The sequence below is a fragment of the Aulonocara sp. 'chitande type north' Nkhata Bay genome, linkage group LG8 (genome assembly GCF_057382095.1).
Source record: "Aulonocara sp. 'chitande type north' Nkhata Bay isolate Kocher_YH1m ecotype deep benthic linkage group LG8, A_spYH_male_GT1.1, whole genome shotgun sequence".
NCBI lineage: Eukaryota > Metazoa > Chordata > Actinopteri > Cichliformes > Cichlidae > Aulonocara > Aulonocara sp. 'chitande type north' Nkhata Bay.
In genome coordinates this window covers 11,908,958-12,053,136 of record NC_141351.1, presented here as the reverse complement: position 1 = coordinate 12,053,136, position 144,179 = coordinate 11,908,958, and the positions used below count along the sequence as shown (strand labels likewise).

At 40.7% G+C, this 144,179-nt stretch overlaps 4 protein-coding genes and 4 pseudogenes across 4 annotated transcripts; all 8 read right to left on the bottom strand.

Annotated features, from left to right (window-relative positions):
• Positions 1 to 1,963: 1,963 nt before the first annotated feature.
• On the bottom strand, positions 1,964 to 22,967 carry LOC147323321 (IgGFc-binding protein-like; annotated as a pseudogene).
• A 2,063-nt stretch (positions 22,968 to 25,030) lies between these two features.
• LOC147323320 (alpha-tectorin-like) lies at positions 25,031 to 31,480 on the bottom strand. The gene is made up of 9 exons (XM_086304890.1): positions 31,456 to 31,480; positions 30,592 to 30,992; positions 29,929 to 30,505; positions 29,246 to 29,829; positions 28,576 to 29,128; positions 27,885 to 28,483; positions 27,004 to 27,241; positions 26,635 to 26,831; positions 25,031 to 25,288 (listed from the first exon to the last, which is right to left on the bottom strand). The coding sequence occupies exons 1-9, from the start codon at positions 31,478 to 31,480 to the stop codon at positions 25,031 to 25,033; spliced, it is 3,432 nt and encodes a 1,143-aa protein (XP_086161016.1).
• Positions 31,481 to 32,975: 1,495 nt separating this feature from the next.
• On the bottom strand, positions 32,976 to 47,232 carry LOC147323319 (IgGFc-binding protein-like; annotated as a pseudogene).
• A 1,928-nt stretch (positions 47,233 to 49,160) lies between these two features.
• On the bottom strand, positions 49,161 to 55,755 carry LOC147323318 (alpha-tectorin-like). Its single transcript, XM_086304889.1, has 10 exons — positions 55,731 to 55,755; positions 54,867 to 55,267; positions 54,204 to 54,780; positions 53,521 to 54,104; positions 52,851 to 53,403; positions 52,160 to 52,758; positions 51,279 to 51,516; positions 50,910 to 51,106; positions 49,319 to 49,553; positions 49,161 to 49,198 (listed from the first exon to the last, which is right to left on the bottom strand). The coding sequence occupies exons 1-10, from the start codon at positions 55,753 to 55,755 to the stop codon at positions 49,161 to 49,163; spliced, it is 3,447 nt and encodes a 1,148-aa protein (XP_086161015.1).
• Positions 55,756 to 57,385: 1,630 nt separating this feature from the next.
• LOC147323317 (IgGFc-binding protein-like) lies at positions 57,386 to 71,512 on the bottom strand (annotated as a pseudogene).
• A 1,928-nt stretch (positions 71,513 to 73,440) lies between these two features.
• On the bottom strand, positions 73,441 to 80,035 carry LOC147323316 (alpha-tectorin-like). The gene is made up of 10 exons (XM_086304888.1): positions 80,011 to 80,035; positions 79,147 to 79,547; positions 78,484 to 79,060; positions 77,801 to 78,384; positions 77,131 to 77,683; positions 76,440 to 77,038; positions 75,559 to 75,796; positions 75,190 to 75,386; positions 73,599 to 73,833; positions 73,441 to 73,478 (listed from the first exon to the last, which is right to left on the bottom strand). The coding sequence occupies exons 1-10, from the start codon at positions 80,033 to 80,035 to the stop codon at positions 73,441 to 73,443; spliced, it is 3,447 nt and encodes a 1,148-aa protein (XP_086161014.1).
• Positions 80,036 to 81,665: 1,630 nt separating this feature from the next.
• LOC147323315 (alpha-tectorin-like) lies at positions 81,666 to 87,719 on the bottom strand. The gene is made up of 7 exons (XM_086304887.1): positions 86,579 to 87,719; positions 85,896 to 86,479; positions 85,226 to 85,778; positions 84,535 to 85,133; positions 83,654 to 83,891; positions 83,285 to 83,481; positions 81,666 to 81,923 (listed from the first exon to the last, which is right to left on the bottom strand). Exons 2-7 carry the CDS (start codon positions 86,214 to 86,216, stop codon positions 81,666 to 81,668), a joined length of 2,166 nt encoding a protein of 721 aa, XP_086161013.1. The 5' UTR covers positions 86,217 to 86,479; positions 86,579 to 87,719.
• Positions 86,264 to 122,113, bottom strand: LOC147323314 (IgGFc-binding protein-like; annotated as a pseudogene).
• Between the last annotated feature and the right edge of the window lie 22,066 nt (positions 122,114 to 144,179).

Here is a 144,179-nt window from a genome sequence, read left to right as displayed (position 1 = left end):
CCTTTTATTGTTGTATAATTAGTGCCCTTAACCTGATGACATATGTGGTACTTTGTTAATAGTCTTTTATTTATTGTCTTAATTTTCCTGTTTTTATTGTAAAGCACTTTGGTGTACCACTGGTCTTTTAAATGTGCTATACAAATAAAGTTGTATTGTATTGTATTGTATTTAACATGCATGAACATCATAATATGTAGCACTGATGTCTGACAACCCCCACCCCTCTCAGAAAACTGCAGCTTTTTTAACAAATAGTAAATGGACCGGTAGTTGCATCTTTTACTCAGTTAGGCACTCAAATCTGTTTCTGTTTCATTCACCCAATCACCCACACATTAATTCATTCATACAGCACATTTTATCGATGCCTATGTGCTTTCAAACATTCACAGGCTCAGACAACAGTGGATGCATGAGGAGTAACTTGGGATTTAGTATCTTGCCCAAGGATACTTTGGGATGTGGAGTGGAGGAATCTGGGATTCAATAGCCTTCCAACTGTTGGAAAACCCATGCAACCACTTGAGCCACACCCTCCCTAAAAACTCCTTGCTGGTGGTCTCTCCCCTTCTGCTATGTAGTCTAGCAACCATACAGTGTTCCACACATTTTACCCACTTTGAGTTACTCGTATAGTACTCCATGAGACATTGACATTGTAAACAAAAATATGCATTCAAACTAGAAAGAGCTAAAATAATGTATGTTTGAAGTAGTGTATGTGTAAGTGTAAAGAGCTTCAAAGTGACGTGTCACTGTAATAATAATTGCAATTTTTAGTAATGCCCTAATGTAAAGTGTTACTGTACAGTTACAATTATGCCACTGCTTGTGTTGCAGAGGTTTTGCAATTACAGTTCAACCAAAAGCTGAAGACCACTTGAAAATGGCAAAAAAAAAAAATCATATTTGGCATGTTTGGATTTTAACAAGTCTTAACAAATGTGTTGTCTCATTCCCATTTCTTCTTGTTGCATGTTGAAGCTCAACTTGGAACCTTGTTAAGATCCAACCATGCAAAGTATGATTTTTTTTGTGCCATTTTTCAAGTAGTCTTAAGCTTTTGATTGTGGCTGTATCTTCGAGACAGACGGATAGAAACAAACAATTAAAACAATGTTTTGTTTCTTTGTTTCTTTGCTCCAGTTTGAGGATTTGTGTTTGTGTAGCAGAGGAGGAAAATGCTGAAGTTATTTATGAAATTTCAAAAGATAATTACTTTTATTTTTACTTTGTTTTTTAGTTTTTTTGTAACAACCCCAACACTGGTACTAAAAAAGCCAACTTGACAAAATATTGTATATAATACACAAGAGATGTTTTGTTACCTTTCTATGGGGTTGATGCCCACAGCCATAGACAGGGCCAGATTCAGGGGGTATTCACAGCTGAAACGCAAAATAGTACAAGTTGAATATGTTCAATAAGAGTGAATATCCATAATATTTTTGTCTGAGTGCTGTCCCACAAAGATGGTTGTCATTTTCAAAGTGGAAAACCAGTCGTCCATCCTCAGGAGTACTACGCCGATCATACTCTGTACTGTCCAGCTGTTAACAGGGGTTGGACTCCTCTGCAGAAGGACTCCTCTACTCCCGTTGCCTCCAGGAGGGGAAACGATGAAAAGAGAGTCCATTTTCCAGCTTCTTGCCTTCCCTGTCGTGTGATCTACTGTTGCAACCGACAACACAGCACGTACAAAGCATAGCTGACGCTTCCGTGTGCTTTGCTTGGCCTACTGTCATGGCGGGAGGGGGCGTGGAATCAAATCTGTTATAGAAATGATTCAGTTCATTTATGTATTGTGATTCTAAAATGGAGTTTTCCTCCTTTGTTACAGTTACATGAAGAGCCCTCTTTGTAAATTGAAAAAGTGACTGTCACGGATTCAAATATTGGAAAACCAAAATAACAACACTGGTCTGGCTGGGTTGAGTCAAACGATGATTTTAATGTACACGCGTGGGAGATGGACACCGTACGCAGACAGCATCAGATCTCAAAATGGTGGAGCATTGATCAAACTCTTATAGCCTCTAGTGGCCCCCACCTAATCATAAAAGCCTAAACATTCACATGCTTTCTCTCACACGGCGCCTAAGCTACGACCTTGGCTCCCTGTTTATCTGCTCCTGCTGAGATGGGGCAGAAAACCTCTCCGGTATGCTCTGTTCTCTTCTAAGCAGACAAATAAGGCGATGACTTTCTGCGAACAGTATTTCTTATAACTCAGCAGTATAATGCATCATAAAACAATATGATTCATTCACAATAAATCAGCAGTCTAATGTAATGCAAATCAGTTTAACAAATGTAATAGTTATCACCTTCTTCTAATTCAGGAGAATAATGCAAACTAAAACTACGTAATAATTCACAATCTTTAATTAGGGGTCTAACATGGCATAGGTAATATTATAATCCCACATGACTCAAAAGCAATGTAGTAACATTTTTATTTTTAAAAAAAAAGAAACAGAAAAAGAAAGCAAGACCATCAATCAACTCAGACTGTATTTTGACACAGTTTACAAGGCATTAATATTTCAAACATACATTTATTTTTCATTATTTTTATATTTGCTAATGAATGGATGAATACCACAAAATAAATCATGATGTAACGATGTTAAAACAATCCTGAATGACCTGAAGGTAAAACTCATGAACTGGAAACAGAAGCATACAAATATGTTTTTGATCAGATGCTGCCCTCCAGTGTTGCAAAGAAAAACTGCAGAAATTACAAATAGGAGTGCTCAGAGCAAATAAGAAGTATTTTAATAGATGTCAAATATTCAGTAACATCCACTTTTCAAACCATCACTATTCCTCTGTGCATATAAAAAAGTCTTCTGATTCTATTTTCTGTGCTTTTATTAATCAAATCTATACTAAGTTATTATATGATTGCTGAGTTTGCTGTAATTTGTGCATCAACTTGATTTCTCTAGATCAGAATATTTGCAGTCAGCAAACAGATTATCAGGGTCACCAGAGATGTCAAGAGGCCTGGAGAGCTGCTTGCTTTCATTCTTCTTTCTGTTAGAAAACAACCAAAATCTACAGTGAATTCAAACTTGGCTCATGAATCCAATTATCACAATCCACTGATTATGCAGCTGTATCATCTACAAGACTGCCAATGTTGTACAAATGTTACCTGTGTTCAATACTAGCGGTCCCAATGAGATGCCTTCACTGTCATGGTAGGAAATAGCCCTCACCACTCTTGCATGGTGACCTGGGTAGCAGTGCTGTGGAAAGCAGAGTGATTTCAGCAGATGAAGGAATCCAATAAGTGGTATGAAAGATTTTTTCCCAGTGTTAATACAAATCGTTATAAATAGTACGTACAGCTGTGCAGTAATTGTGTCTCAAAAGACACAGATGGACCTGGCAGTGCAGGTAGATAGATGAAAAGTTGGTAAAGGTGAACATCCTGAATGAGAAACGGGCTACGGTGGAGATGCCGTTCTGAAGCAGCTCTACTGTGCCATCTGCTGGATTAGGACACCTAGGTAACAGCATAATGTGAAAGTTGCAGTGTTAATGTGCAAACAACTTAGTTATGATAAGAAGATAATTAAAGTTCACCCATCACAAAAGACAAAAAAAGAAAAGAAAAGTTAAGGCAATGTCTTTACTGTGTGGTGATCAGATCCCAGCGCACAGGGTAGCTGGGATCATTAACAGGCGTTGCCCAGCAAGAGTCCAGGATAGTGGAGATCTGCCGCTCATCGATTCCCTGCGTCTGAACCTCAATGTATAACCTCTCATCTATTTCCATTTCTAAATTTCTGTTTCTGGTCAAAGGGAAGTGGAAGCCAGGGTCCCGGTAGGGTATCATCCTCAAATGATAATGGCCCAGACCAGATGGAAGTCTCTTGTTCACAATGCTACAGGAAAACATGATAAAACAAGATGTTTTCAGGATTTGGAATTCATAAAGTGGTCAGGTGTGTGTGCATTTTGTAGCAAAATATATACAATTAATAATTAATAATAATTAAATGTGGCAACAATTAATTACAATTGGAAATAATTAATTTATTAAATATTCACAACACATTTAATTAATTAATTGAATTCATTATTTAATGATGTATATATTTAATTCACTTTGGCACTATTGTCCCCATGTCTCACCTTGAAATCACCCATCAAACTAAGGGGGCGGGGTTAACGCTGCCACTGCAGCTTCGCTAACATTTGATTGGTTGCGGTGCAAAGTAAGTCAAGACAGGTCGATCCTAGATAATCGATTGCTTGTGTGGACTTGGGGCAGCCAGGTATCCCAGAATGCATTTCAAATCACAGGCAGCAATGGTAGTGGTGTAAAGCTTTAAAATACCCCGTTTTTCTGTCACCAACTACACTTTTAATAGTGTTTTAGCTGCGAATGTTGTGGCGTAATCTTCACATGTCTGGTCAGGATGTCAACATAGAACATGTTTTCAGAGATGTCACTAGCTCTACTAACAGTCAGCTGAAAGAGTGCAGCGAGCTCCATCTTAACTGTTTTTTATGTTTGTTTGTTTGTTTTTTGGGGGCAAGGGGGGTTAACTGGTTTGTTTACATATTCCACTCTCCGTGTTCCACATGTTGCATTTGCAGATTCTCTCTTCTATCTCTTTGCTTCTGTAACATGAAGAACGAGCTGACATTTTTCTCATGACACCAGCGATCAACAGGCCTTCAGTTTACCTGCATGCATCCTCCTCCTCACCTGTCAGATGTTTAACACCTGCTGCTAATTTAAGAAACACGCCCACGTTACCTGGTGATAGTTACAGTTTAACTGGGCAGTTGGTGCTCTATATAATGCAATGTCAGCGCATTTTTCTGCACAAAATAAGTAAATCTAGTATTTTTTTTCTGAGCGCACAGCTGCTGGAGCTTGTTTCACTACAGAGCACTTTATAGGCGAACCCACTTTATCAGCAGCTGATGTCCAATCATTGGCACACAGCTTTGAAACCTCACCTGAGTTTTGGCTCTCAGTGGTTAAACACTGGACTTGATTCACTCAGGTTCTGTCTGTCGGTCATGTTTATTTCGCTGTTTTATTTACAACTGAGCAAATCGGTTTGGCTGACTTTAAAGTTACGTTTCATAACTGCATAGTTTTACTGAAGTTTAATGGTTCACTGGCACATGTGTTAGACCGAACCATTTGCTTTTCTTTATCTGGTGTGTTTGGGATTTTTAACAGTGAATTGTCGAAACAGGTTTGATCGTTTCCTGCGTGTATTAATTTGGTGATTTATTAAATGTATTCATGTTATTCTAATCTGCTGCTGAGTCTCTTACGCTGATGAAAATGCAGATAACACAGAGACAAACTGACGGTTCATCTCTATTACAACAGTGTTGCGTTAGACTGCTATATTTTTGTGTTCTTTATGCTGTAGATTTTTCACGTCTCTGGAATTGGCAGTAATAAGGAAGATTTTCTGTTAAATCATATTGATATGACCTGTGAATTATTCATAGATGACCGTTAGATTAGTCAGCTGGGAAACTCTGGGTTAACTCAGAGAGCTGAAGATATCGTGGATATGCTGACCTCGCTCCGTGGAGTACAGGGCCGTTTACCCTCATCATTAATATTCACAATAAAAATATTAGCCAAACATCATGAAGTCTGTATGTGTTTCATAGTGTCGAACAACCTTTGTACAGTATAGCAGTTACTACATGACGGAAACACCAACATTATTTCTTTTAATAAAGTTTATGTGTTTTACACAGGTGACGCTGATTATTGCACAAAAAGCACAAAGATCAGATGTTAATCGGATTTATTTGTTCTCTCTCCTCCTCAAACATGATTTTTAATGTTAGTTATAATTCAGAATTGGCAACTGAAACAAGTAAGACACATAAGAACATCAGGAAGTAAAAAACCCGAAGTCAGTGTAGTGCGGGGGTTTATGGCAGCTGTGTACCGAGACCTGCGCTTTTTCGGCGGTAATAACAGCTCGATTGCTTGCGAGGCGAGTGGGTCTAGCCCACGCTTTGCCGTGAGACTGGGCTGGGCAGACATCTCAGAAATCAACAAAAGACTTTTGTAAAGAGGCTATATCTTGACAAACCGACCAGATATTGAAGATTAAACCAATACATTCTCGGCTAAAAAATATTAAAACGGTATTTGGTGACACACAAACAGGATTTTTCAAAGTTCAGTTCTGTTAGTTTCCACATGCCGGTTGTTGGTGTGCTAAAAATAATGGCCACCAGGCCGAAGCAATGATTTGGACTCTATCAGCATTAACCCCGCCCCTTGAGATTGGTGGATGCGGTTGACAGATAAAATAAATTCATTGTGAGACCTAAAGGAGTCAACTGTGCCAAAATGAATGAATTAAATACATCATTAAATAATTATTTAAATGTGGCAATAATTAATTGATTGAATGTGTCAAAAATATTTATTTAATTAAATAATATCAATTCCAATTAATTATTGCCACATTAATAAATTATTTAATAGTGTATTTAATTAATTCATTATGGCAGACCTGGCGTTCCATACATTAGAACAATGTTTGTATTAAACAAAAACAGGGTAAAATGATGGTGATTCACATGGTCATATAGTCATGAAGACAATCAAAAACTGAAATTTCTATAAAGCTCAGCGAGCTATGTACCTTTAGAAGAGCAGCAACCACAATGTCATATAACCAAAAAGTAAAAAACAAAAAATGTAAGCCAGATGGTGTTGTGGTTATCACCTTGCTACAGGTTTGATGCCAACATCCATAGACAGTGCCTGGGTCAGAGCATAGTCACAGGAGAAGTGCAGGTGGATGCTCTTCTCATGACTTTTGAGGCCATCATGAGGGTCCACATCCCCGCTGATGGTGTTCTCATAACTGAAGTGGGTCCCGTTGCTCTTAAGAGTAAGAAGACAAAAGAGTTTAAGCATATTTTCAAAAATTAAAAATGCTGCCCAGAAGATTCATTCAATGTACTAATTGTACCCTCAGCATTGTCCCACAAAGCTGGTCATCATTGTTGAAGTGGAAAACCAGTCGACCATCCTCAAGAGTCCCGTTGCAGGATTCATCTCGAAGATGGAGGGCATCAGAGTGGAAGCCGGCCTCAAACAGCTGACAGCGGGACAGAGATATGGTGCCAGAACTACTGACACAAGTGATGGACGAGTCTAAGAAGGAGAGAGAAACACAATCTGACTCGTTAGAGCATGATATTTTTTAAAGCTGAGTCATCAATACTGATTTGAAAGACATTTGTTGACTTGACTGCTTAATATAAAGGCTGACTAATGCAATAAATACACTACAGATACTGCTGAAGGTTTTAGTTAGCCCGCACCGTAGCTCTCATTGTTTGGCCGATGGTGGTGCTCATTACAGAAGCAGCCATAGACACCGTCCTTCTCACCACACCACTCGTGCTCTGTGCAGTCCAGCTTTTCACAGGGGTCTGACTCCTCTGCAGACACAGAGAAAGGATCATCAGTGATGAATGGCAATGATTTAAATTTTTATTAAATGTCTAATTTGAGCAGTGCAAACATACCACAATGCAAAGCAGAGCGCCAGTCAGGGATGTCTAGCCCTAGAACAGAGCAGGTTTTCTCATAGGCGGAGACAGCGGAACACAGCATGCCATTGGCTGGAGTGTAGAGGCAGAGGTCGTAGACACAGGAAGAGAAAAATGGCTGGGGGTCAGAGTGCAGGTGGCAGGTGCTGAATGGGCCGGTGGTGTTGGTGATGACACTGCAGAGTTGGGAATATTCTTCTCTAAAGGTACAGTCATTCAGTCCATCATCATCTTCATCAGTGGAGCCACATCTGGAAAAGACAAATCATACTGCCATCAGCTACTGCCTTGTTGAAGCATCAATAGTGATTTCCATTGCAACTCACCCTGGTTGGCTGGTGGGTGACTTCCAGCTGTGCCCAAAATAATTATCATTTTGTGCCAGTGTGCCATTGGGTAAGACTTTGTCATCTGAAGGATTATTGTTAGAGTTTCCACACATCCCTGTGACTCTGTCATGACGGTTTTGGCCCAGTCTGACCAGCAAAGTGCTCTGACCATCAAACTGGACTAGCAAGTCAGAGGCATCAACCACTATGTAGCTTCCCTGCCTTACCACCTGAGCTAAGATTCCCACTGTGGTGGGAAGAGAAGCATCATTTCCATTTACCTGAGAGGACAAGAGATGCAATAAGTGTGTGTTGTTACTTTTGTGCAGATTAGACAAAGTAGAATGCTGTTCATCTTAAAAGTGATAGATAGTTTACCGTTACTCTTTTATTGGGTCCGATCCTGATGTACACACTTTCTGGATGATTTGAGAGATATATGTCCACTGCAGACACAAATGACACACGGTTGTTTCCACGGTGATTGTTGGTGGCTATCACCTGAAACTGTGTTTCGTTAGTGCCGTGGTTTGTGCTCTCAGTGATGATGTAGGAGCAAGTTCCCTGGAAATGAGCCAAAGCTCCATCAAAGGTGATGTAGTGTGGATCCCCCCACACAGTGCAGGTGGACATGGCATCATAACAGCCCAGCTGGCCGTCTCTGATGGAGCACTGCTGTTCAGGAGTGCACGACGAGGCAGAACATCGTAGGTCATTTGGAGCGTGACATTCACATCTCTGGGAGCAACCGTCTGTCCAGAAGGACTCGCCAGCCTGTGAACCACACCACACCAAATCTTAGCCAAATTGATACAAAAAATATAGTTCTTAAAATACCATTTTGAAGGGTTTTGTTTTCATTAATTGTAGGTGATTTAGTGCAATAATTGCTAGATTACTGCAAACTGCAACTAATAATATAATAAATATTTTGACAACTAGTTTGACAACTTTTGATCTTTCTCCCACAGAGAGGACAGATGCTAAATGCCACAATTTCAAGAAATATGTGGAACAGAGCTGCATGAAAAAAAGTATTTAATTGTTCTGATGTAGCTGTATAAACTTCAACTGATTGTTTAATGCATTCATTTATTTAGGGACAGATTTTTATTTATTTATTTAAAATGCAGTTTAAAGAGTTAGAGCATCATTCTGCTTGTATAGCTACATATTAATTATTTTCTTTTTAGTGGTGTAATATAAAACAGTCATAATAGCTATGCTGAATATATGATAGCAAATTAATTAATTGTAGGTGATTTAGTGCAGTAATTGCTAGATCACTGCAAACTGCAACTATTAATGTACTAAATATTGTGACAGAGCAACTAGTCATATCTGTTGATCTTTCTCCCACAGAAAGGACAGATGCTAAATGCCACAATTTCAAGAAATATGTGGAACAGAGCTGCATGAAAAAAAGTATTTAATTGTTCTGATGTAGCTGTATAATCTTCAACTGATTGTTTAATGCATTCATTTATTTAGCGACAGATTTTTTCCCCCCAAATTCTGCAGTTTAAAGAGTTAGAGCATCATTCTGCCTGTATAGCTACATATTAATTATTTTCTTTTTAGTGGTGTAATATAAAACAGTCATAATAGCTATGCTGAATATATGATAGCAAATGAAGACCTTTTTTGTGATCCTAAGATTTCAGTTATATGAAACTATAAACTGTAGTTTTACATTTTGCAACCCCTATTATTTGCTATTTCATAGAAACTACGACGTTTCCAGGTATTCATCATGCTTCCTGAAATTTTTCATTTGGTTTGGATTTTATTTGGTTATTAACATGGAACTAACATTTTTTCCATGTTGCAGCCCTGATTCCTGGTTATTAGACCTAAACTACCACATGTTTCCAGGTAACGTCAATTTGCATTTTGTAGCCTTGTTTCTTGGTTATTGAACAGAAACCAACATTGATTCCAGGTAAGATATCAGATTTAAACATAATATTTACGGTGATACTGTTGTCAAACAAAAAAGAATGTTGGTGAATGAGGCAGGATTCATTCCAGCATTATGGCAATATGGTAATGGTATCCCAAAACATTAAAACTTAAAATCATATTAGTATCTTGTTACCCTATTATTATGAGGTTAGTATATATAAAAATGTGTTTTATTGCTAGTGATTGTGACTATACTATTACTAATTGTTTTTTTAAGCTCATGTACATACATTTGTATCCATATTATCACTTATAATTTATGGTCTGTTATTACATAGATTTAAATGTAATAGTACTCACTAGATCACTTGGTTATTACTCTGGAAATGAAGTGGCAATTATTTGCTATATATCTAGTTTTTATCTTCCTGTTTCCACCTTGTTACCTCAATATTACCACATTATTACTGAGCTATAATAGACTCTGTTGTTTCTTTAATATATATTTCTGAATTTTAAGCTTTGTCACAGTCCAAAACACTTCACGAAGCTTTCTAAATGTAAGAAGGGCAAGTCTGCTGATTCTGCTGATTTGAAGGGAATTACTTCAAAGAATATTTACTATTGACTTTAATATGTCTTACATCATAGTAGAATCCATCATACTGGCAGCCACAGCTTTCCACTGGGACACACCTGGTCCCACTCTTGATGAAGCCTTCATCACAGAAACATCCCTCAGAGCAGAACTGCTCACAGGTTTCATCAATGCTACTGGCACAGGTGTGGCCACAGTCAGTACCGCACAGCTCATAATGGCTGTTGGCTGGACAGTCCAGTGCTTAATAAGTGAGAAACGTGACAAATGGCACTAGTCAGACATACCACTTTTAATGTAATACAGTGTGGATACAGTGAGTATTGTAAAATTGTTGGACTTTTTATTTCTGAAGTGGTTAGCAAATTTCTTGTACATTTAGATATAAATAAAATATAATGACATGTTGACTCACTGCAGGTGGTGTTCTCTCTCCAAGGATAGATTCGAACATTAGCAGACTGACAGGCACTGACATATGATTCAATGGCACTGCACAAGAGATCGTGGCCTTGATTTCCTGACAAACATACATCAAACACGCAGTCGTTGAAATATGGCGCCGGGTCCACCTCCTCGTGGCAGAAACTGAAGGGCCCATCAGCTGCCTGTATCACCTCACACTGATCTCTAGCAGGCTGTTCATTGGCACACTGTGGACAGGAGGAGCCACAGCCATCATTGCACGTGTAGTTGCCTGGCACCTTCCAGGCTCTCCCAAACTCATCTGGAGATGTGACTATCGTTCCAGATGGTGTGTGAAAGTCATCATTTGGATTTCCATTGAAATTTCCACAAAGTCCACATATTTTTTCTCTGTTGATGACAACAGTTAGCAATAGTCCTTGTGTTAGTTTCATAAGGATAAATTATTAGTAAATAAATTATTTATATAGCTGGGATTATCCTGTTTTTTAAAGCATGTCAAACAAAAATTACTTCAGCTTTGATGGGTGGGAATTGTACCTGTAATTTGGTGGTACGGAGATAAACACTGCACTATATCCATTATAGGTAACACTCAAGCCAAAATTAGTGCTGACAAGTATACGAGATCCTGTTGCATAGATAGACACATTACCTTCATTCAAGACAATAGGTAAATTTCTAGTTACTCCATTCACCTAGAAGAGATATGCAAAGAAAATCAGTGGGTAGTTTTTCTACTTTTTAATTGTTATTTTTTTCATTCACAGCAGTAAAAATATCCCTAAAATATATGTAGCTGCCATTTACTTCATACACCTGAAATTGTTCATAACAATCATCGAATGAGAACTATCACTAACTACTTACTTGTACCAAACCTCTTCTGTCCCTTGACATATGCACGTCGTAGCCCCAGACATTCACAAAAACTTCAGCTACTATTGAAAGTGGAAGCCCATTCAATGCCTCATTCTTAGCTTCCACGGAAAACTGATTGAGCTCATCAGTGGCATTACAGAGGGTCACCAGAACATAGCGGCAGGTTCCTTGGAAGTCATAGGCCTTACGATCAAAGGTGATGTAGTGAGGGTCTCCAGAGGCAGAGCAGGTGCCATGAAGGTTGGGATGGCAGCCAAACTCGCCCTCCACCACACGGCAGGACTCCTGGGGCCCACAGGAGTTGGGAGTACAGTGGACGTTCCCTGTAGTGCCGTTACAGGTACACAAGCTCTGACATTCTTCACCATCCCAGAACTGCTCACCACCTTGGTGATAGCGTCCTTGATGATAGCATCCACAAGATGTTGGTGGAACGCACTGGTCACCATTGAGGATAAAACCACTGTTACACTGACAGCCCTCCTGGCACACAGTATCACAGGTGAAGGGGAAAGAAAGGCTGGGGCAAGCAGAAGGACAAGAGGTTCCACAGAGTTCATAATGGCTGTTTGATGGGCAGGTTAGTGCTGGAGAAAAACAAACAGGTTAACATAAAAAAGCATTTTTAAACATTTGGAGATCATGGCTAGAATTAATTCAAAAACAGTTGAATGCTTACCACAGCCAGTTGCATTTCTCCATTGTCCTAAGGCAACACCCTTCTGTTGACACATTAGTGCATAATCTCGTAGGACACCACACAGAGTTGATGCTGGATTGTTAGAGCCCCCCATGATCTCCACACATACATCCACCTGCTGGCTCGGGTCAACCACAGACCAACAGGGTACAAATGGCCCATCTGGTGAGCTGAGAATGCCACAGTACTCAGTAGAATTGTAATTAGTTGTAGAATTTTGGTTCATGCTTTCCACGCAGTGAGCAGCCAGAGAGCCATCTCGCCAACTGTCTCCAAAGTCCTGAGAACTGTTGATCAGGACACCGTTGGGTGTATTGAAGTCATCATGTGGATGACCATTGTAATTACCACAGAGTCCACCCAGTGAACCATTGTAGACACCAGGAGCAGTGACACGGACAAAGTGAGGCCAGACTGTCTGCACAGTTACACCAAAGGAGGTGCGAATGATGACACTGTAAATGCTGCTGTGGAAGATCTGGATTCGGTTGGATGTAGTGCTGAAAGGTAGCCTGATCAGCTGACCGTTAACCTGCAGGATCATCCAGTTTTTTGCAGTTAACAAGACTTAAACAGTATTGTGTCCGTGTACACATAAATAAATATTAAAGGAAGAACATAATTTTAAGTAAGTGTTCCATTCACTTACCTTCACTTTACTGTTCCTTGCCATCTCAATAGATACGTGTATCCCCTCTGCTTCAAAATGCAGAATTCGTGCAAAACCATGCTGGCCTCTTGGCACTTTTTCTGCTGTCACCATGAAGTGTGGGTGACTGGACAGTCCCATAACTTTGGCAAGTGTCAATCGACACGCCCCAGGATATTGGTATGTCAGTCCATCAAATGTCTGATATGACCCTGGGCCTCTGATCCAGCATGTTTCATAGCTATTTGGTCTGCATCCTCTTTCTCCATCCTCCACCCTGCATGATTCAAGTGGGCCACAACCATGAGAGTGGCAAGTCATGGAGCCATAACTGCAGCTACAACGTCTCCCACAGTCTCCGTCTAGTATTACAGTTTGTCCAGAGCGGTAGTAACGGCCCTCAAAGCTGCAGCCACACTCAGCATGAGGGACGCAGACCCCACCACTGAGGATGTAGCCTGAATCACAGATGCAGCTTTCCTGGGGAGGTAGAGGGCAGTTATGGGTAGAGTTGGGATTAACACAGGTAGGTGGACATCCTGTGCCTTCAGACTCAAAGTGGCTGTTGGCTGGACATGGGATTTCTAGGCATAAGAGAACAACATCGATATTTACATCGGTGGAATTTTAATACAATAATATTTTGAAATAATGCAAAAAAAAAAAAAAAGTGATTAACATACCACAAAAGCCAGGTGTCCTCCAACTTGGTAGCCGAATACCACTTTGTTGACACTGACTTGCATACACACTTAGGGCTTGACAGAGAATAGGTCGGTACCCTCCTCCTACACACAGATCATACACACAACTGTCCACAAAGGACTGTGGAGGAAGTTGCTGATGGCAAGCCGTGAAAGGTCCAGAACTACTGCTGAGGATACCACAGTGGTCAGTGTTGCTGTACAATGCTGTCTCTTCTACAGTGCAAACAGCACAGTCCAGACCTCCGCACTGTGGCCCACAGCCAGGCTCATCATCCCCAGATGCTTGCCAGCTGTTAGCAAAAACCACATCAGAGCTCACAACCTCACCGTCACGAGTTTGAAAGTCATCTCTACGAATGCCATTGAAGTTTCCACAAAGACCGCATGTACCATTCTGGTAAGTGTAGGGCAAGCTGATCTGAACATGATGAATTGTGTCATAAGACACCACTAAACCAAAGTCAGTGCTGACAAACACAGAAAAACCTGACTCATAAACCTGCACGGTGCCATTGCTAAGGGAGAATGGAGTGAATGCAAAGTTCCCGTTAACCTGTAAAAAAACCAGCAAATATATCAAGTGAGAAAAGTATATCTGGTCATAAAGTGTAGAATTTATCCAGAATCAAAATGACCAACCTTAGCCTGACCATGGCGTCCTTTGACAAGCTCAATTGTGTCATTGTAGACATGCACTTTCACCAGTCGTGTCCAAGAGACTTGAGTACTGTCTCTGTGCTCATTTTTGCCTTCTACTCTGTAGTAGGGCCGTCCACTATTACATTGCTCAGAGAGAACATACGTGCAAGTGCCTTGAAAGTGAAACACTGTGTCATCAAAGGTGTAGTAATGGGGATCACCGCTTATGGTGCAGGTTCCTCTTGGCACTGTCTGACAGGAGAACTGGAAGGAAGCTGGCTTGCAGATCTGTGAAAAGGAGCACGGCTCATTGCGGCACTGCAAGCCTGTTGAGGTACATGTGCACTTCTGTGCACAGGTCCTGTCACTCCAGAATGAAGCACCCAGCTGCACTAATTCACCTTAAAAAGAATAAAAGGAAATGTCCCTTATGCCTTGTGTTAAATGTCCAGACATTTACATTCATAAAGCTTTAGGAAAAAACTTTCAAACCTTACATTTTTTTCATGTACTGTCAAATAACAGCAGGAATTGCCTCAAGGCACTTTATATTGTAAACTAAAGACCCTCAAATAACAGAGAGACCACTGCAACAATCCAACAATGCCTAACAGCAGTCTGAGATGTGCTCTGTTGGGAGGATACGGCACTATGATTTCATTAAGATAAGATGAGGCCTGATTGTTCAAGACCTATATGAGGAAAATAATTTTACATTTGAATCTGGCTTTAACAGGGAGCAAAAGAAGGGAAGCTAGGATAGGAGAAATATGTTCTTTCTTTTTAGTCCCTGTCCGTACTGCAGCATTTTGGATCAACTCAATGCTTTTCAGTGAGTTTTTGGGAAAATCTGATAATACAGACCGTTCTCACTCCCGAGGCGTAACATCCCGACGTTTTGTCACGTCCCATGGCGTTCCTGAGGAACGCGAAAGGTGACCTTCCGCGTTCTTATGGTACGCGCCGGGTTATGGATGAAATCAAGTGGAATGACGGTCCTGCGGTAATAGAGGTTCCAGCCCTGTATTCCAGCCCTAAACCTAACCTTATTCCTAACCCTAACCATAACGTTATTCCTAATCTTAACCAGTACTTTAATGGCATGAAATAGTGTTTTCCCAAGCGATGTTGAGAAAAAGAGCAAACATTTGTAGATTGAGACCAAACGGTTCTCATATTCCCTCATTTTTCCGATCTCGTCATTTAGGAACGTGTTGGGTGTCCAAAAACATAATATGTTGACAATTTGTCACCTAGCATAAAATGTTACACTTTGAGAGTGAGAACGTGTTGGATAATAACGAATCACAGTAGGCCAGACTTTAACCCTTTAAGACCTACCATAGAACCAAGTCTGCCAGAGCTTACTTTATATTTTTACATGCTGTAGTGCCATTTTTGGGAGCATTTCAATTTGATATACATCAATACAACCATTATAGCCCAAATTTTAATAATATGTCTGCATTAAGTGCATAGTAATTACATAAATTGCAAAAAAGTGCAATAAACTACAAAAAATAAATCGTTTTTGTTTTTTTAACATATATTTCTAGTTAGAGAAATTTAAGAGGCTTATCCCTCAAAACTTTAAATACAAAAAAGTTGCACAAAATAGTTTCCCACCACAGGAAATTTATTTTGAGTGTCTTTATAGTTTTATTTTTGAAATACACCAATTTTTATATACTGCAGGAAAAACGAAAATAAATATTATAGTGCAAATTTGCAAAAAAAACAGCATATGCATCAAAATAAACTATTTCCAGCAGTGCAATATGAGTCCTAAGCATCCCAGAAACGACACAGAAAGTCATAGAGTCAAACATAACTTTTAAAAACACCAGTATAGGCTCATAAGGCCCTGATGGTAAAAAACTACATTTCCGGAAAATGACATCACTTCCGGTTTTGGGCAGGACATGGCGGACATGCGATAGTTCACGCTGATGGATGTAGGAAGTGTTACAAACAGCTGATCGAATCAGCAAAGCGTGTTTCTGGAATATTATGTTTTTGTTGCTGCAAGTGCTTTTTATGCAGTTTTTGCAAAGCTATATGTGGAAGGAAACTGTGACTTAGGACAAGCTGGTGGCATAAGATGTAAGTACAACTCCTCCGGTTTCATATGCAAAAAAAATTATTGTGCTAGCTTATGTGGTTGCAATGCTACCAGGATTTAAAGATAGTTATGCAACACAGAGCGTGCCCGCTCCGACCGGCTTTAAAGGGTTAAGTAATGAATGCATGAACTAATTTTTTGGCGTCACTCTCAAATAGGATTTTTCTAATTAAAATGCAAGAAAGCCATTCTAATTATTTGTTTAATATGAGCACTGAAGGACACAACCTGGTCAAAAACAATGCAAACATTTCTCTTAGTGTTACTGGAGGCCACGGTAATCCCAGTCCGAGTGTGCATCTGGTTAGACATCATGTTTGTAAGAGTTTTATAGCTGAGTACAATAATCTTATCTTTATCTGAATTTGAAGCAGAAAATTAAAGATCATCCATGTCTTTATGTCTTTAAGACATTCCTACAGTTTAGTCTCATGGTTTCATTGACAGAGCTGGAGATCATCTGCATAGCAGGGAAAATGTACACGATACCTTTGAAAGATACTGTGCAGGTGGTAGCATTGTAACAGCCCAGCTGGCCGTCTCTGATGGAGCACTGCTGTTCAGGAGTGCACGACGAGGCAGAACATCGCAGGTCATTTGGAGCGTGACATTCACATCTCTGGGAGCAACCATCTGTCCAGAAGGACTCGCCAGCCTGTGAACCACACCACACCAAATCATAGCCAAATTGATACAACAAATACAGTTCTTAAAATACCATTTTGAAGGATTTTGTTTTCATTAATTGTAGGTGATTTAGTGCAGTAATTGCTAGATCACTGCAAACTGCAACTATTAATGTACTAAATATTGTGACAGAGCAACTACTCATATCTGTTGATCTTTCTCCCACAGAAAGGACAGATGCTAAATGCCACAATTTCAAGAAATTGTTCTGTTCTGATGTAGCTGTATAATCTTCAACTGATTGTTTTAATGCATTCATTTATTTAGGGACAGATTTTTTCCCCCCCAAAATTCTGCAGTTTAAAGAGTTAGAGCATCATTCTGCTTGTATAGCTACATATTAATTATTTTCTTTTTAGTGGTGTAATATAAAACAGTCATAATAGCTATGCTGAATATATGATAGCAAATGAAGACCTTTTTTTGTGATCCTAAGATTTCAGTTATATGAAACTATAAACTGTAGTTTTGCATTTTGCAACCCCTATTATTTGCTATTTCATAGAAACTACCACATTTCCAGGTATTCATCATGCTTCCTGAAATTTTTCATTTGGTTTGGATTTTATTCGGTTATTAACATGGAACTAACATTTTTTCCATGTTGCAGCCCTGATTCCTGGTTATTAGACCTAAACTACCACATGTTTCCAGGTAATGTCAGTTTGCATTTTGTAGCCTTGTTTCTTGGTTATTGAACAGAAACCAACATTGATTCCAGGTAAGATATCAGATTTAAACATAATATTTACGGTGATACTGTTGTCAAACAAAAAAGAATGTTGGTGAATGAGGCAGGATTCATTCCAGCATTATGGCAATATGGTAATGGTATCCCAAAACATTAAAACTTAAAATCATATTAGTATCTTGTTACCCTATTATTATGAGGTTAGTATATATAAAAATGTGTTTAATTGTTAGTAAATGTGACTATACTATTACTAATTGGGTTTTTTAAGCTCATGTACATACATTTGTATCCATATTATCACTTATAATTTATGGTCTGTTATTACATAGATTTAAATGTAATAGTACTCACTAGATCACTTGGTTATTACTCTGGAAATGAAGTGGCAATTATTTGCTATATATCTTGTTTTTATCTTCCTGTTTCTACCTTGTTACCTCAATATTACCACATTATTACTGAGCTATAATAGACTCTGTTGTTTCTTTAATATATATTTCTGAATTTTAAGCTTTGTCACAGTCCAAAACACTTCACGAAGCTTTCTAAATGTAAGAAGGGCAAGTCTGCTGATTCTGCTGATTTGAAGGGAATTACTTCAAAGAGTATTTACTATTGACTTTAATATGTCTTACATCATAGTAGAATCCATCATACTGGCAGCCACAGCTTTCCACTGGGACACACCTGGTCCCACTCTTGATGAAGCCTTCATCACAGAAACATCCCTCAGAGCAGAACTGCTCACAGGTTTCATCAATGCTACTGGCACAGGTGTGGCCACAGTCAGTACCGCACAGCTCATAATGGCTGTTGGCTGGACAGTCCAGTGCTTAATAAGTGAGAAACGTGACAAATGGCACTAGTCAGACATACCACTTTTAATGTAATACAGTGTGGATACAGTGAGTATTGTAAAATTGTTGGACTTTTTATTTCTGAAGTGGTTAGCAAATTTCTTGTACATTTAGATATAAATAAAATATAATGACATGTTGACTCACTGCAGGTGGTGTTCTCTCTCCAAGGATAGATTCGAACATTAGCAGACTGACAGGCACTGACATATGATTCAATGGCACTGCACAAGAGATCGTGGCCTTGATTTCCTGACAAACATACATCAAACACGCAGTCGTTGAAATATGGCGCCGGGTCCACCTCCTCGTGGCAGAAACTGAAGGGCCCATCAGCTGCCTGTATCACCTCACACTGATCTCTAGCAGGCTGTTCATTGGCACACTGTGGACAGGAGGAGCCACAGCCATCATTGCACGTGTAGTTGCCTGGCACCTTCCAGGCTCTCCCAAACTCATCTGGAGATGTGACTATCGTTCCAGATGGTGTGTGAAAGTCATCATTTGGATTTCCATTGAAATTTCCACAAAGTCCACATATTTTTTCTCTGTTGATGACAACAGTTAGCAATAGTCCTTGTGTTAGTTTCATAAGGATAAATTATTAGTAAATAAATTATTTATATAGCTGGGATTATCCTGTTTTTTAAAGCATGTCAAACAAAAATTACTTCAGCTTTGATGGGTGGGAATTGTACCTGTAATTTGGTGGTACGGAGATAAACACTGCACTATATCCATTATAGGTAACACTCAAGCCAAAATTAGTGCTGACAAGTATACGAGATCCTGTTGCATAGATAGACACATTACCTTCATTCAAGATAATAGGTAAATTTCTAGTTACTCCATTCACCTAGAAGAGATATGCAAAGAAAATCAGTGGGTAGTTTTTCTACTTTTTAATTGTTATTTTTTTCATTCACAGCAGTAAAAATATCCCTAAAATATATGTAGCTGCCATTTACTTCATACACCTGAAATTGTTCATAACAATCATCGAATGAGAACTATCACTAACTACTTACTTGTACCAAACCTCTTCTGTCCCTTGACATATGCACGTTGTAGCCCCAGACATTCACAAAAACTTCAGCTACTATTGAAAGTGGAAGCCCATTCAATGCCTCATTCTTAGCTTCCACGGAAAACTGATTGAGCTCATCAGTGGCATTACAGAGGGTCACCAGAACATAGCGGCAGGTTCCTTGGAAGTCATAGGCCTTACGATCAAAGGTGATGTAGTGAGGGTCTCCAGAGGCAGAGCAGGTGCCATGAAGGTTGGGATGGCAGCCAAACTCGCCCTCCACCACACGGCAGGACTCCTGGGGCCCACAGGAGTTGGGAGTACAGTGGACGTTCCCTGTAGTGCCGTTACAGGTACACAAGCTCTGACATTCTTCACCATCCCAGAACTGCTCACCACCTTGGTGATAGCGTCCTTGATGATAGCATCCACAAGATGTTGGTGGAACGCACTGGTCACCATTGAGGATAAAACCACTGTTACACTGACAGCCCTCCTGGCACACAGTATCACAGGTGAAGGGGAAAGAAAGGCTGGGGCAAGCAGAAGGACAAGAGGTTCCACAGAGTTCATAATGGCTGTTTGATGGGCAGGTTAGTGCTGGAGAAAAACAAACAGGTTAACATAAAAAAGCATTTTTAAACATTTGGAGATCATGGCTAGAATTAATTCAAAAACAGTTGAATGCTTACCACAGCCAGTTGCATTTCTCCATTGTCCTAAGGCAACACCCTTCTGTTGACACATTAGTGCATAATCTCGTAGGACACCACACAGAGTTGATGCTGGATTGTTAGAGCCCCCCATGATCTCCACACATACATCCACCTGCTGGCTCGGGTCAACCACAGACCAACAGGGTACAAATGGCCCATCTGGTGAGCTGAGAATGCCACAGTACTCAGTAGAATTGTAATTAGTTGTAGAATTTTGGTTCATGCTTTCCACGCAGTGAGCAGCCAGAGAGCCATCTCGCCAACTGTCTCCAAAGTCCTGAGAACTGTTGATCAGGACACCGTTGGGTGTATTGAAGTCATCATGTGGATGACCATTGTAATTACCACAGAGTCCACCCAGTGAACCATTGTAGACACCAGGAGCAGTGACACGGACAAAGTGAGGCCAGACTGTCTGCACAGTTACACCAAAGGAGGTGCGAATGATGACACTGTAAATGCTGCTGTGGAAGATCTGGATTCGGTTGGATGTAGTGCTGAAAGGTAGCCTGATCAGCTGACCGTTAACCTGCAGGATCATCCAGTTTTTTGCAGTTAACAAGACTTAAACAGTATTGTGTCCGTGTACACATAAATAAATATTAAAGGAAGAACATAATTTTAAGTAAGTGTTCCATTCACTTACCTTCACTTTACTGTTCCTTGCCATCTCAATAGATACGTGTATCCCCTCTGCTTCAAAATGCAGAATTCGTGCAAAACCATGCTGGCCTCTTGGCACTTTTTCTGCTGTCACCATGAAGTGTGGGTGACTGGACAGTCCCATAACTTTGGCAAGTGTCAATCGACACGCCCCAGGATATTGGTATGTCAGTCCATCAAATGTCTGATATGACCCTGGGCCTCTGATCCAGCATGTTTCATAGCTATTTGGTCTGCATCCTCTTTCTCCATCCTCCACCCTGCATGATTCAAGTGGGCCACAACCATGAGAGTGGCAAGTCATGGAGCCATAACTGCAGCTACAACGTCTCCCACAGTCTCCGTCTAGTATTACAGTTTGTCCAGAGCGGTAGTAACGGCCCTCAAAGCTGCAGCCACACTCAGCATGAGGGACGCAGACCCCACCACTGAGGATGTAGCCTGAATCACAGATGCAGCTTTCCTGGGGAGGTAGAGGGCAGTTATGGGTAGAGTTGGGATTAACACAGGTAGGTGGACATCCTGTGCCTTCAGACTCAAAGTGGCTGTTGGCTGGACATGGGATTTCTAGGCATAAGAGAACAACATCGATATTTACATCGGTGGAATTTTAATACAATAATATTTTGAAATAATGCAAAAAAAAAAAAAAAGTGATTAACATACCACAAAAGCCAGGTGTCCTCCAACTTGGTAGCCGAATACCACTTTGTTGACACTGACTTGCATACACACTTAGGGCTTGACAGAGAATAGGTCGGTACCCTCCTCCTACACACAGATCATACACACAACTGTCCACAAAGGACTGTGGAGGAAGTTGCTGATGGCAAGCCGTGAAAGGTCCAGAACTACTGCTGAGGATACCACAGTGGTCAGTGTTGCTGTACAATGCTGTCTCTTCTACAGTGCAAACAGCACAGTCCAGACCTCCGCACTGTGGCCCACAGCCAGGCTCATCATCCCCAGATGCTTGCCAGCTGTTAGCAAAAACCACATCAGAGCTCACAACCTCACCGTCACGAGTTTGAAAGTCATCTCTACGAATGCCATTGAAGTTTCCACAAAGACCGCATGTACCATTCTGGTAAGTGTAGGGCAAGCTGATCTGAACATGATGAATTGTGTCATAAGACACCACTAAACCAAAGTCAGTGCTGACAAACACAGAAAAACCTGACTCATAAACCTGCACGGTGCCATTGCTAAGGGAGAATGGAGTGAATGCAAAGTTCCCGTTAACCTGTAAAAAAACCAGCAAATATATCAAGTGAGAAAAGTATATCTGGTCATAAAGTGTAGAATTTATCCAGAATCAAAATGACCAACCTTAGCCTGACCATGGCGTCCTTTGACAAGCTCAATTGTGTCATTGTAGACATGCACTTTCACCAGTCGTGTCCAAGAGACTTGAGTACTGTCTCTGTGCTCATTTTTGCCTTCTACTCTGTAGTAGGGCCGTCCACTATTACATTGCTCAGAGAGAACATACGTGCAAGTGCCTTGAAAGTGAAACACTGTGTCATCAAAGGTGTAGTAATGGGGATCACCGCTTATGGTGCAGGTTCCTCTTGGCACTGTCTGACAGGAGAACTGGAAGGAAGCTGGCTTGCAGATCTGTGAAAAGGAGCACGGCTCATTGCGGCACTGCAAGCCTGTTGAGGTACATGTGCACTTCTGTGCACAGGTCCTGTCACTCCAGAATGAAGCACCCAGCTGCACTAATTCACCTTAAAAAGAATAAAAGGAAATGTCCCTTATGCCTTGTGTTAAATGTCCAGACATTTACATTCATAAAGCTTTAGGAAAAAACTTTCAAACCTTACATTTTTTTCATGTACTGTCAAATAACAGCAGGAATTGCCTCAAGGCACTTTATATTGTAAACTAAAGACCCTCAAATAACAGAGAGACCACTGCAACAATCCAACAATGCCTAACAGCAGTCTGAGATGTGCTCTGTTGGGAGGATACGGCACTATGATTTCATTAAGATAAGATGAGGCCTGATTGTTCAAGACCTATATGAGGAAAATAATTTTACATTTGAATCTGGCTTTAACAGGGAGCAAAAGAAGGGAAGCTAGGATAGGAGAAATATGTTCTTTCTTTTTAGTCCCTGTCCGTACTGCAGCATTTTGGATCAACTCAATGCTTTTCAGTGAGTTTTTGGGAAAATCTGATAATACAGACCGTTCTCACTCCCGAGGCGTAACATCCCGACGTTTTGTCACGTCCCATGGCGTTCCTGAGGAACGCGAAAGGTGACCTTCCGCGTTCTTATGGTACGCGCCGGGTTATGGATGAAATCAAGTGGAATGACGGTCCTGCGGTAATAGAGGTTCCAGCCCTGTATTCCAGCCCTAAACCTAACCTTATTCCTAACCCTAACCATAACGTTATTCCTAATCTTAACCAGTACTTTAATGGCATGAAATAGTGTTTTCCCAAGCGATGTTGAGAAAAAGAGCAAACATTTGTAGATTGAGACCAAACGGTTCTCATATTCCCTCATTTTTCCGATCTCGTCATTTAGGAACGTGTTGGGTGTCCAAAAACATAATATGTTGACAATTTGTCACCTAGCATAAAATGTTACACTTTGAGAGTGAGAACGTGTTGGATAATAACGAATCACAGTAGGCCAGACTTTAACCCTTTAAGACCTACCATAGAACCAAGTCTGCCAGAGCTTACTTTATATTTTTACATGCTGTAGTGCCATTTTTGGGAGCATTTCAATTTGATATACATCAATACAACCATTATAGCCCAAATTTTAATAATATGTCTGCATTAAGTGCATAGTAATTACATAAATTGCAAAAAAGTGCAATAAACTACAAAAAATAAATCGTTTTTGTTTTTTTAACATATATTTCTAGTTAGAGAAATTTAAGAGGCTTATCCCTCAAAACTTTAAATACAAAAAAGTTGCACAAAATAGTTTCCCACCACAGGAAATTTATTTTGAGTGTCTTTATAGTTTTATTTTTGAAATACACCAATTTTTATATACTGCAGGAAAAACGAAAATAAATATTATAGTGCAAATTTGCAAAAAAAACAGCATATGCATCAAAATAAACTATTTCCAGCAGTGCAATATGAGTCCTAAGCATCCCAGAAACGACACAGAAAGTCATAGAGTCAAACATAACTTTTAAAAACACCAGTATAGGCTCATAAGGCCCTGATGGTAAAAAACTACATTTCCGGAAAATGACATCACTTCCGGTTTTGGGCAGGACATGGCGGACATGCGATAGTTCACGCTGATGGATGTAGGAAGTGTTACAAACAGCTGATCGAATCAGCAAAGCGTGTTTCTGGAATATTATGTTTTTGTTGCTGCAAGTGCTTTTTATGCAGTTTTTGCAAAGCTATATGTGGAAGGAAACTGTGACTTAGGACAAGCTGGTGGCATAAGATGTAAGTACAACTCCTCCGGTTTCATATGCAAAAAAAATTATTGTGCTAGCTTATGTGGTTGCAATGCTACCAGGATTTAAAGATAGTTATGCAACACAGAGCGTGCCCGCTCCGACCGGCTTTAAAGGGTTAAGTAATGAATGCATGAACTAATTTTTTGGCGTCACTCTCAAATAGGATTTTTCTAATTAAAATGCAAGAAAGCCATTCTAATTATTTGTTTAATATGAGCACTGAAGGACACAACCTGGTCAAAAACAATGCAAACATTTCTCTTAGTGTTACTGGAGGCCACGGTAATCCCAGTCCGAGTGTGCATCTGGTTAGACATCATGTTTGTAAGAGTTTTATAGCTGAGTACAATAATCTTATCTTTATCTGAATTTGAAGCAGAAAATTAAAGATCATCCATGTCTTTATGTCTTTAAGACATTCCTACAGTTTAGTCTCATGGTTTCATTGACAGAGCTGGAGATCATCTGCATAGCAGGGAAAATGTACACGATACCTTTGAAAGATACTGTGCAGGTGGTAGCATTGTAACAGCCCAGCTGGCCGTCTCTGATGGAGCACTGCTGTTCAGGAGTGCACGACGAGGCAGAACATCGCAGGTCATTTGGAGCGTGACATTCACATCTCTGGGAGCAACCATCTGTCCAGAAGGACTCGCCAGCCTGTGAACCACACCACACCAAATCATAGCCAAATTGATACAACAAATACAGTTCTTAAAATACCATTTTGAAGGATTTTGTTTTCATTAATTGTAGGTGATTTAGTGCAGTAATTGCTAGATCACTGCAAACTGCAACTATTAATGTACTAAATATTGTGACAGAGCAACTACTCATATCTGTTGATCTTTCTCCCACAGAAAGGACAGATGCTAAATGCCACAATTTCAAGAAATTGTTCTGTTCTGATGTAGCTGTATAATCTTCAACTGATTGTTTTAATGCATTCATTTATTTAGGGACAGATTTTTTCCCCCCCAAAATTCTGCAGTTTAAAGAGTTAGAGCATCATTCTGCTTGTATAGCTACATATTAATTATTTTCTTTTTAGTGGTGTAATATAAAACAGTCATAATAGCTATGCTGAATATATGATAGCAAATGAAGACCTTTTTTTGTGATCCTAAGATTTCAGTTATATGAAACTATAAACTGTAGTTTTGCATTTTGCAACCCCTATTATTTGCTATTTCATAGAAACTACCACATTTCCAGGTATTCATCATGCTTCCTGAAATTTTTCATTTGGTTTGGATTTTATTCGGTTATTAACATGGAACTAACATTTTTTCCATGTTGCAGCCCTGATTCCTGGTTATTAGACCTAAACTACCACATGTTTCCAGGTAATGTCAGTTTGCATTTTGTAGCCTTGTTTCTTGGTTATTGAACAGAAACCAACATTGATTCCAGGTAAGATATCAGATTTAAACATAATATTTACGGTGATACTGTTGTCAAACAAAAAAGAATGTTGGTGAATGAGGCAGGATTCATTCCAGCATTATGGCAATATGGTAATGGTATCCCAAAACATTAAAACTTAAAATCATATTAGTATCTTGTTACCCTATTATTATGAGGTTAGTATATATAAAAATGTGTTTAATTGTTAGTAAATGTGACTATACTATTACTAATTGGGTTTTTTAAGCTCATGTACATACATTTGTATCCATATTATCACTTATAATTTATGGTCTGTTATTACATAGATTTAAATGTAATAGTACTCACTAGATCACTTGGTTATTACTCTGGAAATGAAGTGGCAATTATTTGCTATATATCTTGTTTTTATCTTCCTGTTTCTACCTTGTTACCTCAATATTACCACATTATTACTGAGCTATAATAGACTCTGTTGTTTCTGAATTTTAAGCTTTGTCACAGTCCAAAACACTTCACGAAGCTTTCTAAATGTAAGAAGGGCAAGTCTGCTGATTCTGCTGATTTGAAGGGAATTACTTCAAAGAGTATTTACTATTGACTTTAATATGTCTTACATCATAGTAGAATCCATCATACTGGCAGCCACAGCTTTCCACTGGGACACACCTGGTCCCACTCTTGATGAAGCCTTCATCACAGAAACATCCCTCAGAGCAGAACTGCTCACAGGTTTCATCAATGTGACTGGAACAGGTGTGGCCACAGTCAGTACCGCACAGCTCATAATGGCTGTTGGCTGGACAGTCCAGTGCTTAATAAGTGAGAAACGTGACAAATGGCACTAGTCAGACATACCACTTTTAATGTAATACAGTGTGGATACAGTGAGTATTGTAAAATTGTTGGACTTTTTATTTCTGAAGTGGTTAGCAAATTTCTTGTACATTTAGATATAAATAAAATATAATGACATGTTGACTCACTGCAGGTGGTGTTCTCTCTCCAAGGATAGATTCGAACATTAGCAGACTGACAGGCACTGACATATGATTCAATGGCACTGCACAAGAGATCGTGGCCTTGATTTCCTGACAAACATACATCAAACACGCAGTCGTTGAAATATGGCGCCGGGTCCACCTCCTCGTGGCAGAAACTGAAGGGCCCATCAGCTGCCTGTATCACCTCACACTGATCTCTAGCAGGCTGTTCATTGGCACACTGTGGACAGGAGGAGCCACAGCCATCATTGCACGTGTAGTTGCCTGGCACCTTCCAGGCTCTCCCAAACTCATCTGGAGATGTGACTATCGTTCCAGATGGTGTGTGAAAGTCATCATTTGGATTTCCATTGAAATTTCCACAAAGTCCACATATTTTTTCTCTGTTGATGACAACAGTTAGCAATAGTCCTTGTGTTAGTTTCATAAGGATAAATTATTAGTAAATAAATTATTTATATAGCTGGGATTATCCTGTTTTTTAAAGCATGTCAAACAAAAATTACTTCAGCTTTGATGGGTGGGAATTGTACCTGTAATTTGGTGGTACAGAGATAAACACTGCACTATATCCATTATAGGTAACACTCAAGCCAAAATTAGTGCTGACAAGTATACGAGATCCTGTTGCATAGATAGACACATTACCTTCATTCAAGACAATAGGTAAATTTCTAGTTACTCCATTCACCTAGAAGAGATATGCAAAGAAAATCAGTGGGTAGTTTTTCTACTTTTTAATTGTTATTTTTTTCATTCACAGCAGTAAAAATATCCCTAAAATATATGTAGCTGCCATTTACTTCATACACCTGAAATTGTTCATAACAATCATCGAATGAGAACTATCACTAACTACTTACTTGTACCAAACCTCTTCTGTCCCTTGACATATGCACGTCGTAGCCCCAGACATTCACAAAAACTTCAGCTACTATTGAAAGTGGAAGCCCATTCAATGCCTCATTCTTAGCTTCCACGGAAAACTGATTGAGCTCATCAGTGGCATTACAGAGGGTCACCAGAACATAGCGGCAGGTTCCTTGGAAGTCATAGGCCTTACGATCAAAGGTGATGTAGTGAGGGTCTCCAGAGGCAGAGCAGGTGCCATGAAGGTTGGGATGGCAGCCAAACTCGCCCTCCACCACACGGCAGGACTCCTGGGGCCCACAGGAGTTGGGAGTACAGTGGACGTTCCCTGTAGTGCCGTTACAGGTACACAAGCTCTGACATTCTTCACCATCCCAGAACTGCTCACCACCTTGGTGATAGCGTCCTTGATGATAGCATCCACAAGATGTTGGTGGAACGCACTGGTCACCATTGAGGATAAAACCACTGTTACACTGACAGCCCTCCTGGCACACAGTATCACAGGTGAAGGGGAAAGAAAGGCTGGGGCAAGCAGAAGGACAAGAGGTTCCACAGAGTTCATAATGGCTGTTTGATGGGCAGGTTAGTGCTGGAGAAAAACAAACAGGTTAACATAAAAAAGCATTTTTAAACATTTGGAGATCATGGCTAGAATTAATTCAAAAACAGTTGAATGCTTACCACAGCCAGTTGCATTTCTCCATTGTCCTAAGGCAACACCCTTCTGTTGACACATTAGTGCATAATCTCGTAGGACACCACACAGAGTTGATGCTGGATTGTTAGAGCCCCCCATGATCTCCACACATACATCCACCTGCTGGCTCGGGTCAACCACAGACCAACAGGGTACAAATGGCCCATCTGGTGAGCTGAGAATGCCACAGTACTCAGTAGAATTGTAATTAGTTGTAGAATTTTGGTTCATGCTTTCCACGCAGTGAGCAGCCAGAGAGCCATCTCGCCAACTGTCTCCAAAGTCCTGAGAACTGTTGATCAGGACACCGTTGGGTGTATTGAAGTCATCATGTGGATGACCATTGTAATTACCACAGAGTCCACCCAGTGAACCATTGTAGACACCAGGAGCAGTGACACGGACAAAGTGAGGCCAGACTGTCTGCACAGTTACACCAAAGGAGGTGCGAATGATGACACTGTAAATGCTGCTGTGGAAGATCTGGATTCGGTTGGATGTAGTGCTGAAAGGTAGCCTGATCAGCTGACCGTTAACCTGCAGGATCATCCAGTTTTTTGCAGTTAACAAGACTTAAACAGTATTGTGTCCGTGTACACATAAATAAATATTAAAGGAAGAACATAATTTTAAGTAAGTGTTCCATTCACTTACCTTCACTTTACTGTTCCTTGCCATCTCAATAGATACGTGTATCCCCTCTGCTTCAAAATGCAGAATTCGTGCAAAACCATGCTGGCCTCTTGGCACTTTTTCTGCTGTCACCATGAAGTGTGGGTGACTGGACAGTCCCATAACTTTGGCAAGTGTCAATCGACACGCCCCAGGATATTGGTATGTCAGTCCATCAAATGTCTGATATGACCCTGGGCCTCTGATCCAGCATGTTTCATAGCTATTTGGTCTGCATCCTCTTTCTCCATCCTCCACCCTGCATGATTCAAGTGGGCCACAACCATGAGAGTGGCAAGTCATGGAGCCATAACTGCAGCTACAACGTCTCCCACAGTCTCCGTCTAGTATTACAGTTTGTCCAGAGCGGTAGTAACGGCCCTCAAAGCTGCAGCCACACTCAGCATGAGGGACGCAGACCCCACCACTGAGGATGTAGCCTGAATCACAGATGCAGCTTTCCTGGGGAGGTAGAGGGCAGTTATGGGTAGAGTTGGGATTAACACAGGTAGGTGGACATCCTGTGCCTTCAGACTCAAAGTGGCTGTTGGCTGGACATGGGATTTCTAGGCATAAGAGAACAACATCGATATTTACATCGGTGGAATTTTAATACAATAATATTTTGAAATAATGCAAAAAAAAAAAAAAAGTGATTAACATACCACAAAAGCCAGGTGTCCTCCAACTTGGTAGCCGAATACCACTTTGTTGACACTGACTTGCATACACACTTAGGGCTTGACAGAGAATAGGTCGGTACCCTCCTCCTACACACAGATCATACACACAACTGTCCACAAAGGACTGTGGAGGAAGTTGCTGATGGCAAGCCGTGAAAGGTCCAGAACTACTGCTGAGGATACCACAGTGGTCAGTGTTGCTGTACAATGCTGTCTCTTCTACAGTGCAAACAGCACAGTCCAGACCTCCGCACTGTGGCCCACAGCCAGGCTCATCATCCCCAGATGCTTGCCAGCTGTTAGCAAAAACCACATCAGAGCTCACAACCTCACCGTCACGAGTTTGAAAGTCATCTCTACGAATGCCATTGAAGTTTCCACAAAGACCGCATGTACCATTCTGGTAAGTGTAGGGCAAGCTGATCTGAACATGATGAATTGTGTCATAAGACACCACTAAACCAAAGTCAGTGCTGACAAACACAGAAAAACCTGACTCATAAACCTGCACGGTGCCATTGCTAAGGGAGAATGGAGTGAATGCAAAGTTCCCGTTAACCTGTAAAAAAACCAGCAAATATATCAAGTGAGAAAAGTATATCTGGTCATAAAGTGTAGAATTTATCCAGAATCAAAATGACCAACCTTAGCCTGACCATGGCGTCCTTTGACAAGCTCAATTGTGTCATTGTAGACATGCACTTTCACCAGTCGTGTCCAAGAGACTTGAGTACTGTCTCTGTGCTCATTTTTGCCTTCTACTCTGTAGTAGGGCCGTCCACTATTACATTGCTCAGAGAGAACATACGTGCAAGTGCCTTGAAAGTGAAACACTGTGTCATCAAAGGTGTAGTAATGGGGATCACCGCTTATGGTGCAGGTTCCTCTTGGCACTGTCTGACAGGAGAACTGGAAGGAAGCTGGCTTGCAGATCTGTGAAAAGGAGCACGGCTCATTGCGGCACTGCAAGCCTGTTGAGGTACATGTGCACTTCTGTGCACAGGTCCTGTCACTCCAGAATGAAGCACCCAGCTGCACTAATTCACCTTAAAAAGAATAAAAGGAAATGTCCCTTATGCCTTGTGTTAAATGTCCAGACATTTACATTCATAAAGCTTTAGGAAAAAACTTTCAAACCTTACATTTTTTTCATGTACTGTCAAATAACAGCAGGAATTGCCTCAAGGCACTTTATATTGTAAACTAAAGACCCTCAAATAACAGAGAGACCACTGCAACAATCCAACAATGCCTAACAGCAGTCTGAGATGTGCTCTGTTGGGAGGATACGGCACTATGATTTCATTAAGATAAGATGAGGCCTGATTGTTCAAGACCTATATGAGGAAAATAATTTTACATTTGAATCTGGCTTTAACAGGGAGCAAAAGAAGGGAAGCTAGGATAGGAGAAATATGTTCTTTCTTTTTAGTCCCTGTCCGTACTGCAGCATTTTGGATCAACTCAATGCTTTTCAGTGAGTTTTTGGGAAAATCTGATAATACAGACCGTTCTCACTCCCGAGGCGTAACATCCCGACGTTTTGTCACGTCCCATGGCGTTCCTGAGGAACGCGAAAGGTGACCTTCCGCGTTCTTATGGTACGCGCCGGGTTATGGATGAAATCAAGTGGAATGACGGTCCTGCGGTAATAGAGGTTCCAGCCCTGTATTCCAGCCCTAAACCTAACCTTATTCCTAACCCTAACCATAACGTTATTCCTAATCTTAACCAGTACTTTAATGGCATGAAATAGTGTTTTCCCAAGCGATGTTGAGAAAAAGAGCAAACATTTGTAGATTGAGACCAAACGGTTCTCATATTCCCTCATTTTTCCGATCTCGTCATTTAGGAACGTGTTGGGTGTCCAAAAACATAATATGTTGACAATTTGTCACCTAGCATAAAATGTTACACTTTGAGAGTGAGAACGTGTTGGATAATAACGAATCACAGTAGGCCAGACTTTAACCCTTTAAGACCTACCATAGAACCAAGTCTGCCAGAGCTTACTTTATATTTTTACATGCTGTAGTGCCATTTTTGGGAGCATTTCAATTTGATATACATCAATACAACCATTATAGCCCAAATTTTAATAATATGTCTGCATTAAGTGCATAGTAATTACATAAATTGCAAAAAAGTGCAATAAACTACAAAAAATAAATCGTTTTTGTTTTTTTAACATATATTTCTAGTTAGAGAAATTTAAGAGGCTTATCCCTCAAAACTTTAAATACAAAAAAGTTGCACAAAATAGTTTCCCACCACAGGAAATTTATTTTGAGTGTCTTTATAGTTTTATTTTTGAAATACACCAATTTTTATATACTGCAGGAAAAACGAAAATAAATATTATAGTGCAAATTTGCAAAAAAAACAGCATATGCATCAAAATAAACTATTTCCAGCAGTGCAATATGAGTCCTAAGCATCCCAGAAACGACACAGAAAGTCATAGAGTCAAACATAACTTTTAAAAACACCAGTGTAGGCTCATGAGGCCCTGATGGTAAAAAACTACATTTCCGGAAAATGACATCACTTCCGGTTTTGGGCAGGACATGGCGGACATGCGATAGTTCACGCTGATGGATGTAGGAAGTGTTACAAACAGCTGATCGAATCAGCAAAGCGTGTTTCTGGAATATTATGTTTTTGTTGCTGCAAGTGCTTTTTATGCAGTTTTTGCAAAGCTATATGTGGAAGGAAACTGTGACTTAGGACAAGCTGGTGGCATAAGATGTAAGTACAACTCCTCCGGTTTCATATGCAAAAAAAATTATTGTGCTAGCTTATGTGGTTGCAATGCTACCAGGATTTAAAGATAGTTATGCAACACAGAGCGTGCCCGCTCCGACCGGCTTTAAAGGGTTAAGTAATGAATGCATGAACTAATTTTTTGGCGTCACTCTCAAATAGGATTTTTCTAATTAAAATGCAAGAAAGCCATTCTAATTATTTGTTTAATATTAGCACTGAAGGACACAACCTGGTCAAAAACAATGCAAACATTTCTCTTAGTGTTACTGGAGGCCACGGTAATCCCAGTCCGAGTGTGCATCTGGTTAGACATCATGTTTATAAGAGTTTTATAGCTGAGTACAATAATCGTATCTTTATCTGAATTTGAAGCAGAAAATTAAAGATCATCCATGTCTTTATGTCTTTAAGACATTCCTACAGTTTAGTCTCATGGTTTCATTGACAGAGCTGGAGATCATCTGCATAGCAGGGAAAATGTACACGATACCTTTGAAAGATACTGTGCAGGTGGTAGCATTGTAACAGCCCAGCTGGCCGTCTCTGATGGAGCACTGCTGTTCAGGAGTGCACGACGAGGCAGAACATCGCAGGTCATTTGGAGCGTGACATTCACATCTCTGGGAGCAACCATCTGTCCAGAAGGACTCGCCAGCCTGTGAACCACACCAAATCATAGCCAAATTGATACAACAAATACAGTTCTTAAAATACCATTTTGAAGGATTTTGTTTTCATTAATTGTAGGTGATTTAGTGCAGTAATTGCTAGATCACTGAAAACTGCAACTATTAATGTACTAAATATTGTGACAGAGCAACTACTCATATCTGTTGATCTTTCTCCCACAGAAAGGACAGATGCTAAATGCCACAATTTCAAGAAATTGTTCTGTTCTGATGTAGCTGTATAATCTTCAACTGATTGTTTTAATGCATTCATTTATTTAGGGACAGATTTTTTCCCACCCAAAATTCTGCAGTTTAAAGAGTTAGAGCATCATTCTGCTTGTATAGCTACATATTAATTATTTTCTTTTTAGTGGTGTAATATAAAACAGTCATAATAGCTATGCTGAATATATGATAGCAAATGAAGACCTTTTTTTGTGATCCTAAGATTTCAGTTATATGAAACTATAAACTGTAGTTTTGCATTTTGCAACCCCTATTATTTGCTATTTCATAGAAACTACCACATTTCCAGGTATTCATCATGCTTCCTGAAATTTTTCATTTGGTTTGGATTTTATTCGGTTATTAACATGGAACTAACATTTTTTCCATGTTGCAGCCCTGATTCCTGGTTATTAGACCTAAACTACCACATGTTTCCAGGTAACGTCAATTTGCATTTTGTAGCCTTGTTTCTTGGTTATTGAACAGAAACCAACATTGATTCCAGGTAAGATATCAGATTTAAACATAATATTTACGGTGATACTGTTGTCAAACAAAAAAGAATGTTGGTGAATGAGGCAGGATTCATTCCAGCATTATGGCAATATGGTAATGGTATCCCAAAACATTAAAACTTAAAATCATATTAGTATCTTGTTACCCTATTATTATGAGGTTAGTATATATAAAAATGTGTTTAATTGTTAGTAAATGTGACTATACTATTACTAATTGGGTTTTTTAAGCTCATGTACATACATTTGTATCCATATTATCACTTATAATTTATGGTCTGTTATTACATAGATTTAAATGTAATAGTACTCACTAGATCACTTGGTTATTACTCTGGAAATGAAGTGGCAATTATTTGCTATATATCTTGTTTTTATCTTCCTGTTTCTACCTTGTTACCTCAATATTACCACATTATTACTGAGCTATAATAGACTCTGTTGTTTCTTTAATATATATTTCTGAATTTTAAGCTTTGTCACAGTCCAAAACACTTCACGAAGCTTTCTAAATGTAAGAAGGGCAAGTCTGCTGATTCTGCTGATTTGAAGGGAATTACTTCAAAGAGTATTTACTATTGACTTTAATATGTCTTACATCATAGTAGAATCCATCATACTGGCAGCCACAGCTTTCCACTGGGACACACCTGGTCCCACTCTTGATGAAGCCTTCATCACAGAAACATCCCTCAGAGCAGAACTGCTCACAGGTTTCATCAATGTGACTGGAACAGGTGTGGCCACAGTCAGTACCGCACAGCTCATAATGGCTGTTGGCTGGACAGTCCAGTGCTTAATAAGTGAGAAACGTGACAAATGGCACTAGTCAGACATACCACTTTTAATGTAATACAGTGTGGATACAGTGAGTATTGTAAAATTGTTGGACTTTTTATTTCTGAAGTGGTTAGCAAATTTCTTGTACATTTAGATATAAATAAAATATAATGACATGTTGACTCACTGCAGGTGGTGTTCTCTCTCCAAGGATAGATTCGAACATTAGCAGACTGACAGGCACTGACATATGATTCAATGGCACTGCACAAGAGATCGTGGCCTTGATTTCCTGACAAACATACATCAAACACGCAGTCGTTGAAATATGGCGCCGGGTCCACCTCCTCGTGGCAGAAACTGAAGGGCCCATCAGCTGCCTGTATCACCTCACACTGATCTCTAGCAGGCTGTTCATTGGCACACTGTGGACAGGAGGAGCCACAGCCATCATTGCACGTGTAGTTGCCTGGCACCTTCCAGGCTCTCCCAAACTCATCTGGAGATGTGACTATCGTTCCAGATGGTGTGTGAAAGTCATCATTTGGATTTCCATTGAAATTTCCACAAAGTCCACATATTTTTTCTCTGTTGATGACAACAGTTAGCAATAGTCCTTGTGTTAGTTTCATAAGGATAAATTATTAGTAAATAAATTATTTATATAGCTGGGATTATCCTGTTTTTTAAAGCATGTCAAACAAAAATTACTTCAGCTTTGATGGGTGGGAATTGTACCTGTAATTTGGTGGTACGGAGATAAACACTGCACTATATCCATTATAGGTAACACTCAAGCCAAAATTAGTGCTGACAAGTATACGAGATCCTGTTGCATAGATAGACACATTACCTTCATTCAAGACAATAGGTAAATTTCTAGTTACTCCATTCACCTAGAAGAGATATGCAAAGAAAATCAGTGGGTAGTTTTTCTACTTTTTAATTGTTATTTTTTTCATTCACAGCAGTAAAAATATCCCTAAAATATATGTAGCTGCCATTTACTTCATACACCTGAAATTGTTCATAACAATCATCGAATGAGAACTATCACTAACTACTTACTTGTACCAAACCTCTTCTGTCCCTTGACATATGCACGTCGTAGCCCCAGACATTCACAAAAACTTCAGCTACTATTGAAAGTGGAAGCCCATTCAATGCCTCATTCTTAGCTTCCACGGAAAACTGATTGAGCTCATCAGTGGCATTACAGAGGGTCACCAGAACATAGCGGCAGGTTCCTTGGAAGTCATAGGCCTTACGATCAAAGGTGATGTAGTGAGGGTCTCCAGAGGCAGAGCAGGTGCCATGAAGGTTGGGATGGCAGCCAAACTCGCCCTCCACCACACGGCAGGACTCCTGGGGCCCACAGGAGTTGGGAGTACAGTGGACGTTCCCTGTAGTGCCGTTACAGGTACACAAGCTCTGACATTCTTCACCATCCCAGAACTGCTCACCACCTTGGTGATAGCGTCCTTGATGATAGCATCCACAAGATGTTGGTGGAACGCACTGGTCACCATTGAGGATAAAACCACTGTTACACTGACAGCCCTCCTGGCACACAGTATCACAGGTGAAGGGGAAAGAAAGGCTGGGGCAAGCAGAAGGACAAGAGGTTCCACAGAGTTCATAATGGCTGTTTGATGGGCAGGTTAGTGCTGGAGAAAAACAAACAGGTTAACATAAAAAAGCATTTTTAAACATTTGGAGATCATGGCTAGAATTAATTCAAAAACAGTTGAATGCTTACCACAGCCAGTTGCATTTCTCCATTGTCCTAAGGCAACACCCTTCTGTTGACACATTAGTGCATAATCTCGTAGGACACCACACAGAGTTGATGCTGGATTGTTAGAGCCCCCCATGATCTCCACACATACATCCACCTGCTGGCTCGGGTCAACCACAGACCAACAGGGTACAAATGGCCCATCTGGTGAGCTGAGAATGCCACAGTACTCAGTAGAATTGTAATTAGTTGTAGAATTTTGGTTCATGCTTTCCACGCAGTGAGCAGCCAGAGAGCCATCTCGCCAACTGTCTCCAAAGTCCTGAGAACTGTTGATCAGGACACCGTTGGGTGTATTGAAGTCATCATGTGGATGACCATTGTAATTACCACAGAGTCCACCCAGTGAACCATTGTAGACACCAGGAGCAGTGACACGGACAAAGTGAGGCCAGACTGTCTGCACAGTTACACCAAAGGAGGTGCGAATGATGACACTGTAAATGCTGCTGTGGAAGATCTGGATTCGGTTGGATGTAGTGCTGAAAGGTAGCCTGATCAGCTGACCGTTAACCTGCAGGATCATCCAGTTTTTTGCAGTTAACAAGACTTAAACAGTATTGTGTCCGTGTACACATAAATAAATATTAAAGGAAGAACATAATTTTAAGTAAGTGTTCCATTCACTTACCTTCACTTTACTGTTCCTTGCCATCTCAATAGATACGTGTATCCCCTCTGCTTCAAAATGCAGAATTCGTGCAAAACCATGCTGGCCTCTTGGCACTTTTTCTGCTGTCACCATGAAGTGTGGGTGACTGGACAGTCCCATAACTTTGGCAAGTGTCAATCGACACGCCCCAGGATATTGGTATGTCAGTCCATCAAATGTCTGATATGACCCTGGGCCTCTGATCCAGCATGTTTCATAGCTATTTGGTCTGCATCCTCTTTCTCCATCCTCCACCCTGCATGATTCAAGTGGGCCACAACCATGAGAGTGGCAAGTCATGGAGCCATAACTGCAGCTACAACGTCTCCCACAGTCTCCGTCTAGTATTACAGTTTGTCCAGAGCGGTAGTAACGGCCCTCAAAGCTGCAGCCACACTCAGCATGAGGGACGCAGACCCCACCACTGAGGATGTAGCCTGAATCACAGATGCAGCTTTCCTGGGGAGGTAGAGGGCAGTTATGGGTAGAGTTGGGATTAACACAGGTAGGTGGACATCCTGTGCCTTCAGACTCAAAGTGGCTGTTGGCTGGACATGGGATTTCTAGGCATAAGAGAACAACATCGATATTTACATCGGTGGAATTTTAATACAATAATATTTTGAAATAATGCAAAAAAAAAAAAAAAGTGATTAACATACCACAAAAGCCAGGTGTCCTCCAACTTGGTAGCCGAATACCACTTTGTTGACACTGACTTGCATACACACTTAGGGCTTGACAGAGAATAGGTCGGTACCCTCCTCCTACACACAGATCATACACACAACTGTCCACAAAGGACTGTGGAGGAAGTTGCTGATGGCAAGCCGTGAAAGGTCCAGAACTACTGCTGAGGATACCACAGTGGTCAGTGTTGCTGTACAATGCTGTCTCTTCTACAGTGCAAACAGCACAGTCCAGACCTCCGCACTGTGGCCCACAGCCAGGCTCATCATCCCCAGATGCTTGCCAGCTGTTAGCAAAAACCACATCAGAGCTCACAACCTCACCGTCACGAGTTTGAAAGTCATCTCTACGAATGCCATTGAAGTTTCCACAAAGACCGCATGTACCATTCTGGTAAGTGTAGGGCAAGCTGATCTGAACATGATGAATTGTGTCATAAGACACCACTAAACCAAAGTCAGTGCTGACAAACACAGAAAAACCTGACTCATAAACCTGCACGGTGCCATTGCTAAGGGAGAATGGAGTGAATGCAAAGTTCCCGTTAACCTGTAAAAAAACCAGCAAATATATCAAGTGAGAAAAGTATATCTGGTCATAAAGTGTAGAATTTATCCAGAATCAAAATGACCAACCTTAGCCTGACCATGGCGTCCTTTGACAAGCTCAATTGTGTCATTGTAGACATGCACTTTCACCAGTCGTGTCCAAGAGACTTGAGTACTGTCTCTGTGCTCATTTTTGCCTTCTACTCTGTAGTAGGGCCGTCCACTATTACATTGCTCAGAGAGAACATACGTGCAAGTGCCTTGAAAGTGAAACACTGTGTCATCAAAGGTGTAGTAATGGGGATCACCGCTTATGGTGCAGGTTCCTCTTGGCACTGTCTGACAGGAGAACTGGAAGGAAGCTGGCTTGCAGATCTGTGAAAAGGAGCACGGCTCATTGCGGCACTGCAAGCCTGTTGAGGTACATGTGCACTTCTGTGCACAGGTCCTGTCACTCCAGAATGAAGCACCCAGCTGCACTAATTCACCTTAAAAAGAATAAAAGGAAATGTCCCTTATGCCTTGTGTTAAATGTCCAGACATTTACATTCATAAAGCTTTAGGAAAAAACTTTCAAACCTTACATTTTTTTCATGTACTGTCAAATAACAGCAGGAATTGCCTCAAGGCACTTTATATTGTAAACTAAAGACCCTCAAATAACAGAGAGACCACTGCAACAATCCAACAATGCCTAACAGCAGTCTGAGATGTGCTCTGTTGGGAGGATACGGCACTATGATTTCATTAAGATAAGATGAGGCCTGATTGTTCAAGACCTATATGAGGAAAATAATTTTACATTTGAATCTGGCTTTAACAGGGAGCAAAAGAAGGGAAGCTAGGATAGGAGAAATATGTTCTTTCTTTTTAGTCCCTGTCCGTACTGCAGCATTTTGGATCAACTCAATGCTTTTCAGTGAGTTTTTGGGAAAATCTGATAATACAGACCGTTCTCACTCCCGAGGCGTAACATCCCGACGTTTTGTCACGTCCCATGGCGTTCCTGAGGAACGCGAAAGGTGACCTTCCGCGTTCTTATGGTACGCGCCGGGTTATGGATGAAATCAAGTGGAATGACGGTCCTGCGGTAATAGAGGTTCCAGCCCTGTATTCCAGCCCTAAACCTAACCTTATTCCTAACCCTAACCATAACGTTATTCCTAATCTTAACCAGTACTTTAATGGCATGAAATAGTGTTTTCCCAAGCGATGTTGAGAAAAAGAGCAAACATTTGTAGATTGAGACCAAACGGTTCTCATATTCCCTCATTTTTCCGATCTCGTCATTTAGGAACGTGTTGGGTGTCCAAAAACATAATATGTTGACAATTTGTCACCTAGCATAAAATGTTACACTTTGAGAGTGAGAACGTGTTGGATAATAACGAATCACAGTAGGCCAGACTTTAACCCTTTAAGACCTACCATAGAACCAAGTCTGCCAGAGCTTACTTTATATTTTTACATGCTGTAGTGCCATTTTTGGGAGCATTTCAATTTGATATACATCAATACAACCATTATAGCCCAAATTTTAATAATATGTCTGCATTAAGTGCATAGTAATTACATAAATTGCAAAAAAGTGCAATAAACTACAAAAAATAAATCGTTTTTGTTTTTTTAACATATATTTCTAGTTAGAGAAATTTAAGAGGCTTATCCCTCAAAACTTTAAATACAAAAAAGTTGCACAAAATAGTTTCCCACCACAGGAAATTTATTTTGAGTGTCTTTATAGTTTTATTTTTGAAATACACCAATTTTTATATACTGCAGGAAAAACGAAAATAAATATTATAGTGCAAATTTGCAAAAAAAACAGCATATGCATCAAAATAAACTATTTCCAGCAGTGCAATATGAGTCCTAAGCATCCCAGAAACGACACAGAAAGTCATAGAGTCAAACATAACTTTTAAAAACACCAGTATAGGCTCATAAGGCCCTGATGGTAAAAAACTACATTTCCGGAAAATGACATCACTTCCGGTTTTGGGCAGGACATGGCGGACATGCGATAGTTCACGCTGATGGATGTAGGAAGTGTTACAAACAGCTGATCGAATCAGCAAAGCGTGTTTCTGGAATATTATGTTTTTGTTGCTGCAAGTGCTTTTTATGCAGTTTTTGCAAAGCTATATGTGGAAGGAAACTGTGACTTAGGACAAGCTGGTGGCATAAGATGTAAGTACAACTCCTCCGGTTTCATATGCAAAAAAAATTATTGTGCTAGCTTATGTGGTTGCAATGCTACCAGGATTTAAAGATAGTTATGCAACACAGAGCGTGCCCGCTCCGACCGGCTTTAAAGGGTTAAGTAATGAATGCATGAACTAATTTTTTGGCGTCACTCTCAAATAGGATTTTTCTAATTAAAATGCAAGAAAGCCATTCTAATTATTTGTTTAATATGAGCACTGAAGGACACAACCTGGTCAAAAACAATGCAAACATTTCTCTTAGTGTTACTGGAGGCCACGGTAATCCCAGTCCGAGTGTGCATCTGGTTAGACATCATGTTTGTAAGAGTTTTATAGCTGAGTACAATAATCTTATCTTTATCTGAATTTGAAGCAGAAAATTAAAGATCATCCATGTCTTTATGTCTTTAAGACATTCCTACAGTTTAGTCTCATGGTTTCATTGACAGAGCTGGAGATCATCTGCATAGCAGGGAAAATGTACACGATACCTTTGAAAGATACTGTGCAGGTGGTAGCATTGTAACAGCCCAGCTGGCCGTCTCTGATGGAGCACTGCTGTTCAGGAGTGCACGACGAGGCAGAACATCGCAGGTCATTTGGAGCGTGACATTCACATCTCTGGGAGCAACCATCTGTCCAGAAGGACTCGCCAGCCTGTGAACCACACCACACCAAATCATAGCCAAATTGATACAACAAATACAGTTCTTAAAATACCATTTTGAAGGATTTTGTTTTCATTAATTGTAGGTGATTTAGTGCAGTAATTGCTAGATCACTGCAAACTGCAACTATTAATGTACTAAATATTGTGACAGAGCAACTACTCATATCTGTTGATCTTTCTCCCACAGAAAGGACAGATGCTAAATGCCACAATTTCAAGAAATTGTTCTGTTCTGATGTAGCTGTATAATCTTCAACTGATTGTTTTAATGCATTCATTTATTTAGGGACAGATTTTTTCCCCCCCAAAATTCTGCAGTTTAAAGAGTTAGAGCATCATTCTGCTTGTATAGCTACATATTAATTATTTTCTTTTTAGTGGTGTAATATAAAACAGTCATAATAGCTATGCTGAATATATGATAGCAAATGAAGACCTTTTTTTGTGATCCTAAGATTTCAGTTATATGAAACTATAAACTGTAGTTTTGCATTTTGCAACCCCTATTATTTGCTATTTCATAGAAACTACCACATTTCCAGGTATTCATCATGCTTCCTGAAATTTTTCATTTGGTTTGGATTTTATTCGGTTATTAACATGGAACTAACATTTTTTCCATGTTGCAGCCCTGATTCCTGGTTATTAGACCTAAACTACCACATGTTTCCAGGTAATGTCAGTTTGCATTTTGTAGCCTTGTTTCTTGGTTATTGAACAGAAACCAACATTGATTCCAGGTAAGATATCAGATTTAAACATAATATTTACGGTGATACTGTTGTCAAACAAAAAAGAATGTTGGTGAATGAGGCAGGATTCATTCCAGCATTATGGCAATATGGTAATGGTATCCCAAAACATTAAAACTTAAAATCATATTAGTATCTTGTTACCCTATTATTATGAGGTTAGTATATATAAAAATGTGTTTAATTGTTAGTAAATGTGACTATACTATTACTAATTGGGTTTTTTAAGCTCATGTACATACATTTGTATCCATATTATCACTTATAATTTATGGTCTGTTATTACATAGATTTAAATGTAATAGTACTCACTAGATCACTTGGTTATTACTCTGGAAATGAAGTGGCAATTATTTGCTATATATCTTGTTTTTATCTTCCTGTTTCTACCTTGTTACCTCAATATTACCACATTATTACTGAGCTATAATAGACTCTGTTGTTTCTTTAATATATATTTCTGAATTTTAAGCTTTGTCACAGTCCAAAACACTTCACGAAGCTTTCTAAATGTAAGAAGGGCAAGTCTGCTGATTCTGCTGATTTGAAGGGAATTACTTCAAAGAGTATTTACTATTGACTTTAATATGTCTTACATCATAGTAGAATCCATCATACTGGCAGCCACAGCTTTCCACTGGGACACACCTGGTCCCACTCTTGATGAAGCCTTCATCACAGAAACATCCCTCAGAGCAGAACTGCTCACAGGTTTCATCAATGTGACTGGAACAGGTGTGGCCACAGTCAGTACCGCACAGCTCATAATGGCTGTTGGCTGGACAGTCCAGTGCTTAATAAGTGAGAAACGTGACAAATGGCACTAGTCAGACATACCACTTTTAATGTAATACAGTGTGGATACAGTGAGTATTGTAAAATTGTTGGACTTTTTATTTCTGAAGTGGTTAGCAAATTTCTTGTACATTTAGATATAAATAAAATATAATGACATGTTGACTCACTGCAGGTGGTGTTCTCTCTCCAAGGATAGATTCGAACATTAGCAGACTGACAGGCACTGACATATGATTCAATGGCACTGCACAAGAGATCGTGGCCTTGATTTCCTGACAAACATACATCAAACACGCAGTCGTTGAAATATGGCGCCGGGTCCACCTCTTCGTGGCAGAAACTGAAGGGCCCATCAGCTGCCTGTATCACCTCACACTGATCTCTAGCAGGCTGTTCATTGGCACACTGTGGACAGGAGGAGCCACAGCCATCATTGCACGTGTAGTTGCCTGGCACCTTCCAGGCTCTCCCAAACTCATCTGGAGATGTGACTATCGTTCCAGATGGTGTGTGAAAGTCATCATTTGGATTTCCATTGAAATTTCCACAAAGTCCACATATTTTTTCTCTGTTGATGACAACAGTTAGCAATAGTCCTTGTGTTAGTTTCATAAGGATAAATTATTAGTAAATAAATTATTTATATAGCTGGGATTATCCTGTTTTTTAAAGCATGTCAAACAAAAATTACTTCAGCTTTGATGGGTGGGAATTGTACCTGTAATTTGGTGGTACAGAGATAAACACTGCACTATATCCATTATAGGTAACACTCAAGCCAAAATTAGTGCTGACAAGTATACGAGATCCTGTTGCATAGATAGACACATTACCTTCATTCAAGACAATAGGTAAATTTCTAGTTACTCCATTCACCTAGAAGAGATATGCAAAGAAAATCAGTGGGTAGTTTTTCTACTTTTTAATTGTTATTTTTTTCATTCACAGCAGTAAAAATATCCCTAAAATATATGTAGCTGCCATTTACTTCATACACCTGAAATTGTTCATAACAATCATCGAATGAGAACTATCACTAACTACTTACTTGTACCAAACCTCTTCTGTCCCTTGACATATGCACGTCGTAGCCCCAGACATTCACAAAAACTTCAGCTACTATTGAAAGTGGAAGCCCATTCAATGCCTCATTCTTAGCTTCCACGGAAAACTGATTGAGCTCATCAGTGGCATTACAGAGGGTCACCAGAACATAGCGGCAGGTTCCTTGGAAGTCATAGGCCTTACGATCAAAGGTGATGTAGTGAGGGTCTCCAGAGGCAGAGCAGGTGCCATGAAGGTTGGGATGGCAGCCAAACTCGCCCTCCACCACACGGCAGGACTCCTGGGGCCCACAGGAGTTGGGAGTACAGTGGACGTTCCCTGTAGTGCCGTTACAGGTACACAAGCTCTGACATTCTTCACCATCCCAGAACTGCTCACCACCTTGGTGATAGCGTCCTTGATGATAGCATCCACAAGATGTTGGTGGAACGCACTGGTCACCATTGAGGATAAAACCACTGTTACACTGACAGCCCTCCTGGCACACAGTATCACAGGTGAAGGGGAAAGAAAGGCTGGGGCAAGCAGAAGGACAAGAGGTTCCACAGAGTTCATAATGGCTGTTTGATGGGCAGGTTAGTGCTGGAGAAAAACAAACAGGTTAACATAAAAAAGCATTTTTAAACATTTGGAGATCATGGCTAGAATTAATTCAAAAACAGTTGAATGCTTACCACAGCCAGTTGCATTTCTCCATTGTCCTAAGGCAACACCCTTCTGTTGACACATTAGTGCATAATCTCGTAGGACACCACACAGAGTTGATGCTGGATTGTTAGAGCCCCCCATGATCTCCACACATACATCCACCTGCTGGCTCGGGTCAACCACAGACCAACAGGGTACAAATGGCCCATCTGGTGAGCTGAGAATGCCACAGTACTCAGTAGAATTGTAATTAGTTGTAGAATTTTGGTTCATGCTTTCCACGCAGTGAGCAGCCAGAGAGCCATCTCGCCAACTGTCTCCAAAGTCCTGAGAACTGTTGATCAGGACACCGTTGGGTGTATTGAAGTCATCATGTGGATGACCATTGTAATTACCACAGAGTCCACCCAGTGAACCATTGTAGACACCAGGAGCAGTGACACGGACAAAGTGAGGCCAGACTGTCTGCACAGTTACACCAAAGGAGGTGCGAATGATGACACTGTAAATGCTGCTGTGGAAGATCTGGATTCGGTTGGATGTAGTGCTGAAAGGTAGCCTGATCAGCTGACCGTTAACCTGCAGGATCATCCAGTTTTTTGCAGTTAACAAGACTTAAACAGTATTGTGTCCGTGTACACATAAATAAATATTAAAGGAAGAACATAATTTTAAGTAAGTGTTCCATTCACTTACCTTCACTTTACTGTTCCTTGCCATCTCAATAGATACGTGTATCCCCTCTGCTTCAAAATGCAGAATTCGTGCAAAACCATGCTGGCCTCTTGGCACTTTTTCTGCTGTCACCATGAAGTGTGGGTGACTGGACAGTCCCATAACTTTGGCAAGTGTCAATCGACACGCCCCAGGATATTGGTATGTCAGTCCATCAAATGTCTGATATGACCCTGGGCCTCTGATCCAGCATGTTTCATAGCTATTTGGTCTGCATCCTCTTTCTCCATCCTCCACCCTGCATGATTCAAGTGGGCCACAACCATGAGAGTGGCAAGTCATGGAGCCATAACTGCAGCTACAACGTCTCCCACAGTCTCCGTCTAGTATTACAGTTTGTCCAGAGCGGTAGTAACGGCCCTCAAAGCTGCAGCCACACTCAGCATGAGGGACGCAGACCCCACCACTGAGGATGTAGCCTGAATCACAGATGCAGCTTTCCTGGGGAGGTAGAGGGCAGTTATGGGTAGAGTTGGGATTAACACAGGTAGGTGGACATCCTGTGCCTTCAGACTCAAAGTGGCTGTTGGCTGGACATGGGATTTCTAGGCATAAGAGAACAACATCGATATTTACATCGGTGGAATTTTAATACAATAATATTTTGAAATAATGCAAAAAAAAAAAAAAAGTGATTAACATACCACAAAAGCCAGGTGTCCTCCAACTTGGTAGCCGAATACCACTTTGTTGACACTGACTTGCATACACACTTAGGGCTTGACAGAGAATAGGTCGGTACCCTCCTCCTACACACAGATCATACACACAACTGTCCACAAAGGACTGTGGAGGAAGTTGCTGATGGCAAGCCGTGAAAGGTCCAGAACTACTGCTGAGGATACCACAGTGGTCAGTGTTGCTGTACAATGCTGTCTCTTCTACAGTGCAAACAGCACAGTCCAGACCTCCGCACTGTGGCCCACAGCCAGGCTCATCATCCCCAGATGCTTGCCAGCTGTTAGCAAAAACCACATCAGAGCTCACAACCTCACCGTCACGAGTTTGAAAGTCATCTCTACGAATGCCATTGAAGTTTCCACAAAGACCGCATGTACCATTCTGGTAAGTGTAGGGCAAGCTGATCTGAACATGATGAATTGTGTCATAAGACACCACTAAACCAAAGTCAGTGCTGACAAACACAGAAAAACCTGACTCATAAACCTGCACGGTGCCATTGCTAAGGGAGAATGGAGTGAATGCAAAGTTCCCGTTAACCTGTAAAAAAACCAGCAAATATATCAAGTGAGAAAAGTATATCTGGTCATAAAGTGTAGAATTTATCCAGAATCAAAATGACCAACCTTAGCCTGACCATGGCGTCCTTTGACAAGCTCAATTGTGTCATTGTAGACATGCACTTTCACCAGTCGTGTCCAAGAGACTTGAGTACTGTCTCTGTGCTCATTTTTGCCTTCTACTCTGTAGTAGGGCCGTCCACTATTACATTGCTCAGAGAGAACATACGTGCAAGTGCCTTGAAAGTGAAACACTGTGTCATCAAAGGTGTAGTAATGGGGATCACCGCTTATGGTGCAGGTTCCTCTTGGCACTGTCTGACAGGAGAACTGGAAGGAAGCTGGCTTGCAGATCTGTGAAAAGGAGCACGGCTCATTGCGGCACTGCAAGCCTGTTGAGGTACATGTGCACTTCTGTGCACAGGTCCTGTCACTCCAGAATGAAGCACCCAGCTGCACTAATTCACCTTAAAAAGAATAAAAGGAAATGTCCCTTATGCCTTGTGTTAAATGTCCAGACATTTACATTCATAAAGCTTTAGGAAAAAACTTTCAAACCTTACATTTTTTTCATGTACTGTCAAATAACAGCAGGAATTGCCTCAAGGCACTTTATATTGTAAACTAAAGACCCTCAAATAACAGAGAGACCACTGCAACAATCCAACAATGCCTAACAGCAGTCTGAGATGTGCTCTGTTGGGAGGATACGGCACTATGATTTCATTAAGATAAGATGAGGCCTGATTGTTCAAGACCTATATGAGGAAAATAATTTTACATTTGAATCTGGCTTTAACAGGGAGCAAAAGAAGGGAAGCTAGGATAGGAGAAATATGTTCTTTCTTTTTAGTCCCTGTCCGTACTGCAGCATTTTGGATCAACTCAATGCTTTTCAGTGAGTTTTTGGGAAAATCTGATAATACAGACCGTTCTCACTCCCGAGGCGTAACATCCCGACGTTTTGTCACGTCCCATGGCGTTCCTGAGGAACGCGAAAGGTGACCTTCCGCGTTCTTATGGTACGCGCCGGGTTATGGATGAAATCAAGTGGAATGACGGTCCTGCGGTAATAGAGGTTCCAGCCCTGTATTCCAGCCCTAAACCTAACCTTATTCCTAACCCTAACCATAACGTTATTCCTAATCTTAACCAGTACTTTAATGGCATGAAATAGTGTTTTCCCAAGCGATGTTGAGAAAAAGAGCAAACATTTGTAGATTGAGACCAAACGGTTCTCATATTCCCTCATTTTTCCGATCTCGTCATTTAGGAACGTGTTGGGTGTCCAAAAACATAATATGTTGACAATTTGTCACCTAGCATAAAATGTTACACTTTGAGAGTGAGAACGTGTTGGATAATAACGAATCACAGTAGGCCAGACTTTAACCCTTTAAGACCTACCATAGAACCAAGTCTGCCAGAGCTTACTTTATATTTTTACATGCTGTAGTGCCATTTTTGGGAGCATTTCAATTTGATATACATCAATACAACCATTATAGCCCAAATTTTAATAATATGTCTGCATTAAGTGCATAGTAATTACATAAATTGCAAAAAAGTGCAATAAACTACAAAAAATAAATCGTTTTTGTTTTTTTAACATATATTTCTAGTTAGAGAAATTTAAGAGGCTTATCCCTCAAAACTTTAAATACAAAAAAGTTGCACAAAATAGTTTCCCACCACAGGAAATTTATTTTGAGTGTCTTTATAGTTTTATTTTTGAAATACACCAATTTTTATATACTGCAGGAAAAACGAAAATAAATATTATAGTGCAAATTTGCAAAAAAAACAGCATATGCATCAAAATAAACTATTTCCAGCAGTGCAATATGAGTCCTAAGCATCCCAGAAACGACACAGAAAGTCATAGAGTCAAACATAACTTTTAAAAACACCAGTGTAGGCTCATGAGGCCCTGATGGTAAAAAACTACATTTCCGGAAAATGACATCACTTCCGGTTTTGGGCAGGACATGGCGGACATGCGATAGTTCACGCTGATGGATGTAGGAAGTGTTACAAACAGCTGATCGAATCAGCAAAGCGTGTTTCTGGAATATTATGTTTTTGTTGCTGCAAGTGCTTTTTATGCAGTTTTTGCAAAGCTATATGTGGAAGGAAACTGTGACTTAGGACAAGCTGGTGGCATAAGATGTAAGTACAACTCCTCCGGTTTCATATGCAAAAAAAATTATTGTGCTAGCTTATGTGGTTGCAATGCTACCAGGATTTAAAGATAGTTATGCAACACAGAGCGTGCCCGCTCCGACCGGCTTTAAAGGGTTAAGTAATGAATGCATGAACTAATTTTTTGGCGTCACTCTCAAATAGGATTTTTCTAATTAAAATGCAAGAAAGCCATTCTAATTATTTGTTTAATATTAGCACTGAAGGACACAACCTGGTCAAAAACAATGCAAACATTTCTCTTAGTGTTACTGGAGGCCACGGTAATCCCAGTCCGAGTGTGCATCTGGTTAGACATCATGTTTATAAGAGTTTTATAGCTGAGTACAATAATCGTATCTTTATCTGAATTTGAAGCAGAAAATTAAAGATCATCCATGTCTTTATGTCTTTAAGACATTCCTACAGTTTAGTCTCATGGTTTCATTGACAGAGCTGGAGATCATCTGCATAGCAGGGAAAATGTACACGATACCTTTGAAAGATACTGTGCAGGTGGTAGCATTGTAACAGCCCAGCTGGCCGTCTCTGATGGAGCACTGCTGTTCAGGAGTGCACGACGAGGCAGAACATCGCAGGTCATTTGGAGCGTGACATTCACATCTCTGGGAGCAACCATCTGTCCAGAAGGACTCGCCAGCCTGTGAACCACACCAAATCATAGCCAAATTGATACAACAAATACAGTTCTTAAAATACCATTTTGAAGGATTTTGTTTTCATTAATTGTAGGTGATTTAGTGCAGTAATTGCTAGATCACTGAAAACTGCAACTATTAATGTACTAAATATTGTGACAGAGCAACTACTCATATCTGTTGATCTTTCTCCCACAGAAAGGACAGATGCTAAATGCCACAATTTCAAGAAATTGTTCTGTTCTGATGTAGCTGTATAATCTTCAACTGATTGTTTTAATGCATTCATTTATTTAGGGACAGATTTTTTCCCACCCAAAATTCTGCAGTTTAAAGAGTTAGAGCATCATTCTGCTTGTATAGCTACATATTAATTATTTTCTTTTTAGTGGTGTAATATAAAACAGTCATAATAGCTATGCTGAATATATGATAGCAAATGAAGACCTTTTTTTGTGATCCTAAGATTTCAGTTATATGAAACTATAAACTGTAGTTTTGCATTTTGCAACCCCTATTATTTGCTATTTCATAGAAACTACCACATTTCCAGGTATTCATCATGCTTCCTGAAATTTTTCATTTGGTTTGGATTTTATTCGGTTATTAACATGGAACTAACATTTTTTCCATGTTGCAGCCCTGATTCCTGGTTATTAGACCTAAACTACCACATGTTTCCAGGTAACGTCAATTTGCATTTTGTAGCCTTGTTTCTTGGTTATTGAACAGAAACCAACATTGATTCCAGGTAAGATATCAGATTTAAACATAATATTTACGGTGATACTGTTGTCAAACAAAAAAGAATGTTGGTGAATGAGGCAGGATTCATTCCAGCATTATGGCAATATGGTAATGGTATCCCAAAACATTAAAACTTAAAATCATATTAGTATCTTGTTACCCTATTATTATGAGGTTAGTATATATAAAAATGTGTTTAATTGTTAGTAAATGTGACTATACTATTACTAATTGGGTTTTTTAAGCTCATGTACATACATTTGTATCCATATTATCACTTATAATTTATGGTCTGTTATTACATAGATTTAAATGTAATAGTACTCACTAGATCACTTGGTTATTCCTCTGGAAATGAAGTGGCAATTATTTGCTATATATCTTGTTTTTATCTTCCTGTTTCTACCTTGTTACCTCAATATTACCACATTATTACTGAGCTATAATAGACTCTGTTGTTTCTTTAATATATATTTCTGAATTTTAAGCTTTGTCACAGTCCAAAACACTTCACGAAGCTTTCTAAATGTAAGAAGGGCAAGTCTGCTGATTCTGCTGATTTGAAGGGAATTACTTCAAAGAGTATTTACTATTGACTTTAATATGTCTTACATCATAGTAGAATCCGTCATACTGGCAGCCACAGCTTTCCACTGGGACACACCTGGTCCCACTCTTGATGAAGCCTTCATCACAGAAACATCCCTCAGAGCAGAACTGCTCACAGGTTTCATCAATGTGACTGGAACAGGTGTGGCCACAGTCAGTACCGCACAGCTCATAATGGCTGTTGGCTGGACAGTCCAGTGCTTAATAAGTGAGAAACGTGACAAATGGCACTAGTCAGACATACCACTTTTAATGTAATACAGTGTGGATACAGTGAGTATTGTAAAATTGTTGGACTTTTTATTTCTGAAGTGGTTAGCAAATTTCTTGTACATTTAGATATAAATAAAATATAATGACATGTTGACTCACTGCAGGTGGTGTTCTCTCTCCAAGGATAGATTCGAACATTAGCAGACTGACAGGCACTGACATATGATTCAATGGCACTGCACAAGAGATCGTGGCCTTGATTTCCTGACAAACATACATCAAACACGCAGTCGTTGAAATATGGCGCCGGGTCCACCTCCTCGTGGCAGAAACTGAAGGGCCCATCAGCTGCCTGTATCACCTCACACTGATCTCTAGCAGGCTGTTCATTGGCACACTGTGGACAGGAGGAGCCACAGCCATCATTGCACGTGTAGTTGCCTGGCACCTTCCAGGCTCTCCCAAACTCATCTGGAGATGTGACTATCGTTCCAGATGGTGTGTGAAAGTCATCATTTGGATTTCCATTGAAATTTCCACAAAGTCCACATATTTTTTCTCTGTTGATGACAACAGTTAGCAATAGTCCTTGTGTTAGTTTCATAAGGATAAATTATTAGTAAATAAATTATTTATATAGCTGGGATTATCCTGTTTTTTAAAGCATGTCAAACAAAAATTACTTCAGCTTTGATGGGTGGGAATTGTACCTGTAATTTGGTGGTACGGAGATAAACACTGCACTATATCCATTATAGGTAACACTCAAGCCAAAATTAGTGCTGACAAGTATACGAGATCCTGTTGCATAGATAGACACATTACCTTCATTCAAGACAATAGGTAAATTTCTAGTTACTCCATTCACCTAGAAGAGATATGCAAAGAAAATCAGTGGGTAGTTTTTCTACTTTTTAATTGTTATTTTTTTCATTCACAGCAGTAAAAATATCCCTAAAATATATGTAGCTGCCATTTACTTCATACACCTGAAATTGTTCATAACAATCATCGAATGAGAACTATCACTAACTACTTACTTGTACCAAACCTCTTCTGTCCCTTGACATATGCACGTTGTAGCCCCAGACATTCACAAAAACTTCAGCTACTATTGAAAGTGGAAGCCCATTCAATGCCTCATTCTTAGCTTCCACGGAAAACTGATTGAGCTCATCAGTGGCATTACAGAGGGTCACCAGAACATAGCGGCAGGTTCCTTGGAAGTCATAGGCCTTACGATCAAAGGTGATGTAGTGAGGGTCTCCAGAGGCAGAGCAGGTGCCATGAAGGTTGGGATGGCAGCCAAACTCGCCCTCCACCACACGGCAGGACTCCTGGGGCCCACAGGAGTTGGGAGTACAGTGGACGTTCCCTGTAGTGCCGTTACAGGTACACAAGCTCTGACATTCTTCACCATCCCAGAACTGCTCACCACCTTGGTGATAGCGTCCTTGATGATAGCATCCACAAGATGTTGGTGGAACGCACTGGTCACCATTGAGGATAAAACCACTGTTACACTGACAGCCCTCCTGGCACACAGTATCACAGGTGAAGGGGAAAGAAAGGCTGGGGCAAGCAGAAGGACAAGAGGTTCCACAGAGTTCATAATGGCTGTTTGATGGGCAGGTTAGTGCTGGAGAAAAACAAACAGGTTAACATAAAAAAGCATTTTTAAACATTTGGAGATCATGGCTAGAATTAATTCAAAAACAGTTGAATGCTTACCACAGCCAGTTGCATTTCTCCATTGTCCTAAGGCAACACCCTTCTGTTGACACATTAGTGCATAATCTCGTAGGACACCACACAGAGTTGATGCTGGATTGTTAGAGCCCCCCATGATCTCCACACATACATCCACCTGCTGGCTCGGGTCAACCACAGACCAACAGGGTACAAATGGCCCATCTGGTGAGCTGAGAATGCCACAGTACTCAGTAGAATTGTAATTAGTTGTAGAATTTTGGTTCATGCTTTCCACGCAGTGAGCAGCCAGAGAGCCATCTCGCCAACTGTCTCCAAAGTCCTGAGAACTGTTGATCAGGACACCGTTGGGTGTATTGAAGTCATCATGTGGATGACCATTGTAATTACCACAGAGTCCACCCAGTGAACCATTGTAGACACCAGGAGCAGTGACACGGACAAAGTGAGGCCAGACTGTCTGCACAGTTACACCAAAGGAGGTGCGAATGATGACACTGTAAATGCTGCTGTGGAAGATCTGGATTCGGTTGGATGTAGTGCTGAAAGGTAGCCTGATCAGCTGACCGTTAACCTGCAGGATCATCCAGTTTTTTGCAGTTAACAAGACTTAAACAGTATTGTGTCCGTGTACACATAAATAAATATTAAAGGAAGAACATAATTTTAAGTAAGTGTTCCATTCACTTACCTTCACTTTACTGTTCCTTGCCATCTCAATAGATACGTGTATCCCCTCTGCTTCAAAATGCAGAATTCGTGCAAAACCATGCTGGCCTCTTGGCACTTTTTCTGCTGTCACCATGAAGTGTGGGTGACTGGACAGTCCCATAACTTTGGCAAGTGTCAATCGACACGCCCCAGGATATTGGTATGTCAGTCCATCAAATGTCTGATATGACCCTGGGCCTCTGATCCAGCATGTTTCATAGCTATTTGGTCTGCATCCTCTTTCTCCATCCTCCACCCTGCATGATTCAAGTGGGCCACAACCATGAGAGTGGCAAGTCATGGAGCCATAACTGCAGCTACAACGTCTCCCACAGTCTCCGTCTAGTATTACAGTTTGTCCAGAGCGGTAGTAACGGCCCTCAAAGCTGCAGCCACACTCAGCATGAGGGACGCAGACCCCACCACTGAGGATGTAGCCTGAATCACAGATGCAGCTTTCCTGGGGAGGTAGAGGGCAGTTATGGGTAGAGTTGGGATTAACACAGGTAGGTGGACATCCTGTGCCTTCAGACTCAAAGTGGCTGTTGGCTGGACATGGGATTTCTAGGCATAAGAGAACAACATCGATATTTACATCGGTGGAATTTTAATACAATAATATTTTGAAATAATGCAAAAAAAAAAAAAAAGTGATTAACATACCACAAAAGCCAGGTGTCCTCCAACTTGGTAGCCGAATACCACTTTGTTGACACTGACTTGCATACACACTTAGGGCTTGACAGAGAATAGGTCGGTACCCTCCTCCTACACACAGATCATACACACAACTGTCCACAAAGGACTGTGGAGGAAGTTGCTGATGGCAAGCCGTGAAAGGTCCAGAACTACTGCTGAGGATACCACAGTGGTCAGTGTTGCTGTACAATGCTGTCTCTTCTACAGTGCAAACAGCACAGTCCAGACCTCCGCACTGTGGCCCACAGCCAGGCTCATCATCCCCAGATGCTTGCCAGCTGTTAGCAAAAACCACATCAGAGCTCACAACCTCACCGTCACGAGTTTGAAAGTCATCTCTACGAATGCCATTGAAGTTTCCACAAAGACCGCATGTACCATTCTGGTAAGTGTAGGGCAAGCTGATCTGAACATGATGAATTGTGTCATAAGACACCACTAAACCAAAGTCAGTGCTGACAAACACAGAAAAACCTGACTCATAAACCTGCACGGTGCCATTGCTAAGGGAGAATGGAGTGAATGCAAAGTTCCCGTTAACCTGTAAAAAAACCAGCAAATATATCAAGTGAGAAAAGTATATCTGGTCATAAAGTGTAGAATTTATCCAGAATCAAAATGACCAACCTTAGCCTGACCATGGCGTCCTTTGACAAGCTCAATTGTGTCATTGTAGACATGCACTTTCACCAGTCGTGTCCAAGAGACTTGAGTACTGTCTCTGTGCTCATTTTTGCCTTCTACTCTGTAGTAGGGCCGTCCACTATTACATTGCTCAGAGAGAACATACGTGCAAGTGCCTTGAAAGTGAAACACTGTGTCATCAAAGGTGTAGTAATGGGGATCACCGCTTATGGTGCAGGTTCCTCTTGGCACTGTCTGACAGGAGAACTGGAAGGAAGCTGGCTTGCAGATCTGTGAAAAGGAGCACGGCTCATTGCGGCACTGCAAGCCTGTTGAGGTACATGTGCACTTCTGTGCACAGGTCCTGTCACTCCAGAATGAAGCACCCAGCTGCACTAATTCACCTTAAAAAGAATAAAAGGAAATGTCCCTTATGCCTTGTGTTAAATGTCCAGACATTTACATTCATAAAGCTTTAGGAAAAAACTTTCAAACCTTACATTTTTTTCATGTACTGTCAAATAACAGCAGGAATTGCCTCAAGGCACTTTATATTGTAAACTAAAGACCCTCAAATAACAGAGAGACCACTGCAACAATCCAACAATGCCTAACAGCAGTCTGAGATGTGCTCTGTTGGGAGGATACGGCACTATGATTTCATTAAGATAAGATGAGGCCTGATTGTTCAAGACCTATATGAGGAAAATAATTTTACATTTGAATCTGGCTTTAACAGGGAGCAAAAGAAGGGAAGCTAGGATAGGAGAAATATGTTCTTTCTTTTTAGTCCCTGTCCGTACTGCAGCATTTTGGATCAACTCAATGCTTTTCAGTGAGTTTTTGGGAAAATCTGATAATACAGACCGTTCTCACTCCCGAGGCGTAACATCCCGACGTTTTGTCACGTCCCATGGCGTTCCTGAGGAACGCGAAAGGTGACCTTCCGCGTTCTTATGGTACGCGCCGGGTTATGGATGAAATCAAGTGGAATGACGGTCCTGCGGTAATAGAGGTTCCAGCCCTGTATTCCAGCCCTAAACCTAACCTTATTCCTAACCCTAACCATAACGTTATTCCTAATCTTAACCAGTACTTTAATGGCATGAAATAGTGTTTTCCCAAGCGATGTTGAGAAAAAGAGCAAACATTTGTAGATTGAGACCAAACGGTTCTCATATTCCCTCATTTTTCCGATCTCGTCATTTAGGAACGTGTTGGGTGTCCAAAAACATAATATGTTGACAATTTGTCACCTAGCATAAAATGTTACACTTTGAGAGTGAGAACGTGTTGGATAATAACGAATCACAGTAGGCCAGACTTTAACCCTTTAAGACCTACCATAGAACCAAGTCTGCCAGAGCTTACTTTATATTTTTACATGCTGTAGTGCCATTTTTGGGAGCATTTCAATTTGATATACATCAATACAACCATTATAGCCCAAATTTTAATAATATGTCTGCATTAAGTGCATAGTAATTACATAAATTGCAAAAAAGTGCAATAAACTACAAAAAATAAATCGTTTTTGTTTTTTTAACATATATTTCTAGTTAGAGAAATTTAAGAGGCTTATCCCTCAAAACTTTAAATACAAAAAAGTTGCACAAAATAGTTTCCCACCACAGGAAATTTATTTTGAGTGTCTTTATAGTTTTATTTTTGAAATACACCAATTTTTATATACTGCAGGAAAAACGAAAATAAATATTATAGTGCAAATTTGCAAAAAAAACAGCATATGCATCAAAATAAACTATTTCCAGCAGTGCAATATGAGTCCTAAGCATCCCAGAAACGACACAGAAAGTCATAGAGTCAAACATAACTTTTAAAAACACCAGTATAGGCTCATAAGGCCCTGATGGTAAAAAACTACATTTCCGGAAAATGACATCACTTCCGGTTTTGGGCAGGACATGGCGGACATGCGATAGTTCACGCTGATGGATGTAGGAAGTGTTACAAACAGCTGATCGAATCAGCAAAGCGTGTTTCTGGAATATTATGTTTTTGTTGCTGCAAGTGCTTTTTATGCAGTTTTTGCAAAGCTATATGTGGAAGGAAACTGTGACTTAGGACAAGCTGGTGGCATAAGATGTAAGTACAACTCCTCCGGTTTCATATGCAAAAAAAATTATTGTGCTAGCTTATGTGGTTGCAATGCTACCAGGATTTAAAGATAGTTATGCAACACAGAGCGTGCCCGCTCCGACCGGCTTTAAAGGGTTAAGTAATGAATGCATGAACTAATTTTTTGGCGTCACTCTCAAATAGGATTTTTCTAATTAAAATGCAAGAAAGCCATTCTAATTATTTGTTTAATATGAGCACTGAAGGACACAACCTGGTCAAAAACAATGCAAACATTTCTCTTAGTGTTACTGGAGGCCACGGTAATCCCAGTCCGAGTGTGCATCTGGTTAGACATCATGTTTGTAAGAGTTTTATAGCTGAGTACAATAATCTTATCTTTATCTGAATTTGAAGCAGAAAATTAAAGATCATCCATGTCTTTATGTCTTTAAGACATTCCTACAGTTTAGTCTCATGGTTTCATTGACAGAGCTGGAGATCATCTGCATAGCAGGGAAAATGTACACGATACCTTTGAAAGATACTGTGCAGGTGGTAGCATTGTAACAGCCCAGCTGGCCGTCTCTGATGGAGCACTGCTGTTCAGGAGTGCACGACGAGGCAGAACATCGCAGGTCATTTGGAGCGTGACATTCACATCTCTGGGAGCAACCATCTGTCCAGAAGGACTCGCCAGCCTGTGAACCACACCACACCAAATCATAGCCAAATTGATACAACAAATACAGTTCTTAAAATACCATTTTGAAGGATTTTGTTTTCATTAATTGTAGGTGATTTAGTGCAGTAATTGCTAGATCACTGCAAACTGCAACTATTAATGTACTAAATATTGTGACAGAGCAACTACTCATATCTGTTGATCTTTCTCCCACAGAAAGGACAGATGCTAAATGCCACAATTTCAAGAAATTGTTCTGTTCTGATGTAGCTGTATAATCTTCAACTGATTGTTTTAATGCATTCATTTATTTAGGGACAGATTTTTTCCCCCCCAAAATTCTGCAGTTTAAAGAGTTAGAGCATCATTCTGCTTGTATAGCTACATATTAATTATTTTCTTTTTAGTGGTGTAATATAAAACAGTCATAATAGCTATGCTGAATATATGATAGCAAATGAAGACCTTTTTTTGTGATCCTAAGATTTCAGTTATATGAAACTATAAACTGTAGTTTTGCATTTTGCAACCCCTATTATTTGCTATTTCATAGAAACTACCACATTTCCAGGTATTCATCATGCTTCCTGAAATTTTTCATTTGGTTTGGATTTTATTCGGTTATTAACATGGAACTAACATTTTTTCCATGTTGCAGCCCTGATTCCTGGTTATTAGACCTAAACTACCACATGTTTCCAGGTAATGTCAGTTTGCATTTTGTAGCCTTGTTTCTTGGTTATTGAACAGAAACCAACATTGATTCCAGGTAAGATATCAGATTTAAACATAATATTTACGGTGATACTGTTGTCAAACAAAAAAGAATGTTGGTGAATGAGGCAGGATTCATTCCAGCATTATGGCAATATGGTAATGGTATCCCAAAACATTAAAACTTAAAATCATATTAGTATCTTGTTACCCTATTATTATGAGGTTAGTATATATAAAAATGTGTTTAATTGTTAGTAAATGTGACTATACTATTACTAATTGGGTTTTTTAAGCTCATGTACATACATTTGTATCCATATTATCACTTATAATTTATGGTCTGTTATTACATAGATTTAAATGTAATAGTACTCACTAGATCACTTGGTTATTACTCTGGAAATGAAGTGGCAATTATTTGCTATATATCTTGTTTTTATCTTCCTGTTTCTACCTTGTTACCTCAATATTACCACATTATTACTGAGCTATAATAGACTCTGTTGTTTCTTTAATATATATTTCTGAATTTTAAGCTTTGTCACAGTCCAAAACACTTCACGAAGCTTTCTAAATGTAAGAAGGGCAAGTCTGCTGATTCTGCTGATTTGAAGGGAATTACTTCAAAGAGTATTTACTATTGACTTTAATATGTCTTACATCATAGTAGAATCCATCATACTGGCAGCCACAGCTTTCCACTGGGACACACCTGGTCCCACTCTTGATGAAGCCTTCATCACAGAAACATCCCTCAGAGCAGAACTGCTCACAGGTTTCATCAATGTGACTGGAACAGGTGTGGCCACAGTCAGTACCGCACAGCTCATAATGGCTGTTGGCTGGACAGTCCAGTGCTTAATAAGTGAGAAACGTGACAAATGGCACTAGTCAGACATACCACTTTTAATGTAATACAGTGTGGATACAGTGAGTATTGTAAAATTGTTGGACTTTTTATTTCTGAAGTGGTTAGCAAATTTCTTGTACATTTAGATATAAATAAAATATAATGACATGTTGACTCACTGCAGGTGGTGTTCTCTCTCCAAGGATAGATTCGAACATTAGCAGACTGACAGGCACTGACATATGATTCAATGGCACTGCACAAGAGATCGTGGCCTTGATTTCCTGACAAACATACATCAAACACGCAGTCGTTGAAATATGGCGCCGGGTCCACCTCCTCGTGGCAGAAACTGAAGGGCCCATCAGCTGCCTGTATCACCTCACACTGATCTCTAGCAGGCTGTTCATTGGCACACTGTGGACAGGAGGAGCCACAGCCATCATTGCACGTGTAGTTGCCTGGCACCTTCCAGGCTCTCCCAAACTCATCTGGAGATGTGACTATCGTTCCAGATGGTGTGTGAAAGTCATCATTTGGATTTCCATTGAAATTTCCACAAAGTCCACATATTTTTTCTCTGTTGATGACAACAGTTAGCAATAGTCCTTGTGTTAGTTTCATAAGGATAAATTATTAGTAAATAAATTATTTATATAGCTGGGATTATCCTGTTTTTTAAAGCATGTCAAACAAAAATTACTTCAGCTTTGATGGGTGGGAATTGTACCTGTAATTTGGTGGTACGGAGATAAACACTGCACTATATCCATTATAGGTAACACTCAAGCCAAAATTAGTGCTGACAAGTATACGAGATCCTGTTGCATAGATAGACACATTACCTTCATTCAAGACAATAGGTAAATTTCTAGTTACTCCATTCACCTAGAAGAGATATGCAAAGAAAATCAGTGGGTAGTTTTTCTACTTTTTAATTGTTATTTTTTTCATTCACAGCAGTAAAAATATCCCTAAAATATATGTAGCTGCCATTTACTTCATACACCTGAAATTGTTCATAACAATCATCGAATGAGAACTATCACTAACTACTTACTTGTACCAAACCTCTTCTGTCCCTTGACATATGCACGTTGTAGCCCCAGACATTCACAAAAACTTCAGCTACTATTGAAAGTGGAAGCCCATTCAATGCCTCATTCTTAGCTTCCACGGAAAACTGATTGAGCTCATCAGTGGCATTACAGAGGGTCACCAGAACATAGCGGCAGGTTCCTTGGAAGTCATAGGCCTTACGATCAAAGGTGATGTAGTGAGGGTCTCCAGAGGCAGAGCAGGTGCCATGAAGGTTGGGATGGCAGCCAAACTCGCCCTCCACCACACGGCAGGACTCCTGGGGCCCACAGGAGTTGGGAGTACAGTGGACGTTCCCTGTAGTGCCGTTACAGGTACACAAGCTCTGACATTCTTCACCATCCCAGAACTGCTCACCACCTTGGTGATAGCGTCCTTGATGATAGCATCCACAAGATGTTGGTGGAACGCACTGGTCACCATTGAGGATAAAACCACTGTTACACTGACAGCCCTCCTGGCACACAGTATCACAGGTGAAGGGGAAAGAAAGGCTGGGGCAAGCAGAAGGACAAGAGGTTCCACAGAGTTCATAATGGCTGTTTGATGGGCAGGTTAGTGCTGGAGAAAAACAAACAGGTTAACATAAAAAAGCATTTTTAAACATTTGGAGATCATGGCTAGAATTAATTCAAAAACAGTTGAATGCTTACCACAGCCAGTTGCATTTCTCCATTGTCCTAAGGCAACACCCTTCTGTTGACACATTAGTGCATAATCTCGTAGGACACCACACAGAGTTGATGCTGGATTGTTAGAGCCCCCCATGATCTCCACACATACATCCACCTGCTGGCTCGGGTCAACCACAGACCAACAGGGTACAAATGGCCCATCTGGTGAGCTGAGAATGCCACAGTACTCAGTAGAATTGTAATTAGTTGTAGAATTTTGGTTCATGCTTTCCACGCAGTGAGCAGCCAGAGAGCCATCTCGCCAACTGTCTCCAAAGTCCTGAGAACTGTTGATCAGGACACCGTTGGGTGTATTGAAGTCATCATGTGGATGACCATTGTAATTACCACAGAGTCCACCCAGTGAACCATTGTAGACACCAGGAGCAGTGACACGGACAAAGTGAGGCCAGACTGTCTGCACAGTTACACCAAAGGAGGTGCGAATGATGACACTGTAAATGCTGCTGTGGAAGATCTGGATTCGGTTGGATGTAGTGCTGAAAGGTAGCCTGATCAGCTGACCGTTAACCTGCAGGATCATCCAGTTTTTTGCAGTTAACAAGACTTAAACAGTATTGTGTCCGTGTACACATAAATAAATATTAAAGGAAGAACATAATTTTAAGTAAGTGTTCCATTCACTTACCTTCACTTTACTGTTCCTTGCCATCTCAATAGATACGTGTATCCCCTCTGCTTCAAAATGCAGAATTCGTGCAAAACCATGCTGGCCTCTTGGCACTTTTTCTGCTGTCACCATGAAGTGTGGGTGACTGGACAGTCCCATAACTTTGGCAAGTGTCAATCGACACGCCCCAGGATATTGGTATGTCAGTCCATCAAATGTCTGATATGACCCTGGGCCTCTGATCCAGCATGTTTCATAGCTATTTGGTCTGCATCCTCTTTCTCCATCCTCCACCCTGCATGATTCAAGTGGGCCACAACCATGAGAGTGGCAAGTCATGGAGCCATAACTGCAGCTACAACGTCTCCCACAGTCTCCGTCTAGTATTACAGTTTGTCCAGAGCGGTAGTAACGGCCCTCAAAGCTGCAGCCACACTCAGCATGAGGGACGCAGACCCCACCACTGAGGATGTAGCCTGAATCACAGATGCAGCTTTCCTGGGGAGGTAGAGGGCAGTTATGGGTAGAGTTGGGATTAACACAGGTAGGTGGACATCCTGTGCCTTCAGACTCAAAGTGGCTGTTGGCTGGACATGGGATTTCTAGGCATAAGAGAACAACATCGATATTTACATCGGTGGAATTTTAATACAATAATATTTTGAAATAATGCAAAAAAAAAAAAAAAGTGATTAACATACCACAAAAGCCAGGTGTCCTCCAACTTGGTAGCCGAATACCACTTTGTTGACACTGACTTGCATACACACTTAGGGCTTGACAGAGAATAGGTCGGTACCCTCCTCCTACACACAGATCATACACACAACTGTCCACAAAGGACTGTGGAGGAAGTTGCTGATGGCAAGCCGTGAAAGGTCCAGAACTACTGCTGAGGATACCACAGTGGTCAGTGTTGCTGTACAATGCTGTCTCTTCTACAGTGCAAACAGCACAGTCCAGACCTCCGCACTGTGGCCCACAGCCAGGCTCATCATCCCCAGATGCTTGCCAGCTGTTAGCAAAAACCACATCAGAGCTCACAACCTCACCGTCACGAGTTTGAAAGTCATCTCTACGAATGCCATTGAAGTTTCCACAAAGACCGCATGTACCATTCTGGTAAGTGTAGGGCAAGCTGATCTGAACATGATGAATTGTGTCATAAGACACCACTAAACCAAAGTCAGTGCTGACAAACACAGAAAAACCTGACTCATAAACCTGCACGGTGCCATTGCTAAGGGAGAATGGAGTGAATGCAAAGTTCCCGTTAACCTGTAAAAAAACCAGCAAATATATCAAGTGAGAAAAGTATATCTGGTCATAAAGTGTAGAATTTATCCAGAATCAAAATGACCAACCTTAGCCTGACCATGGCGTCCTTTGACAAGCTCAATTGTGTCATTGTAGACATGCACTTTCACCAGTCGTGTCCAAGAGACTTGAGTACTGTCTCTGTGCTCATTTTTGCCTTCTACTCTGTAGTAGGGCCGTCCACTATTACATTGCTCAGAGAGAACATACGTGCAAGTGCCTTGAAAGTGAAACACTGTGTCATCAAAGGTGTAGTAATGGGGATCACCGCTTATGGTGCAGGTTCCTCTTGGCACTGTCTGACAGGAGAACTGGAAGGAAGCTGGCTTGCAGATCTGTGAAAAGGAGCACGGCTCATTGCGGCACTGCAAGCCTGTTGAGGTACATGTGCACTTCTGTGCACAGGTCCTGTCACTCCAGAATGAAGCACCCAGCTGCACTAATTCACCTTAAAAAGAATAAAAGGAAATGTCCCTTATGCCTTGTGTTAAATGTCCAGACATTTACATTCATAAAGCTTTAGGAAAAAACTTTCAAACCTTACATTTTTTTCATGTACTGTCAAATAACAGCAGGAATTGCCTCAAGGCACTTTATATTGTAAACTAAAGACCCTCAAATAACAGAGAGACCACTGCAACAATCCAACAATGCCTAACAGCAGTCTGAGATGTGCTCTGTTGGGAGGATACGGCACTATGATTTCATTAAGATAAGATGAGGCCTGATTGTTCAAGACCTATATGAGGAAAATAATTTTACATTTGAATCTGGCTTTAACAGGGAGCAAAAGAAGGGAAGCTAGGATAGGAGAAATATGTTCTTTCTTTTTAGTCCCTGTCCGTACTGCAGCATTTTGGATCAACTCAATGCTTTTCAGTGAGTTTTTGGGAAAATCTGATAATACAGACCGTTCTCACTCCCGAGGCGTAACATCCCGACGTTTTGTCACGTCCCATGGCGTTCCTGAGGAACGCGAAAGGTGACCTTCCGCGTTCTTATGGTACGCGCCGGGTTATGGATGAAATCAAGTGGAATGACGGTCCTGCGGTAATAGAGGTTCCAGCCCTGTATTCCAGCCCTAAACCTAACCTTATTCCTAACCCTAACCATAACGTTATTCCTAATCTTAACCAGTACTTTAATGGCATGAAATAGTGTTTTCCCAAGCGATGTTGAGAAAAAGAGCAAACATTTGTAGATTGAGACCAAACGGTTCTCATATTCCCTCATTTTTCCGATCTCGTCATTTAGGAACGTGTTGGGTGTCCAAAAACATAATATGTTGACAATTTGTCACCTAGCATAAAATGTTACACTTTGAGAGTGAGAACGTGTTGGATAATAACGAATCACAGTAGGCCAGACTTTAACCCTTTAAGACCTACCATAGAACCAAGTCTGCCAGAGCTTACTTTATATTTTTACATGCTGTAGTGCCATTTTTGGGAGCATTTCAATTTGATATACATCAATACAACCATTATAGCCCAAATTTTAATAATATGTCTGCATTAAGTGCATAGTAATTACATAAATTGCAAAAAAGTGCAATAAACTACAAAAAATAAATCGTTTTTGTTTTTTTAACATATATTTCTAGTTAGAGAAATTTAAGAGGCTTATCCCTCAAAACTTTAAATACAAAAAAGTTGCACAAAATAGTTTCCCACCACAGGAAATTTATTTTGAGTGTCTTTATAGTTTTATTTTTGAAATACACCAATTTTTATATACTGCAGGAAAAACGAAAATAAATATTATAGTGCAAATTTGCAAAAAAAACAGCATATGCATCAAAATAAACTATTTCCAGCAGTGCAATATGAGTCCTAAGCATCCCAGAAACGACACAGAAAGTCATAGAGTCAAACATAACTTTTAAAAACACCAGTATAGGCTCATAAGGCCCTGATGGTAAAAAACTACATTTCCGGAAAATGACATCACTTCCGGTTTTGGGCAGGACATGGCGGACATGCGATAGTTCACGCTGATGGATGTAGGAAGTGTTACAAACAGCTGATCGAATCAGCAAAGCGTGTTTCTGGAATATTATGTTTTTGTTGCTGCAAGTGCTTTTTATGCAGTTTTTGCAAAGCTATATGTGGAAGGAAACTGTGACTTAGGACAAGCTGGTGGCATAAGATGTAAGTACAACTCCTCCGGTTTCATATGCAAAAAAAATTATTGTGCTAGCTTATGTGGTTGCAATGCTACCAGGATTTAAAGATAGTTATGCAACACAGAGCGTGCCCGCTCCGACCGGCTTTAAAGGGTTAAGTAATGAATGCATGAACTAATTTTTTGGCGTCACTCTCAAATAGGATTTTTCTAATTAAAATGCAAGAAAGCCATTCTAATTATTTGTTTAATATGAGCACTGAAGGACACAACCTGGTCAAAAACAATGCAAACATTTCTCTTAGTGTTACTGGAGGCCACGGTAATCCCAGTCCGAGTGTGCATCTGGTTAGACATCATGTTTGTAAGAGTTTTATAGCTGAGTACAATAATCTTATCTTTATCTGAATTTGAAGCAGAAAATTAAAGATCATCCATGTCTTTATGTCTTTAAGACATTCCTACAGTTTAGTCTCATGGTTTCATTGACAGAGCTGGAGATCATCTGCATAGCAGGGAAAATGTACACGATACCTTTGAAAGATACTGTGCAGGTGGTAGCATTGTAACAGCCCAGCTGGCCGTCTCTGATGGAGCACTGCTGTTCAGGAGTGCACGACGAGGCAGAACATCGCAGGTCATTTGGAGCGTGACATTCACATCTCTGGGAGCAACCATCTGTCCAGAAGGACTCGCCAGCCTGTGAACCACACCACACCAAATCATAGCCAAATTGATACAACAAATACAGTTCTTAAAATACCATTTTGAAGGATTTTGTTTTCATTAATTGTAGGTGATTTAGTGCAGTAATTGCTAGATCACTGCAAACTGCAACTATTAATGTACTAAATATTGTGACAGAGCAACTACTCATATCTGTTGATCTTTCTCCCACAGAAAGGACAGATGCTAAATGCCACAATTTCAAGAAATTGTTCTGTTCTGATGTAGCTGTATAATCTTCAACTGATTGTTTTAATGCATTCATTTATTTAGGGACAGATTTTTTCCCCCCCAAAATTCTGCAGTTTAAAGAGTTAGAGCATCATTCTGCTTGTATAGCTACATATTAATTATTTTCTTTTTAGTGGTGTAATATAAAACAGTCATAATAGCTATGCTGAATATATGATAGCAAATGAAGACCTTTTTTTGTGATCCTAAGATTTCAGTTATATGAAACTATAAACTGTAGTTTTGCATTTTGCAACCCCTATTATTTGCTATTTCATAGAAACTACCACATTTCCAGGTATTCATCATGCTTCCTGAAATTTTTCATTTGGTTTGGATTTTATTCGGTTATTAACATGGAACTAACATTTTTTCCATGTTGCAGCCCTGATTCCTGGTTATTAGACCTAAACTACCACATGTTTCCAGGTAATGTCAGTTTGCATTTTGTAGCCTTGTTTCTTGGTTATTGAACAGAAACCAACATTGATTCCAGGTAAGATATCAGATTTAAACATAATATTTACGGTGATACTGTTGTCAAACAAAAAAGAATGTTGGTGAATGAGGCAGGATTCATTCCAGCATTATGGCAATATGGTAATGGTATCCCAAAACATTAAAACTTAAAATCATATTAGTATCTTGTTACCCTATTATTATGAGGTTAGTATATATAAAAATGTGTTTAATTGTTAGTAAATGTGACTATACTATTACTAATTGGGTTTTTTAAGCTCATGTACATACATTTGTATCCATATTATCACTTATAATTTATGGTCTGTTATTACATAGATTTAAATGTAATAGTACTCACTAGATCACTTGGTTATTACTCTGGAAATGAAGTGGCAATTATTTGCTATATATCTTGTTTTTATCTTCCTGTTTCTACCTTGTTACCTCAATATTACCACATTATTACTGAGCTATAATAGACTCTGTTGTTTCTTTAATATATATTTCTGAATTTTAAGCTTTGTCACAGTCCAAAACACTTCACGAAGCTTTCTAAATGTAAGAAGGGCAAGTCTGCTGATTCTGCTGATTTGAAGGGAATTACTTCAAAGAGTATTTACTATTGACTTTAATATGTCTTACATCATAGTAGAATCCATCATACTGGCAGCCACAGCTTTCCACTGGGACACACCTGGTCCCACTCTTGATGAAGCCTTCATCACAGAAACATCCCTCAGAGCAGAACTGCTCACAGGTTTCATCAATGTGACTGGAACAGGTGTGGCCACAGTCAGTACCGCACAGCTCATAATGGCTGTTGGCTGGACAGTCCAGTGCTTAATAAGTGAGAAACGTGACAAATGGCACTAGTCAGACATACCACTTTTAATGTAATACAGTGTGGATACAGTGAGTATTGTAAAATTGTTGGACTTTTTATTTCTGAAGTGGTTAGCAAATTTCTTGTACATTTAGATATAAATAAAATATAATGACATGTTGACTCACTGCAGGTGGTGTTCTCTCTCCAAGGATAGATTCGAACATTAGCAGACTGACAGGCACTGACATATGATTCAATGGCACTGCACAAGAGATCGTGGCCTTGATTTCCTGACAAACATACATCAAACACGCAGTCGTTGAAATATGGCGCCGGGTCCACCTCTTCGTGGCAGAAACTGAAGGGCCCATCAGCTGCCTGTATCACCTCACACTGATCTCTAGCAGGCTGTTCATTGGCACACTGTGGACAGGAGGAGCCACAGCCATCATTGCACGTGTAGTTGCCTGGCACCTTCCAGGCTCTCCCAAACTCATCTGGAGATGTGACTATCGTTCCAGATGGTGTGTGAAAGTCATCATTTGGATTTCCATTGAAATTTCCACAAAGTCCACATATTTTTTCTCTGTTGATGACAACAGTTAGCAATAGTCCTTGTGTTAGTTTCATAAGGATAAATTATTAGTAAATAAATTATTTATATAGCTGGGATTATCCTGTTTTTTAAAGCATGTCAAACAAAAATTACTTCAGCTTTGATGGGTGGGAATTGTACCTGTAATTTGGTGGTACAGAGATAAACACTGCACTATATCCATTATAGGTAACACTCAAGCCAAAATTAGTGCTGACAAGTATACGAGATCCTGTTGCATAGATAGACACATTACCTTCATTCAAGACAATAGGTAAATTTCTAGTTACTCCATTCACCTAGAAGAGATATGCAAAGAAAATCAGTGGGTAGTTTTTCTACTTTTTAATTGTTATTTTTTTCATTCACAGCAGTAAAAATATCCCTAAAATATATGTAGCTGCCATTTACTTCATACACCTGAAATTGTTCATAACAATCATCGAATGAGAACTATCACTAACTACTTACTTGTACCAAACCTCTTCTGTCCCTTGACATATGCACGTCGTAGCCCCAGACATTCACAAAAACTTCAGCTACTATTGAAAGTGGAAGCCCATTCAATGCCTCATTCTTAGCTTCCACGGAAAACTGATTGAGCTCATCAGTGGCATTACAGAGGGTCACCAGAACATAGCGGCAGGTTCCTTGGAAGTCATAGGCCTTACGATCAAAGGTGATGTAGTGAGGGTCTCCAGAGGCAGAGCAGGTGCCATGAAGGTTGGGATGGCAGCCAAACTCGCCCTCCACCACACGGCAGGACTCCTGGGGCCCACAGGAGTTGGGAGTACAGTGGACGTTCCCTGTAGTGCCGTTACAGGTACACAAGCTCTGACATTCTTCACCATCCCAGAACTGCTCACCACCTTGGTGATAGCGTCCTTGATGATAGCATCCACAAGATGTTGGTGGAACGCACTGGTCACCATTGAGGATAAAACCACTGTTACACTGACAGCCCTCCTGGCACACAGTATCACAGGTGAAGGGGAAAGAAAGGCTGGGGCAAGCAGAAGGACAAGAGGTTCCACAGAGTTCATAATGGCTGTTTGATGGGCAGGTTAGTGCTGGAGAAAAACAAACAGGTTAACATAAAAAAGCATTTTTAAACATTTGGAGATCATGGCTAGAATTAATTCAAAAACAGTTGAATGCTTACCACAGCCAGTTGCATTTCTCCATTGTCCTAAGGCAACACCCTTCTGTTGACACATTAGTGCATAATCTCGTAGGACACCACACAGAGTTGATGCTGGATTGTTAGAGCCCCCCATGATCTCCACACATACATCCACCTGCTGGCTCGGGTCAACCACAGACCAACAGGGTACAAATGGCCCATCTGGTGAGCTGAGAATGCCACAGTACTCAGTAGAATTGTAATTAGTTGTAGAATTTTGGTTCATGCTTTCCACGCAGTGAGCAGCCAGAGAGCCATCTCGCCAACTGTCTCCAAAGTCCTGAGAACTGTTGATCAGGACACCGTTGGGTGTATTGAAGTCATCATGTGGATGACCATTGTAATTACCACAGAGTCCACCCAGTGAACCATTGTAGACACCAGGAGCAGTGACACGGACAAAGTGAGGCCAGACTGTCTGCACAGTTACACCAAAGGAGGTGCGAATGATGACACTGTAAATGCTGCTGTGGAAGATCTGGATTCGGTTGGATGTAGTGCTGAAAGGTAGCCTGATCAGCTGACCGTTAACCTGCAGGATCATCCAGTTTTTTGCAGTTAACAAGACTTAAACAGTATTGTGTCCGTGTACACATAAATAAATATTAAAGGAAGAACATAATTTTAAGTAAGTGTTCCATTCACTTACCTTCACTTTACTGTTCCTTGCCATCTCAATAGATACGTGTATCCCCTCTGCTTCAAAATGCAGAATTCGTGCAAAACCATGCTGGCCTCTTGGCACTTTTTCTGCTGTCACCATGAAGTGTGGGTGACTGGACAGTCCCATAACTTTGGCAAGTGTCAATCGACACGCCCCAGGATATTGGTATGTCAGTCCATCAAATGTCTGATATGACCCTGGGCCTCTGATCCAGCATGTTTCATAGCTATTTGGTCTGCATCCTCTTTCTCCATCCTCCACCCTGCATGATTCAAGTGGGCCACAACCATGAGAGTGGCAAGTCATGGAGCCATAACTGCAGCTACAACGTCTCCCACAGTCTCCGTCTAGTATTACAGTTTGTCCAGAGCGGTAGTAACGGCCCTCAAAGCTGCAGCCACACTCAGCATGAGGGACGCAGACCCCACCACTGAGGATGTAGCCTGAATCACAGATGCAGCTTTCCTGGGGAGGTAGAGGGCAGTTATGGGTAGAGTTGGGATTAACACAGGTAGGTGGACATCCTGTGCCTTCAGACTCAAAGTGGCTGTTGGCTGGACATGGGATTTCTAGGCATAAGAGAACAACATCGATATTTACATCGGTGGAATTTTAATACAATAATATTTTGAAATAATGCAAAAAAAAAAAAAAAGTGATTAACATACCACAAAAGCCAGGTGTCCTCCAACTTGGTAGCCGAATACCACTTTGTTGACACTGACTTGCATACACACTTAGGGCTTGACAGAGAATAGGTCGGTACCCTCCTCCTACACACAGATCATACACACAACTGTCCACAAAGGACTGTGGAGGAAGTTGCTGATGGCAAGCCGTGAAAGGTCCAGAACTACTGCTGAGGATACCACAGTGGTCAGTGTTGCTGTACAATGCTGTCTCTTCTACAGTGCAAACAGCACAGTCCAGACCTCCGCACTGTGGCCCACAGCCAGGCTCATCATCCCCAGATGCTTGCCAGCTGTTAGCAAAAACCACATCAGAGCTCACAACCTCACCGTCACGAGTTTGAAAGTCATCTCTACGAATGCCATTGAAGTTTCCACAAAGACCGCATGTACCATTCTGGTAAGTGTAGGGCAAGCTGATCTGAACATGATGAATTGTGTCATAAGACACCACTAAACCAAAGTCAGTGCTGACAAACACAGAAAAACCTGACTCATAAACCTGCACGGTGCCATTGCTAAGGGAGAATGGAGTGAATGCAAAGTTCCCGTTAACCTGTAAAAAAACCAGCAAATATATCAAGTGAGAAAAGTATATCTGGTCATAAAGTGTAGAATTTATCCAGAATCAAAATGACCAACCTTAGCCTGACCATGGCGTCCTTTGACAAGCTCAATTGTGTCATTGTAGACATGCACTTTCACCAGTCGTGTCCAAGAGACTTGAGTACTGTCTCTGTGCTCATTTTTGCCTTCTACTCTGTAGTAGGGCCGTCCACTATTACATTGCTCAGAGAGAACATACGTGCAAGTGCCTTGAAAGTGAAACACTGTGTCATCAAAGGTGTAGTAATGGGGATCACCGCTTATGGTGCAGGTTCCTCTTGGCACTGTCTGACAGGAGAACTGGAAGGAAGCTGGCTTGCAGATCTGTGAAAAGGAGCACGGCTCATTGCGGCACTGCAAGCCTGTTGAGGTACATGTGCACTTCTGTGCACAGGTCCTGTCACTCCAGAATGAAGCACCCAGCTGCACTAATTCACCTTAAAAAGAATAAAAGGAAATGTCCCTTATGCCTTGTGTTAAATGTCCAGACATTTACATTCATAAAGCTTTAGGAAAAAACTTTCAAACCTTACATTTTTTTCATGTACTGTCAAATAACAGCAGGAATTGCCTCAAGGCACTTTATATTGTAAACTAAAGACCCTCAAATAACAGAGAGACCACTGCAACAATCCAACAATGCCTAACAGCAGTCTGAGATGTGCTCTGTTGGGAGGATACGGCACTATGATTTCATTAAGATAAGATGAGGCCTGATTGTTCAAGACCTATATGAGGAAAATAATTTTACATTTGAATCTGGCTTTAACAGGGAGCAAAAGAAGGGAAGCTAGGATAGGAGAAATATGTTCTTTCTTTTTAGTCCCTGTCCGTACTGCAGCATTTTGGATCAACTCAATGCTTTTCAGTGAGTTTTTGGGAAAATCTGATAATACAGACCGTTCTCACTCCCGAGGCGTAACATCCCGACGTTTTGTCACGTCCCATGGCGTTCCTGAGGAACGCGAAAGGTGACCTTCCGCGTTCTTATGGTACGCGCCGGGTTATGGATGAAATCAAGTGGAATGACGGTCCTGCGGTAATAGAGGTTCCAGCCCTGTATTCCAGCCCTAAACCTAACCTTATTCCTAACCCTAACCATAACGTTATTCCTAATCTTAACCAGTACTTTAATGGCATGAAATAGTGTTTTCCCAAGCGATGTTGAGAAAAAGAGCAAACATTTGTAGATTGAGACCAAACGGTTCTCATATTCCCTCATTTTTCCGATCTCGTCATTTAGGAACGTGTTGGGTGTCCAAAAACATAATATGTTGACAATTTGTCACCTAGCATAAAATGTTACACTTTGAGAGTGAGAACGTGTTGGATAATAACGAATCACAGTAGGCCAGACTTTAACCCTTTAAGACCTACCATAGAACCAAGTCTGCCAGAGCTTACTTTATATTTTTACATGCTGTAGTGCCATTTTTGGGAGCATTTCAATTTGATATACATCAATACAACCATTATAGCCCAAATTTTAATAATATGTCTGCATTAAGTGCATAGTAATTACATAAATTGCAAAAAAGTGCAATAAACTACAAAAAATAAATCGTTTTTGTTTTTTTAACATATATTTCTAGTTAGAGAAATTTAAGAGGCTTATCCCTCAAAACTTTAAATACAAAAAAGTTGCACAAAATAGTTTCCCACCACAGGAAATTTATTTTGAGTGTCTTTATAGTTTTATTTTTGAAATACACCAATTTTTATATACTGCAGGAAAAACGAAAATAAATATTATAGTGCAAATTTGCAAAAAAAACAGCATATGCATCAAAATAAACTATTTCCAGCAGTGCAATATGAGTCCTAAGCATCCCAGAAACGACACAGAAAGTCATAGAGTCAAACATAACTTTTAAAAACACCAGTGTAGGCTCATGAGGCCCTGATGGTAAAAAACTACATTTCCGGAAAATGACATCACTTCCGGTTTTGGGCAGGACATGGCGGACATGCGATAGTTCACGCTGATGGATGTAGGAAGTGTTACAAACAGCTGATCGAATCAGCAAAGCGTGTTTCTGGAATATTATGTTTTTGTTGCTGCAAGTGCTTTTTATGCAGTTTTTGCAAAGCTATATGTGGAAGGAAACTGTGACTTAGGACAAGCTGGTGGCATAAGATGTAAGTACAACTCCTCCGGTTTCATATGCAAAAAAAATTATTGTGCTAGCTTATGTGGTTGCAATGCTACCAGGATTTAAAGATAGTTATGCAACACAGAGCATGCCCGCTCCGACCGGCTTTAAAGGGTTAAGTAATGAATGCATGAACTAATTTTTTGGCGTCACTCTCAAATAGGATTTTTCTAATTAAAATGCAAGAAAGCCATTCTAATTATTTGTTTAATATTAGCACTGAAGGACACAACCTGGTCAAAAACAATGCAAACATTTCTCTTAGTGTTACTGGAGGCCACGGTAATCCCAGTCCGAGTGTGCATCTGGTTAGACATCATGTTTATAAGAGTTTTATAGCTGAGTACAATAATCGTATCTTTATCTGAATTTGAAGCAGAAAATTAAAGATCATCCATGTCTTTATGTCTTTAAGACATTCCTACAGTTTAGTCTCATGGTTTCATTGACAGAGCTGGAGATCATCTGCATAGCAGGGAAAATGTACACGATACCTTTGAAAGATACTGTGCAGGTGGTAGCATTGTAACAGCCCAGCTGGCCGTCTCTGATGGAGCACTGCTGTTCAGGAGTGCACGACGAGGCAGAACATCGCAGGTCATTTGGAGCGTGACATTCACATCTCTGGGAGCAACCATCTGTCCAGAAGGACTCGCCAGCCTGTGAACCACACCAAATCATAGCCAAATTGATACAACAAATACAGTTCTTAAAATACCATTTTGAAGGATTTTGTTTTCATTAATTGTAGGTGATTTAGTGCAGTAATTGCTAGATCACTGAAAACTGCAACTATTAATGTACTAAATATTGTGACAGAGCAACTACTCATATCTGTTGATCTTTCTCCCACAGAAAGGACAGATGCTAAATGCCACAATTTCAAGAAATTGTTCTGTTCTGATGTAGCTGTATAATCTTCAACTGATTGTTTTAATGCATTCATTTATTTAGGGACAGATTTTTTCCCACCCAAAATTCTGCAGTTTAAAGAGTTAGAGCATCATTCTGCTTGTATAGCTACATATTAATTATTTTCTTTTTAGTGGTGTAATATAAAACAGTCATAATAGCTATGCTGAATATATGATAGCAAATGAAGACCTTTTTTTGTGATCCTAAGATTTCAGTTATATGAAACTATAAACTGTAGTTTTGCATTTTGCAACCCCTATTATTTGCTATTTCATAGAAACTACCACATTTCCAGGTATTCATCATGCTTCCTGAAATTTTTCATTTGGTTTGGATTTTATTCGGTTATTAACATGGAACTAACATTTTTTCCATGTTGCAGCCCTGATTCCTGGTTATTAGACCTAAACTACCACATGTTTCCAGGTAACGTCAATTTGCATTTTGTAGCCTTGTTTCTTGGTTATTGAACAGAAACCAACATTGATTCCAGGTAAGATATCAGATTTAAACATAATATTTACGGTGATACTGTTGTCAAACAAAAAAGAATGTTGGTGAATGAGGCAGGATTCATTCCAGCATTATGGCAATATGGTAATGGTATCCCAAAACATTAAAACTTAAAATCATATTAGTATCTTGTTACCCTATTATTATGAGGTTAGTATATATAAAAATGTGTTTAATTGTTAGTAAATGTGACTATACTATTACTAATTGGGTTTTTTAAGCTCATGTACATACATTTGTATCCATATTATCACTTATAATTTATGGTCTGTTATTACATAGATTTAAATGTAATAGTACTCACTAGATCACTTGGTTATTACTCTGGAAATGAAGTGGCAATTATTTGCTATATATCTTGTTTTTATCTTCCTGTTTCTACCTTGTTACCTCAATATTACCACATTATTACTGAGCTATAATAGACTCTGTTGTTTCTTTAATATATATTTCTGAATTTTAAGCTTTGTCACAGTCCAAAACACTTCACGAAGCTTTCTAAATGTAAGAAGGGCAAGTCTGCTGATTCTGCTGATTTGAAGGGAATTACTTCAAAGAGTATTTACTATTGACTTTAATATGTCTTACATCATAGTAGAATCCGTCATACTGGCAGCCACAGCTTTCCACTGGGACACACCTGGTCCCACTCTTGATGAAGCCTTCATCACAGAAACATCCCTCAGAGCAGAACTGCTCACAGGTTTCATCAATGTGACTGGAACAGGTGTGGCCACAGTCAGTACCGCACAGCTCATAATGGCTGTTGGCTGGACAGTCCAGTGCTTAATAAGTGAGAAACGTGACAAATGGCACTAGTCAGACATACCACTTTTAATGTAATACAGTGTGGATACAGTGAGTATTGTAAAATTGTTGGACTTTTTATTTCTGAAGTGGTTAGCAAATTTCTTGTACATTTAGATATAAATAAAATATAATGACATGTTGACTCACTGCAGGTGGTGTTCTCTCTCCAAGGATAGATTCGAACATTAGCAGACTGACAGGCACTGACATATGATTCAATGGCACTGCACAAGAGATCGTGGCCTTGATTTCCTGACAAACATACATCAAACACGCAGTCGTTGAAATATGGCGCCGGGTCCACCTCCTCGTGGCAGAAACTGAAGGGCCCATCAGCTGCCTGTATCACCTCACACTGATCTCTAGCAGGCTGTTCATTGGCACACTGTGGACAGGAGGAGCCACAGCCATCATTGCACGTGTAGTTGCCTGGCACCTTCCAGGCTCTCCCAAACTCATCTGGAGATGTGACTATCGTTCCAGATGGTGTGTGAAAGTCATCATTTGGATTTCCATTGAAATTTCCACAAAGTCCACATATTTTTTCTCTGTTGATGACAACAGTTAGCAATAGTCCTTGTGTTAGTTTCATAAGGATAAATTATTAGTAAATAAATTATTTATATAGCTGGGATTATCCTGTTTTTTAAAGCATGTCAAACAAAAATTACTTCAGCTTTGATGGGTGGGAATTGTACCTGTAATTTGGTGGTACGGAGATAAACACTGCACTATATCCATTATAGGTAACACTCAAGCCAAAATTAGTGCTGACAAGTATACGAGATCCTGTTGCATAGATAGACACATTACCTTCATTCAAGACAATAGGTAAATTTCTAGTTACTCCATTCACCTAGAAGAGATATGCAAAGAAAATCAGTGGGTAGTTTTTCTACTTTTTAATTGTTATTTTTTTCATTCACAGCAGTAAAAATATCCCTAAAATATATGTAGCTGCCATTTACTTCATACACCTGAAATTGTTCATAACAATCATCGAATGAGAACTATCACTAACTACTTACTTGTACCAAACCTCTTCTGTCCCTTGACATATGCACGTCGTAGCCCCAGACATTCACAAAAACTTCAGCTACTATTGAAAGTGGAAGCCCATTCAATGCCTCATTCTTAGCTTCCACGGAAAACTGATTGAGCTCATCAGTGGCATTACAGAGGGTCACCAGAACATAGCGGCAGGTTCCTTGGAAGTCATAGGCCTTATGATCAAAGGTGATGTAGTGAGGGTCTCCAGAGGCAGAGCAGGTGCCATGAAGGTTGGGATGGCAGCCAAACTCGCCCTCCACCACACGGCAGGACTCCTGGGGCCCACAGGAGTTGGGAGTACAGTGGACGTTCCCTGTAGTGCCGTTACAGGTACACAAGCTCTGACATTCTTCACCATCCCAGAACTGCTCACCACCTTGGTGATAGCGTCCTTGATGATAGCATCCACAAGATGTTGGTGGAACGCACTGGTCACCATTGAGGATAAAACCACTGTTACACTGACAGCCCTCCTGGCACACAGTATCACAGGTGAAGGGGAAAGAAAGGCTGGGGCAAGCAGAAGGACAAGAGGTTCCACAGAGTTCATAATGGCTGTTTGATGGGCAGGTTAGTGCTGGAGAAAAACAAACAGGTTAACATAAAAAAGCATTTTTAAACATTTGGAGATCATGGCTAGAATTAATTCAAAAACAGTTGAATGCTTACCACAGCCAGTTGCATTTCTCCATTGTCCTAAGGCAACACCCTTCTGTTGACACATTAGTGCATAATCTCGTAGGACACCACACAGAGTTGATGCTGGATTGTTAGAGCCCCCCATGATCTCCACACATACATCCACCTGCTGGCTCGGGTCAACCACAGACCAACAGGGTACAAATGGCCCATCTGGTGAGCTGAGAATGCCACAGTACTCAGTAGAATTGTAATTAGTTGTAGAATTTTGGTTCATGCTTTCCACGCAGTGAGCAGCCAGAGAGCCATCTCGCCAACTGTCTCCAAAGTCCTGAGAACTGTTGATCAGGACACCGTTGGGTGTATTGAAGTCATCATGTGGATGACCATTGTAATTACCACAGAGTCCACCCAGTGAACCATTGTAGACACCAGGAGCAGTGACACGGACAAAGTGAGGCCAGACTGTCTGCACAGTTACACCAAAGGAGGTGCGAATGATGACACTGTAAATGCTGCTGTGGAAGATCTGGATTCGGTTGGATGTAGTGCTGAAAGGTAGCCTGATCAGCTGACCGTTAACCTGCAGGATCATCCAGTTTTTTGCAGTTAACAAGACTTAAACAGTATTGTGTCCGTGTACACATAAATAAATATTAAAGGAAGAACATAATTTTAAGTAAGTGTTCCATTCACTTACCTTCACTTTACTGTTCCTTGCCATCTCAATAGATACGTGTATCCCCTCTGCTTCAAAATGCAGAATTCGTGCAAAACCATGCTGGCCTCTTGGCACTTTTTCTGCTGTCACCATGAAGTGTGGGTGACTGGACAGTCCCATAACTTTGGCAAGTGTCAATCGACACGCCCCAGGATATTGGTATGTCAGTCCATCAAATGTCTGATATGACCCTGGGCCTCTGATCCAGCATGTTTCATAGCTATTTGGTCTGCATCCTCTTTCTCCATCCTCCACCCTGCATGATTCAAGTGGGCCACAACCATGAGAGTGGCAAGTCATGGAGCCATAACTGCAGCTACAACGTCTCCCACAGTCTCCGTCTAGTATTACAGTTTGTCCAGAGCGGTAGTAACGGCCCTCAAAGCTGCAGCCACACTCAGCATGAGGGACGCAGACCCCACCACTGAGGATGTAGCCTGAATCACAGATGCAGCTTTCCTGGGGAGGTAGAGGGCAGTTATGGGTAGAGTTGGGATTAACACAGGTAGGTGGACATCCTGTGCCTTCAGACTCAAAGTGGCTGTTGGCTGGACATGGGATTTCTAGGCATAAGAGAACAACATCGATATTTACATCGGTGGAATTTTAATACAATAATATTTTGAAATAATGCAAAAAAAAAAAAAAAGTGATTAACATACCACAAAAGCCAGGTGTCCTCCAACTTGGTAGCCGAATACCACTTTGTTGACACTGACTTGCATACACACTTAGGGCTTGACAGAGAATAGGTCGGTACCCTCCTCCTACACACAGATCATACACACAACTGTCCACAAAGGACTGTGGAGGAAGTTGCTGATGGCAAGCCGTGAAAGGTCCAGAACTACTGCTGAGGATACCACAGTGGTCAGTGTTGCTGTACAATGCTGTCTCTTCTACAGTGCAAACAGCACAGTCCAGACCTCCGCACTGTGGCCCACAGCCAGGCTCATCATCCCCAGATGCTTGCCAGCTGTTAGCAAAAACCACATCAGAGCTCACAACCTCACCGTCACGAGTTTGAAAGTCATCTCTACGAATGCCATTGAAGTTTCCACAAAGACCGCATGTACCATTCTGGTAAGTGTAGGGCAAGCTGATCTGAACATGATGAATTGTGTCATAAGACACCACTAAACCAAAGTCAGTGCTGACAAACACAGAAAAACCTGACTCATAAACCTGCACGGTGCCATTGCTAAGGGAGAATGGAGTGAATGCAAAGTTCCCGTTAACCTGTAAAAAAACCAGCAAATATATCAAGTGAGAAAAGTATATCTGGTCATAAAGTGTAGAATTTATCCAGAATCAAAATGACCAACCTTAGCCTGACCATGGCGTCCTTTGACAAGCTCAATTGTGTCATTGTAGACATGCACTTTCACCAGTCGTGTCCAAGAGACTTGAGTACTGTCTCTGTGCTCATTTTTGCCTTCTACTCTGTAGTAGGGCCGTCCACTATTACATTGCTCAGAGAGAACATACGTGCAAGTGCCTTGAAAGTGAAACACTGTGTCATCAAAGGTGTAGTAATGGGGATCACCGCTTATGGTGCAGGTTCCTCTTGGCACTGTCTGACAGGAGAACTGGAAGGAAGCTGGCTTGCAGATCTGTGAAAAGGAGCACGGCTCATTGCGGCACTGCAAGCCTGTTGAGGTACATGTGCACTTCTGTGCACAGGTCCTGTCACTCCAGAATGAAGCACCCAGCTGCACTAATTCACCTTAAAAAGAATAAAAGGAAATGTCCCTTATGCCTTGTGTTAAATGTCCAGACATTTACATTCATAAAGCTTTAGGAAAAAACTTTCAAACCTTACATTTTTTTCATGTACTGTCAAATAACAGCAGGAATTGCCTCAAGGCACTTTATATTGTAAACTAAAGACCCTCAAATAACAGAGAGACCACTGCAACAATCCAACAATGCCTAACAGCAGTCTGAGATGTGCTCTGTTGGGAGGATACGGCACTATGATTTCATTAAGATAAGATGAGGCCTGATTGTTCAAGACCTATATGAGGAAAATAATTTTACATTTGAATCTGGCTTTAACAGGGAGCAAAAGAAGGGAAGCTAGGATAGGAGAAATATGTTCTTTCTTTTTAGTCCCTGTCCGTACTGCAGCATTTTGGATCAACTCAATGCTTTTCAGTGAGTTTTTGGGAAAATCTGATAATACAGACCGTTCTCACTCCCGAGGCGTAACATCCCGACGTTTTGTCACGTCCCATGGCGTTCCTGAGGAACGCGAAAGGTGACCTTCCGCGTTCTTATGGTACGCGCCGGGTTATGGATGAAATCAAGTGGAATGACGGTCCTGCGGTAATAGAGGTTCCAGCCCTGTATTCCAGCCCTAAACCTAACCTTATTCCTAACCCTAACCATAACGTTATTCCTAATCTTAACCAGTACTTTAATGGCATGAAATAGTGTTTTCCCAAGCGATGTTGAGAAAAAGAGCAAACATTTGTAGATTGAGACCAAACGGTTCTCATATTCCCTCATTTTTCCGATCTCGTCATTTAGGAACGTGTTGGGTGTCCAAAAACATAATATGTTGACAATTTGTCACCTAGCATAAAATGTTACACTTTGAGAGTGAGAACGTGTTGGATAATAACGAATCACAGTAGGCCAGACTTTAACCCTTTAAGACCTACCATAGAACCAAGTCTGCCAGAGCTTACTTTATATTTTTACATGCTGTAGTGCCATTTTTGGGAGCATTTCAATTTGATATACATCAATACAACCATTATAGCCCAAATTTTAATAATATGTCTGCATTAAGTGCATAGTAATTACATAAATTGCAAAAAAGTGCAATAAACTACAAAAAATAAATCGTTTTTGTTTTTTTAACATATATTTCTAGTTAGAGAAATTTAAGAGGCTTATCCCTCAAAACTTTAAATACAAAAAAGTTGCACAAAATAGTTTCCCACCACAGGAAATTTATTTTGAGTGTCTTTATAGTTTTATTTTTGAAATACACCAATTTTTATATACTGCAGGAAAAACGAAAATAAATATTATAGTGCAAATTTGCAAAAAAAACAGCATATGCATCAAAATAAACTATTTCCAGCAGTGCAATATGAGTCCTAAGCATCCCAGAAACGACACAGAAAGTCATAGAGTCAAACATAACTTTTAAAAACACCAGTATAGGCTCATAAGGCCCTGATGGTAAAAAACTACATTTCCGGAAAATGACATCACTTCCGGTTTTGGGCAGGACATGGCGGACATGCGATAGTTCACGCTGATGGATGTAGGAAGTGTTACAAACAGCTGATCGAATCAGCAAAGCGTGTTTCTGGAATATTATGTTTTTGTTGCTGCAAGTGCTTTTTATGCAGTTTTTGCAAAGCTATATGTGGAAGGAAACTGTGACTTAGGACAAGCTGGTGGCATAAGATGTAAGTACAACTCCTCCGGTTTCATATGCAAAAAAAATTATTGTGCTAGCTTATGTGGTTGCAATGCTACCAGGATTTAAAGATAGTTATGCAACACAGAGCGTGCCCGCTCCGACCGGCTTTAAAGGGTTAAGTAATGAATGCATGAACTAATTTTTTGGCGTCACTCTCAAATAGGATTTTTCTAATTAAAATGCAAGAAAGCCATTCTAATTATTTGTTTAATATGAGCACTGAAGGACACAACCTGGTCAAAAACAATGCAAACATTTCTCTTAGTGTTACTGGAGGCCACGGTAATCCCAGTCCGAGTGTGCATCTGGTTAGACATCATGTTTGTAAGAGTTTTATAGCTGAGTACAATAATCTTATCTTTATCTGAATTTGAAGCAGAAAATTAAAGATCATCCATGTCTTTATGTCTTTAAGACATTCCTACAGTTTAGTCTCATGGTTTCATTGACAGAGCTGGAGATCATCTGCATAGCAGGGAAAATGTACACGATACCTTTGAAAGATACTGTGCAGGTGGTAGCATTGTAACAGCCCAGCTGGCCGTCTCTGATGGAGCACTGCTGTTCAGGAGTGCACGACGAGGCAGAACATCGCAGGTCATTTGGAGCGTGACATTCACATCTCTGGGAGCAACCATCTGTCCAGAAGGACTCGCCAGCCTGTGAACCACACCACACCAAATCATAGCCAAATTGATACAACAAATACAGTTCTTAAAATACCATTTTGAAGGATTTTGTTTTCATTAATTGTAGGTGATTTAGTGCAGTAATTGCTAGATCACTGCAAACTGCAACTATTAATGTACTAAATATTGTGACAGAGCAACTACTCATATCTGTTGATCTTTCTCCCACAGAAAGGACAGATGCTAAATGCCACAATTTCAAGAAATTGTTCTGTTCTGATGTAGCTGTATAATCTTCAACTGATTGTTTTAATGCATTCATTTATTTAGGGACAGATTTTTTCCCCCCCAAAATTCTGCAGTTTAAAGAGTTAGAGCATCATTCTGCTTGTATAGCTACATATTAATTATTTTCTTTTTAGTGGTGTAATATAAAACAGTCATAATAGCTATGCTGAATATATGATAGCAAATGAAGACCTTTTTTTGTGATCCTAAGATTTCAGTTATATGAAACTATAAACTGTAGTTTTGCATTTTGCAACCCCTATTATTTGCTATTTCATAGAAACTACCACATTTCCAGGTATTCATCATGCTTCCTGAAATTTTTCATTTGGTTTGGATTTTATTCGGTTATTAACATGGAACTAACATTTTTTCCATGTTGCAGCCCTGATTCCTGGTTATTAGACCTAAACTACCACATGTTTCCAGGTAATGTCAGTTTGCATTTTGTAGCCTTGTTTCTTGGTTATTGAACAGAAACCAACATTGATTCCAGGTAAGATATCAGATTTAAACATAATATTTACGGTGATACTGTTGTCAAACAAAAAAGAATGTTGGTGAATGAGGCAGGATTCATTCCAGCATTATGGCAATATGGTAATGGTATCCCAAAACATTAAAACTTAAAATCATATTAGTATCTTGTTACCCTATTATTATGAGGTTAGTATATATAAAAATGTGTTTAATTGTTAGTAAATGTGACTATACTATTACTAATTGGGTTTTTTAAGCTCATGTACATACATTTGTATCCATATTATCACTTATAATTTATGGTCTGTTATTACATAGATTTAAATGTAATAGTACTCACTAGATCACTTGGTTATTACTCTGGAAATGAAGTGGCAATTATTTGCTATATATCTTGTTTTTATCTTCCTGTTTCTACCTTGTTACCTCAATATTACCACATTATTACTGAGCTATAATAGACTCTGTTGTTTCTTTAATATATATTTCTGAATTTTAAGCTTTGTCACAGTCCAAAACACTTCACGAAGCTTTCTAAATGTAAGAAGGGCAAGTCTGCTGATTCTGCTGATTTGAAGGGAATTACTTCAAAGAGTATTTACTATTGACTTTAATATGTCTTACATCATAGTAGAATCCATCATACTGGCAGCCACAGCTTTCCACTGGGACACACCTGGTCCCACTCTTGATGAAGCCTTCATCACAGAAACATCCCTCAGAGCAGAACTGCTCACAGGTTTCATCAATGTGACTGGAACAGGTGTGGCCACAGTCAGTACCGCACAGCTCATAATGGCTGTTGGCTGGACAGTCCAGTGCTTAATAAGTGAGAAACGTGACAAATGGCACTAGTCAGACATACCACTTTTAATGTAATACAGTGTGGATACAGTGAGTATTGTAAAATTGTTGGACTTTTTATTTCTGAAGTGGTTAGCAAATTTCTTGTACATTTAGATATAAATAAAATATAATGACATGTTGACTCACTGCAGGTGGTGTTCTCTCTCCAAGGATAGATTCGAACATTAGCAGACTGACAGGCACTGACATATGATTCAATGGCACTGCACAAGAGATCGTGGCCTTGATTTCCTGACAAACATACATCAAACACGCAGTCGTTGAAATATGGCGCCGGGTCCACCTCCTCGTGGCAGAAACTGAAGGGCCCATCAGCTGCCTGTATCACCTCACACTGATCTCTAGCAGGCTGTTCATTGGCACACTGTGGACAGGAGGAGCCACAGCCATCATTGCACGTGTAGTTGCCTGGCACCTTCCAGGCTCTCCCAAACTCATCTGGAGATGTGACTATCGTTCCAGATGGTGTGTGAAAGTCATCATTTGGATTTCCATTGAAATTTCCACAAAGTCCACATATTTTTTCTCTGTTGATGACAACAGTTAGCAATAGTCCTTGTGTTAGTTTCATAAGGATAAATTATTAGTAAATAAATTATTTATATAGCTGGGATTATCCTGTTTTTTAAAGCATGTCAAACAAAAATTACTTCAGCTTTGATGGGTGGGAATTGTACCTGTAATTTGGTGGTACGGAGATAAACACTGCACTATATCCATTATAGGTAACACTCAAGCCAAAATTAGTGCTGACAAGTATACGAGATCCTGTTGCATAGATAGACACATTACCTTCATTCAAGACAATAGGTAAATTTCTAGTTACTCCATTCACCTAGAAGAGATATGCAAAGAAAATCAGTGGGTAGTTTTTCTACTTTTTAATTGTTATTTTTTTCATTCACAGCAGTAAAAATATCCCTAAAATATATGTAGCTGCCATTTACTTCATACACCTGAAATTGTTCATAACAATCATCGAATGAGAACTATCACTAACTACTTACTTGTACCAAACCTCTTCTGTCCCTTGACATATGCACGTTGTAGCCCCAGACATTCACAAAAACTTCAGCTACTATTGAAAGTGGAAGCCCATTCAATGCCTCATTCTTAGCTTCCACGGAAAACTGATTGAGCTCATCAGTGGCATTACAGAGGGTCACCAGAACATAGCGGCAGGTTCCTTGGAAGTCATAGGCCTTACGATCAAAGGTGATGTAGTGAGGGTCTCCAGAGGCAGAGCAGGTGCCATGAAGGTTGGGATGGCAGCCAAACTCGCCCTCCACCACACGGCAGGACTCCTGGGGCCCACAGGAGTTGGGAGTACAGTGGACGTTCCCTGTAGTGCCGTTACAGGTACACAAGCTCTGACATTCTTCACCATCCCAGAACTGCTCACCACCTTGGTGATAGCGTCCTTGATGATAGCATCCACAAGATGTTGGTGGAACGCACTGGTCACCATTGAGGATAAAACCACTGTTACACTGACAGCCCTCCTGGCACACAGTATCACAGGTGAAGGGGAAAGAAAGGCTGGGGCAAGCAGAAGGACAAGAGGTTCCACAGAGTTCATAATGGCTGTTTGATGGGCAGGTTAGTGCTGGAGAAAAACAAACAGGTTAACATAAAAAAGCATTTTTAAACATTTGGAGATCATGGCTAGAATTAATTCAAAAACAGTTGAATGCTTACCACAGCCAGTTGCATTTCTCCATTGTCCTAAGGCAACACCCTTCTGTTGACACATTAGTGCATAATCTCGTAGGACACCACACAGAGTTGATGCTGGATTGTTAGAGCCCCCCATGATCTCCACACATACATCCACCTGCTGGCTCGGGTCAACCACAGACCAACAGGGTACAAATGGCCCATCTGGTGAGCTGAGAATGCCACAGTACTCAGTAGAATTGTAATTAGTTGTAGAATTTTGGTTCATGCTTTCCACGCAGTGAGCAGCCAGAGAGCCATCTCGCCAACTGTCTCCAAAGTCCTGAGAACTGTTGATCAGGACACCGTTGGGTGTATTGAAGTCATCATGTGGATGACCATTGTAATTACCACAGAGTCCACCCAGTGAACCATTGTAGACACCAGGAGCAGTGACACGGACAAAGTGAGGCCAGACTGTCTGCACAGTTACACCAAAGGAGGTGCGAATGATGACACTGTAAATGCTGCTGTGGAAGATCTGGATTCGGTTGGATGTAGTGCTGAAAGGTAGCCTGATCAGCTGACCGTTAACCTGCAGGATCATCCAGTTTTTTGCAGTTAACAAGACTTAAACAGTATTGTGTCCGTGTACACATAAATAAATATTAAAGGAAGAACATAATTTTAAGTAAGTGTTCCATTCACTTACCTTCACTTTACTGTTCCTTGCCATCTCAATAGATACGTGTATCCCCTCTGCTTCAAAATGCAGAATTCGTGCAAAACCATGCTGGCCTCTTGGCACTTTTTCTGCTGTCACCATGAAGTGTGGGTGACTGGACAGTCCCATAACTTTGGCAAGTGTCAATCGACACGCCCCAGGATATTGGTATGTCAGTCCATCAAATGTCTGATATGACCCTGGGCCTCTGATCCAGCATGTTTCATAGCTATTTGGTCTGCATCCTCTTTCTCCATCCTCCACCCTGCATGATTCAAGTGGGCCACAACCATGAGAGTGGCAAGTCATGGAGCCATAACTGCAGCTACAACGTCTCCCACAGTCTCCGTCTAGTATTACAGTTTGTCCAGAGCGGTAGTAACGGCCCTCAAAGCTGCAGCCACACTCAGCATGAGGGACGCAGACCCCACCACTGAGGATGTAGCCTGAATCACAGATGCAGCTTTCCTGGGGAGGTAGAGGGCAGTTATGGGTAGAGTTGGGATTAACACAGGTAGGTGGACATCCTGTGCCTTCAGACTCAAAGTGGCTGTTGGCTGGACATGGGATTTCTAGGCATAAGAGAACAACATCGATATTTACATCGGTGGAATTTTAATACAATAATATTTTGAAATAATGCAAAAAAAAAAAAAAAGTGATTAATATACCACAAAAGCCAGGTGTCCTCCAACTTGGTAGCCGAATACCACTTTGTTGACACTGACTTGCATACACACTTAGGGCTTGACAGAGAATAGGTCGGTACCCTCCTCCTACACACAGATCATACACACAACTGTCCACAAAGGACTGTGGAGGAAGTTGCTGATGGCAAGCCGTGAAAGGTCCAGAACTACTGCTGAGGATACCACAGTGGTCAGTGTTGCTGTACAATGCTGTCTCTTCTACAGTGCAAACAGCACAGTCCAGACCTCCGCACTGTGGCCCACAGCCAGGCTCATCATCCCCAGATGCTTGCCAGCTGTTAGCAAAAACCACATCAGAGCTCACAACCTCACCGTCACGAGTTTGAAAGTCATCTCTACGAATGCCATTGAAGTTTCCACAAAGACCGCATGTACCATTCTGGTAAGTGTAGGGCAAGCTGATCTGAACATGATGAATTGTGTCATAAGACACCACTAAACCAAAGTCAGTGCTGACAAACACAGAAAAACCTGACTCATAAACCTGCACGGTGCCATTGCTAAGGGAGAATGGAGTGAATGCAAAGTTCCCGTTAACCTGTAAAAAAACCAGCAAATATATCAAGTGAGAAAAGTATATCTGGTCATAAAGTGTAGAATTTATCCAGAATCAAAATGACCAACCTTAGCCTGACCATGGCGTCCTTTGACAAGCTCAATTGTGTCATTGTAGACATGCACTTTCACCAGTCGTGTCCAAGAGACTTGAGTACTGTCTCTGTGCTCATTTTTGCCTTCTACTCTGTAGTAGGGCCGTCCACTATTACATTGCTCAGAGAGAACATACGTGCAAGTGCCTTGAAAGTGAAACACTGTGTCATCAAAGGTGTAGTAATGGGGATCACCGCTTATGGTGCAGGTTCCTCTTGGCACTGTCTGACAGGAGAACTGGAAGGAAGCTGGCTTGCAGATCTGTGAAAAGGAGCACGGCTCATTGCGGCACTGCAAGCCTGTTGAGGTACATGTGCACTTCTGTGCACAGGTCCTGTCACTCCAGAATGAAGCACCCAGCTGCACTAATTCACCTTAAAAAGAATAAAAGGAAATGTCCCTTATGCCTTGTGTTAAATGTCCAGACATTTACATTCATAAAGCTTTAGGAAAAAACTTTCAAACCTTACATTTTTTTCATGTACTGTCAAATAACAGCAGGAATTGCCTCAAGGCACTTTATATTGTAAACTAAAGACCCTCAAATAACAGAGAGACCACTGCAACAATCCAACAATGCCTAACAGCAGTCTGAGATGTGCTCTGTTGGGAGGATACGGCACTATGATTTCATTAAGATAAGATGAGGCCTGATTGTTCAAGACCTATATGAGGAAAATAATTTTACATTTGAATCTGGCTTTAACAGGGAGCAAAAGAAGGGAAGCTAGGATAGGAGAAATATGTTCTTTCTTTTTAGTCCCTGTCCGTACTGCAGCATTTTGGATCAACTCAATGCTTTTCAGTGAGTTTTTGGGAAAATCTGATAATACAGACCGTTCTCACTCCCGAGGCGTAACATCCCGACGTTTTGTCACGTCCCATGGCGTTCCTGAGGAACGCGAAAGGTGACCTTCCGCGTTCTTATGGTACGCGCCGGGTTATGGATGAAATCAAGTGGAATGACGGTCCTGCGGTAATAGAGGTTCCAGCCCTGTATTCCAGCCCTAAACCTAACCTTATTCCTAACCCTAACCATAACGTTATTCCTAATCTTAACCAGTACTTTAATGGCATGAAATAGTGTTTTCCCAAGCGATGTTGAGAAAAAGAGCAAACATTTGTAGATTGAGACCAAACGGTTCTCATATTCCCTCATTTTTCCGATCTCGTCATTTAGGAACGTGTTGGGTGTCCAAAAACATAATATGTTGACAATTTGTCACCTAGCATAAAATGTTACACTTTGAGAGTGAGAACGTGTTGGATAATAACGAATCACAGTAGGCCAGACTTTAACCCTTTAAGACCTACCATAGAACCAAGTCTGCCAGAGCTTACTTTATATTTTTACATGCTGTAGTGCCATTTTTGGGAGCATTTCAATTTGATATACATCAATACAACCATTATAGCCCAAATTTTAATAATATGTCTGCATTAAGTGCATAGTAATTACATAAATTGCAAAAAAGTGCAATAAACTACAAAAAATAAATCGTTTTTGTTTTTTTAACATATATTTCTAGTTAGAGAAATTTAAGAGGCTTATCCCTCAAAACTTTAAATACAAAAAAGTTGCACAAAATAGTTTCCCACCACAGGAAATTTATTTTGAGTGTCTTTATAGTTTTATTTTTGAAATACACCAATTTTTATATACTGCAGGAAAAACGAAAATAAATATTATAGTGCAAATTTGCAAAAAAAACAGCATATGCATCAAAATAAACTATTTCCAGCAGTGCAATATGAGTCCTAAGCATCCCAGAAACGACACAGAAAGTCATAGAGTCAAACATAACTTTTAAAAACACCAGTATAGGCTCATAAGGCCCTGATGGTAAAAAACTACATTTCCGGAAAATGACATCACTTCCGGTTTTGGGCAGGACATGGCGGACATGCGATAGTTCACGCTGATGGATGTAGGAAGTGTTACAAACAGCTGATCGAATCAGCAAAGCGTGTTTCTGGAATATTATGTTTTTGTTGCTGCAAGTGCTTTTTATGCAGTTTTTGCAAAGCTATATGTGGAAGGAAACTGTGACTTAGGACAAGCTGGTGGCATAAGATGTAAGTACAACTCCTCCGGTTTCATATGCAAAAAAAATTATTGTGCTAGCTTATGTGGTTGCAATGCTACCAGGATTTAAAGATAGTTATGCAACACAGAGTGTGCCCGCTCCGACCGGCTTTAAAGGGTTAAGTAATGAATGCATGAACTAATTTTTTGGCGTCACTCTCAAATAGGATTTTTCTAATTAAAATGCAAGAAAGCCATTCTAATTATTTGTTTAATATGAGCACTGAAGGACACAACCTGGTCAAAAACAATGCAAACATTTCTCTTAGTGTTACTGGAGGCCACGGTAATCCCAGTCCGAGTGTGCATCTGGTTAGACATCATGTTTGTAAGAGTTTTATAGCTGAGTACAATAATCTTATCTTTATCTGAATTTGAAGCAGAAAATTAAAGATCATCCATGTCTTTATGTCTTTAAGACATTCCTACAGTTTAGTCTCATGGTTTCATTGACAGAGCTGGAGATCATCTGCATAGCAGGGAAAATGTACACGATACCTTTGAAAGATACTGTGCAGGTGGTAGCATTGTAACAGCCCAGCTGGCCATCTCTGATGGAGCACTGCTGTTCAGGAGTGCACGACGAGGCAGAACATCGCAGGTCATTTGGAGCGTGACATTCACATCTCTGGGAGCAACCATCTGTCCAGAAGGACTCGCCAGCCTGTGAACCACACCACACCAAATCATAGCCAAATTGATACAACAAATACAGTTCTTAAAATACCATTTTGAAGGATTTTGTTTTCATTAATTGTAGGTGATTTAGTGCAGTAATTGCTAGATCACTGCAAACTGCAACTATTAATGTACTAAATATTGTGACAGAGCAACTACTCATATCTGTTGATCTTTCTCCCACAGAAAGGACAGATGCTAAATGCCACAATTTCAAGAAATTGTTCTGTTCTGATGTAGCTGTATAATCTTCAACTGATTGTTTTAATGCATTCATTTATTTAGGGACAGATTTTTTCCCCCCCAAAATTCTGCAGTTTAAAGAGTTAGAGCATCATTCTGCTTGTATAGCTACATATTAATTATTTTCTTTTTAGTGGTGTAATATAAAACAGTCATAATAGCTATGCTGAATATATGATAGCAAATGAAGACCTTTTTTTGTGATCCTAAGATTTCAGTTATATGAAACTATAAACTGTAGTTTTGCATTTTGCAACCCCTATTATTTGCTATTTCATAGAAACTACCACATTTCCAGGTATTCATCATGCTTCCTGAAATTTTTCATTTGGTTTGGATTTTATTCGGTTATTAACATGGAACTAACATTTTTTCCATGTTGCAGCCCTGATTCCTGGTTATTAGACCTAAACTACCACATGTTTCCAGGTAATGTCAGTTTGCATTTTGTAGCCTTGTTTCTTGGTTATTGAACAGAAACCAACATTGATTCCAGGTAAGATATCAGATTTAAACATAATATTTACGGTGATACTGTTGTCAAACAAAAAAGAATGTTGGTGAATGAGGCAGGATTCATTCCAGCATTATGGCAATATGGTAATGGTATCCCAAAACATTAAAACTTAAAATCATATTAGTATCTTGTTACCCTATTATTATGAGGTTAGTATATATAAAAATGTGTTTAATTGTTAGTAAATGTGACTATACTATTACTAATTGGGTTTTTTAAGCTCATGTACATACATTTGTATCCATATTATCACTTATAATTTATGGTCTGTTATTACATAGATTTAAATGTAATAGTACTCACTAGATCACTTGGTTATTACTCTGGAAATGAAGTGGCAATTATTTGCTATATATCTTGTTTTTATCTTCCTGTTTCTACCTTGTTACCTCAATATTACCACATTATTACTGAGCTATAATAGACTCTGTTGTTTCTTTAATATATATTTCTGAATTTTAAGCTTTGTCACAGTCCAAAACACTTCACGAAGCTTTCTAAATGTAAGAAGGGCAAGTCTGCTGATTCTGCTGATTTGAAGGGAATTACTTCAAAGAGTATTTACTATTGACTTTAATATGTCTTACATCATAGTAGAATCCGTCATACTGGCAGCCACAGCTTTCCACTGGGACACACCTGGTCCCACTCTTGATGAAGCCTTCATCACAGAAACATCCCTCAGAGCAGAACTGCTCACAGGTTTCATCAATGTGACTGGAACAGGTGTGGCCACAGTCAGTACCGCACAGCTCATAATGGCTGTTGGCTGGACAGTCCAGTGCTTAATAAGTGAGAAACGTGACAAATGGCACTAGTCAGACATACCACTTTTAATGTAATACAGTGTGGATACAGTGAGTATTGTAAAATTGTTGGACTTTTTATTTCTGAAGTGGTTAGCAAATTTCTTGTACATTTAGATATAAATAAAATATAATGACATGTTGACTCACTGCAGGTGGTGTTCTCTCTCCAAGGATAGATTCGAACATTAGCAGACTGACAGGCACTGACATATGATTCAATGGCACTGCACAAGAGATCGTGGCCTTGATTTCCTGACAAACATACATCAAACACGCAGTCGTTGAAATATGGCGCCGGGTCCACCTCTTCGTGGCAGAAACTGAAGGGCCCATCAGCTGCCTGTATCACCTCACACTGATCTCTAGCAGGCTGTTCATTGGCACACTGTGGACAGGAGGAGCCACAGCCATCATTGCACGTGTAGTTGCCTGGCACCTTCCAGGCTCTCCCAAACTCATCTGGAGATGTGACTATCGTTCCAGATGGTGTGTGAAAGTCATCATTTGGATTTCCATTGAAATTTCCACAAAGTCCACATATTTTTTCTCTGTTGATGACAACAGTTAGCAATAGTCCTTGTGTTAGTTTCATAAGGATAAATTATTAGTAAATAAATTATTTATATAGCTGGGATTATCCTGTTTTTTAAAGCATGTCAAACAAAAATTACTTCAGCTTTGATGGGTGGGAATTGTACCTGTAATTTGGTGGTACGGAGATAAACACTGCACTATATCCATTATAGGTAACACTCAAGCCAAAATTAGTGCTGACAAGTATACGAGATCCTGTTGCATAGATAGACACATTACCTTCATTCAAGACAATAGGTAAATTTCTAGTTACTCCATTCACCTAGAAGAGATATGCAAAGAAAATCAGTGGGTAGTTTTTCTACTTTTTAATTGTTATTTTTTTCATTCACAGCAGTAAAAATATCCCTAAAATATATGTAGCTGCCATTTACTTCATACACCTGAAATTGTTCATAACAATCATCGAATGAGAACTATCACTAACTACTTACTTGTACCAAACCTCTTCTGTCCCTTGACATATGCACGTCGTAGCCCCAGACATTCACAAAAACTTCAGCTACTATTGAAAGTGGAAGCCCATTCAATGCCTCATTCTTAGCTTCCACGGAAAACTGATTGAGCTCATCAGTGGCATTACAGAGGGTCACCAGAACATAGCGGCAGGTTCCTTGGAAGTCATAGGCCTTACGATCAAAGGTGATGTAGTGAGGGTCTCCAGAGGCAGAGCAGGTGCCATGAAGGTTGGGATGGCAGCCAAACTCGCCCTCCACCACACGGCAGGACTCCTGGGGCCCACAGGAGTTGGGAGTACAGTGGACGTTCCCTGTAGTGCCGTTACAGGTACACAAGCTCTGACATTCTTCACCATCCCAGAACTGCTCACCACCTTGGTGATAGCGTCCTTGATGATAGCATCCACAAGATGTTGGTGGAACGCACTGGTCACCATTGAGGATAAAACCACTGTTACACTGACAGCCCTCCTGGCACACAGTATCACAGGTGAAGGGGAAAGAAAGGCTGGGGCAAGCAGAAGGACAAGAGGTTCCACAGAGTTCATAATGGCTGTTTGATGGGCAGGTTAGTGCTGGAGAAAAACAAACAGGTTAACATAAAAAAGCATTTTTAAACATTTGGAGATCATGGCTAGAATTAATTCAAAAACAGTTGAATGCTTACCACAGCCAGTTGCATTTCTCCATTGTCCTAAGGCAACACCCTTCTGTTGACACATTAGTGCATAATCTCGTAGGACACCACACAGAGTTGATGCTGGATTGTTAGAGCCCCCCATGATCTCCACACATACATCCACCTGCTGGCTCGGGTCAACCACAGACCAACAGGGTACAAATGGCCCATCTGGTGAGCTGAGAATGCCACAGTACTCAGTAGAATTGTAATTAGTTGTAGAATTTTGGTTCATGCTTTCCACGCAGTGAGCAGCCAGAGAGCCATCTCGCCAACTGTCTCCAAAGTCCTGAGAACTGTTGATCAGGACACCGTTGGGTGTATTGAAGTCATCATGTGGATGACCATTGTAATTACCACAGAGTCCACCCAGTGAACCATTGTAGACACCAGGAGCAGTGACACGGACAAAGTGAGGCCAGACTGTCTGCACAGTTACACCAAAGGAGGTGCGAATGATGACACTGTAAATGCTGCTGTGGAAGATCTGGATTCGGTTGGATGTAGTGCTGAAAGGTAGCCTGATCAGCTGACCGTTAACCTGCAGGATCATCCAGTTTTTTGCAGTTAACAAGACTTAAACAGTATTGTGTCCGTGTACACATAAATAAATATTAAAGGAAGAACATAATTTTAAGTAAGTGTTCCATTCACTTACCTTCACTTTACTGTTCCTTGCCATCTCAATAGATACGTGTATCCCCTCTGCTTCAAAATGCAGAATTCGTGCAAAACCATGCTGGCCTCTTGGCACTTTTTCTGCTGTCACCATGAAGTGTGGGTGACTGGACAGTCCCATAACTTTGGCAAGTGTCAATCGACACGCCCCAGGATATTGGTATGTCAGTCCATCAAATGTCTGATATGACCCTGGGCCTCTGATCCAGCATGTTTCATAGCTATTTGGTCTGCATCCTCTTTCTCCATCCTCCACCCTGCATGATTCAAGTGGGCCACAACCATGAGAGTGGCAAGTCATGGAGCCATAACTGCAGCTACAACGTCTCCCACAGTCTCCGTCTAGTATTACAGTTTGTCCAGAGCGGTAGTAACGGCCCTCAAAGCTGCAGCCACACTCAGCATGAGGGACGCAGACCCCACCACTGAGGATGTAGCCTGAATCACAGATGCAGCTTTCCTGGGGAGGTAGAGGGCAGTTATGGGTAGAGTTGGGATTAACACAGGTAGGTGGACATCCTGTGCCTTCAGACTCAAAGTGGCTGTTGGCTGGACATGGGATTTCTAGGCATAAGAGAACAACATCGATATTTACATCGGTGGAATTTTAATACAATAATATTTTGAAATAATGCAAAAAAAAAAAAAAAGTGATTAACATACCACAAAAGCCAGGTGTCCTCCAACTTGGTAGCCGAATACCACTTTGTTGACACTGACTTGCATACACACTTAGGGCTTGACAGAGAATAGGTCGGTACCCTCCTCCTACACACAGATCATACACACAACTGTCCACAAAGGACTGTGGAGGAAGTTGCTGATGGCAAGCCGTGAAAGGTCCAGAACTACTGCTGAGGATACCACAGTGGTCAGTGTTGCTGTACAATGCTGTCTCTTCTACAGTGCAAACAGCACAGTCCAGACCTCCGCACTGTGGCCCACAGCCAGGCTCATCATCCCCAGATGCTTGCCAGCTGTTAGCAAAAACCACATCAGAGCTCACAACCTCACCGTCACGAGTTTGAAAGTCATCTCTACGAATGCCATTGAAGTTTCCACAAAGACCGCATGTACCATTCTGGTAAGTGTAGGGCAAGCTGATCTGAACATGATGAATTGTGTCATAAGACACCACTAAACCAAAGTCAGTGCTGACAAACACAGAAAAACCTGACTCATAAACCTGCACGGTGCCATTGCTAAGGGAGAATGGAGTGAATGCAAAGTTCCCGTTAACCTGTAAAAAAACCAGCAAATATATCAAGTGAGAAAAGTATATCTGGTCATAAAGTGTAGAATTTATCCAGAATCAAAATGACCAACCTTAGCCTGACCATGGCGTCCTTTGACAAGCTCAATTGTGTCATTGTAGACATGCACTTTCACCAGTCGTGTCCAAGAGACTTGAGTACTGTCTCTGTGCTCATTTTTGCCTTCTACTCTGTAGTAGGGCCGTCCACTATTACATTGCTCAGAGAGAACATACGTGCAAGTGCCTTGAAAGTGAAACACTGTGTCATCAAAGGTGTAGTAATGGGGATCACCGCTTATGGTGCAGGTTCCTCTTGGCACTGTCTGACAGGAGAACTGGAAGGAAGCTGGCTTGCAGATCTGTGAAAAGGAGCACGGCTCATTGCGGCACTGCAAGCCTGTTGAGGTACATGTGCACTTCTGTGCACAGGTCCTGTCACTCCAGAATGAAGCACCCAGCTGCACTAATTCACCTTAAAAAGAATAAAAGGAAATGTCCCTTATGCCTTGTGTTAAATGTCCAGACATTTACATTCATAAAGCTTTAGGAAAAAACTTTCAAACCTTACATTTTTTTCATGTACTGTCAAATAACAGCAGGAATTGCCTCAAGGCACTTTATATTGTAAACTAAAGACCCTCAAATAACAGAGAGACCACTGCAACAATCCAACAATGCCTAACAGCAGTCTGAGATGTGCTCTGTTGGGAGGATACGGCACTATGATTTCATTAAGATAAGATGAGGCCTGATTGTTCAAGACCTATATGAGGAAAATAATTTTACATTTGAATCTGGCTTTAACAGGGAGCAAAAGAAGGGAAGCTAGGATAGGAGAAATATGTTCTTTCTTTTTAGTCCCTGTCCGTACTGCAGCATTTTGGATCAACTCAATGCTTTTCAGTGAGTTTTTGGGAAAATCTGATAATACAGACCGTTCTCACTCCCGAGGCGTAACATCCCGACGTTTTGTCACGTCCCATGGCGTTCCTGAGGAACGCGAAAGGTGACCTTCCGCGTTCTTATGGTACGCGCCGGGTTATGGATGAAATCAAGTGGAATGACGGTCCTGCGGTAATAGAGGTTCCAGCCCTGTATTCCAGCCCTAAACCTAACCTTATTCCTAACCCTAACCATAACGTTATTCCTAATCTTAACCAGTACTTTAATGGCATGAAATAGTGTTTTCCCAAGCGATGTTGAGAAAAAGAGCAAACATTTGTAGATTGAGACCAAACGGTTCTCATATTCCCTCATTTTTCCGATCTCGTCATTTAGGAACGTGTTGGGTGTCCAAAAACATAATATGTTGACAATTTGTCACCTAGCATAAAATGTTACACTTTGAGAGTGAGAACGTGTTGGATAATAACGAATCACAGTAGGCCAGACTTTAACCCTTTAAGACCTACCATAGAACCAAGTCTGCCAGAGCTTACTTTATATTTTTACATGCTGTAGTGCCATTTTTGGGAGCATTTCAATTTGATATACATCAATACAACCATTATAGCCCAAATTTTAATAATATGTCTGCATTAAGTGCATAGTAATTACATAAATTGCAAAAAAGTGCAATAAACTACAAAAAATAAATCGTTTTTGTTTTTTTAACATATATTTCTAGTTAGAGAAATTTAAGAGGCTTATCCCTCAAAACTTTAAATACAAAAAAGTTGCACAAAATAGTTTCCCACCACAGGAAATTTATTTTGAGTGTCTTTATAGTTTTATTTTTGAAATACACCAATTTTTATATACTGCAGGAAAAACGAAAATAAATATTATAGTGCAAATTTGCAAAAAAAACAGCATATGCATCAAAATAAACTATTTCCAGCAGTGCAATATGAGTCCTAAGCATCCCAGAAACGACACAGAAAGTCATAGAGTCAAACATAACTTTTAAAAACACCAGTGTAGGCTCATGAGGCCCTGATGGTAAAAAACTACATTTCCGGAAAATGACATCACTTCCGGTTTTGGGCAGGACATGGCGGACATGCGATAGTTCACGCTGATGGATGTAGGAAGTGTTACAAACAGCTGATCGAATCAGCAAAGCGTGTTTCTGGAATATTATGTTTTTGTTGCTGCAAGTGCTTTTTATGCAGTTTTTGCAAAGCTATATGTGGAAGGAAACTGTGACTTAGGACAAGCTGGTGGCATAAGATGTAAGTACAACTCCTCCGGTTTCATATGCAAAAAAAATTATTGTGCTAGCTTATGTGGTTGCAATGCTACCAGGATTTAAAGATAGTTATGCAACACAGAGCGTGCCCGCTCCGACCGGCTTTAAAGGGTTAAGTAATGAATGCATGAACTAATTTTTTGGCGTCACTCTCAAATAGGATTTTTCTAATTAAAATGCAAGAAAGCCATTCTAATTATTTGTTTAATATTAGCACTGAAGGACACAACCTGGTCAAAAACAATGCAAACATTTCTCTTAGTGTTACTGGAGGCCACGGTAATCCCAGTCCGAGTGTGCATCTGGTTAGACATCATGTTTATAAGAGTTTTATAGCTGAGTACAATAATCGTATCTTTATCTGAATTTGAAGCAGAAAATTAAAGATCATCCATGTCTTTATGTCTTTAAGACATTCCTACAGTTTAGTCTCATGGTTTCATTGACAGAGCTGGAGATCATCTGCATAGCAGGGAAAATGTACACGATACCTTTGAAAGATACTGTGCAGGTGGTAGCATTGTAACAGCCCAGCTGGCCGTCTCTGATGGAGCACTGCTGTTCAGGAGTGCACGACGAGGCAGAACATCGCAGGTCATTTGGAGCGTGACATTCACATCTCTGGGAGCAACCATCTGTCCAGAAGGACTCGCCAGCCTGTGAACCACACCACACCAAATCATAGCCAAATTGATACAACAAATACAGTTCTTAAAATACCATTTTGAAGGATTTTGTTTTCATTAATTGTAGGTGATTTAGTGCAGTAATTGCTAGATCACTGCAAACTGCAACTATTAATGTACTAAATATTGTGACAGAGCAACTACTCATATCTGTTGATCTTTCTCCCACAGAAAGGACAGATGCTAAATGCCACAATTTCAAGAAATTGTTCTGTTCTGATGTAGCTGTATAATCTTCAACTGATTGTTTTAATGCATTCATTTATTTAGGGACAGATTTTTTCCCCCCCAAAATTCTGCAGTTTAAAGAGTTAGAGCATCATTCTGCTTGTATAGCTACATATTAATTATTTTCTTTTTAGTGGTGTAATATAAAACAGTCATAATAGCTATGCTGAATATATGATAGCAAATGAAGACCTTTTTTTGTGATCCTAAGATTTCAGTTATATGAAACTATAAACTGTAGTTTTGCATTTTGCAACCCCTATTATTTGCAATTTCATAGAAACTACCACATTTCCAGGTATTCATCATGCTTCCTGAAATTTTTCATTTGGTTTGGATTTTATTCGGTTATTAACATGGAACTAACATTTTTTCCATGTTGCAGCCCTGATTCCTGGTTATTAGACCTAAACTACCACATGTTTCCAGGTAATGTCAGTTTGCATTTTGTAGCCTTGTTTCTTGGTTATTGAACAGAAACCAACATTGATTCCAGGTAAGATATCAGATTTAAACATAATATTTACGGTGATACTGTTGTCAAACAAAAAAGAATGTTGGTGAATGAGGCAGGATTCATTCCAGCATTATGGCAATATGGTAATGGTATCCCAAAACATTAAAACTTAAAATCATATTAGTATCTTGTTACCCTATTATTATGAGGTTAGTATATATAAAAATGTGTTTAATTGTTAGTAAATGTGACTATACTATTACTAATTGGGTTTTTTAAGCTCATGTACATACATTTGTATCCATATTATCACTTATAATTTATGGTCTGTTATTACATAGATTTAAATGTAATAGTACTCACTAGATCACTTGGTTATTACTCTGGAAATGAAGTGGCAATTATTTGCTATATATCTTGTTTTTATCTTCCTGTTTCTACCTTGTTACCTCAATATTACCACATTATTACTGAGCTATAATAGACTCTGTTGTTTCTTTAATATATATTTCTGAATTTTAAGCTTTGTCACAGTCCAAAACACTTCACGAAGCTTTCTAAATGTAAGAAGGGCAAGTCTGCTGATTCTGCTGATTTGAAGGGAATTACTTCAAAGAGTATTTACTATTGACTTTAATATGTCTTACATCATAGTAGAATCCGTCATACTGGCAGCCACAGCTTTCCACTGGGACACACCTGGTCCCACTCTTGATGAAGCCTTCATCACAGAAACATCCCTCAGAGCAGAACTGCTCACAGGTTTCATCAATGTGACTGGAACAGGTGTGGCCACAGTCAGTACCGCACAGCTCATAATGGCTGTTGGCTGGACAGTCCAGTGCTTAATAAGTGAGAAACGTGACAAATGGCACTAGTCAGACATACCACTTTTAATGTAATACAGTGTGGATACAGTGAGTATTGTAAAATTGTTGGACTTTTTATTTCTGAAGTGGTTAGCAAATTTCTTGTACATTTAGATATAAATAAAATATAATGACATGTTGACTCACTGCAGGTGGTGTTCTCTCTCCAAGGATAGATTCGAACATTAGCAGACTGACAGGCACTGACATATGATTCAATGGCACTGCACAAGAGATCGTGGCCTTGATTTCCTGACAAACATACATCAAACACGCAGTCGTTGAAATATGGCGCCGGGTCCACCTCTTCGTGGCAGAAACTGAAGGGCCCATCAGCTGCCTGTATCACCTCACACTGATCTCTAGCAGGCTGTTCATTGGCACACTGTGGACAGGAGGAGCCACAGCCATCATTGCACGTGTAGTTGCCTGGCACCTTCCAGGCTCTCCCAAACTCATCTGGAGATGTGACTATCGTTCCAGATGGTGTGTGAAAGTCATCATTTGGATTTCCATTGAAATTTCCACAAAGTCCACATATTTTTTCTCTGTTGATGACAACAGTTAGCAATAGTCCTTGTGTTAGTTTCATAAGGATAAATTATTAGTAAATAAATTATTTATATAGCTGGGATTATCCTGTTTTTTAAAGCATGTCAAACAAAAATTACTTCAGCTTTGATGGGTGGGAATTGTACCTGTAATTTGGTGGTACGGAGATAAACACTGCACTATATCCATTATAGGTAACACTCAAGCCAAAATTAGTGCTGACAAGTATACGAGATCCTGTTGCATAGATAGACACATTACCTTCATTCAAGATAATAGGTAAATTTCTAGTTACTCCATTCACCTAGAAGAGATATGCAAAGAAAATCAGTGGGTAGTTTTTCTACTTTTTAATTGTTATTGTTTTTCTTTCACAGCAGTAAAAATATCCCTAAAATATATGTAGCTGCCATTTACTTCATACACCTGAAATTGTTCATAACAATCATCGAATGAGAACTATCACTAACTACTTACTTGTACCAAACCTCTTCTGTCCCTTGACATATGCACGTTGTAGCCCCAGACATTCACAAAAACTTCAGCTAGTATTGAAAGTGGACGCCCATTCAATGCCTCATTCTTAGTTTCCACGGAAAACTGATTGAGCTCATCAGTGGCATTACAGAGGGTCACCAGAACATAGCGGCAGGTTCCTTGGAAGTAATAGGCCTTACGATCAAAGGTGATGTAGTGAGGGCCTCCAATAGCAAAGCAGGTGCCATGAGGGTTGGGATGGCAGCCAAACTCGCCCTCCACCACACGGCAGGACTCCTGGGGCCCACAGGAGTTGGGAGTACAGTGGACGCTCCCTGTAGTGCCGTTACAGGTACACAAGCTCTGACATTCTTCACCATCCCAGAACTGCTCACCACCTTGGTGATAGCGTCCTTGATGATAGCATCCACAAGATGTTGGTGGAACGCACTGGTCACCATTGAGGATAAAACCATTGTTACACTGACAGCCCTCCTGGCACACAGTATCACAGGTGAAGGGGAAAGAGAGGCTGGGGCAAGCAGAAGGACAAGAGCTTCCACAGAGTTCATAATGGCTGTTTGATGGGCAGGTTAGTGCTGGAGAAAAACAAACAGGTTAACATAAAAAAGCATTTTTAAACATTTGGAGATCATGGCTAGAATTAATTCAAAAACAGTTGAATGCTTACCACAGCCAGTTGCATTTCTCCATTGTCCTAAGGCAACACCCTTCTGTTGACACATTAGTGCATAATCTCGTAGGACGCCACACAGAGTTGATGCTGGATTGTTACAGGCCCCCATGATCTCCACACATACATCCACCTGCTGGCTCGGGTCAACCACAGACCAACAGGGTACAAATGGCCCATCTGGTGAGCTGAGAATGCCACAGTACTCAGTAGAATTGTAATTAGTTGTAGAATTTTGGTTCATGCTTTGAACGCAGTCAGCAGCCAGAGAGCCATCTCGCCAACTGTCTCCAAAGTCCTGAGAACTGTTGACCAGGACACCGTTGGGTGTATTGAAGTCATCATGTGGATGACCATTGTAATTACCACAGAGTCCACCCAGTGAACCATTGTAGACACCAGGAGCAGTGACACGGACAAAGTGAGGCCAGACTGTCTGCACAGTTACACCAAAGGAGGTGCGAATGATGACACTGTAAATGCTGCTGTGGAAGATCTGGATTCGGTTGGATGTAGTGCTGAAAGGTAGCCTGATCAGCTGACCGTTAACCTGCAGGATCATCCAGTTTTTTGCAGTTAACAAGACTTAAACAGTATTGAGTCTGTGTACACATAAATAAATATTAAAGGAAGAACATAATTTTAAGTAAGTGTTCCATTCACTTACCTTCACTTTACTGTTCCTTGCCATCTCAATAGATACGTGTATCCCCTCTGCTTCAAAATGCAGAATTCGTGCAAAACCTTGCTGGCCTCTTGGCACTTTTTCTGCTGTCACCATGAAGTGTGGGTGACTGGACAGTCCCATAACTTTGGCAAGTGTCAATCGACACGCCCCAGGATATTGGTATGTCAGTCCATCAAATGTCTGATATGACCCTGGGCCTCTGATCCAGCATGTTTCATAGCTATTTGGTCTGCATCTTCCTTCTCCATTCTCCAGCCTGCATGATTCAAATGGGCCACAACCTTGAGAGTGGAAAGTTATGGAGCCATAACTGCAGCTACAACGTCTCCCACAGTTTTTGTCTAATATTACAGTTTGTCCAGAGCGGTAGTAACGGCCCTCAAAGCTGCAGCCACACTCAGCGTGAGGAACACAGACCCTTGGAAATCAAAACAACATGAGGTATCAGTGTGGGTGTACAAAAAATGAACGCATTAGAACAATGTTGGTATTAAACAAAACAGAATAAAACGATGGTCATTCACATGGTCAGATTGTTATGAAGACAATCGAACAGTGATATAAAGTTCTATAAAGCTCACACAGCTATGTTTATTTGGAAGAGCAACAACCACAATGTCATATGACGAAAAAGTAAAAAACAAAACAATGTAAGCCAGATGGTGTTTTGGTTATCACCTTTCTACAGGGTTGATGCCAACTTCCATAGACAGGTTCTGGGTCAGAGGATAGTCACAGGAGAAGTACAGGTGGATGCTCTTCTCACGACTTATAAGGCCATGATGAGGGTCCACATCCCCGCTGATGGTGTTCTCATAACTGAAATGGGTCCCGTTGCTCTTAAGAGTAAGAAGACAAAAGAGTTTAAGCATAGTTTAGGTTGCCATCAAAAATGCTCTACAATGAATGAAATGCTAGTACAGTGAAAGAATCAAAAAGATTCCTTCAATGTACTAATTGTACCCTCAGCATTGTCCCACAAAGCTGGTCATCACTGTTGAAGTGGAAAACCAGTCGACCATCCTCAAGAGTCCCGTTGCAGGTTTCATCTCGAAGATGGAGGGCATCAGAGTGGAAGCCGGCCTCAAACAGCTGACAGCGGGACAGAGATATGGTGCCAGAACTACTGACACAAGTGATGGACGAGTCTAAGAAGGAGAGAGAAACACAATCTGACCCATTATGGCATGATATTTTTTAAAGCTGAGTCATCAATACTGATTTGAAAGACATTTGTTGACTTGACTGCTTAATATAAAGGCTGACTAATGCAATAAATACACTACAGATACTGCTGAAGGTTTTAGTTAGCCCGCACCGAAGCTCTCATTGTTTGGCCGATGGTGGTGCTCATTACAGAAGCAGCCATAGACACCGTCCTTCTCACCACACCACTCGTGCTCTGTGCAGTCCAGCTTTTCACAGGGGTCTGACTCCTCTGCAGACACAGAGAAAGGATCATCAGTGATGAATGGCAATGATTTAAATTTTTATTAAATGTCTAATTTGAGCAGTGCAAACATACCACAATGCAAAGCAGAGCGCCAGTCAGGGATGTCTAGCCCTAGAACAGAGCAGGTTTTCTCATAGGCGGAGACAGCGGAACACAGCATGCCATTGGCTGGAGTGTAGAGGCAGAGGTCGTAGACACAGGAAGAGAAAAATGGCTGGGGGTCAGAGTGCAGGTGGCAGGTGCTGAATGGGCCGGTGGTGTTGGTGATGACACTGCAGAGTTGGGAATATTCTTCTCTAAAGGTACAGTCATTCAGTCCATCATCATCTTCATCAGTGGAGCCACATCTGGAAAAGACAAATCATACTGCCATCAGCTACTGCCTTGTTGAAGCATCAATAGTGATTTCCATTGCAACTCACCCTGGTTGGCTGGTGGGTGACTTCCAGCTGTGTCCAAAATAATTATCATTTTGTGCCAGTGTGCCATTGGGTAAGACTTTGTCATCTGAAGGATTATTGTTAGAGTTTCCACACATCCCTGTGACTCTGTCATGACGGTTTTGGCCCAGTCTGACCAGCAAAGTGCTCTGACCATCAAACTGGACTAGCAAGTCAGAGGCATCAACCACTATGTAGCTTCCCTGCCTTACCACCTGAGCTAAGATTCCCACTGTGGTGGGAAGAGAAGCATCATTTCCATTTACCTGAGAGGACAAGAGATGCAATAAGTGTGTGTTGTTACTTTTGTGCAGATTAGACAAAGTAGAATGCTGTTCATCTTAAAAGTGATAGATAGTTTACCGTTACTCTTTTATTGGGTCCGATCCTGATGTACACACTTTCTGGATGATTTGAGAGATATATGTCCACTGCAGACACAAATGACACACGGTTGTTTCCACGGTGATTGTTGGTGGCTATCACCTGAAACTGTGTTTCGTTAGTGCCGTGGTTTGTGCTCTCAGCGATGATGTAGGAGCAAGTTCCCTGGAAATGAGCCACTGCTCCATCAAAGGTGATGTAGTGTGGATCCCCCCACACAGTGCAGGTGGACATGGCATCATAACAGCCCAGCTGGCCGTCTCTGATGGAGCACTGCTGTTCAGGAGTGCAAGACGAGGCAGAACATCGTAGGTCATTTGGAGCGTGACATTCACATCTCTGGGAGCAACCGTCTGTCCAGAAGGACTCGCCAGCCTGTGAACCACACCACACCAAATCATAGCCAAATTGATACAACAAATATAGTTCTTAAAATACCATTTTGAAGGGTTTTGTTTTCATTAATTGTAGGTGATTTAGTGCAATAATTGCTAGATCACTGCAAACTGCAACTAATAATATAATAAATATTTTGACAACTAGTTTGACAACTTTTGAACTTTCTCCCACAGAGAGGACAGATGCTAAATGCCACAATTTCAAGAAATATGTGGAACAGAGCTGCATGAAAAAGGTTTTTAATCGTTCTGATGTAGCTGTATAATCTTCAACTGATTGTTTAATGCATTTATTTATTTAGCGACAGATTTTTATTTATTTATTTAAACTGCAGTTTAAAGAGTTAGAGCATCATTCTGCTTGTATAGCTACATATTAATTATTTTCTTTTTAGTGGTGTAATATAAAACAGTCATAATAGCTATGCTGAATATATGATAGCAAATGAAGACCTTTTTTGTGATCCTAAGATTTCAGTTATATGAAACTATAAACTGTAGTTTTGCATTTTGCAACCCCTATTATTTGCTATTTCATAGAAACTACCACGTTTCCAGGTATTCATCATGCTTCCTGAAATTTTTCATTTGGTTTGGATTTTATTTGGTTATTAACATGGAACTAACATTTTTTCCATGTTGCAGCCCTGATTCCTGGTTATTAGACCTAAACTACCACATGTTTCCAGGTAACGTCAATTTGCATTTTGTAGCCTTGTTTCTTGGTTATTGAACAGAAACCAACATTGATTCCAGGTAAGATATCAGATTTTTTTTTTTCTTTTTCTTTTTTGTGTCCCGTTTGGATCTTTAGCCATCAGAATTGTTGTCTTAAGGCCAAGAAAGATGCCAAGCGGATTTATTTTACCAAGTGGATCATCATGGCCTTCCCATATTGGTCCATTTGATTGACCTTTATTATAATTATGAATTTATTTTATTTTCAGTTGCTACAAACGGGACAGACATGACTGGGGGATAGGACAGGGAGAAAGAATGAAAGAAAGAGAGGGAGAGAAAGAAAACCAAAGGGGAGAAGAGACGGTGAGAAGGGGGGGGAAGAAAGAAAAAACAAACAAACAAAAAAACAAAACACCTGGGTCACCTGTAGGGAGAAAAAAAACAGAAGAGAAAGCAAACAACAAAGAGCAACATAATAAAAAAATAGCACCATCACAATAAACTAGCTAGCAGTAGATATCAGTAGATACTAAATAATAAACGATATTGTGCAGCACGCAAGATAGACAGCGCACAATGTGCTTTGAGGCAGCAGCCAAGAAAGCTGTAGTCCGCGTCTGTGAATACCCGTGTGTACACCTGTGTGCATACCTGTGTGGATCAGCATGCTTGCATTCCAAAGGTTTCTCCATGTAGCGATCTACTAGGGAGTGTGGGGAGCCACAGCCCCGTCCTCCAGGGTATGAAGCAGGTATGGAGGAGATCAAAACTCCAGACATCCAGAGGCCCCCAGAACACAAGAGACCAAGGAAGACCAACAGAGGGGCAGCCGCGCCACTGTCCCAGTAAGAGCTGAGGAGAGTCCCAGATGAGGGCTCACTCAGCAGCCGCAGAGCAGAAGCCAGGGGGAGTTGCAGTGACGCGCCCGTGAGCTCCGCCGGCAGCTAGCTGTGCCTGAGTGACCGAGCCCCAGGCCGAGAGGCCGGGGGCACCCCACCTCCGAAGTGGCCCGAGCGAGCCCCAGGCTCCAGGCCCCGATAAGCGGCCGCCAAGGAGTGAGCCAGTGTGTACCCAGACGCCCACCCCGAGACACAAAGAACCACCAACGCACCGACACCTGAGGGAGTCCGTCACTGGCAGGGGAAGTGGTGGTGGGTGGAGATAGGCCTCCAAACCTTGGAGGGCCTGAGATGTCCCCAGAGAGGTGGCGTCTGATACCCAACCTGACATATAGACACAGACATACAGGCACACACAGACACAAACATCCATTCCCACCCTCATGCTCTCATATGCACTTACTCCACACTCAACCAACGTGGAGACAGACATAAAGAGACGCTGTACACACGATCACACTCCCCAAGCGTACTCTACGAACCGGGTCTAGGTACCCTTGCCCCTGGAGGGGGGAACTGCACCCAGACCCAGGTGGTGTTACCCTTTTCCCTGCGGTGGGGAGAGGCAGATCGCCCCGACTCCGCAGCAGCAGGGAGGCCCCACACTCCAGACCGCAGTCGGACGGCCAACTCCTCCTAGCCCCCCCGCTCCAGCAGGCCGCAGAGAATGGGGGTGAGAGAAGACTCCAAACCTCCCTCCACCCGCTCATTGTAGTGTTGATGCATGTGTGTTCTAAGGTGCATTTAAAACCCAGGAGGGCATGGAGCTATCTGCCAGAGAGCAGCAGGTAAGCGCATAGTCCCTCCTGCTAGCCCTCAATGTCTACGTGTATTTAAAATTGAGAGGTGGGCAACGACGCCAGGGGTGAGGTGTACACCCTGATGGTCTTTTGGACTCCGTGTATCGTGCCCACCCCCAAGATCCTATATGTATGTGTAATGAGAGTGTGAGTAACGTGAATGTCTAAGTTGTGGGATAAAATTGAGGCAGAGGCAGCCAGAAGGGGACAGAGGGGGGGGGTAGCCTCCTCTGCACCCTGGTGACATACCCCTACTCCAAGGCCCTGCATGTGTGGGTGGTTGTGGTGGAGCGGGAAGAGGGAGGCAGCTGGAGATGGGGAGGGAAGGAAGGGAGGGGCAGGTGACCCCTCCCTGGGGCCAGCTCCCCCGCTGAACCCAGTAGGCACTCCCATACTCCGCAACCCGCCATTGAAAGGGGGCCCAGGCCCATCCAGACCGGGGGCCAGCGCAGCAGCGCCCCCCGGCCCCACAGAGCCCGGGACAGTCCACCCAACCCCACCACAGAGAAAACTGCACCCACCCCACCATCCACTCATCTTCCAGACTACATGAGACAATAGACGCCCAGGCTGAGATCTTCCTCCACCTCTCCTGTATCTCCCCCTCCTGCAGAGAGTTCGTGAGGAGAGGAAAGCTCCTGCAAGGTGTGACAATCTCCCCCACCAGTTGAAGAGCCCCCCAGGTGGCTCGACGCACCGGCGACACCCTGCGCCAGGGATGGGCCCCCATGCACCCACCCGCCCACAACCCCAGCAACACACAAACCTGGACCCAAGGCCCCGAGGCCCGGCCAGGGCCCCAGCCCAGGGACGGAGCGCCCCCAGAACCTCACGCCCATCCCGGACCCACCCAGGGGCAGACAGGCTACCAGGTCAGTAACCCACGTCCGTCAGCACAGACCCTCCCCTAGCCCCGCTGCACGCAGCCACGAGGAAACAGTCACACGAGAGCCAAAAGAGCCCCCCACCGGACATGACCGCTACCCCGGGTTGAGCCCCCCAAGGAAGATGCCTCCGGGGAACCCCCCGACGCCCTAAGCCTGTCCCTACCCCCACACCAATCACAACAGTGAAGGCGGGACCAAACTATGACCCCCAACCCCCACTAGGTGATGGAGCTGATCAAAGGAGCCCAGAGCAATTGATCTGATGTGGTGGCAGAGGCTGTGTCAAGACTAATGTAATCTAATAGATAATTTCTATATTGGTTAGAATTAAGATTGTTTTTATTTTTCCAGTTCATGAGGACTGTTTTCTTGGCTATGCATACGGCAGTGAAAACCAGATATCAGATTTAAACATAATATTTACGGTGATACTGTTGTCAAACAAAAAAGAATGTTGGTGAATGAGGCAGGATTCATTCCAGCATTATGGCAATATGGTAATGGTATCCCAAAACATTAAAACTTAAAATCATATTAGTATCTTGTTACCCTATTATTATGAGGTTAGTATATATAAAAATGTGTTTTATTGCTAGTGATTGTGACTATACTATTACTAATTGGGTTTTTTTAAGCTCATGTACATACATTTGTATCCATATTATCACTTATAATTTATGGTCTGTTATTACATAGATTTAAATGTAATAGTACTCACTAGATCACTTGGTTATTACTCTGGAAATGAAGTGGCAATTATTTGCTATATATCTAGTTTTTATCTTCCTGTTTCCACCTTGTTACCTCAATATTACCACATTATTACTGAGCTATAATAGACTCTGTTGTTTCTTTAATATATATTTCTGAATTTTAAGCTTTGTCACAGTCCAAAACACTTCACGAAGCTTTCTAAATGTAAGAAGGGAAAGTCTGCTGATTCTGCTGATTTGAAGGGAATTACTTCAAAGAGTATTTACTATTGACTTTAATATGTCTTACATCATAGTAGAATCCGTCATACTGGCAGCCACAGCGTTCCACTGGGACACACCTGGTCCCACTCTTGATGAAGCCTTCATCACAGAAACATCCCTCAGAGCAGAACTGCTCACAGGTTTCATCAATGCTACTGGCACAGGTGTGGCCACAGTCAGTACCGCACAGCTCATAATGGCTGTTGGCTGGACAGTCCAGTGCTTAATAAGTGAGAAACGTGACAAATGGCACTAGTCAGACATACCACTTTTAATGTAATACAGTGTGGATACAGTGAGTATTGTAAAATTATTGGACATTTTATTTCTGAAGTGGTTAGCAAATTTCTTGTACATTTAGATATAAATAAAATATAATGACATGTTGACTCACTGCAGGTGGTGTTCTCTCTCCAGGGATAGATTCGAACATTAGCAGACTGACAGGCACTGACATATGATTCAATGGCACTGCACAAGAGATCGTGGCCTTGATTTCCTGACAAACATACATCAAACACGCAGTCGTTGAAATATGGCGCCGGGTCCACCTCTTCGTGGCAGAAACTGAAGGGCCCATCAGCTGCCTGTATCACCTCACACTGATCTCTAGCAGGCTGTTCATTGGCACACTGTGGACAGGAGGAGCCACAGCCATCATTGCACGTGTAGTTGCCTGGCACCTTCCAGGCTCTCCCAAACTCATCTGGAGATGTGACTATCGTTCCAGATGGTGTGTGAAAGTCATCATTTGGATTTCCATTGAAATTTCCACAAAGTCCACATATTTTTTCTCTGTTGATGACAACAGTTAGCAATAGTCCTTGTGTTAGTTTCATAAGGATAAATTATTAGTAAATAAATTATTTATATAGCTGGGATTATCCTGTTTTTTAAAGCATGTCAAACAATAATTACTTCAGCTTTGATGGGTGGGAATTGTACCTGTAATTTGGTGGTACGGAGATAAACACTGCACTATATCCATTATAGGTAACACTCAAGCCAAAATTAGTGCTGACAAGTATACGAGATCCTGTTGCATAGATAGACACATTACCTTCATTCAAGACAATAGGTAAATTTCTAGTTACTCCATTCACCTAGAAGAGATATGCAAAGAAAATCAGTGGGTAGTTTTTCTACTTTTTAATTGTTATTTTTTTCATTCACAGCAGTAAAAATATCCCTAAAATATATGTAGCTGCCATTTACTTCATACACCTGAAATTGTTCATAACAATCATCGAATGAGAACTATCACTAACTACTTACTTGTACCAAACCTCTTCTGTCCCTTGACATATGCACGTCGTAGCCCCAGACATTCACAAAAACTTCAGCTACTATTGAAAGTGGAAGCCCATTCAATGCCTCATTCTTAGCTTCCACGGAAAACTGATTGAGCTCATCAGTGGCATTACAGAGGGTCACCAGAACATAGCGGCAGGTTCCTTGGAAGTCATAGGCCTTGCGATCAAAGGTGATATAGTGAGGGTCTCCAGAGGCAGAGCAGGTGCCATGAAGGTTGGGATGGCAGCCAAACTCGCCCTCCACCACACGGCAGGACTCCTGGGGCCCACAGGAGTTGGGAGTACAGTGGACGTTCCCTGTATTTCCGTTACAGGTACACAAGCTCTGACATTCTTCACCATCCCAGAACTGCTCACCACCTTGGTGATAGCGTCCTTGATGATAGCATCCACAAGATGTTGGTGGAACACACTGGTCACCATTGAGGATAAAACCACTGTTACACTGACAGCCCTCCTGGCACACAGTATCACAGGTGAAGGGGAAAGAGAGGCTGGGGCAAGCAGAAGGACAAGAGGTTCCACAGAGTTCATAATGGCTGTTTGATGGGCAGGTTAGTGCTGGAGAAAAACAAACAGGTTAACATAAAAAAGCATTTTTAAACATTTGGAGATCATGGCTAGAATTAATTCAAAAACAGTTGAATGCTTACCACAGCCAGTTGCATTTCTCCATTGTCCTAAGGCAACACCCTTCTGTTGACACATTAGTGCATAATCTCGTAGGACGCCACACAGGGTTGATGCTGGATTGTTAGAGCCCCCCATGATCTCCACACATACATCCACCTGCTGGCTCGGGTCAACCACAGACCAACAGGGTACAAATGGCCCATCTGGTGAGCTGAGAATGCCACAGTACTCAGTAGAATTGTAATTAGTTGTAGAATTTTGGTTCATGCTTTCCACGCAGTGAGCAGCCAGAGAGCCATCTCGCCAACTGTCTCCAAAGTCCTGAGAACTGTTGATCAGGACACCGTTGGGTGTATTGAAGTCATCATGTGGATGACCATTGTAATTACCACAGAGTCCACCCAGTGAACCATTGTAGACACCAGGAGCAGTGACACGTACAAAGTGAGGCCAGACTGTCTGCACAGTTACACCAAAGGAGGTGCGAATGATGACACTGTAAATGCTGCTGTGGAAGATCTGGATTCGGTTGGATGTAGTGCTGAAAGGTAGCCTGATCAGCTGACCGTTAACCTGCAGGATCATCCAGTTTTTTGCAGTTAACAAGACTTAAACAGTATTGAGTCCGTGTACACATAAATAAATATTAAAGGAAGAACATAATTTTAAGTAAGTGTTCCATTCACTTACCTTCACTTTACTGTTCCTTGCCATCTCAATAGATACGTGCATCCCCTCTGCTTCAAAATGCAGAATTTGTGCAAAACCTTGCTGGCCTCTTGGCACTTTTTCTGCTGTCACCATGAAGTGTGGGTGACTGGACAGTCCCATAACTTTGGCAAGTGTCAATCGACACGCCCCAGGATATTGGTATGTCAGTCCATCAAATGTCTGATATGACCCTGGGCCTCTGATCCAGCATGTTTCATAGCTATTTGGTCTGCATCCTCTTTCTCCATCCTGCACCCTGCATGATTCAAGTGGGCCACAACCATGAGAGTGGCAAGTCATGGAGCCATAACTGCAGCTACAACGTCTCCCACAGTTTTTGTCTAATATTACAGTTTGTCCAGAGCGGTAGTAACGGCCCTCAAAGCTGCAGCCACACTCAGCATGAGGGACGCAGACCCCACCACTGAGGATGTAGCCTGAATCACAGATGCAGCTTTCCTGGGGAGGTAGAGGGCAGTTATGGGTAGAGTTGGGATTAACACAGGTAGGTGGACATCCTGTGCCTTCAGACTCAAAGTGGCTGTTGGCTGGACATGGGATTTCTAGGCATAAGAGAACAACATCGATATTTACATCGGTGGAATTTTAATACAATAATATTTTGAAATAATGCAAAAAAAAAAAAAAGTGATTAACATACCACAAAAGCCAGGTGTCCTCCAACTTGGTAGCCGAATACCACTTTGTTGACACTGACTTGCATACACACTTAGGGCTTGACAGAGAATAGGTCGGTACCCTCCTCCTACACACAGATCATACACACAACTGTCCACAAAGGACTGTGGAGGAAGTTGCTGATGGCAAGCAGTGAAAGGTCCAGAACTACTGCTGAGGATACCACAGTGGTCAGTGTTGCTGTACAATGCTGTCTCTTCTACAGTGCAAACAGCACAGTCCAGACCTCCGCACTGTGGCCCACAGCCAGGCTTATCATCTCCAAATGCTTGCCAGCTGTTAGCAAAAACCACATCAGAGCTCACAACCTCACCGTCACGAGTTTGAAAGTCATCTCTACGAATGCCATTGAAGTTTCCACAAAGACCGCATGTACCATTCTGGTAAGTGTAGGGCAAGCTGATCTGGACATAATGATTTGTGTCATAAGACACCACTAAACCAAAGTCAGTGCTGACAAACACAGAAAAACCTGAATCATAAACCTGCACGGTGCCATTGCTAAGGGAGAATGGAGTGGATGCAAAGTTCCCGTTAACCTGTAAAAAAACCAGCAAATATATCAAGTGAGAAAAGTATATCTGGTCATAAAGTGTAGAATTTATCCAGAATCAAAATGACCAACCTTAGCCTGACCACGGCGTCCTTTGACAAGCTCAATTGTGTCATTGTAGACATGCACTTTCACCAGTCGTGTCCAAGAGACTCGAGTACTGCCTCTGTGCTCATTTTTGCCTTCTACTCTGTAGTAGGGCCGTCCACTATTACATTGCTCAGAGAGAACATACGTGCAAGTGCCTTGAAAGTGAAACACTGTGTTATCAAAGGTGTAGTAATGGGGATCACCACTTATGGTGCAGGTTCCTCTTGGCACTGTCTGACAGGAGAACTGGAAGGAAGCTGGCTTGCAGATCTGTGAAAAGGAGCATGGCTCATTGCGGCATTGCAGGCCTGTTGAGGTACATGTGCACTTCTGTGCACAGGTCCTGTCACTCCAGAATGAAGCACCCAGCTGCACTAATTCACCTTAAAAAGAATAAAAGGAAATGTCCCTTATGCCTTGTGTTAAATGTCCAGACATTTATCTTACATTTTTTTCATGTACTGTCAAATAACAGCAGGAATTGCCTCAAGGCACTTTATATTGTAAACTAAAGACCCTCAAATAACAGAGAGACCACTGCAACAATCCAACAATGCCTAACAGCAGTCTGAGATGTGCTCTGTTGGGAGGATACGGCACTATGATTTCATTAAGATAAGATGAGGCCTGATTGTTCAAGACCTATATGAGGACAATAATTTTACATTTGAATCTGGCTTTAACAGGGAGCAAAAGAAGGGAAGCTAGTATAGGAGAAATATGTTCTTTCTTTTTAGTCCCTGTCCGTACTGCAGCATTTTGGATCAACTCAATGCTTTTCAGTGAGTTTTTGGGAAAATCTGATAATACAGACCGTTCTTACTCCCGAGGCGTAACATCCCAATGTTTTGTCACGTCCCACGGCGTTCCTGAGGAGCGCGAAAGGTTACCTTCCGTGTTCTTATGGTACGCGCCGGGTTATGGATGAAATCAAGTGGAATAACGGTCCTGCGGTAATAGACATTCCAGCCCTGTATTCCAGCCCTAAACCTAACCTTATCCCTAACCCTAACCATAACGTTATTCCTAATCTTAACCAGTACTTTAATGGCATGAAATAGTGTTTTCCCAAGCAAACATTTGTAGATTGAGACCAAACGGTTCTCATATTCCCTCATTTTTCCGATCTCGTCATTTAGGAACGTGTTGGGTGTCCGAAAACGTAATATGTTGACGATTTGTCACCTAGCATAAAATGTTACGCTTTAGGAGTGAGAACATGTTGGATAATAACGAATCACAGTGGGCCAGACTTTAAGTAATAAATGCATGAACAAATTTTTTAGCGTCACTCTGAAATAGGATTTTTCCCATTTTAGAAATACTGCATAAATGCAAGAAAGCCATTCTAATTATTTGTTTAATATGAGCACCGAAGGACATAACCTGGTCAAAAACAACTCAAACATTTCTCTTAGTGTTACTGGAGGCCACTGTAATCCCAGTCCGAGTGTGCATCTAGTTAGACATCATGTTTGTAAGAGTTTTATAGCTGAGTACAATAATCTTATCTTTATCTGAATTTGAAGCAGAAAATTGAAGATCATCCATGTCTTTATGTCTTTAAGACATTCCTACAGTTTAGTCTTATGGTTTCATTGACAGAGCTGGAGATCATCTGCATTAGTGATGCGCGAATCATGAACGAATCGTTCAATACTGGAGAATCACTTTACTGACTCATGAATCATAAGCCCAAATGACTCACTGACTCATCCCTGTTGCTGTCAGCAGCAATATATCTAGCTTATAATTAAAATTGTGGAGAAAAACACAACATCCAGTATCTTAACAAAAAAATTTCTGTTCTGAAGTGGAAGAAAAAACCCTGATTAGAAGCTCACATCAAGACAATAGCTCCTCGGTTCACAGTAGTATCGCTCTGCTAACATGCTAACAGCACATTTGAGCTACTCACCCCCTTCCTTCCTGTGCTGAATCGTAGAGCGAACGAATCACTCAGGACTCACTAATCCCCTCCCTCCTGTGCTGAATCATAGGCTGTATCCCAATTCAGGGTCTGCAGCCTTAAAGTACGCATTTCAAGGCCTATTACGTCACAGCGGCGCACCAAAGGCTGTCCCAATTCAAAGGCTGCTCGAAATGCGGCCATGAAATGCATCCTTCATTTCCCTGAATTTTAAGGCTGTGGCAGTGTAGACTTTGTGGCCCAACATATCCCAGAATGCATAGCGCGGCGATGGGTGTGGATAAATTTGCAGAAAAAAACGGCGAATGAGGGGCGGCCGAAGAGTACACTTTAAGTACTGAATATTATGTCACTTATTTATGTGCAAATGTTTAATAACGAAGAACATTAAACATTACTGTTGGCCACATGTCGGCAAAGTTATGTGACATTAGTGACATTTGTACTAACTTGGTTTTAAAGCCTTTACTTTAAAATATACGCCGTTCAATAGCTGAGCTTAATCTTACAGAGAATGATCAAAGCTCATGTAGAAACAAACAAATGAACAAAAGATTTTCTCCTTCATTTCTGTCAAACAAAGCTATGACACGTTTCCAGTGGTTAGTATCATGGTTGCTAGGCAACCTGGGCAGCGCAACGGAGGCTAGACCGTCCCATTACACAAGCCTCGCACTTCCGGCCTTAGCGGTCTTTGAGTACGCGGCCCTTGAGGATCGTTGAGGCTGCGTACTTTAAGGCTGCAGACCCTGAATTGGGATACAGCCATAGAGCGAGCTGTATGGCTCGCCCCCTCCCTCCTGTGCTGAATCGTAAGCGTAAGCTAATCACTCAGGACTCGCTCACCCCCTCCCTCCTGTGCTGAATCATAGAGGAACGAATCACTCACTGGCTGTATCCCAATTCAGGGTCTGCAGCCTTAAAGGCTGCATTTTAAGGCCGATTACGTCACAGTGGCTCGCCAAAGGCTGTCCCAATTCAAAGGCTGCTTGAAATGCGGCCCTGAAATGCGTCCTTCATTTCCCTGAATTTTAAGGCAGTGGCAGTGTAGACTTTGTGGCCCAACAGACATGGTGTGATTTTCTCACCCAATAAAGGAATATTTAATATTTCAGTCTACTCTTCATTTTTATCAGAAACAGTTATCACAGCTTGTACATTTGCTTTTTACACATATATGTAAGCAATGAGCCAAATTTAGTAATGCCAACATACTGAAGGAACAACATTTGTCTCTTATATATAATACATCTATATATACACTGTCAAAGATACTTGAGTGTCTTTGAGTGAAGGTTTAAGATGATAGGACATATGAATAGCTGCAACTTGAATCTTTACTGAAGCTCAGTATTAGACACAGAGTTCACTCACATGTGCTGTACCAGTGTACCTGCAAATGTGATGTGACAATAGAAGTGATTTGATTTGAGAGTTCAAACTCACTGCTGTAATAACTAATAATGATTAATATAATAACTATAATATTGGCCATCTCATATTTACACTGACTTTAGCCTCATGAACAACATTAACTATTTGTTATTTACTAGCTAATCTTATATGACTGTTCAGTACAGATATGAAGCCCAACAATCATGTTTTACAGTCCTGTGGTCTCAGCCTCAGATACTTATTAAATCACACAAAGCTTGTGTAGAAACAAACAAACAAATAAACAAAATATGTTCTCCTTCATTTCTGTCAACCACACGTTTCACGCTATCATGGTTGCTAGGCAACCTGGGCAGCGTGACGGAGGCTAGACCGTCCCATTTCACAAGCCTCACACTTCCGGCCTTAGCGGTCTTTGAGTACACGGTCTTTGAGTACACGGCCCTTGAGGACCGTTGAGGCTGCGTACTTTAAGGCTGCAGACCCTGAATTGGGATACACCCACTCACTCACTCACCCTCTCCCTCATGGCTCACAGCTTCTTCTTCTTCTTGGTTGGCAACCAATGTTAAGGTGCATTACTGCCCCCAGGCTCACAGCTCAGTGGACATTTACATGAGAAAATATATATTTGACACATTTAAGGAAAATACTAATAAAATTAAAAAAAATAAAAAACCCACCCTTTCCTATTGGTCGAAAAATGTACCATGTCAACCAATCAAAAGATGATATGGCAACATGGCATTTAGTTGTTTAGGAAGGGGGGAAGTTTTAGGAGTGATGACGGTGTTTTGAGATGTGAGAGATTTGCAAAGTTTAGCGCAAATCTTGTGTAGTGTAGTGTAGTGTAGTCAATAGTTTTCTTGTGTGTGTCAGAACAATGAAGCGACTGCTAAATGTTACAGCTGTTACAGGAGTGATACATCTCCTGTTGTCAGGCCTGCAGGTATCAGGCTTGTGATGTTCTCCTTTATCTCATAGTGGACAGAAATTATTTTTTGGAGTGGCACAAATAATTTGTGTGGCATCAAATTTGATGCAGAACACCTGATAGTTCTGTAAATAATTTGAAATGTTTATTTTAAAAGAATGTCTTGTTTGCATAACTCAGTTACTTTTTTGAAGAAGCAACTATATAATTAATTGCCCAACATTGGTCATTATATCCTGTATTTTGCAGACAGAGTTACAGGACTCTCTCCCAGACCACAGACTCATACTCATAATATAAGTCAGAGCTTTATATTTAAAAAAAAAGAAAAGAAAGAAAGAAAAAAAAAAAAGGAAAGTTGTGTTTTCAAAATTGGAGTTCAAGTTATTTTTTACTTCCAATAGTGTTAACATACTACACAGGTCATGAACAAGATTTTATTTTAATTTTCATTGTAAGTGGGCTAAAGCAGTCAATTAAAAGTAGTCTAACATAAATGTAAAAGCTGTAATTTGATTCTTTTAATTAACCATGTAACTTGGATAGATTAGATGCTGGCGTGACCACAGTGCACACATCTGCTGTTGCTCACAGTGGTCCAAGGGACTGCTCAGGGAGTTTGTGTGTTCACTCAGACACATGAAAAATTAGAGGGAACATTGGTGGTCACTACAGTGGACAGCTATTCAAAGGTTTTTTTCTTGTATTTGTGTCAGTGTTGATGGTATACTTGCACATAAACCACTACATTGGACACTGATGTGTCAGTCCATACCCTGCCATGTTTAAAAAACATGAAAAACGTATGTTTAAAAAAATGAAGTTCAAAATGCACATGCTAGTTCAAAAATCTTTTTTTTCATGCCTAAATATGAATAAAAATACTTAAGAAAAGTAAAAATCCCGATTGAGGTTGTCATAATTCATGCATGAAAGGGTCCAACTCTAATGTACTGAGAAACCGCATCCACTTCAGTTTTTGTCATCTGCTTTGCATGCAGTGCTTGTGTTGAAATATGAAACTTTTCAAACACCAGCGCAGGCGCCACCGAATCAGATCACATTATCAGTGGAAATCCTGAGTGAGAGAGATAGTTCCTTATGCAGTTTGGCACCAAAATGAAGAAGTTAACAACTGTGATAGGTAATCTGTGTTAAGCAATGTGTCCATGTGAATCTTGCCTTAGGACAGTGGTTCCCAAACCTTTTTTGCTAGGCCCCCCTGTGTTTTACAAGAAAAATGTCTGCCCCCCCCCCCCCCCCCCCCCGCCATATTTTGCTCCATTGTTGTTTATTTCACACCTCAAACATTTAGTAAACAATTAAGCAAATACAAGTAAGCTGCAATAAATTACAGGTAGTAATAAAAAAAAAACCTACTAACTCTTTTACGCTACGTCCACACCTACACGGGTATTTTTGAAAACGCAGCTCTTTCTGTGCGTTTGGGCCTTTCGTTCACACATAAACGGCGTTTCGAATCACCAAAAACTGAGATTTTTAAAACTCCTTTTTTGCATTTAAGTGTGGACGATGAATACAGAGTTTGTCACGCAACGTCAAAGGTATGTGCCTTTTTTCACGTCACGCTGTACTACTACTGTACTAATACTGTTACTGTTAATCTGACTATCTTCAGGTTTTACACGCTTACATATACACATGCAGTTACTGTCCCTCCATTTAGAAAGGCAGAGGCGTCATGGTGTAATTATTTTACGTGTAGCTGTTTTTTTCCTGTGTAATAATATTCAACATTGCTATCAATACATTTTTCAAAAAATGCCTCTGTGAAAAATGGGTTCAAAAACATAAACAACTGTGGAATACTGTTTGTTCGTAATTTGAACCGGGGGACAAATTGTGGCAGGATCAGCCTGATATTATTTTTATCCCGCTGTAACTTTACTGTATAAAGAGCTAACATCTCCAAAATGTCAGGAGTAGTTAGTCATTACAACAAGTGTTTGTGAAATAAAAATCAAGAATGTGGGATACTGTTTGTCCGTGATTTGGAGAGCCCAGCGCGTGCTCCCGACGAAGGGAAAACCAGTTATGCAGGGGAGACCTACCTTGGCACTTGTGCAGGTGAAGCCAAAGGGAAGATATGCTTCACCATATTTTCTAGTCTTTGGCTTAGAATGAAGTTGGTTTGGAAACATATTCAGCGATGCTTCATCTCCTGCTTTGCGTTTGTGTTGGCGCCCCGTGCTAGCAGTGTCCAAGCGTTTTGGGTGTTTTTCCCCCTTTTCATACCGTGCCCCCCCCAGTGTTGCCAACTCCTTAGTAAGGAAAATCGCTATTGGCTGTCCTAAAAGTCGCTAGAAGTCGCTAAATGACGTCATCGCCTAATCTGCATAATTGGTCATGCTAATCTAATTGTAACCTATGTTGTTGGAGAGAGAAATAACATCGTGGAAGAGACATAAAGTGAGTAAAAAACGTCCTAAATGGATTTAGAGTTTATTTAGAACTACAAATGAAATTTCTTTTAGCAATTATTGTTTTTTTTAATGTCACAATTCCAACCCTGCTCCTTTACCCGGGCTTGGACCGGCAAAAGTGACACGAAATAGGCACTCTGGTGGAGTTACTTTGTGTGTGTGTTTATAAGTAGTTTTAAACCTTGTGATCCACAAAACAGCATAAGAGTAAAAGAGTAAAAGAAGAACTGACTGCGTTACAGCACCCGCTGCTTGTTGAGAGTAAAAGCGATAAGCGCTTTCACGTCTTTTTTTAGCAACTTTTTTTAGAAAAAAAGTCGCTAAGGGGTCTGAAAACTATATATATAAATATAGCGACAAAGTCGCTAAGTTGGCAACACTGCCCCCCCCTGCAATGGCTCTACGCCCCCCCTAGGGGGCGGGTCCCACACTTTGGGTAGGTCTGCCTTAGGATAAGTCACTTTGTTGGGAATGGCTTCTCTCTCTAGCATTCTTTATTCTTTGCTTGCCTTTTGTTGCCATTGAAAATCTTTCAAAACCTCGGAATTCATGGGCTAAACATCCTTTAAGCAGGTAAAAAGAATGTTTTTTAGCCTCCAACTAATAATTTCAAAGCTGATTTCTCTTTGAAATTCCTTCATGAATTATTGATTGCAACAACATTAGGGAAAAACAGTCAGAGACTTTGATGTTAATAACCTCAACCTCATTGCACCTGAATGCATTGTGGTTAGAATTGTTGCCTTGCCTTTTACAGTTGCACATGACTGTAATGATATCTAACATAAAGGCTGCAGAAGCAGTTGCCTTCTGTATCCTGCGGTCTTACCATTAAAAGTGCAGCCTGTTGATCCGTGGTCTGTCCGGAAGGCCCAGCGACCTGGTTCATTGACGTTGCTGCTAAGGCGAAAATTTGAGTTACTCCCTGATGCAGCACTGGTGAATGATCCAGGGAGGACATAATAGTGAGTGGAGCCAATTGTATCATAACCAGCCTACAAATGTGAGTCACAAGAATATGATTAATGCATTTAGAAATAATGAATGTTTTTTCATTAGTGACTATGCAGAGCATTGACTATAGTAGGTCTGACCTGAATTCTCAGTGTTGTTGAGGCTATTATACCGTAGTTCATCAGCACAAATGAATAGTGGCCTCCAGAGATCAGCACAGCTTGGACAGTAGTGCGCTGGAAAATATGAATTCAGTTTACTATATGTTCTGTTTGATCAGTGTTCTGCTGGATTTACACCTAATTTTGTTATGATACACTTTTCATGTATCACCGTATCAAATGTATTAATTCATAATTTGTGCTTCAATTTCAATGGTCTAGATTTCAGATAATTACTATTAACCACCTTAGTTTCTTAATATGAAATGCTTTAGGTAATCTTCAGGTATCACTTTTTTTATAAAAAAGCACAATATTGAAAAATAATCTTTGTATGAAATCTGTCACAGGAATTCATGTCTTTATGTCTGGAAGATGACACTAGATTACACTAACCTACTGTTCCTGAGTTAGTAGGCAACAGACTTTCACGTACACATCACACATAAGCACATAATTTAATTCCAAATTTTGGAAGCTGACTTACTGTTCCACTTGTGGGAAAATAGGCCACCTCAAACCAAGTTGCAACAAAGACCCAGTTGGCATTAAAGTTCAGTCCTGGAAAGTATTGATTGATGTCCCGTGTAGCTTGCTGGAGAACACTGCCACTGGTGTATTGGTTGTAGTAGATCTGACCATTTCCTCTGTTGTCTAAATCTGTCCAGAATGGAGCAATGATGTCTCTGATACGTTGTGGGAACCTCTGACTTATAAATTCACTTAGTGGACCAGTAAATGTTAGGTGTCCATTATGATTGACCTAAAAAAAAATTGAAAAGAAAAGAATATTTCCTGTCACAACATCTAGATAAACAGATTCAGATTTTGTTTTGCAAACCAGGTTTTATATTGTAATTAGTGGCAGGAAGTTTAATTAGACAGCTAAATATTTTTATGGTACAAATGTAGTAAATGAATTGTTACTGTTAATTTTACATACGTAAATGCTGTTATATGTCCTCCCAAAATAGAAAAAAGGTCTTAGCAGGGTAATCTTTGGAGAACTTCCATCATCTATCGCAGAGCTTGCAGTTCCAGATGTTGGGTAAAGAGGTCCTAAGAAGCAATTAGGTAGACCATGAAAAAGACAGAAAAGGCCTATATGGTTAATATTCTGGAAACATAAATATAAAACATTCATCGCTGGCTTTCAGTCTTTACTCCTATGTATGTGTAAATGTGATATAAATTGAGGATAAACTGATGAAAGTCAAATCTTTAGAGAAGGTTTTGAGAAGACACAAACTTACTGACAACCTGAGCAGTCACACCTATACATGAAAAAAACACAAATAAATAAAATGCAAAGCAGAAAATTATGTTTTCCAAGATTGCAAGATTTTATTTCTGATCCAAAAACTTTGAGTGATCACTTAGGCAAAAATAAACACACCATAAAATGGATTAAAGGAACATAAATACAATTACTAACCTGTCATTCCAAAAAGCAGCACAAAAAACATGATTGGACCTGCCATTCAGTCAAATCAGATCTCTTCATTTAAAAGGGAAAATTTATTTTTTGTTTAATTTATAACCTAAGTGCAGAGCTAAATTCAGATGAATCTGTTGAATCTTGATGTAATATTAGTTGTGAGTCTCTCACGCTCATTTGAGACTGCAGGGGACACACAAGGCTTTATATAGTTGGGGATATTTACCTAAGAAATGTAATCTAATACTCTATCAAAGGATATTCAAGAAGAATGATATCAGATACCGTTACCATGGTTAATAGTCAAGCAGTAACTTTAGCAACCATAGAACAGATCCCGGACAAAGGGTTTACTGCTGACACAGTAAACCATTCTCAAAATACAAGTGATGGTAAATACTGTACTTACAGTCAGGAGGAAGGAGTGGAGGAAGACAAAATGTTTTTGCCTCATCAGTTTTGCTGCATTAAGTAAATTGAGAAGCTCTGGCTTTTTCTTGTCCATGCTGACTCTACATGACAGAAAAAAAAATGTATGGGTGTCTTCTGCACACTGAAACACTGAAATTCATCAAGTCAAGTAGTGGACTCCAGCTGTAGCTCAAATCAATTCAGTTAAATTAAATTATATTTATACAGTGCCAAATCAAAAGCACCAGCTGCCTCAAGGTGCTTTATATTGTAAGGTAGACCCTACAATAATACATACAGAAAAAAAACAAACAATCAAATGACCCCCCTATGAGCAAGCACTTTGGCGACAGCGGGAAGGAAAAACTCCCTTTTAACAAGAAGAAACGTCCAGCAGAACCAGGCTTAGAGAGGGACGGCCATCTGCTGCAACGGGTTAGGGAGAGAGAAGGAAGACAGGACAAAGGACATGCTGTGGAAGAGAGCCAAAGTTTAACAGCAAGTATGATTCAACACAGAGAGGTCTATTAATACATAGTGAGTAAGAAAGGTGACTGAAGAAGAATCACAGGCAGAATAACTAAGGGAGGATTCAGGGTCACCTGATCCAGCCCTAACTATATGATTTAGCAAAAGGAAAGTTTTAAGCCTAATCTTAAAAGTAGAGATAATGTCTGTCTCCTGAATCCAAATTGGAAGCTGGTTCCATAGAAGAGGGGCCTGAAAACTGAAGGCTCTGCCTCCGATTCTACTTTTAAATACTCTAGCAACAACAGGTAAGCCTGCAGTGCGAGAGCGAAGTGCACTAATGTGGTGATATGGCACTACATATGGAACGCCAGGACTGCCATAATGAATTAATTAAATACACCATTAAATAATTAATTAAATGTGGCAATAATTAATTAAAATTGGAATTAATTAATTAAATAAATAGTTATGACACATGTAATTAATTAATTATTGACACATTTAATTAATTATTTATGTATTTCACATTTTAATTAATTATTGACACATTTAATTAATTAATTATTGACACATTTAATTAATTATTTATGTATTTCACATTTTAATTAATTATTGACACATTTAATTAATTATTGACACATTTAATTAATTATTTAATGATATATTTATTTATTTCATTTTGGCAGTCCTGGCGCCTGGCTCTCATCATGAAATAATTTTATCTGTCAGCCTCACCCATCAAACTCAGGGGGCGGGGTTAACGCTGATCGAGTCAAAACCATTGCTTTGGCCTGGTGGCCATTGTTTCTAGCACACAACAACCGGCATGTGGAAGCTAACAGAACTGAACTTTGAAAAACCCTGTTTGTGTGTCACCAAATACCGTTTTAATATTTTTTTAGCCGAGAATGTAGTGGTTTAATCTTCATGTGTCTGGTCGGTTTGTCAAGATACAGCCTCTTTGCAAAAGTGTTTCGATGATTTCGGAGATGTCTGCCCAGTCTCACGGCAAAGCGTGGGATAGACCCGCTCGCCTCGCAAGCAATCCCACCGACAAAGCGCAGGCCCCGGTACACAGCTGTAGTAACCCCCGCTGACTTCTTTTACTGAGGTTATATTTATCGGTGTTTTATTTCCTGATGTTCTTATGTGTCCTACGTGTTTCAGTCGCCAATTCTGAATTATAACTAACATTAAAAACATGTTTAAGGAGGAGAGAGAGCAAATAAATCTGTTTAACATCTGATCTTTGGGTTTTTGTTCAGTAATCAGCGTGACCTGTGTATAAACGCATAAAAGAGATAACGTTGGTGTTTCTGTCATGTAGTAACTGCTGGCTTTAACTGTACAAAGGTTGTTCGACACTATGAAACACATACAGACTTCATGATGTTCGGCTAATATTTTTATTGTGAATATTAATCATGCTGACCTCGCTCTGTACACCACGCAGCGAGGTCAGCATGTCCACGATATCCACGATATCCTCAGCTCCATGAGTTAACACAAAGTTTCCCACCTGACTATCTAAATTCCAACTATTCCAGAGACGTGAAAATATACAGCATAAAGAAAAGTGTAAGAGACTCAGCAGCAGATTAGAATAACAGTTATACATTTAATAAATCACCAAATGAATCCAAGAAACGAGCAAACCTGTTCCGACAATTTGAGTTTGTATTCCCTCAGCTGCAGACTCGCTGCTGTTTAAATGTTTGAAAAGGAAGATTAGATATAAAAAACATAGACTCAGTCTGCCTTCACATTTGATATGAGGCCAGCACGTATAGTGGCCTCAGCAGGCTATTACTGAAATACACGTGCTATATCATAAACTATGATATAAACAGGGAGGTCCTATTAACATGTTTAGTTTTAAAGGACACCTTCCTGCCTTTAGTCTCATTCATGAGCAGTATTAGTTTTCTTCTAACATCCAGAAGTCTGCACGATGTGTTTCATAGTTTGTAACAAGCCTTTGACAGGTAAACATAACATGACCGAAAAAGCAAAAAAAAAAAAAAAAAAAGAGAGAGAGAGAGAGAGTTGACATAAGAAGAGAAAATGCTCTCAATTATGGAGACAGGCAAATGGTTCATTTATGTTTGATGTGTGTTTATTCCTCCCTAAATATCGTCGGTGAAGTTCGCCATGCACGTCAGATTTTCCTGCGCATTTTTATACCTCTGCCAACAGAGAGAGAAAAAAAATCACATTCTAACAGACAGCTGGTGCTTAGAATACAGTTGAATAACTATTAAAAAACAGATGATATTTAGATGATAGTTCAGTCTAACACATGTGCCAGTGAACCATTAAACGTCTGTGAAACTATGCAGTTATGAAACGTAACTTTAACCTCAGCCAAACCGATTTGCTCAGTTGTAAATAAAACAGCGAAGTAAACGTGACCCGACAGACAGAACCTGAGTGAATGAAGTCCAGCGTTTAACCACTGAGAGCTAAAACTCAGCTGAGGTTTCAAAGCTGTGTGCCGGTGATTGGACATCAGCCGCTGATGAAGCTGTTCGCCTATAAAGTGCTCTGTAAGGAAACAAGCTCCAGCAGCTCTGCGCTCGGGGAAAACACTATATTTACTTATCTTGTGCAGAAAAATGCGCTGACATTGCGTTATATCGAGCACCGGCTGCCCAGTTAAACTGTGACTATCACCAGGTAACTAGGCGTGTTTCTTGAATTAGCAGCAGGTGTTAAACAGCTGACAGATGAGGAGGAGAATGCATGCAGGTAAACTGAGGGTCTGTTGAGCTGATCGCTGGTTTCGTGAGAAAAATGTCAGCTCGTTATTTATGTTACAGAAGCACAGAGACACAAGACCAGGCGGAAAGAGACGATCGTTCGGTGAAAATGAGAATCTGCGAATGCAACATGTGGAACACGGAGAGTGGAATATGTAAACAAACCGGTTAACGTAACCCCCTCGGTGCACTCTGCATGCTAATTGTTAGCAGAGCTAGTGAAATCTCTGAAAACATCTGAGCACTTTTGCAAACATATTCTATGTTGACAACCTGACCAGACATACGTCGCGACATTCGCGGCTAAAACACTGTTAAAAGTGTAGCTGGTGACAGAAAAACGGGGTATTTTAAAACTACACCACCACCATGGCTGCCTGTGATTTGATCTGCATTTTGGGATACCTGGCTGCCCCAAGTCTACACAAGCAATCGATTATCTAGGATCGACCTGTTTTGACTTACTTTGCACAGCAACCAATCAAATGTTAGAGAAGCTGCATGGGCAGCGTTAACCCCGCCTCCTGAGTTTGATGGGTGAGGCTGACAGATAAAATTATTTCATGACGAGAGCCAGGCGTCAGGACTGCCAAAATGAAATAAATAAATATATCATTAAATAATTAATTAAATGTGTCAATAATTAATTAAATGTGTCAATAATTAATTAAATGTGTCAATAATTAATTAATTACATGTGTCATAACTATTTATTTAATTAATTAATTCCAATTTTAATTAATTATTGCCACATTTAATTAATTATTTAATGGTGTATTTAATTAATTCATTATGGCAGTCCTGGCATTCCATAACTACAAGCAGTGTTGGGTAAGTTACCTTAAATCCCCCCTAATATTGGTATGATCCGAGCTCAGGCACTAAGCGGGGCGGGGCAGCTGCTGCCTATGAGTGCGCTGTTGGAGAAATGGAGCTAGGCAGACAGAGGAGAACTGAAGTTCGACCAGGTACCAAAGCAAATCATTCGTACTGTACAAATAATGTAAATATGACGGTGTATCACGAAAGATTGATATCAAACTGATCACTTGACCCATATTACGTTACTTGCTCTTCAAGTGAATCAACAAATGGCGAAATGAAAAGCCGAACAACAACAATGCTGTTTCTTTAGAGAGTCTTAGCTTACATGTGTGTTTATTTCATATTTTCAGTTGTTGTTCAGTATATTTCTATGCAAAACAAGAGGAACTTCAATACATAGCAGTATATCCACAGTTGAAACCAGATATTTACATACACTTTATGGAAAACACAAGAACATCTTTTTACTGTACAACATCAATTTAGAGTAAACTTGTTTTGTTTTGGATAAATAAATATTGAAATATCTTTTGAATTAGTTAAATGTCAGAATAAAGAGAGAGCTGTCTGTTTTTTTATCACTTTCATCAAATTTAGGAGTACATATACACTAAGTTTATTGTTAATTAATAAGAAAACTCCAGACGATTCCATTCTGAGCTGAAGAAGCTTCTGATAGGTTAGTAGAGTCCATGTGAGCAAATTGGTGGCACAGCTGTGGATGCATATAAGGCAAAACACAGAGCCTGTTTCTTTGAAATGGGAAAATCAAGAGATGTCAACCAAAACACCAGAAAAAGAATTGTGGAGCTCCATAAGTGTGGCTCAATTTTGAATACAATTTGGTGCCATTTACAATTAAGAAATACAGATAGTTTCTCTCTTTACTCTTAAAGTTAACAAATATGTTTTTATATTTATCAATCTAAAAAAATAAACATTTTGTCTGATTTGATGTTACAATTAAAAAAGTGTTTGTGTTTTTATCTGAAGAGTACATAAATATCTGGTTTCAACTGTATATTTGATGATTGTCAGCACAAAGAGGGAGAGAGAGGAACAGAGAGGGAACAAGAGCAGGTGAGACACACATGTTAGTCAAATGGTTGTTTACCAAAAGTATCACCGTATCATAGGTTCTCATGTATCTCGTACCTAGTGTTTCTTTTTAGGTTTGCTATTTTTCAAATTCTACATTTATTAAGTTATGCAGGCTTGTTTGCACAACAAGGCTAAATAATTATATAAACTTTTTTCAATCTAAATAGTGGACTTTGGTAGAATTAAAAAAATAAGTGTAGTGCAGGTCTATGATGATTTTTAGTGCTACTATCATCTAGTTCTGATTCTGGTTCTGTCTTGGTTAAGTCCTCAGTAGTCCTGATTTTGAACTGTTGTAGTCCTGTTTTAATTCCGGATCGGTTCTGGGTCTGGTTGAATTGGGGTTTAGTACTCGTGTCTTGATACAGCCCTGACTTTGTTCTGCCTTGCTGCTTAATTAAAAAAGTAGTTTAAGGTGTCCTGCATATGTGATATATATTTTTCCCTATTTGAAGTCATTGTTTTTTGAACAAAACTCAAAACAGAGCCTATTAATCTTTCAGTCATTTGTAGCCAGGTGGACGATAGATGATAACAAATAAGACTGGTTTTTGAGTTTTACAGCTGGGGTGGACAAGGCTAAGCATCAGGCTTTCAAATGAATTAAACGTCTGTCTTGGTCTTTGGTTGATTAATAGGCTGGTGTGAAAAATTGCTGCCACACCACCCCCTCGGCCTGTGCTTCGAGGTTTCTGATAGTTAGACTGACTCGGGGGTGTTGATTCATTTAAACTAAAATAATCATCCTGCAGCAACCAGTTTCTGTAAGGCAGAGTAAATCGATTTGTTGGTCAATTATTAAGTCATGTACTAACAGAGACTTGGAGGAGAGAGACCTAGATGTGGATACTGTATTGTTCTTTCTTTGTGATTTTTTTGTCTTTTAAGTCTTTTTTTTTTTTGCTGGTTTTTAGTTTGTTTGTTTTTTGTCTGTTTGGGAGCTGACACAGTCTCTAAGGGGATGGGGTTTTGGGGGATAACAGGAGGAGAGAAGCTACAGTGAGACGTGTAAGACTGCAACTCCGCTTCCTGGTCCCAACTCTGGATAGTCATTTGGGGGGTTTAATACATTTGGCCAGATTTCTAGAAATGAGAGCTGCTCCATCCAAAGTGAGATGGATGCCATCTCTCCTAACAAGACCAGGTTTCCTCCAGAAAGTTTCCCAATTATATATAAAGCCCACATCGTTTTTGGACACCACTCAGACAGCCAACAATTTAAGGAGAACGTGCGGCTAAACATGTCACTCCTGGCCCGATTGGGGTAGTGCTTATAACTGCAGCTATTCTTTAATGTCAGATATTTGTCATTTTCCTTGAGAAAAGTTTTGTCTAAATAGCTGCAGAGGCAATTCTGTCGCACCCAGGATGTCAACACTTTTATTGCGGGTTATCGCTTGGGATAGCGTCAGAGAAAAGTTATGCTTGGACATGTCTTAAACTAATTTTTTTTTTTTTTTTTTTTACAGTGCGCTGAAAGGAAAACCTGTCAGGTGTCATCCCTCCAGGGGATGATATTTTGTGTTGAGAATTTTATTATCAGCTCTCTTTTAAGCAAGCCTGCAAGGCTGAAACTAAAAGCGCTATAAAATATCTTACTGAGAGCAAATGTAATGTGAGCTTCTCCAGATTACAATGGGCTTCGGGGAAATTCACCTATCTGGGCCACAGATAACATAGAATGGTGAGTCCCTTTGTCTAAAAGGATTGCAGCGGGTCAATCCATTCCAAAGTCATAAAGATTTGTGTTTTTTGTTTTTTGATATGACGTCATATTGGTCTCAGTGGATACTTAAATATGCTGCGTGAGAGGCTCCACTATCAGCAATGATACACGTGAGGGGACTGTGAAGGGCTGATGACATGTATGAGCTCAAATTGTGGTCATAAATATTTTGTACTTGTAAATCAGAATGCGTAGTTGTGAACAGAGTTTTGTAAACTTGTAAACCAAAATATCTGAAAATGTTATGTTTGTGCATCTATAGATAGGTGCATCTATACACAAACTTGGAACATGCCCTGTCCAGATGGCAAACATCCATGGGTTGATGGATCTAATGATAAAGAAGAGAAAAATGTCTCACACTGAATTGCTTCAGATTCTCATGAGTGAACAACTTGATGTAAGGTAACTTGAAGCTTTGTTTTAGCAGATGAACAACTAATGCTGTTTCATATTTTTTTGTGAAGTTTTTTTTTTGTATTATTACTGTTATCTTTTGCATATGAAGGTTAGACTATGAAGATGATTGGAAATGACCAAAGGGTGGAGATTCAGACTCAGAGGAGAGGATAGTGAGGGCGAGGATAAAAATTAAAGAGTGAAATTGTTTTTTTTCCTTCTGACTGTAGTGAGAATGCACATTGTGAAAATTCCTTGAGCGTGTAATGATGTAGGGGAGCTAGAAAATAAATTCCCATATTTTTATGTTATTTTTGGGTAATCACAAAGGGTGGAACTGTAGTGGAAAATTTCTTTATTCTATGCATTGATCACATATTATAACACTATCACTTTAGCAATAATAATAGTAATATCACTTTGTCACTTGGGATACCGTCACATCTATGTCTTAAGTTTCCATACACAACAGTGGGGCCATTGTGAGCAGGCCAGAGACATCCAGGTGCCGTATGTGCAGGGGTGTTGGACTGATAGGTAGTGGGGTCCTGGTGTTTGTCTCTGGGAGGTAGGGAGGTGACGGCATGGCCGTAATTCTTTGAAGAGAAGGTTTTAAGGATGAGCTAAACTGAAGGTATAGACTCACGTGATGTGTTGTGGAATGTTTTTGTCTGTGTGTTAATATAAGAGATCAGGGCGGTGGCCATTGTTAGAGACCAATTTGGCGTTTCATCAGAATGTTTCTTTCTATATTGCAGTATGTAATTAAACCTACTTCAAAAAGACGCTCACCAGGTGTTTGCAGTTTATTTAAAAATTCCACAACAATAGCGATGACCCTTTTGCTGGCAACACTCCCATCACCATGACCTGCCCTGTCAAGGGTCTGGTTCAACAACTTCCATTTTCCATGTCTTAGTCATGTCTTTGTGTTTGACTCTATCTGTTTCCATGTTCCCCTGCTTGTGTTTTTTGTCACTGCAGTCTGATGTGCGTTCCCGTGCGCCTCTTCCTGTGTCAAGTTCCTATGTCTTAGTCATGGTCTCATTGTTTTACTTCGTGTTTTATTTTGACAGTCTCATCCTGCGTTCGGTGTGTTCAGTTTTGCTTCCCCTGTCTTGTCATGTCTAATTCATTCCTGCTGTGTTCCCCATGTGTTTCCACTTACTCTCCTCATGCATATACATTTGCTATGTCCAAATTCAGTGGTAGCATGCTTTGATGGCCGCATTTGTAGCAATTACGTCGCAGCGACGCAACAAAGCTGTCCAAATTCGAAGTTTCCTCCAAATGCAGCAACAAATGCGTCCTAGTTTTCCCCAGATTTGAAGGACGGGTCAGGCACATCTTTTGTGGCCCAACATATCCCAGGATTTAGTGCGGGCCATACAGGAGAATTTTATTCTAATAACAATCGTGGTTTATGCAGGAGAGAAAAACACTTTTAAATTAAAGTATATGAAAATCTGGTGGTACAAAAGTTACATTTTTATAGCGGTTGTGTTGTTAGGCTTTGGGCATTTGTATAGACATGTTTTTTGTTTATTAAAAAAATCTTCGTAAAAATTGCCTGTTAATGAGCTTGTATGGTGGGTCCCGTTTTGTCATGTATTGCTGCTTACATACAGCTAATTTAGATGTTTTCGAATTAACCTTTTTGTGATATGCTTTAGGGAACAAAGGCCAAATGGCTCAATTTACTAAAACGAGAGGAGAAACATAGTTGTCATGTTTTTCTCTCATCTCTTATTTTTCGTGTGTGATAAGGACAATACTGGAGAAGATGGGCCTGCAGGGGAAAGTCACCCCTTTGCAGGCCAGAAAGAAATGGGATTACTTAAAAAAAAGTATGTACGTGTGTTATCAAGAAGATAATTCTTAAGAACACAAGTTAATAAATGTGCAATTTCTAAGAGTTGTTGCGTTGTTTATATTCACCTCATTTGTTCCAAAATGAGAAATGCATTAAGAAATTTATGTATTTGAATATATTTATGTTATAATATATATTGCATTAGTTTAAAAGTTTTATGGTGGGGTGGGGTGGTCACTCAGGCACAGCTGGCTGCCGGCGGAGCTCACGGGCGCGTCACTGCAACTCCCCCTGGCTTCTGCTCCGCGGCTGCTGAGTGAGCCCTCATCTGGGACTCTCCTCAGCTCTTACTGGAACAGTGGCGCGGCTGCCCCTCTGTTAGTCTTCCTTGGTCTCTTGTGTTCTGGGGGCCTCTGGATGTCTGGAGTTTTGATCTCCTCCATACCTGCTTCATACCCTGGAGGACGGGGCTGTGGCTCCCCACACTCCCTAGCAGATCGTTACATGGAAAAACCTTTGGAATGCAAGCATGCTGATCCACACAGGTATGCACACAGGTGTACACACGGGTATTCACAGACGCGGACTACAGCTTTCTTGGCTGCTGCCTCAAAGCACATTGTGCGCTGTCTATCTTGCGTGCTGCACAATATCGTTTATTATTTAGTATCTACTGATATCTACTGCTAGCTAGTTTATTGTGATGGTGCCATTTTTTTTTTATTATGTTGTTCTTTGTTGTTTGCTTTCTCTTCTGTTTTTTTTCTCCATACAGGTGACCCAGGTGTTTTATTTTTTTTTTTGTTGTTTGTTTTTTTTTCTTTCTTCCCCCCCTTCTCACCGTCTCTTCTCCCCTTTGGTTTTCTTTCTCTCCCTCTCTTTCTTTCATTCTTTCTCCCTGTCCTATCCCCCAGTCATGTCTGTCCCATTTGTAGCAACTGAAAATAAAATAAATTCATAATTATAATAAAGGTCAATCAAATGGACCAATATGGCAAGGCCATGATGATCCACTTGGTAAAATAAATCCGCTTGGCATCTTTCTTGGCCTTAAGACAACAATTCTGATGGCTAAAGATCCAAACGGGACACAAAAAAAATAAAAAATAAAAGTTTTATGGTATGAATAAATTGATTAAAACAAACAGTAATTGTCACTGAACAAAAATATTTACAAGTATTTTTAACATGTATGAACATAACGCTAACTTTGAACAATTTTAAATGGATGTTTATTTAATGAGAATAAAGAAACAATAACAATGAAACAAGAATATTTATAATACATCAACAAAAATCAGGCTTGGGATCCTCCTGATTTAAAAAAAAAAACGGTCCAGGACTTGGACACTCAGGTCAATCCTGCAGTACAATGGTCTGGTTTGGTTAAAGAAAAGGTGGAGAACAACAAACAGTTTTAGTAGAAAGGTATGATTTAATTTATTTTATGACATCAAAGCATTATTCTGATTATTAAGCTTAAGTAAACTATACTAATACACTGTGAAAGGACTTAATTTTTATACACTTCATCTGTGTAACTAAGCTTTTTTGTTAACTCAAAAATAACCCTGTTTTCAGCTTTGTGATATTTTTACATCTATGCAGAAATATCATCCATCTATGCACACGGAGAATGAAACACATGTATATGCAGACGGACTGACAACGAACACAGGAGAACACATTAAATATACAAAGAGGGAAATGGGGAAACTGCACACAGGAGGGAGACAAACCTAATTAACGTGACGAGACGGAGCACGCAAACAGAACACACTGATATCAGACACGGACCTTCAAAGTAAAACAGGAAATACACTGACTGAACTCAAAGACACTGACAGAGTACGGAAGGCACACACGGGCAGGGATAACTGGACACTAAATGGAAGGAGCACAGAGTAACATGAGGAGCACAGGGACCAAAACCTAAGAACAAGAAATACAAAACAAAAACACTAGTAAACATGAACCAAGAAGAAACCCCAGACTATATAAAAGGACCATGACAAAAGGTCCAAGTTTTTCTAGCTCCTCGAGAATTAAAAATGTACAAAATAACGGAGTGACATTTTTAGGTCCATTCTAAAGTTCTTGCGCTGTGGTGCTAGTGACTGTAAAAAATGCAGAAGTAAGGGCGGACTTGAACAAAGGCTAGAAGACTGTCCAAATTCACAGCTGCTCACTTCCGGGCCTTCCCAGCCTTCGAAGGACCCGACCCACATAGGGCGGGTCCTTCGAAGCATGCTACCCCTGAATTTGGACACAGCCATTGTGTCAGTTTCCCGCTTTTCCCTTGTCGATGTGTCTCCATGTCTCAAGTGTTCAGGGATTTCCAGGCATTCCAAGTTTAATATATTTACTTTTTAGTTTTGTTATCGGATATAATAAATCCATGCTTTTTTTTTCTTTTTTTTATCTAGTTTTGCCTCTTGTCTCGTCAGTTCGTGACAAGAGGCCTCATCAACATGACAGGTTTGGGTCCAGAGAGCATTATTTAAACACCAATGCTGATCATGTTCATGCCTGTATAACTACAGTCTACTAATCTTCTGATGGATGCTTTCAGAAAGATAATGTGTTTTCATAATGGGGGTTTCCAGTGGTTAAATCCAGTGGTACTTCCTTGTGCTCTCTGCTTTTGATTAGATTTCAGGCATTTGCTGTATTATATATCACATTATGGCACAGTACAGGAAGACAGTAAGCATTGGTTTTCAACTCATCGTCAGTGTAGCTCTGAAAGAAGCATCTTTATTCATTTAAAAAATAAAATGAATAGACATTGCATTTTAACCGTTAGGTGTTTGGCCAAATTTAGGCACTGATAAGGGATTTATAAAACTGATTGAATGGCATATTCATTATATTATATTATATGAATATTCATATAATATAATATAATAACTGAATCATCTGAGTTTATTGTTAATTTCAAGTCCTCTGTGAATCCACTCGGGATTACAGTAATAATGTGATTTATGTGAACAATAGTAGCAGTTGTGATAATTGCATTAAATATTATTGCTCTCTGTGTATCATAATGAATTGTCACAGATATCATAGTGTGATGGAAATTTTCCGTTCTTCTCAATGAAAGTGTTTAAGTGCTTGTGCATTTGCTTAGTTGTGACACTGCAATGGAAACGTCCACTGAACAGTCTAAAACTAGATGAACTTACTTCAGCCTCAAAAGTAGAACAAAACAACAACTCCTTTTGCAGGTGTTGATAACACCAAGGGCACAAAACAGCATTACCATTGTTCAGTTAGGTTTCATGTCGGCCAAGTGATGTGTGGTATCAGTTTGTGACTTCCTCCCTTTTCTTGGTAATGCATAAAGGAGAGCTCCACTTCTGTTTCAGACGTTGCATGACGGCACCTTGCTGTGTGTACTCTCTCTCATGTGCATGATAGAGTGTTGACTGCAGCTGACCGGGTCTGCGGACTTTGTTAAAGGTTCCACTTTTCCAGTAAACGAGTGCAGTGGTGGCTGACATTTTAATATGATATATTATTGCACACTATGTATTACAGATATGTAATTTCTTCTTACAGAGAAGCTACATTTTATCATGTCACTAATGATGCATTTCTTTAACTACCAGAAAAATGAGCACAGGTGTGGTTTATGATCAGTATGAACCAACATTTTACCAGAGGAGTCACTCACATGTTCACTGATTGTGAAACGTGACAGCAGAGATGGTACATTGCGTGCAAATAACTTGCTTTCCCTGTGAATCAATGCAAGTAAGCAGTGTTACAACTATAACAAAGCAAAACTTGCCAATTTGGGGGTTTTTTTCACAGCTGACATAGTGGCAGATCATTTCATATTTGGCCAGTCAGGTAGCCAGTGGTTAGATGGGAAACACACACTCAAAATCTCCTTCAGTTATGACGTTATCCACGTACAGTGTTGGGAAGGTTACTTTTAAAATGTATTCCACTACAGATTACAGAATACATGCCCCAAAATGTATTTTGTAACGTATTCCATTACGTTACTCAATGAGAGTAACGTATTCTGAATACTTTGGATTACTTAATATGTTATCATGCTTTTTACAACTACATGAATGTACTATTACTATGTGACTTATTACTTTTACTGAAGGTTATTTACCATACCAATACCAACTAGATTTTAAATCTTAATATAAAATGAGTAACAGTAGGTTGGCATTAGGTAAGGCTGCACTTTTTGCAGCTATCTCCTATAGAAAACTATTCCGCACCTGTAAAACAGGTTCGCGGCTCCGAACCGTAAAGGCGTAAAACCGTAAAGGGACCTCTGGCTAATACTTCGGGGTTCGTGTCGGGCTCATAGCTGAAAACTAGCTTTACTTTGCCGTCATGGTCAACTTTGCTAGCGAGAGACAGAGAGAGGCGTTGAAAGGCTGCTCCAACGGAACTTATTGTTTCGGAGGAAAACACGAACACAGTGTACAGTCGAGTCTTAATAGCTTGCTTACAACTTGGCTCGTCAGGCACTCTTTTTGGCTGCAGTGGTTATTATTATATTTACATGCTTCCATCTCCCATTTCTGCTCAGTGACAGCTCGTACTTTTCTACTCTTTTTCTCCCTTCCTGGTGCTCACAGACGCATAACGGGTATGGCAGTCCATTCTCCCTGCAGCACAGACTACACTGCCCATGAGGCTACATTATTTAAGGCAATGCCTGTAACACTCTGCCTATTGCCTTCATATTAAATAATTTTTGTGAATAATTTTATAAAATATTTCTTCACGTTATTATGCCGCAAGTAGAGGTGACATGGGCCGCAAGATTGAGACACAGACATTAGAGCCTCTTAATGCATGTTTTGTTTGGGTTTCCACCTGCATGGAAACTAAAAATAGAGAGGGCATAGCCTAACATATGAAACGGGAAAATACTGCCGTGTAATCCATTCATTTCAACAAAGTAACTGTATTCTGAATACCACTGTCAGGAGTAGTGTTATGGATGAGAGAAGGAGGACCCAAACGCTGGACTCACAGACAGGTAGGTGAAGGTGGATGTTTATTGCCGATGGAGTGAGCAAACAGTACAGAGGGAGGAAATGGCTGGCTGACTGAATGAATGAACAAAGGACCGACTGGCTGGCTGGCTGACTAACTGAACATACAGACGACATTAACATCAGATGTACATCAATGACACGACAGTGAACGAATAGAAACAGAGGGCTTAAATACACAGGTTGAATGTTGACAATGATTGGAAACAGGTGAGTAGTACAGGGCTGAACATAATCTGACTAATGACACGAGAGACAAGCTGACACGGGGAAAAAACAGGAAGTGAGAACATTAATGTGGCGAACTAAACTGAACATGAACAAACTGAAATCACTGGGTCGTTGACCCAGGAACCCTGACAGTACCCCCCCTTCAAAGGCCGGCACCCGACGGCCAAAAGAAAAAAAACCAGAACAGGGCGGGCGGAGGGGGCCCAGGACGGAGGGACGGAGTCCACACAGAGACAGTTCAGGCGGGCGGCCACGTGGCCCAAGGCCGAGATGAGACAGTTCAGGCGGACGGCCACGAGGAAGGCGGCGGCGGCCACTGAGCAGGTCCGGCGGGCAGCCGCGAGGAAGGCGGCGGCGGCCGAGACGAGACGGGTCCAGTGGGTGACCACGCCGACGATGACGTCCCGAACGTGGCTTGGGCGACGGCGTGGCGGCCGCAGGACCAGGCGAAGCAGAAGCTCAAGCTGGACCAGGCGAAGTGGAAGCTGAAGCTGGACCAGGCGAAGCGGAGGCTGAAGCTGGACCAGGCGAAGCGGAGGCTGAAGCTGGACCAGGCAAGGCGGAGGCCGAGTCCGAGGCCGGACCAGGCGAGGCAGAGGTCGAGACCGAGGCCGGACCAGGCGAAGCAGAAGCCGAGGCCGGACCAGGCGAAGCAGAAGCTGAGGCCGAGGCCGGACCAGGCGAAGCTGAGGCCGCACCAGGCGAAGCTGAGGCCGGACCAGGCGAGGCAGCGGCTGAGTCTGATGCCGGACCAGGCGGCGCGGAAGCCTCTGGCTGGAGACAGGCAGGGCCAGTAGGCGCGGAAGCATCTGGCTGGAGACAGGCAGGGCCAGTAGGCGCGGAAGCCTCTGGCTGGAGACAGGCAGGGCCAGCAGGCGCGGAAACCCCTGGCTGAAGAGCGGCCGGGCCAGCTCGGCGCGGAAACCGTTGGCTGAAGAGCGGCCGGGCCAGCGGGTGCGAAAACCCCTGGCTGAGGAGCAGGACAGCTCACAGCTGGCTCTGGGTGCTGTGGCTGCAGGTCCGGGAACTGAACAGGATGGTGGACGGGCGACTGGGAGACAGGAGGCGACTGGACTACAGGCTGGACAGGAGCAGACTGGAGGGCAGGGGGAGACTGAACTACAGACTGGACTACGGACTGGACAGGAGCTGACTGGACTACAGACTGGACTACGGACTGGACAGGAGCTGACTGGACTACAGACTGGACTACAGACTGGACAGGAGCAGACTGGAGTGAAGGCTGAACAGCAGGTGAGGGAACTGACTGGAGTGGAAGCTGAACAGCAGGTGAGGGAACTGACTGGAGTGGAAGCTGAACAGCAGGTGAGGGAACTGACTGGAGTGGAGATGCTAAGGGATGAACAGGGGTAGGTGAGGCTGACGACGGAGCTGAGGTGGGTGTGGCTAATGGCTGAGCTACAGATTGAGCTAGTGACGAAGATAAAATTACGGCTTGGGCTAGTAAGGCTGGTGCCTGGGCAGGGGACAGTTCAGCTAATCTGGGTCGTTGACCCAGGAACCCTGACAACCACCTTTTTAAACGGTAAAGCCAGGCTCCACCATCAGCCAGCAGGCCACAGCCAGGCTCCACCATCAGCCAGCAGGCCACAGCCAGGCTCCACCATCAGCCAGCAGGCCTAGCCAGGCGCCATCATCAGAAATTCCGCTTCCGGGTCCCTCGTGGTGGCCGCCTCGTGCTCTCGCTTCAGTATGCCACCCAAGAAAGGCCCAACACCAGAGGAGGTTGAGGACATTAAAACCTCCCTCAGAGCGCTGTGCGGAGACGTGGCCGCAGTCAGGGCACAGCAGGAGCTGCTTCTGGGGCTTCTGGAGGAGGTAAAACAGCTACGCCTCCAAAATGCCGAGAAGGACAGACGGATCATGGATCTCGAGCGGCGGGTGGATGAGCTGGAGCAGTACACCCGTACGAACGACGTGGTCATCAGCGGTATTAAAATCAAGCCGCGCTCGTATGCGCGCGCGGTGGCCGGGAACGTCGGGGAGCCCAGCGACGAGGAGACCCGCTCGGTAGAGCAACAGGTGGCGTCCTTCCTCCAAAGCAAGGGGATAGAGATGGACCTGGAGCACATAGAAGCATGTCACTCACTGCCCAGGAGGAGTGACAGACTGCCGGCCATCATTATGAGATTTGTCAATCGGAAGAACAAGGTCGCACTGCTGAAACAAGGACGCAAACTGAAAGGCACGGACGTTTTCATTAATGAGCATCTGACACGAAAAAACGCAGACATCGCGAGGAAGGCAAGGCAACTGAAGAAGAACGGTAAAATACAACATACATGGGTAACAAACTGTAAGATTTTCATTAAGCTAAACGGGACACCAGAAGAGGCAAAAGTACTGATAGTGAGGAACATGGAGGATCTGGACAAGTATAACTGACACCAATGTATCAATTACACCAGGAAATGACATGGACACGTTGAAATTAGTTCTTCAACAGAAAGTAATTGATCTAGATTGTGAATATAAGGAGCATAATATAATAGATCCAGAAATAGATTCTGAAAGTAACTTTCTCTCTTCTTTTGTTAAAAATTGTAATTATTTCACTCAGGAACAATATGAAAAAGAAATTAACCTAGACGGGAAGCTCTCATTAATTCACTTTAACAGCAGAAGTATGTACTCTAATTTTGATTTCATTAAGGACTATTTGCAACAATTTTCTCGCCCCTTTAGTGTTATAGCCATCACTGAAACTTGGTTCAATGTCGATAAAGGAATAGATTTTTGTTTGAATGGATATGATTTAAAATACATGAATAGATTAAATAAGGCGGGCAGCGGGGTTGCTATATATGTTCATAACTCTATAAAATATAATGTTGTAACAACTATGTCTATGGCTATTGATGGAATTTTGGAATGTTTGACTATTGAGATTATGAATGAAAAAAAGAGAAATGTTATAATAAGTTGTATATATCGGACACCCAGTTCAAGTATTGACACTTTTAATGAATGGATAGAAAAAACGTTTGCTTCGGTGAACCAAAAATTACTATTTATCTGTGGTGATTTTAACATTGATTTGCTAAATCCAACAAGGTTAAAAGCCATTGATGACTTTACTGACACAATGTACAGCTTATCACTATATCCAACAATAACAAAGCCAAGCAGAATAACTTCACATAGCGCCACTATTATTGACAACATTTTTACTAATGTCATGGATTTCCAAATTAATAGTGGTCTGCTTGTCTGTGATATAACTGACCACTTACCAGTTTTTACTTTGTGTGACTGTGATTTAAAAAAAATAGATACCAAGATCATGATAGCAAAGCGAACAATAAATGAAGAAGCAATTCATGCCTTCAATTTCGATTTAGCACAACAAGATTGGAGTTCGGTGTATGAAGAGTCAGATGTGGACAAGGCTTATGATAATTTTCTAGATATTTTTACTATGTGGTACAATAAACATTGTCCTGTAAACGAACACATGACAAAGAAAAAAAAGATAAAAAGTCCTTGGCTCACAAAAGGAATTATTAATGCTTGCAAAAAGAAAAACAATCTGTATAAACAGTTTATCAAAGTAAAAACAAAAGAAGTGGAACAAAGATATAAAGCATATAGAAATAAATTGACTGATATTATAAGAACGAGCAAACAACTTTATTATAGAAGAAGATTATATGAAAATAAAAACAATATAAAAGGAACTTGGGATGTGTTAAACAACTTAATTAAACAAGGATCTTCTGGAACATCATATCCTGAATATTTTACTGATGCAAATGGTGAAAATCACAACATGAGTAATATTGTCGATGGGTTCAATAAATTCTTCATAAATGTTGGCCCTGAACTAGCAGCGGACATCCCGTGTCATAAAAATGAAAATATCAGTAATATAAAATCAAATCCCTTTTCACTGTTCCTCTCAGCTACAAATGAGCAAGAAGTAATAAATATCACATTAAAATGTAAAAGTAAGTCTTCAATGGATTATCATGACATAAATATGTCTGTAGTTAAACAGGTTATTCTGAATATTGCTAGTCCCTTAACATATATCTGTAATTTATCATTTCAGTCCGGTTGTTTTCCAAAAAAAATGAAAATTGCGAAAGTAATACCACTATATAAAAGTAATGACAAACACAGTTTTACCAATTATAGGCCTATTTCTCTACTGCCTCAATTCTCAAAAATTCTAGAAAAACTTTTTAATTCAAGATTAGAAAAATTCCTTGAAAAACATCAAATAATAAATGTTGGTCAGTATGGTTTCAGAACGCAAAGAACCACTTCAATGGCGATAATTGAGGCAGTAGAAGAAATTACTGATACACTGGATAAAAATAAATATGCAGTTGGTATTTTTGTTGACCTCAAAAAGGCCTTCGACACAATCAATCACTCAATTTTACTGGATAAATTGGAAAGATATGGTATTCGAGGGAAAGCTGGTAACTGGTTAAAAAGTTACCTAACAGGTCGGGAACAATATGTTAGCATAGGGCATTACCATTCAGAGAAACTTGGTATTACATGTGGTGTTCCCCAAGGGTCAGTGTTGGGACCAAAACTTTTCAATGTATACATAAATGATATTTTTGATGTTTCTCAAGTACTTAAACTCATACTGTTCGCAGATGACACCAACATATTTTTCAGTAGCGATGATTATACTGATCTTGTAATGACTGTAAACAGGGAGCTAAAATTAACAAAAAAATGGATGGACATAAATAAATTATCATTAAATATAAATAAAACTAAAGCAATGTTTTTTGGTAATTTAAAATATAATATAGAATTACCAATTATCATTGAAGGTGTACCAATTGATAATGTGAGTGAAAACAAATTTTTGGGAGTTATAATTGATAACAAAATTTCATGGAAACCCCACGTCAGACACATAAAAACCAAAATTTCCAGAAGCCTCGCAGTTTTGAACAAAGTGAAACAATTCCTTGATAAAGATGCACTTCGTACTCTGTACTGTACCCTGGTTCTTCCATATCTTACATATTGTGTGGAAGTGTGGGGAAACACATATAAAAATACAACTAATCCATTAGTCACAGTACAGAAACGAGCACTGCGTATTATTCACAAGGCTGGTTATCTAGATCATACTCACAAATTCTTTCTTCAGGCAAAGTTACTTAAATTCCAGGATCTGGTTAATTACAATACATCCATAATTTTGTATAAAGCTTTTACTAAACTTTTACCGGCAAATTTACAAACTAGATTTGAAATTCGAGAAAAGGTTTATAATGTGAGAGGCTTTGGAGAATTCAAATTACCCAGAACTCGAACAACCCGTAAAGGCTTTTGTGTGTCTGTATGTGGTGTGAAAATCTGGAACAGTCTGAGTTTACAATTGAAACAATGCAAAAATATTCATAGATTTAAATTTCTCTACAAACAGTTGGTCTGGTCACAGTATACTCAATGATGCTTTTAGTGTGCTCTGTAATGTCTGTCCTCTTACCACTGCTGGTATGGATTCCAAAATAAAAAATAAAAAATAAAGTGTGCGTATGTATGTACATATATGTACTTGTGTGTGTAGATATATATGTATGTATATGTATGTGTGTCTGTTACTTGTAGTTATTACTGCCTGTTACCTGTGGTAATGCAATTTATAATTTATATATTCTGTATTCAGTTATGAAGGCTCTAATTGTTGGTTGCGAGCTGCCGCTTAGATGCTTGTATCTGCCCGGGGCTGTTGATGGGTCTGTATGCAATGATGGGCGTAGCTGCGGGAAGTTTATTGTTTTTTTTTGTTGATGAGTGAGTATAGGGGTGGGATTTAATAAGTTTTCTTCATCCCACTCCTTTTTCAGGCAAGTTTTGTTTTTTGTTTTGTGTATTTTATGTTCAATATAGGTATTTGTTGTGCCTGAAAATGAATAAATGAATGAAATGAATGAAATGAACTGTAACGGAATACAGTTACTCATATTTTGTATTTTAAATACGTAACGGCAGTACACGTATTCCGTTATTCCCCAACACTGTCCACGTATGGCTCTGCGACACTTTCTAGAATTTATCAACAGTACACAATTTATTTGGGCTGATTGGGACCTGATGAATGTAAAAAAATATTTTTTTTTTTTTTTTTTTACCTGATTTTGCTCCACATATGAGGACATTCGTTTTAAATTTGGATAGAGCAGTGGCAGTATAATGCCCTTGTAAGTGGATAGCAGGCCCATGTAGACTAAAATTTAGTACTGTGGTCTAGACAACCCAAAATGTGATGTCCACATATGTGGACGAAGAATTAACCACACATTCACAGGCAACGGGCCCTTTCAGAACAGAAAAATAAAGTGTTAAATGCTGAAAGTCCTGATTTAACACATGGACGGCCTGAGGATAGAAGCTCCCGTTGAGCCTCTCTGTTTTCGCCCGCATGGTGCGGAACTTTCTGCCTGATTGCAGAAGTTGGAACAGTTTATTGCTGGGATGGGATGGGTCCTTCAATATCTGAGCTGCTCTGGACCAGCATCTCCTGGTGTAAATGTCCTGTAGGGAGGGGAGATCAGTCCTGCAGCAGCATTCTCCTGTATGGATCACTCTCTGAAGAGCTTTTTGGTCCTTAACATACCGGGATGTGACGTTCTGTGAGGATGCTCTCCACAGCACCTGTATAGAAAGTCCTGAGGATCACTGGAGAGACCCCGAACTTCCTCAGTTGTCAGAGATGATACAGGCGCTGCCTAGCCTTTTTGGACTGGACCTGAATGTGGGCAGACCATGTCAGGTTTGAGGAGATGTGGACACCGAGATACTTGAAGGACTGCACCCTCTCCACTGGAGCTCCATTAATGACAATGGGCTTGTATTCTCTGTGCTTACTCCTTCTGAAGTCCACCACCAGCTCCTTGGTCTTGCCGACGTTCAGCTGGAGGTGGTTATCCTGGCACCACGATGCCAGATTCTTCACTTTGTCCAAGTAGGCCGCCTCATCATTGTTGGAGATGGCGTCCAACAACACTGTGTCATCAGCAAACTTCACAATGGTATTGGAGCCATGCGTGGCCACGCAGTCTGAAGTACAGAAGTTGTAGAGCAGTGATGAGAATACACACGCCTGTGGCGCTCCCGTGTTGATGGCGAT

Bases quoted from the DNA above. Each gene is read 5' to 3' on its own strand.
- LOC147323320 (XM_086304890.1), bottom strand. From the start codon at position 31,480: ATGTTACGCCTCGGGAGTGAGAACG. The intron at 30,993-31,455 runs GTCTGTATTATC...ATTCTTTTTAAG, and splicing joins ACGCCTCGGGAGTGAGAACG to GTGAATTAGTGCAGCTGGGT. The intron at 25,289-26,634 runs GTAAGACATATT...TGTGGTTCACAG, and splicing joins ATGATGGATTCTACTATGAT to GCTGGCGAGTCCTTCTGGAC.
- LOC147323318 (XM_086304889.1), bottom strand. From the start codon at position 55,755: ATGTTACGCCTCGGGAGTGAGAACG. The intron at 52,759-52,850 runs GTAAGCATTCAA...GTTTTTCTCCAG, and splicing joins GAGAAATGCAACTGGCTGTG to CACTAACCTGCCCATCAAAC. The intron at 49,554-50,909 runs GTAAGACATATT...TGTGGTTCACAG, and splicing joins ATGACGGATTCTACTATGAT to GCTGGCGAGTCCTTCTGGAC.
- LOC147323316 (XM_086304888.1), bottom strand. From the start codon at position 80,035: ATGTTACGCCTCGGGAGTGAGAACG. The intron at 77,684-77,800 runs GTAAGTGAATGG...ATGATCCTGCAG, and splicing joins CAAGGAACAGTAAAGTGAAG to GTTAACGGTCAGCTGATCAG. The intron at 73,479-73,598 runs GTAGGAATGTCT...ATGTCTAACCAG, and splicing joins TGAAACCATGAGACTAAACT to ATGCACACTCGGACTGGGAT.
- LOC147323315 (XM_086304887.1), bottom strand. From the start codon at position 86,216: ATGACTTGCCACTCTCATGGTTGTGGCCCACTTGAATCATGCAGGGTG. The intron at 85,779-85,895 runs GTAAGTGAATGG...ATGATCCTGCAG, and splicing joins CAAGGAACAGTAAAGTGAAG to GTTAACGGTCAGCTGATCAG. The intron at 83,482-83,653 runs GTGAGTCAACAT...TCACTTATTAAG, and splicing joins GAGAGAGAACACCACCTGCA to CACTGGACTGTCCAGCCAAC.